The sequence below is a fragment of the Vanessa tameamea genome, chromosome 10 (genome assembly GCF_037043105.1).
Source record: "Vanessa tameamea isolate UH-Manoa-2023 chromosome 10, ilVanTame1 primary haplotype, whole genome shotgun sequence".
Classification (NCBI taxonomy): Eukaryota; Metazoa; Arthropoda; class Insecta; order Lepidoptera; family Nymphalidae; genus Vanessa; species Vanessa tameamea.
In genome coordinates this window covers 3,976,949-4,121,127 of record NC_087318.1, presented here as the reverse complement: position 1 = coordinate 4,121,127, position 144,179 = coordinate 3,976,949, and the positions used below count along the sequence as shown (strand labels likewise).

General features: G+C 31.5%; 5 protein-coding genes across 7 annotated transcripts; 3 read left to right on the top strand and 2 right to left on the bottom strand.

Moving 5' to 3' along the window:
- The first annotated feature begins 43,849 nt into the window (after positions 1 to 43,849).
- LOC113392654 (uncharacterized) lies at positions 43,850 to 53,805 on the top strand. Its single transcript, XM_026629194.2, has 2 exons — positions 43,850 to 44,048; positions 52,470 to 53,805. The coding sequence occupies exon 2, from the start codon at positions 52,483 to 52,485 to the stop codon at positions 53,590 to 53,592; it is 1,110 nt and encodes a 369-aa protein (XP_026484979.1). The 5' UTR covers positions 43,850 to 44,048; positions 52,470 to 52,482; the 3' UTR covers positions 53,593 to 53,805.
- Positions 53,806 to 61,247: 7,442 nt separating this feature from the next.
- LOC113392674 (muscle-specific protein 20-like) lies at positions 61,248 to 81,342 on the top strand. Its single transcript, XM_026629218.2, has 4 exons — positions 61,248 to 61,469; positions 78,676 to 78,887; positions 79,172 to 79,292; positions 80,614 to 81,342. Exons 1-4 carry the CDS (start codon positions 61,446 to 61,448, stop codon positions 80,803 to 80,805), a joined length of 549 nt encoding a protein of 182 aa, XP_026485003.1. The 5' UTR covers positions 61,248 to 61,445; the 3' UTR covers positions 80,806 to 81,342.
- LOC113392664 (uncharacterized) lies at positions 61,877 to 64,724 on the bottom strand. Its single transcript, XM_026629207.2, has 6 exons — positions 64,420 to 64,724; positions 64,081 to 64,173; positions 63,353 to 63,500; positions 63,130 to 63,263; positions 62,903 to 63,052; positions 61,877 to 62,303 (listed from the first exon to the last, which is right to left on the bottom strand). The coding sequence occupies exons 1-6, from the start codon at positions 64,493 to 64,495 to the stop codon at positions 62,119 to 62,121; spliced, it is 786 nt and encodes a 261-aa protein (XP_026484992.2). The 5' UTR covers positions 64,496 to 64,724; the 3' UTR covers positions 61,877 to 62,118.
- On the bottom strand, positions 72,416 to 74,122 carry LOC113392684 (myophilin). The gene is made up of 4 exons (XM_026629230.2): positions 73,933 to 74,122; positions 73,283 to 73,482; positions 73,013 to 73,133; positions 72,416 to 72,928 (listed from the first exon to the last, which is right to left on the bottom strand). Exons 1-4 carry the CDS (start codon positions 73,936 to 73,938, stop codon positions 72,746 to 72,748), a joined length of 510 nt encoding a protein of 169 aa, XP_026485015.1. The 5' UTR covers positions 73,939 to 74,122; the 3' UTR covers positions 72,416 to 72,745.
- A 2,396-nt stretch (positions 81,343 to 83,738) lies between the features above and the next one.
- Positions 83,739 to 103,189, top strand: LOC113392638 (mitogen-activated protein kinase kinase kinase 15). Of its 3 annotated transcripts, none has more exons than XM_026629166.2 (25): positions 83,739 to 83,927; positions 84,003 to 84,205; positions 84,634 to 84,828; positions 88,991 to 89,160; positions 90,517 to 90,795; positions 91,058 to 91,228; positions 91,473 to 91,585; positions 92,462 to 92,663; positions 92,930 to 93,041; positions 93,488 to 93,657; positions 93,907 to 94,087; positions 94,434 to 94,634; positions 94,881 to 95,031; positions 95,487 to 95,701; positions 95,981 to 96,076; positions 96,697 to 96,836; positions 97,061 to 97,210; positions 98,031 to 98,126; positions 99,328 to 99,421; positions 99,766 to 99,948; positions 100,292 to 100,556; positions 100,961 to 101,096; positions 101,327 to 101,443; positions 101,963 to 102,148; positions 102,747 to 103,188. In XM_026629166.2, the coding sequence occupies exons 1-25, from the start codon at positions 83,879 to 83,881 to the stop codon at positions 103,018 to 103,020; spliced, it is 4,149 nt and encodes a 1,382-aa protein (XP_026484951.1). In that variant the 5' UTR covers positions 83,739 to 83,878; the 3' UTR covers positions 103,021 to 103,188. The 3 variants fall into 3 exon arrangements, with proteins under 3 accessions (XP_026484951.1, XP_026484959.1, XP_026484967.1); XM_026629174.2 differs by having other exon boundaries at positions 101,966 to 102,148; positions 102,747 to 103,187; XM_026629182.2 differs by lacking the exon at positions 98,031 to 98,126 and having other exon boundaries at positions 102,747 to 103,189.
- The last annotated feature ends 40,990 nt before the right edge of the window (positions 103,190 to 144,179 follow it).

The following is a 144,179-nucleotide window of genomic DNA, read 5'->3' as shown; positions in this document are numbered from 1 at the left end:
AATTATTTTGTTTTTATGTTCCGAATAGCCGGAGACGTAGTGAATTATATTTTTCTTGAAACTTTAAACTAAAATAAGGTCTATATTAATCAAAATATTACATTCTGCGTGAATCCGACACAGAAACAAAGCTTATTTATATAATAAAGTGTGACAGGATTTAGAGATATTACCGTTTTAATATGAGGAGTTTCTTAAATATAGATCAAGGGTTAAGAGTTCCATTTCCACAAAGAGCTCACTCGACTCAAGAATCTGATCACGTTTCAGCCGCCTTATGACTAATGACCAGCTCACATGCCCTCACACCTCACGTTTTATATTCAAATCATACAGCTTCCTTGCTCTGATTAATGCTATTTTCTTTATAAACAGAAGACGCCTTCTGTTTTAAGAACCGACAAATCGCGATCGTAAACTGAAAGAAAGTTTTGAACAATATATAACAAACTTTTATTAACGATAATATTGTTAGATTAATCTGAGTCATAAAATGTATATCTAGTGTGTGTCCGTGGTAATCTCCAAAATGAGTATTAATTGCTAATTTGCACTTGTCATTTCTGTCACAAATATAAAATATAAAATAAATAAAAAAAATTGTAATAATAACACATATCTTCGTTTTTTTATATATTATTACAAATACAACATAATAAATTACATTTTTTTATTATTCGATTTAAAACAAACCCTATGATTAAACTAAATCTGAACAAACTTAAACATTTGCAGTTCTCTCATTTGTAAGACGTCTGGGTACGCCTTAGACAAATTAATAACGAGATAAAGAAACTCGGCGGGTCTTAATTCATTAATTAACCTAATTGTATTTGCCACGGCTCCCATTATGATGGTGTTTTTGTGATTAGTACAGGGTAGCTATACCGCCTTACTTGTTATAACTTCATAGTTTCGCAAGAATTTAGGAGAATAAAAGATCATAATTTGATTTTAAATACATCATAACATGCTTTTGTGTGTGTGCGTGCAGTTCTGGCTAAACGTAAATTTATTTCGGCAGAATGATTTTGTAACCCAGCTCTCGACAGACGCCGTATAATCCCATGAAGTGTATTTTGTTTTATATTTCTACCATTTCTTCATACTTTTTAAATATATTAATGAACAATTTTAATATAATATGAGGCTTACAATGAAAATTGAAGAGACAAAGTACCTTAGGTTTTTCAATTTGTGAAATATATGTGACTTATTCTATCAGTCAATTCACATCGATATATTTATTATACTCACACATATTTAAATTGTTTGTGAAGTAATCACGCTATGTCATCGTAACACACCATATTGTTATTTTATATAGAACTTCTCTGTATTAAATACTCTATGACAGGGAATCTGTGCGTTTGTTTGATTGTCAAAGAAAGGGGTAAATCGGAAAGTTTCAACGAAGAAAAATTTGGCAATTTGAAAAAACAAAATAAGCGCCGAACCGGCTGTTATAAAGATTTTTCACTTTCAAACATTAATTGCTACGGGAAGTAAAATAAGTCTGCTTTGATTTTTGCTTACCGACGATGTAATATATTTTCTATACGAATACCAAATATAACTATTAAATTGCTTTACGAGACAGCTAAATAGAAATATAAAATAAAGTTCCTTACCTCCGACTACAACGGATATTGTAGGGAGCGAAATTGTTTTTTTCAATAATAATTTAGTATTGTCATAACCCAACTTTGTAAATAAAGTCGAAACAAATTATACCTCCCCGTGTCGCACATATCATAGGTGCAATACGCGGCCGTAAAAAAGTTCCTATCGGTATTTCGTACTGTTATTTCCGAAGTTTTTCAAATCGGTTATAGCTTGTTTTTCTATCGGTACGTAATGTTAACAATAAATAGCAAAACAATAATTCATTTTTCTATATTATGAAAACATTACAAAAATTTTTAAACATATTTAATGTTCAATACATTAAGCTAACTACGAAATTAAATACGTATGATTAGTTTAAAATTAATTAAATCCCTTATAACTTTGTTTATGTTATTGTGTTGCTCTTTGAATGAGAATGAACATTTCAAAGTAAAAGGGCACTTAATTGAGTTTGTTCAGGACAAAACAAAGAAGTGAAACTTTTAAATTGAGTGTCCGTGAAGTGTTGGCTACATGTTGATCTTTGCTACCTGCCCTCTAAAGTTAATATTTTCTTTGCCCAAGTACTCTGACTCTGAGCTAAATGAATGCACTAAGTTTTCTTTTTCGTATTGTATGTCTTACTTTTAATATAACTTTCGTCGTTTCTTATAACAACTTTAACAGAACCGACATGCATATATTTTTTTCTGAATTACATATGTTTAATATGATTTACTTTTAGTAACGATATAAAACATTCACTCGGAACATTCTATCATGTTCCTTTTTCAGTCACGTGGTCACAGCTTGCCGATCTATCTGCACAGATGTTCATAGAACACAAATATTCAAATATTATATATGATGTACATGTATTCCTTGTGCCTATATGACATTTCATTTTAAAATGAATCCATTTTTAATATAAATTTTAAAGAAGATATTATGAGTTATATATTTTTAATTTCTTTGAGTTATATTATTATGTTAAGTAGATATTATGAAAAAAATAATTGTTAATCAACATTTATGCGGCGGTTAGAAATTTTTAGAAAATATTATTAACCTGTATAATTATGTAAGATTGATTTTCCTTATTAAATTCCATTTTGAGTATATAACTACTGCTCATTAAAATCAACTCGAAGTGCTGTTGGACTCAATATTGTTAGTTGCTGAGATCAGCTGGTTCAAGCACACAGACTTTCCAAATATATAACATTCATAGATAAATTATATTTTTCTTTATTTATTCTCACTCATGTATAATAAATACACTTTTAAATATAAAATACAAAATATATAAAATATATTTAAAAATATAAAATACAGAGGCCAACCAGTGGCGGGAATAGGGTCCAAGCCACCGGTGGTCAGGCCCCAGAGAGAGGAACTTCCTCACAATACGCGCCGTACCGAGGAGTACTGCCTTCTGTATCAAGCCCTTGACCCAGCTGCCTAACGAGAGCCTCTTAAGGTGTTGGTCGAGGCTCTTGGCCATTAGGCCATTCGCTGAAACGACTATCGGCACAATAACAGCTGTATCCACATCCCACATGTCGACAGCCTCGTGAGCTAAGTCAAGATATTTTATTTGCTTATCCTTCTCAGCCTTCACGAGATTCTCGTCATGAGGGATGGTGACGTCAACAATTATCATGTGACACGCCCGACATATGTCTACCGTGCCATCCCTCACAATATACTTCCGGTAATTGTTCGTCATGATAACTTCGTCCATAATTGCACAGACAAAACCTTCGGTTTCACCGAATAGGTTGCCGAACCGTAGCCAAGATACCGACGCCATAAAGACCACATCGGGTCCATGAATGGCCCGATAGAAGCGTCCGTGTAACTCCTTGCTCTTCCATACCCCCTTGCTGTTCTCAGTACTTAGTACTACAGGCTTGCGCCAGTTCTCTTTGCCTAAGGAGAGCGGAGTTAGCCCCTTGTCCATTGTAACTACATCTCGGTGCATATCCAAGTCAGTGTGGAGAAAATACTCCATAATAATAATTTTAAACTGGTTAATAAATTCCAAGTCGTATGTTACATTTAATCAAGTCGAGAAGTAGGCAATCAGTGAGTGGTCCCGGAATTAGAATTGAATGTAAATGTGCGGGCTTTATCGGGATTATAGTGCTCGTCTGCGAACGGGAGATAGTTACGGCTCTACGTCCGAGCTCCGGAACACGTGTGCCGCCAATGTAACTAGAGACGGGATGTTTTTGAACCAAAATATAGGTACATATACGTCACCGGGTATAACGACGTACTTAGAATATAATGGTCATTTTTAATTAAGATACTCAGTTGATTTTTCGAACACTGGTAAACTTCAAGTTTATGTTTTGTTATGGAAGATAAAATACAACCACAATCTGTACCAGTTATGTAACGAAGCTAATGGTGTGACAACTATAAACTGGAGCCCTATAATGATCGGCATGATCTAAATATAAGTATGTAAAAAATAAATTTAGACGTTATCTAGATTAATAATAAATAGCTAAATTAACATGGCATAATAAAAACATTGTAGTTCCTATGGTTCAAAATAAAATGGACGTAAGACGGCGGCGAGGCACCCATATCACCTCTTTAACAAATTTTACTGCCAACTAATCCGCCCTTTTCGCAGAACAACCCTTACGATACGTGTACACTGCGTTGCGTCTCTATTGTAATATTAATTAATATAATTTTAATTGTAATATTAATATTTGTATTTTAAAAGCATTTTCGTGATAACTATATCTTCGTCAGTAGTAATAAATATTTATATGTTAAATTTCTTTTGTTAAATTGAATTTTAGTTTAAGGTGTAGCTGGTACAAATAGTTATACTGAACATAAATGTTTTGTTTTCAGGCGAATTAAATCGCTTTCGATTATCTGTCGATCGTCTTAAATCAACTCTTGGTATCCTTGTTTAAGATGACAAATTAAAAAACAAAAGTCCTCTACGACATTTTGAGTAAAATTATTAATAAGCCAAAACTTTTTATTTAATTTACAGAAGACATGATCAGTGTACGCCTATCGCTTCATGTCTTGTATTGAGATACCAGTTATGAGGATATTATCCCATATAAATCTAGGTTATGCCGGTCGGATAAACTTCGTTATGAAATATACACTCAATTAATTTGCGGTTTATGTAAGTTAAGGTGAAAATTTAACACGTATGTAAAATTGTAATTGACATTTTTTACTGTATGGTCTGTACTGTATTTTGTTTACCATTGCAATAAATTGGAGCGGCTCAGTTCGCCTCCCAAATCTGGACTAAAATTGAGGTTTTTCTGAGAATCTTATTGTTGATTAATTGTAGATTTTTTATTGTTTGCAAGGATAAAACAGGACAGATAGTCTACAGTAACCAAGGTAAGGTGAGGGTATGGGCAATGGAGGTTACCAAGAAGCTAATAAATAAAAATAATAATAATAAATACGTAAGAAAATTTGGTGGATCATTAAATAATGTGTACTAATGGGAGTATGAAATTTCCATTACATTAAAATGCATATATTCGTATTCATTTAACAAAAACTTGTATTATTTCAACAACGATTAAATTTGTACGAATTCGGAACAAACTTGCAACCGAATATACGCAATTTCATTAATAGTTTCAAAGTTGTTTCATTAAATCACAGCCGCGTATTGGAACTATCATTAAGGTTCGTAAGCGATCGCAGAGCTGTCAATCCCGCCAAACCGCGCATTACGCTAAATGGCTCGCGTAACGGGATGGGTCTCGGGATTCCGGGATCCCGGGATAGGGGAGGAAATAGTAGCAACATGCAAGGATATTCCGCTACTTATGGACAATAAAGCAATGTTACATGACTACCGGGCCTCGGAAATGGGTATATTTATTATCTAATTTAGTGTTGTGACCCAATTATGTGATTTGAGTAATGTTTTACGTGCCCAGATACAGCGAGAATCATTTATAATTTGAAATAGAATAATGAGGATTTTTTTTTCAATATTTTATCGCAATAGTACATAAAAACGATAAAAACAAAATCTCGAAAACACTTTAAAATTTGAAAGTTTAGAATTAGTGCGTTTTCATTTCGCAACAATGTCGATAACCAAAATAAATACTAGTAATTCTTGAGAAGATTAATTAATTTTGTATTCGTTGTCGATTTGTAATCACTTAATTACACCACAAAATGTCGAAGATAAGCTAAGCAATTATAATGTAAGCAAGAAAACACATACTTCAAATTTGATGCACACTATTTGTTGATCTATATTTCGAGAGTAGGAATATCAGACGGCAATAATATTCAGTCGGGAAGCATTATCGCTGTTTGACTTCACATTAAATCTTAGCGGCGGCCCATAAATAACGCAAACTTTTATCCTGCCCGAAATAAGCACTCAAAAATGCAAAGAGCAGAACGGTATAGAAGCACGTTCACTAAATTTATTTTGTTTCGTACAATTCAAATAACCATAACTCACAGAACCACCGTAAGCCTATCTAACGATATAATGAAACGCCATTAAGTTTCGAAGTAAAGCTTAAGTTTAGAGTTTGCTTTCTTACCTCGAGATAAAGATGTCTTTTCGATTTATTGATCCCTCTTACTCGTGATAATGGAAGCGTTCAATTTATCTGACTTTCGCTATCCTCACAATTGCTTAAAGTTTAAAATATTAACGGAAATCGTACAAAATCGTATATCAGATATTATTATTTAATCTAGAAAAATCTGTTAGAACGGTAACATTTTTGCAAATTTTAATTTAATTTGTTGGTATAAATGATGATTTACTTTATTATAAATATTAAATATGTTTTTATGACACCTTAAAATTATTAATCCGTAAGAAATATCTGTCTGTACACTTTACATAATGGTTAAACAAACCAACGAAGCGCGGGCAACTACGTCGTAAGGTCGGCCATCTTAACTCGATAATTAGACGTTTCGTATTCAGTCCGCGTGGATCGTATGAATTTTACCTATTGTCTGACATTGGACCTCGGAAGCTATATCATTTCGCACCTACCTTCGATCTACTTAAGGGTAGGGGAGTGAAAAACGGAACACATTATCAAAGGTCTACGATCGGACACCATATTGGAAACTTTTCATTTTAACTGCATATTTTTCTTTATTTTTTTCAATACCTGTAACCCAATCCAAGCAAAGAAAAATTCATGATTAAAAAAAAATACGATATATTAAGATAGTCCATATGATACCAATAGCTCATATTATATATGAACTACAAACAGTTCTCGATTAATATATATTTAACTATAATACTACACAAATTCAATTAATTTCCCTTCAATTTCTCTTTATATTCCAAAGTTCCGAAAATAACTTCGCCAACATGAATAGATTATTCAAGATCTCGACCAATAATTACAACATATTTTTTTATATGATCTAGACAAGCGGACACCTGATAATTGATCACAACCGTCGATAGATATCGGCACCTTAAGAAATTTTACACTTTTCTTACAACTTCAATGGGCCACCATGCCTGTGGTTACACAGTCAATCTCCCAGTTGGTTCAAACGGGAACACAAATACAAAATGTTCCTGCTTGGCGGTAGAATGTATGCTGAGGGGGTGATACCAACCCAGACTTACACAAAGACCTATCGCCAAGTAAAATTTAAAAGGTGCCTAATTATCTTTACTCCTTTTATTATTATCTTTTAATTGAAATAGGATATACATACAGAATATATTTTTTTTGCTCGTCAAATTACTATAGTAAAACTCATAGATAATATCGTCTATGCCTCTATATGACGCTTATACAAATGAATTAAATCATATATATTTTTACATCAGAATTTATTTAAAAATATTATAAATATAATGCAAACGTCTAATTTATATATTTGAACAAAAACCGAATAAACATCACTCAATTCTCTCTGTTAACTAGCTCCCTTGTTTGCGTCTGCACGTCTATTTATATCCAGACAATCCCTCAACAGTTAAACAAATGCTCCCATTGAAAAATATTAATCTTAGAACGCCGCCTAATAGATATTTATGCATGGTCGGAACTAATTTCCATGAAGCGATATGGTATATCGCAAATGCTTAACAAATTCAATCAGCTGATGCTGTTTACCATCAATACATGCATCCGCTTTCCTCATTATCTCATAAATTATATTAAAAAGGGAAAAGCTATTACCTATGCTTATCCTCATAATAAGCTGTGCTGTATATTTATTATAATATTTTATATTAATCGATAAAACGCGTCACTTAAATATATGTGTATATAATAATTATTAAATGATCGATTAAGCTGGAAGATACAATGAAGTGTTGTGGTGTACTAAGACATCATAAGTTTAAGAATATATATAATCCTTATTAGATAAAAAAAAATATTATGAGGTATATGAAAACATTAGGAAGTCTGTACACGTCTGTCTAGACGTGGCTCCAGCGAGCGAATATTTGATTATGTAAAAAGATCAAATAGTGAAACAATATCACTTTATTGACTTTTATTGTTATAAATGATGAGTTTAAGACAATTTTTGGCCTTCATTTCAGTTTTATGTTCTTATTTATCGTGTAACTAAAATGATGAATTTATTTTTGTGTAATATTTAAAGTTTTATCATTTATATCTGTAAGCATACATTACAAGTAATCATATGCTTAAAGGATTAAGAAATTCGAATACGTATATAGCTTATACCTTGAGTTGGTACATAGGCTTAACACCTGCTTAAGACGTGTCTTACTCGCGTGAACGTACGCAAAAAAAAAATAGTATAATAATAATAAAATAATATTAAAAGTAAGAAAAGAAAAATTCACAAGTTAAAAACTTATAATGACAAAGTGCCTCAGCCCAAGCGAAGTATTGCAGTTACACGGCTATTTTTCAGCCGATGATCCATAAAATTCCGCCAGGGAAGGAACGTACGAAGGAACAAAACCGAAACAACGTAAATTAAAAATGCACGAAAAAGAAGCACACGTGAAAAAGTAAAGGGGACCAGTTATGACAAATATGTGAGTGAATGGTGTTAATGAAAATGAACCTTCGAAAAAAGAACAGCAAAAAGGATTCAAGCTTTAAAATTAGGCAGAACATTTCGCTGAAATTTATTTTCAAATTTTATAATTGGAACGTATACTTATATTTAGTAGATAGTATACAATAAATATTTGATATTTGAAATTTACTTCGTGTTTTTACTATTCTTATTACGATAATTTAAGTAGCGTTAATTTTCATAAATGATGAAATTTTTTTAGACAAATAAAGAATATTATTTTTATATTTGTCTTGTAATAGAAAGGAATTAAGTCAAATAAATGATTGTATGAAATTGAAAGTATAAATAATTTTCTAATCAAATTAACTGAGTCATCTACTTTTTACCAGCAAAAGTATTGTGTACATCAGTTATAAACCATGTAAATTTCAGACAAATGGTTTAATTAACCTGATGGGGTTATGACTGATCGCCTTGAATTTGCAAATTTCGTCGCAATTAGAAACATTTGCAAATCTCATATCAATTAGGCAGCCACCCAACATCACGCCCTCGTAATTGTTTTTGAATGCGTAGTTCCTGCTCCGCATGATTTATTTTTGATTTTAACACGAAAACTGAATGTTGTTACAATTTTGTTCAAACTATGATTTATTAAATTTAATTATATTAGCTTATATTATTGTCACAATAAAGCTCACATCGTTACAATGCACTTATTAGAAAAACAAAGCCCGAATAAAAAATAGAATATCACTTTGCTTTAGACGCAAACTCCATACAACCTTCCACAAACTGAAGGAAATCACTGGAGACATCTTTTGAATAATTCCTATTTCTGGGACAGACAACGGCCGCTGAAATCTACGCCTTGACAGCTAATTAGAGCTCTCATTGTTAAACGAATCTTGCCGCATTTTCAAACTTTTAACGTATTTCCATTTAAATAGGCTTAAATCTTTACACATAGGGTCTATGTTCCCGTAACAAATAATCTTATATTCATTAGCTTCTTTCTTAAATATTTCTAGTACTGGAAAAATACAATAATCCACTGTGAATGGCGGCTATTGTATTGAGTCAGTGTCCAGGAAGGATATTTTGTCGGGGTGTTCTTTTTATTGCCGAATTTGCGTTTTATGGGCTGTCACAAAGGGAATGCTGAGTGAATGTGACAATTCTGCACCCTTGTCTTGTCTGTTTTTAGTTTATAATGCAACGATTAACTAACTTATTGGCATTGAAATTCATTCATTTTATAATAAAATGTATATTATGAAATAGTTAAATTCCATTAATCTTAACGAGTAGATCGGTGTCAATGTAACAAAACAACGAAATTGAATTGAATTGCAAACTGTCCCCCTTACTACTTGTACGCGTTGAATAGGAGAATAAAACCCTACATAATTCTTGCAAAGCATATCCCTATCTCAATAGCCAATGTCCAGATGCAAACGACTTTGAAATATGAAGGATATTTATAACACTTACGGATGGAGAACCCAGGATTCGTTATTAAGTTCTTAATTACAGTCAATATGTACGCCCAAATGACGCTTTGTTTTTTATCGGAATGTTATGAGTTAGTCTATCAATAATATTCAATAGCTATATATTTGTATTGAAATAAATTAAAATTGATTCACAAATCTGAGTAGATCTGTGAATAAAAAAACCCAACCGAACGAACAAAACAAATCGTTTCGTGTTCACTTTCGATTACACGAAATGTCATCAGGAACGCAGAAACCGCAAGAGTCAATAAAATGAAATCGCATCGCACGCGAAACGAGGGTGTCGCCACTGTCGCCGTTCGCGGTCGGACGTGACGCAGCTTGACGACGGTCACTTTATTGCTGACCTCTGTCTGCTTCTGCGCTCCTAATCACCGCAGTTGATACTATATTGATAGATTTTTATTGAAAAAAGAATAAAAAATCTTTCTCAATGCTTATTTTATGTATTATGCGTATTTGTTTATTTTGTGTTATAACATGCAATTTTCCTTAATTTAGAAATACTTTCCGCCAGCAATTAGCGAATTATATAATTTTGATTTACATTTCTTAGTAATGGAATGGAATGTACTAGATAAGGCCGCGCTTCTTACAGTACAAGTTTGGAAACTATTGATGGATCGTATAAGTAGGATTTTGCTAATTAAAAAAATCTAAAACAAATTCAGCAGCTATTTATTTGTAACAATAAAAACAGAAGTGTATTAATTAAGGTCGTATATGCAGGAGCTCGGTCCATTAGACGAAAGACAAACAGCGATTCTACAGTTATAATAATCTCTCGTCAAATTTGCTTGACCCATGCCCCGTCCTCATTTAGGGGGTTTAAGCTCTTCATATATTGTTATGGGCCATTCTTATTATTAATATTAAGAGTACGTATACAATGCAGTATGCCAAGGATTACTTTTTAAGAGTAAGATTAATCGAAAATGCCAATATTTTTAAATTACACAGATATAGTGAATAAGCAATCTGGCAAGATCAAAATGAAAATGTACACACACAGTATAACATTTTTACGCAATGGATAATCTCTTTATTATATTTCTTCTTAATTATAATTAATTAAGAAATAAAAATAATTTAAGTTTAACCTCAAAAGCGAAAAATTAAAGAGTTAATAATATACAAAAACCAAATCTTTTCCAGTTAACTTCGGTACTGGTAAAACTGAGAGCATTAAAAAATCATCGCGTAGTCTATTTCCACCTTCAAACATCCATTATTGCGAGTCTTCTATACACATACGTGTTTTAATCGTCTGCCCATTTAAACTTTTCTGATGGCGGAGCACTGAGCGAGCTCGTTACCGAAGGATTATTAAATATTGAATCAGTTCGTCAGATAAAAGCTGCTTCCTAGACGACCACTGCAAATCCCTACCAAGGAAAGAGAACAAAGACATTGTTTTAATAAAGTTCTATTTTAACTGGATATCAAATTCAATCAACTGTTTGTTGTTTTGTTTTAGGGTAGCTGTTCAGTAAAAGCAAAAATCGTACGATTTTTACTTAGTTACTTACATCAAAATACAATAGTACCTAATTAATTAATGTTTTTCAATTTTTAATAACATTTGAGGATAAACAGTCTAAATAATTTTATAAAATCACTGGTATCATTAAAATATTCATATTTATTTAAATAATTTTAAATCAAATTCAAAATCATGAGTGCAAGTCTAATTAAATATATCTATCAGTTATACAGTGTAGTGGTTTCAGAATTCCTTTTTGATCTCCTCTAAACAAATCGTTGCTTATTCCACATCACGAACTGTCCACTGCAGCACCTGCATTAGATGCTGATCCAGATGTAAGCCCCGCGTAATTGTTGGATTAGAAATGGAATGGACTAAAAAAGAAAGAAACGCAGATTTATTCAGTGGTATTTTTGATTGAGGGTTATGAAATGGACACTACGTTTAAAAGGACATTGCGTCATATATTCTAGATAGGACTTTTCGAAATTTTAAAATTGATTTCGAAATAGACAATTTTTTATATAATCATTAAAAACACAAAATAGTTATAGTATATGAGATCAGTATATACTACAAGTACTTCAGATATTTAAGATGAATATATGATAGATTTTATAGAATTATAAAGAATTTTTAGTCAAGCTTAAATCGGTTATCGGCATTAAACACCCAGGGGTGTTTAATTGTGAAAAGAAATCTTTGCTCTTTGTCAGCCGCGTGCCGAGGGGAGCTATTGATTTCTTTTGTTTTATGCTGATTGAGACACCTTAGCGAATTGTGGATCACCCTCACATTTGAACGCCTTACAAAACACTTTATTTAAGATTATTTTCAAAAACAATTGTAATACAAAAAATAAATTCAATTCTTAAAATATCTTTGATTATATTTTACAGCAGCTCTTATTAAAAATAATAATCACAAGAAACACGTGCCCAAGGAATCATCGAAAACTTTACAAAACATTTCATCGAAACTAAAAAAACACATCCATCAACGTCTTTTTGATTCTTATCGAATAGTGTCAATCCTTGGTCTGACTAGAATGTATCGACGAGAGTAAATAAAAATGGTGAGCAAATCTGCACCTAATTATGTTGTTACATAAGAAAGTAATTTGTATAAAATAATATGAGGCTGCAGTAGTTAGCCAATCAACATTAGTCCCTTTGAGGATCACTGCTAGGCTCATTTCTCCTGTGATTGACTGAGTCTTAAGAAAAAAAATTAGATTGCCACCTCGTGTGCGATAGCATCGTTTTTTTGAATCTTCGCTAATGGGAATCTGTTTTATCTCCATCCCCTAATGTTCTTATGCGGGCGACAATAATAAGATTTTGACACATTAATGAAGCGCAGATTATGGGAAGATCAAAGTGATCGGGTACTTTTTAACGACTTTGGGCAAATATAAAAAATATTAGTCAAAGAAAAGTTACAGCCAGGAATTGTCCCACTTCTTTACGTGGATATAAGCCTAAGACTACATTTTCTATTAAACAAAATAATTTGTAACTTATTTATATATGCGTTAGTATGTTTTGCCATAAAACGGTGTTTTCTCACAATTAATTTTCTACACATTCAAGGACATATATATACAACTAGCTGTTGCTCGCGGCTTTGCCCGCGTAGAATATTAATATATTTACAAATAAACTTAAAATATTACGTTAATGTAAGACCTCTTTGTATACCACATTGGTGTGTATTTCAGCATTTAGGATAGAATATTTAGAAAAGCTAAAATACGTATCAACTCATTTTTAATCAGTAGTCCAAAAATAAAGTTTCCTGCTTCTAACTTCAAAAATGACGGGCTTCTAGATTATCCTATATACAAAATGGCAACCCTTATTTCCTTAGGCGTAAAATATCCAGAAACGTTTAAATAAGTATCAACACATTTTTAATCGGTAGCCCAAAAATAAAACTTCATGCTTCTAACTTCAAAAATGACGGACTTCCAGACTAACCTATATAAAAAATTACAACCCTTATTAAACCCCTTATAGGTTGAATATGCAGAAATGCTTAAATTACGTATCTATTGTATCGTATAACGTTACGTATCTACTGACTTTTAACCAGTATCCCAAAAATAAAGTTTCATATTTTTAACAGAAAAAATGACGGACTTCCATAAAAAAAATTTATCCCCTTATTTCACCCCCTCAGAGGTAGAATATCAAGAAACATATAAATACGTATTATTTATTATTAGATTATCTAGAAACGCTGAAATACATATCTAGTCATTTTTAATCAGTATCAAAAAAATAATGTATCATGTTTCTAATTTAAAAAATTACGGACTTTCACACATACTTTCATCCCTTATTTCAACCCCTTAAGAGTAGAATATGCAGACACGCTTAAATATTTATGTACTCATTTTTAATCAGTATCCTAAAAATAAAGTATTATGATTCCGACTTAAAAAATGACGGACTTCCATACAAACTTTTAACCCCTATTTCACCCCTTTAGGGGTGGAATTTCCAAAATTCCCTCCTTAATGGATGTCATTATATGTCCTTTCTCAGGCTCTAGACTATTTGTGTACCAAGTGTCATTTAAATCGGTCCAGTAGTTTTGGCGTGAAAGCGAGACAGACAGACAGGCAGAGTTACTTTCGCATTTATAATATTAGTATGGCAGTATGGATTACACAGATATCTACATAGATAAATAAACACATAGATAAATATCTACCGCCAAACAACAGTACTCAGTATTGTTGTGTTCCGGTTTGAAGGGTGAATGAGCCAGTGCAACTACAGGCACAAGGGACATGACATCTTAGTTCCCAAGGTTGGAGGCGCATTGGCGATGTAAGAAATAAAAAGTTAATATTTCTTACAGCACCATTGTCAATGGGCTTAGATTCACTCAGTAAAGAGTAAGTCAATTGTGGAATTATTCAGTTCATACGGGCAGTATATATCATATACCTACATATAAGTAATTTTAAGTTATGCTATAACTTAACATTACTTAGCTCCTTAAAACTTATCACATGGATGACCAGAATGAGATAGTATCTTAAGGTTCTACAAAAGAAACTGATGACAATGATATATTCCACACGAGTGATCACGATCAATCAATTTTTCAATTCCATCTCAAGGTTTCCTCCCGTTAAAAGAGCCTGAAGGAGCTCCTTAGACCAGGGGTGTGACGTCAGCGGCGAGTTTAATTGCGAACCACTTCGTTAACGGCCGACTTGATGGCATCTATAATGAACACCCGAATTAATGTAGTGGGCGAAATCGAAAATCGAAGTGTGGACACCCTCACGCATTTCTGAATTTGTTTATTTAGGATTGGTCTTCGAATTACCTATTCGTCTCTTGTTTTTAGAACACGTCGATGTAGGTACTTGAATAAAATACTGCTTCTGTTATTAAGAAAGTCACTTAAAAACTATATATAGTTTTCTGTTTATATTACTCAACGTCTTTACCTAACCTTATATACGCAGCAATAAGGATATCATTGCTGCGTTTTAATTATAATTTATACAGTTTTTTACTAGTATTGTGTTAAGTTCGTTCGAAAAATCCGAAATGAAACGATATTTAAAATGATTGTACACAAAACAATATATCCCCAACAAGATCCAATCAACTTTTCCAATTGTTAAAAATGCCGACCGAACTCTTGTTTTCCGACGGCTGGTCCTAAATAAATATGCTAAAATAAGACTTTAGAAACGTTCCAATACTTGAAGCTATTGAGATGAAGAGGGATTTTGAAATAAAAATTCGGTGCTATGAAGATTGACAGGTGCGTCTTAATAAGTCCGGCGACAGCTGCTTAGAAAACGGGAAAGGTAAATTGCCGACTTTATGAATTGTAAGCGTCGAGGAAAATTATTACAGTTCGTTGATGATTTTTTTAAGAAGACCTCTCGCAATCCGAAGACAGAAGAGCTTTGATGATGTATTGCTTTTTATATTAAAATCGAGTTGAATACAAGTGAGACAATTAAATATTATCGAAAACGCATTGGCTATAAACAATGTTTTCATTTATAATAAAAATAAATTTATTTAAATAGTGTCTTAATCTATCATACATTATATTTTTATAATGTACCATACACCATAGATTTACAGTAACATCACGTAATTTAATAATAAATATATTTTAAAGTATGTTTGTAATTATTAGAAGATAAAATAAAAAAACACGTAGGGCGTTTGGAAAAAAAATTATTAGTACGGAAATTGTATCTAATGCTGATTTTACTATAATATTTTGTTATATTAAATAGTGTACAACGTCCTGTAAATGGCCCAACTTCGGGGTAAGCCCCTGTCCTATGTTAGGAATATGTCAAATTAATTAAAAGTAGTATTTTTTTTTGTCTTTGATTAGTATCTATTATATTTGAATTAGACTGCCTCGTTGGTCTAGTGGCTAGATATAAGGACGCAGAACCCGAGATACCGGGTTAAAAAAAAGAAGCCCAAGTTGGGCAAAAAGTTATTAAATTTTTGTATTGATAAATTTTTAGTATCTTTTTTTAGTAACGTTTTGTATTGATAAGTTCTTAGGAAGCCCAGTGTTTGGGAGTTGTAATTATGTGCATAAATACCAATAAATCACATCTAATTTCAGTGGTACATGATTTAGCCCGAAATCTTCGATTAAGCTTCAGTTGTTCTAACCATTGGACCATCTCGGCTAGTAATTGAACTTTTTTATATACATATATCCCATGATGAGCCCTAAATTTTTTCCATTGTAACGATCAACTTTGTTATTATTAGATATCTATACATTTAATAAAATTGGAGTGTCTACTTGTAATTTGAAAATAACTGTTTTTTACTAAATGCATATGTATGTATTGTCGGTAAATATAACCAATTAACAATTGTTTAAATTTTTGTCTGTCTGTTTGTTCCAGCTAATCTCTGGAACGGCTGGACCGATTTTGACGGGACTTTCACTAGCAAAAAGCTGATGTAATGAGGACTAACTAAGGCTGAAATAACTTTTTTTTAATTCAAACGCGCACGAGTGGGCATAGCTAGTTTTTAATATAGAAATGCAGACAAGCCTAATATACCGTAAAATCTCCCAACAAAGACATTTTATAATAGTTATGTCCCTTGTTAACAAGTACGTAAATAGTTGTTCGATTCAATATTTCAATATATTTTATGTTAAAAACATCGGTATACCGTGCCAACTCAATTCTCCGCTCTCATCTACTCATTTCTACGCATACCCATTTTTCCTACGTATATTTTCAAGCATCTATTAATATCTCCGTAACGTTCGGCCCAAATTACTATGAATAGTTAACGTAATTTTCTATTTATATTAATAACACTTTTGTTTCAATTATTTTTATTGGCAGAACACTGGTGAACATCTTGAACTAAAAGTCAGATATAAATCGGTTAATGTCTTTGTTTGAGATCTAAAAACTTTTAAATAACAAATGAGCCAACACTACATTCCTCTATTGAGTAAAGGAATTATCGTACATTTACAGACGAAACGGTTATAGACAATGGAAGGGCTATCCAGTCTGGGCATCGGCCACTTATTCCGCTGGCCTAAGCAAATTTTCGCCCGGCTCTGTTGGTTTTTCGTCGTATTTCATTTCTTCACTTCTGATTATATTATTCTATACTTTGGATAAACAATGGCTATACCCTAACCCTTTTGCACTATTGCTGTTAAGATGCTAACTCAATATGGATTCGGAATAGAATTTATTATTATTTTTTAATAATTATTTTATAAGAGAAATTAGAGCTATCTGTCACGACTTTGCATGAATTTATTAGGAGAATATATCTCGTGTCATTTTCTTAAATAAAAATAAGGATTAAGCAAATATTATTTATCAAGCCAGTATTTACAAGTAAAAAAAATATGGTTGACATTCCAGTTTATATACCTATTCCCAAATTTTCAAACATAATAATGGTTTTTTTTTAGAGTCTCGTGAACAAGACATTCTTAGATAGTGTCGAAATATCGAGCTCCACCAAATAAAAATAAAAAACATTGTAAATATCCTGTTTTAAATACTGTTAATAATAATGGTTATTGTATCTTATCTATAAGAGATAGATCAGACTCCTGTCTGACTTAAGTAGAACATTAATTTTACCTCTTTAATCAGCGATGTTAGTATATTTAAAAATCTTGATTATAAAACATAAAACTTATCTAATATTACCAAATTAATACTTTGCATTTTATACGTTAATAGTTTTGAAAACCGTATCAAAATCCAACACATATACATTTTTTAAATTAAAGAAGCCTATTCTTTATTATTTTTATTAAACTTTTCATTTTTCTTCTATTACTATTGGTACGATACGTTTAAATTATTATACTCGTAAGTTATAAAAATTTTTCAATATTATAAAAAAATGTATTCCTCATTAAGCGAACATTTTATGAACATTTTTCCATAGATCTAACCGCTGTAAAAGGTTTTTGTATACGTTGCTTTTTGGCTCCTTTTGGCAGCTAATCCAATATTGACCGCCCCGGCAGGCTATTGACTTATGTTTGTGTTACTCATAATAATTCGCCGGGTACCTTTTATTATTCAAAACATCAATTTGCTCGAGTTGCTTTCTTTTGCTCGTTGGAGACCATTAATTTTATTATGTTTATTTTGCGCGGTTCCGTATAATTTGAAATATCTTTATTTTTACTTAAAACTGTGAGATTACATTTAATGAGTATATTTAAAAAAATACTCGTGTGTTATTTTGTTTGCAAAACATGTAAGGTATAATTTAAATTACACGTTTATTACATACATAGGTATACATAGGTATATAAATACATTAAACATATAGGTCAAACCAAGCAGTAACCTTTTTTCATCAAATAACAGATAAACTATAATATTTAATTAAATAGCAAAAGATACAGTTAACATTAAATAATATGTAAGCCACATCATTGTGATTTACATATTATTTGTCTGTTTGACGTGTATTTTTTTTTTTTAATTATAAAATAATACAACAGAAAAAAATTGAATCTCCATTCCTTACATCATAATCACGAGATTAAATAAGTCTTTCGATTTAACAGAATGGGCTTGAAAAGAACAGCTTCCGTCACGAACAAAGAGTTTGCGGTATCTAAATGTTAATCTTTGGTCAGTCGCGCAAAAATTATGTTTTTCGGACCCGAACTTACTGGGTTGGAAGAGTTGTGCTTCATTTAATTTAGTAAGTTAATATCTAAAAGCCACACGCGTAAATGTGTCGGTTTAGGGGAATAATTCACGGTTTATTATTAATAAAATAAATCCTGTTATTTAATAAGGTTTACTTGAAGGCGATCAGTAATGATTCTATTAAAAGTAATTTTCGCTCAAAATTATGCATAGACTGTTTGTATATTTCTAGTACAATGATCGGTACGTCTCCCTAATACTACTTAGTGGATTGTTTTTAAGCATGTTATAATTTATTTATCCGTGTAAGAATAACGTCGATTATTATAAATATATTCTAATAGGTGTTAGTGATATAAGCAATAGAGTGAAGTGATGGTAAAGAGAATAAGACTCTTTCGTATTTGGTATTCAAGAACTTTAAGAAATCTTCTGTCTTTAAGGAATATTATCATTAACGGTTTGAAAAATGTTATTGCTATCATTTCAGAATAGCCAAGCATTTAAAAGGCTTCGTTTTATTTCGCGTCAATTTCTACAAAGCGAAATGACTTCAATTTGAATATGTAATGACGGCTTAGGATAATCGTCTGGCTTACACTAATAAAGGCTCTACTTTAAAGCGGGAGTCTTCTCAAAAGAATCGAACAATCGTTCGATTCGATTCGGGGGTGGTATAATTTATTCGAGTGTGGATCGCCATTTTGCGGCGGGGCGGTCTCCGCTATCGCTCCGGAAGACGCCTTAAGACATTGATGCTGATTCTTTTTTTATTATGCTCCCCTGGTTTCTTAAAGACGCTAATATAAAGCGGCCATATATAAATAAGCTGCCTTTGTGAAGATGCCTCGATTTCGTAGGCAGGAAGCAACGCTACCCTCGTCTATGGAAAACAATCTAAATTACATTTTCACGCAACTTCAAATGTCTTATTAATTGCGACTTTTCAATGCGATAAATTTTCTTTTAACGCGCTCGTTTCTAAGTCGGCTTACACGCAATTATGACTGCTAACTCATCGTTAAATATTTGCAAACCAAAAGTATTTGTTTAATACTAAAATGATATTTGATTGATAATATAAATATAAAACATCCACAAAATTTTCCTACCAGCATACAATGTGATAAATACGTCGTCCATAAATAAAAGCGAATACTTTTTACCAAGAAATACGTGGAGAAGAAAAGTACCTGGAATGATTTACAGGTATCCTTAGACAGCTTGCGATACGGTTTTCATCACCTCCGGAATGACCCGTATCCCTCTAGCTTTTAGATAATACGAGATAGTGTCGCGAATTCTCGGGGGATTTGTCAAACAAATGCCCTGCTATGTATCGGAAAAAATTGACGGCTCAGTAGTGGCCATTAAGGCTATTTATGGGTGATTCTCCCTTAGCTTTTTTATTAATAAAACGTATATTATGCGCACAAGTGCGTTTTATATGGCGGTCCGGCTTTCTTCGCGGATATTATCGTCCGTCTTTGGACATCCAATACTATCGATTACATATTAGGATGAAATATATTGTTTTATATTACATTCATGTCGTATCAAATAAACATAACCTACGAAAACATAACAAGACTTTTACGTAATGGTTTGATAGAAGAATTTATGAATATATTTTATTAATAGATATTCTACCACGAACAACAGTACTCAGTATTGTTGTGTTTAACTACAGGCACAAGGGACATAACATCATAGTTGCAAAGGTTAGTGGCGCATTGGCGATGTAAGGAATGGTTAATATTTCTTACAGCACCATTTTCTATGGGCGGTAGAGACCACTTACCATTAGGTGACCCATAAGATCGCCCACCAATCTATGCCAAAAAAAAAGTCATGACATTGTATTGTATAATGTGACATGGATTTAAAAAAAAAACTGTTGCCACTGCCAAATCCTATCTTTTATATTTAAGGTACCTTTTCTTATTTTGTATTAAAGAAAATTTCCATAATATTATTTATTTATCCAACTTAGAAAACACCCGCATTCAGGTAGATACGCGTGTTTACTCCGCACTTGCCGCAAAGCAGTTATGCAAACACAGAGTATTGATATGGAAACTTGCGACAGGAAAACAAAAGCATTCATACGAAGACCCGTCACAAGTAGAGATATCGAACGATATTTATATTTATGTCTTTTTAATATTATGTAACAAAAACAACGAACTGTTATTGATACAACTGAATTTCTTGTTACATATACTTTCACGTCGATTTCAATATATAACAATTATTGTTATACCAGTTTTTTTTTTATTTAAAATTACTTTTGCAAGTTTGACTCGTTTGGAATGTTCATTCGTGATAATGAGTAAACAATAGTAACTTTTTTTTTTTTCAAACAAATAGGCTTAAGCTACACTTACATATGCAATTACTAAACCAGATCCATCCAAATGCTTATTCTATACATTTATGTATGTGAGACTAATATTGTGTTAAACAAACATGAAGTTAACATTCTTTATTTATAGTAATAATAATTATTTAACTGTAATGAAATAGCATACCCATGTAGTTTAATCAAACTCAATTAAATTAGTAATTTCTTTTCTGCCAATTGAGTATCTCTATTCCTGGGAAAGCACGTTAAACCGTTGGCTTTGATTGTGATCAAGTCAGACTAACAACGATCGTCATAGCCGAAATTTTATTTCATGGTAGAGCTTTGCGAATGCGCGCCTGGGGAGATCCAACCCACTCACTACCACCACCACTCACTACCACCAAGAAGCAATACTTAGTATTGTTTAGTTCCGGTTTGAAGTGTGAGTGAGTCAGTGTAACTACAGGCACAAGGGTCAACTCTGCCTGACTGTTCCCAAGAGTGGTCGCGCATTAGAGGTGAAAATACTGATAAAAAAAAAATTACGATGTCATTATTATTACAATTTAAGAGCAACATTTTAACACTCGACAGACCTGATGTAATTTTTCACAATATGTCGCTTAAACTGCTTTACAAAATGAAATAGCTTCGTACTTATAATTTCCTATTATTATACATATTTCAAACACGTTATAGTAACGAATGATATTCTGCTCACCATTAAAACCATTTCTTACAGAACATTGACTTCAATCTGAAATAATTGGTTGCTATTATGAAAATAAAATTCCAAGCAATCGTACACAATGTTAGTAACGTACTTGGCCAGTTCCTAAGTTGGATTTATCGTTGTTTTTCCTCCGGTGAAAGAACTTTTCAATCCCTCGATAATGTTTGCGTAAGAGCTAACAGACGGTATACGCAATTTGCTATATGACTACGACTATACTTGTAAAGTTTCTAGGGTATGTTCGATTTATAACTAAATAAATAAAGGGACGGAAATAAATCGAATACAAAATTATTTTTGAAATTTTATTAAATTTGTACGAAAATTTTTAGCTTTAAAATTTTATTTAAGAAACGACAAAGTTTTAATGTAATTGAAATTATGCATTGCATGATTTTGCATGAAAAACCACTTTACTCTTACTTTCGGGTACATTATTACACCTCACGCGTTAATTTCCCGCTAGACGAATTGTACAAAAGACTGCGAACGGGTGCTAAAATTAAAATGTATTTATTCGAACGGCATAAAAAGCCAATATGAGTGGCAATAAAAAGAGGATGCAGTGAGAAATAATAAAAGATAACCTCTGGAGTGAATGGAATGAGAGCTCTTGTAAAGAATGTTTGCGTAGTGGATAAGACGCGATCAAGGGGACACCTCCCCCATTCGCTCCGTGGGCAAGCGAGAAATTAAAATCTTTTCACAACGTTTCAGACTGCGTCTGTTTCAAACAATGCGTGTGAAATGATTTTGAGACGAAAGCGTGGAATTATCATCTTTATGTTATCGATTTCATTTCTTTATTTAAATTTAAGTTACACTACGTATATGTTATGCAATAGTATTTTATTACCAGTGAGACTTTAAACATCCCGACTGAATGGTTACCGCCATTCACTATTCGCCCACAATACAATGATATTTCGCATCAATTACAAAGAGAAAAATATCTTAGTATCGATTGAATCTCTGCGAATTGTAAGCAGTGGTTTTTATAACTTGCAACCTCAATATCTGAAGACGAATGTGACAATTTACGCCATAACCTTTTACTCTACTTCGACTTGAAAATAATACCAATTTATGTCAATTTTTTAAGAAATAAATAATATAATTGTCATTATATTTAACAGAGTAGTTGTCGCCTGCGGCTTTGTTCGCGTTTTCGGGGCTGATCATTAGTATAAAAAAATACAAGGTCAAACTTACTTCCGTGAAAGCGTAACAGCATACAGATAGACGGAAGAGTTACTTTCATATTTATAATATTAGTGTATATTGTCAAGAAAAATATAATTTACGTAACATATATATTGTATTTTAATCGTCGTTGCATTCGAACATTGCAATAATTATAAAAATTTATTAGGTTTACTTTTGTCTGAGCCAATCTCAATTCTTATTTTCCTAAATCGCGACATATGTGTCTTATTAACAAGGCACTTTAGACAAACGCTCATTTCTAATTCAGAGTTGTTCTCCCGACGCGACATTAAGTCGTTACTGAACCCTAGCGTGGTTGGAACCATAGATTATAGAAATTAGTTTTCATTTATTAAAACAAACTTGATCTATTATTATTTTTATAAAATAGTCTGGTTAATGAGTCTCCTGATGGTAAGTGGTCACCACCCGCACGCTGTAAGAAATACTAACCAAAAATATTTGAAAATATACATGGATTTGGCCTTCCGGAAATTTAAAGGAAGGTCGTTCCAGAGCTTAATAGCCTGAATTGTAAATTATTTTTTATAAAAACAGCTTTGTAAAAAAAAACATTTATTTATGTGCATTTATTTATCTTCAGGTTTCCCTAAAAAAAATTATAAAATTCATGTAAAAAAACTGCTACGATGCGGTTCAAATAATAATTTTTTTTTTTTTACCGCATCCATGCTTTCATGACTAGTTGTTAAGGCAAACGGTGGTATTACGCTGTGTTGTAACTTCATTTCTGTAAGTCTCGTTTCATGAGTAGATTACAAGTAATTAATTTATAAGAATACGGCTGCGAGGAGCGCCATCAAAATTACCTGCCGTTATGAGGGTCAGAATTAGTACATTCTATTGCTATTAAGATTGCATCATATAATATTTCCTTTGTATTATACCTATTCTTATTAATTTATTGAGATAATATTATATCAAAGACATTGTTTGTAATAAAGTTTTTATCAATTTATCGAATTGGATTTATTTATTAATTGCAACATAAGAGTAATTTTATTTATACAATGAAGATGAATAAAGAAAGAAAGAAATAAAATGTTTATTTAGGATACGGCTTAATTATAAAAAGTTTACAAAAGTATAAAAAAAAATATATATATAATACTTTATCTACAAAAAAACAACAAAAAAGGGAAGAAAATATAAGAAAAAGAGATTTGGTAAGCAATGATAGTAATCGTGTACTAAATAGGTGTACCATTCAGCTTTCAAGTTTGGTTCCAAAACCCCAACGCTTATTTTCTAATACGTAAATATAAAATAACAACATAATATTTATACATTAAATAAATATAAAATAATAATGGTAATATTTAAAACTTAAACAACGCAACGAATAAATGAATGAAATGTCAAATTTGACATTTCCAGGTATCTAACGTGTATGTCTCGTGTTATGTGCGTAAAGAGGGTAAAATTAACTTATACCATACGAAAAATTTCTATCTATAATATAAAATAAATAATATGTACATATGCGCGGATTTACCACCAAACAAGCAACGACCAAAATAAAAACGAAAAAAATTTTAATGTAGATGAAAAAAATAAATATTAGTAATTAATTTGCATTGTAAAATAATATTTTTAATCATTTAGAATATCGATCTTTAATTACTTTATAGTTCGAACAAATAATTATATCATTTATATATACTAGAATCGAATGTTAATTTTGTTAATCGACTTATGACTCAACTTAAGATTTTACTATGGAAAAAGGACAAGTTGTTTTGGCGGGCTTTTAAAATATATTACATTAGAGAAAAAATGGCGTATGTTTTCTAACTGATAACAAAAAGTGGTGAAATAAAGGCTAAGTGTGACTTTTAAATAAATAATTAAAGCAATTTCAACCATAGAATGGAGTTTTCTTACACGATACAATTACAACTATATATTCTCAATAGCAAAGCAATATAATTTTACAATTTCAACAAAATGAAACAACCTCGCTTCCACGCACAAGCTGTTACTTTTAATGCGTTATTCGGTTTAGAATTAATGATTTTATTACCCACAATTACCAGCTATCGTGGTAGAAATTAAAGCAAAAATGTTAAGAGTCTGATTTAAAGATGAAAACTTTGAAAACAATTTTAAACAAATTAATTTTTCCTTTATTGAATTAATAATTTTTCATACTTAATGTTGATGAATTTAATTAAGAAAACCTATGGTGTTGGATTTTAAACAAGCACAATTAAGTCATGCAGGTCAAAGCAAAAACGATACGGTTTATATTAAATATTTATCATGAGAGAAAATCAAATGACAGCATCATATTTGCCAAACAGATAAAAACGCACGTACATAACTCTAACTAATGTCTAACTAATGTAATCTTATAACAAAATAATTCTAGAGTGTAATGACAAATATCAAGTTAGTTTTATAAGGTGGTAAGCCAAACAAAATTATATTTCTAAAGTCTCCACGAAGGTGTTACAAAGCAGGTCTTACCTGTGTTTTCTCGTCCCTCGTCTCCAGGGAACGATTAAACATGTAAAAGTAAGAGGATAACAAAGTAACGGAGAAAAAGCAGCCAGTTAGCACGTACCGAGAATTGTCAGACGTTTCCAGGATCTTAACGATTTAGTATTGATGGCTTTGTATTTTAACGCTGTGTGCGTTCTTTACCAATGAAACCTATAACTTAACTTTTTATTCGAAAATTTGAATTTCGAACAATATTCGAACTTAAATTTCGATTCGATTCGAATATTTATAGCATCGTTATTCCAAAATAGTTATCAACGAAATTTTGTACATAGGATTAATTCGTAACGTAAACATCTACTAAGACCTTTTTATTTTTTTTATTTCTTTAATAAAAATATAAAGGAACTTTGTATAAAGTTGGGACAGACGAGATGATCTTTCCAAATATGAAACTTAATGTCTCTTGGAATATTAAATACCCGATGTGTATAACATTTTTACCGTTTTCCTTGGCGTCAAGAAAAACTTATTTTTCACACTGAAATAAAAAATATTATTTCGTAACCATGATCACTTGCTTTATAATGAATTAATGTCTTTTGTTTTGAAACAGCTATTAAAATAATTAAAAGTCCCATTATAAGTGCCATCAGTTCGATCTCAACGGGGACATTAGTGCTTCGATGGTACTTCCCGTGTTATAAATGTCGACTTGAAGACTCTATAAAGAAATCAAATAATTATTTTACGGCTCAAACTAACGCATTCTTATACGATTCAAAATTTCTTAACTAAAAATGGGGAATTAGTCGAAGTCTCGCAATGTTGTATAAATAAAGGAATGTAAATAATAAGTTTTAGAGCATATTCCACCTTGCTCCTCCAATGCGGGTTGTTGAATAAAAATGTGAGATAGTAAGATTTTCTTCCGACATGTGCAAATTTCCTTACAAAGTATTCTATAAACTCTCGCCACAAAATGAACAAACTCATGAAATGTCAGTGGTCCTTACCCGGGTTTGAAACAAATCTTCAATATAGTTACTGCTTCTCAAAAAGGGAGAGAAAACGTTAGCAGAGCAGTGAGATATTTACAAATAATATTTGATTAAAGGCATTTTCATTTTTTTACTAACGAATGTGTATACTTTAGAAATAAAAATAAATTAAACGTACCGACACGTAACCTTTTACGCGACTTTGAAAATTCTCGAGCAAAACGTTTTCCTTCTTATTACAACAATAATTGTCAAGCGTAGCGCTCGGCCGACTTTTAATTGATCCTCGAGGGCGACTCGCAGATAAAACTTATCAACTTTCTCTATTACAGTTTAAGAAAACCTCCCGTGCCGTTGTTTGGCCGATAACGCAGTTTTCACTGCTTTGCGAGTCTAATGTGACGTGTAATCGCTTCAAAAGAATTTGTTACGTTTATCTCGACCAAAAATTTTATAGTTATTGCTTATTTTAAAAACAACACTAAATCTTGCATAATATTATTATTATTTTATCTTCTATAGGTAACTAATTTAATTTTCCTTTACCTAGTGCGAAACATCTATTGGAATGCCTAGGTAAGACCAACTTCTATGCCGTGACGTCATGAGGCTCTTTCATGGCGCTCTCTCATCTCTTGATTATGCGTAGTGTTTATACCATCTATATCGCTGCTATATATATATATATTATTCGAATGAAAAGAAAAAATATAATTATTACATAATGATGATATGTTATTGTTATCTATTTATTTAATTCCATATTTATTAATTGGTTTACTTTATGTATGTATATGTTCATACCATCAGTTTCGTTGTCGGGCGTCACGTGACGACCGCATTTTTAAGTGTTCGCAATTGAAATTCAAATTGCATAAAATCTACATCTCGTCTCCGTAAATGATCTGCATTTTATAAAAAACACAATAGTTTAGTACTACAACAATGAATCTATATACAATACGTTGTCGTGCGAAAAAAATGTTTTTGTATTTTCTTTTTAATAAACTAATCATCGATAAAAGTTCAGATCAATCGTTCTATTATTAATCGAAGGAATTTTGCTTAGAAAAAAACACTCACTTGTGATTCCAGAATAGATTAAATTATGGGGGATTATCTTACAGCGCAGGACACGTTATAGCTCATAGATAGACATTAGCCTTATAAAACTTCTAATATCAAAGTGTAATATTTCAGTATATCTTCAAAAATATACTGAAATATTATAAATTTCAAAAAATATTAGTGAATTAACTTTTAAATCATTTTCTAGAAGCATGGTGTATCGTAAGGTTATCTTGAAAAAAATAATAATAATGATACGCGACTTAGTCAAAGAGCTAATTGGCACTTAGCCTCTAATAATAGTAAAAAGCGATGCAGTATCCCAGAGCACCTTTTCCCCTTTTTATCTTAAAACAATAACCGGCGTCGAATTTATAATAAAACGTTTAGTGTAAACGTGTAACAACAAAGTTCCATATTTTATTACGATCGTTATCGTAAAGCCGCGTCCCGCTTAAAAGTTATCCGTCTATCTGCTCCCCTCAAACTGGAAATTTCATTACGAAATTAAACTAAAACTTCGATAATACAACAAATTTTATTAGACGACTTCGTCATTTTTGCATATTTGTACTGATATCGTAAGATGTGATTTTTATCTTTGTTTATAGATTATAAGCTCAAATTTAAAATAATTGTAATTTGCTTATTAATAAAAGCTATCATTTAACAGAGTTTCCTATGAGACAAATTTCCAATTCAAAGTCAAGCAAGCCAAGTACGTTAGTAAGAAATTTGTTTTAATATTCGAGCTGGATCCATATCAGTTTTAAATGGTCTTATTATTATTATAAATTTTAATATAAATGCTGCAGAGCATACATTTAAAGAACATCATCTGCTACATTTCTTATATGAGCCATATTAAATTTAGTATTAATTTTGGTCATTATGTTTTCAATTTTACATTCATAGCATTCGTTTTCTATATTATTAACATATAACAAAGTAAAACACGTAAACGCATCGGCTAACAATACTATCTTCATTATTATTTTTATTTTATATCAATCCATTATAAAAATGTGGATGAGAATTGTACTCAAAATTGATCCTTGTGGAATTCCCACATTTACTGTAATTCAGAGAGATAACTTTCATTCAAATTAACTCTCTGACTTTAGTTGTTCAAGATTCTATCCGAGTCTAATTATTACATGTTCTAAGCAATCGGGGACTTAAAAAGATATCTTAATGATCTTAATGACAGTATCAGTTGCGAAAAATAAGTAAAACCTATCCATTTATTAGAAACATAGTTTTCCAAATACAAATGGAGTATTATTAACCACCAGGAGCAGTATTCACAGTAGTCTACTGAGATTAATCTATTGAAATATTGTTTTTTTGATTCTTATATCTTATTCAGATCAAAAAGATCAAGAAAACAATTACCATTAGTTATGAGGTAAGGCGTAATAACTAGAATTATTAAATTAGTATTACAACGGAAATCTTTGTTAGATCAGCTGTTTTCTATTCGGAATATATCAAATAGTAATAAAATTATAAAATGTAAAAGTGTCTTAATGCCTTGTTCTTTAAAATTGTCCTTAAGTAAGATTCGGTTCTATATGATTTGAGTTTTACGAAACATAGTTATTATAATATTATATCCCATTTCACGTACAAGTGGAGAAAAGCCAAATAAAAAACATTTGACAGCAAATTGAAGCGATATCATTGATCGAAAGCTTAAATAATAATCTATAATATTCAGTAAGACATTACGAAAAAAATGGCGTTTTGAGCGTCGACAAATAATCAAGAACTGTCAGTAGTACAATATAACTGAGCTATTAGTATTATATTTCATGAAAAACTTAAATCTAAGGTTTGTCTATGTTTACTCTTTCTTCGATTTCAATAGGCTTAAATAACGGTTATATTTGCTAATAAATTCCACTATGCTTATAAAACAAATGTAAGTAAAACTGAGATTGAATAAATAATATTCACTTACATTTTTTATTTTATTTAGTACCATTTCATTGCAAAGGGTAACCAAAATAGGCTAATTACAATATTATTATAAATTTTATAAGTAATACGAATTAACTTTATAGTTTTACGACGATTTATTGTAGCAATTACAGTGTAACGAAAGATAGATGTAAATAAAAATTTCGTTCTCGTACTTCTTTTTGGACAAAAACAAATAAATTACACGTTTAATTGTTAGGTAAGAAATCGGTAGAGAGTTAGGCAATTAGAAGGCGCTGCCGGCGAATTTATGTGTTTACGTTCAGCGAACATCTTGCAACGGCGCGTCGATTTATTTGCAATAAAATCACGAATATTTTACTATCAATAAGAATAATAGAACGAAGATTTAAACGTTATAACCAATAAATTAATGTTTTTCTTTAATATTACAAACCCATCAAAGAAATATATATTTATTATTAGTGTTATATATTTTTCTATACTTTATGTAAAATCTGTATATAACAGAAAACCAATTGAAATAATAGCGAAGTGAGTCGCGGTCCGTCCACGACAAACTCTGCTATTCTAATTGTTTCCTATTGTTCATATGGCCACTATCTGGAGCTTTTGTTATGCTAGCGGACCAGCGACGGTGAACTAAAACGAACCATTAATAAAACAAATGTCAAATATCGTGAGGACACTGGACTCACGTATCACTTTGAAATTGTAGGTAGTTTTGTGTATATTATGTAGACTTTTTTACAATCGTAATAACATTATTTTTGTAAACTTTACTTATTTTACATTTCAAAGTCTCGGGACTCCTATTTTAAGTATGAGAATACCAGTGTTAGAGGATCCCACTCATCTGTATTACAAGTAACTAAGTATGTACAAAAATCCAAGAAACTCTTGAAAATATACATATATTGTGGAAACAGTTATGAACTCTTACCTTATTTCAATTAATTGTCTTTTTGTACTGTCCAGTTATCATGAGAGTCGAAGTCGCATAGGTCCTAGGTTACATAAAGCCATCGAAAAGCGGTTTTATACAATTTATCTTTTCCCACCACGCCGCACATCTCGGCCTCGGCAGATAGTGAAGCAAAACACAAACGTTGACTCGGACGTGCGGCCGGAACGTGACAATTGACAGCTAAGCCGCTACCAGGCGCAAGGAACGTTTTACTCCTTTTGCCTCGACGTATTCGCACACATTGCACCGCCGCTTTCTGACGACGTTATTTTTTAATCAAATATATCCGGAACGGGTGATAGACGAAAGGGTCGCAGCGACAATGAAAAACTAAAAGGAAAAAGTAGCCTTTTAAGCAAATAGAGGCGAAGTTGATTGGTTTTGTTAGCGAGCCTGTTGATTGGCACGGACGTAAACAATTCGCTCCAGTGTTTAAGTTGAAAGGACAATTGAGACTCAACGATATCGCTACATCCAGCGAACAACGCTCTCGTGGTTTGTGTTGGTACACCGATGATACTCGAATAATGTTTTGAAAAATAAAATTTGTATGTTGGCACTAGTCCGTTTGCGATTGATATAAAAATTAAGGAGGTGCCACAGAAAAACAAATAGGACATGTTCAATTTTCATTGTCGACTTTGTATTTTTATAGTTTTATTATAAATGCAAATATTTCCACAACTTGTTAAGCTGTCCAAAATAGAATAACAAAAAAAGTTTAACATTATTTAAGTATCTTTATACCAGGAGTGCATAAATTCTCGTAAATATTCACGGTGAGTAGCCAGGAGACTATAAATCAGGGCTCCTCAGCCGCTATCAAGTCCATTAGAGTTTTTGGTTGACTAAGAACATTGTCGGTATATACATATATAGGTACAATTAAAAATGACACAAAATATTTATTTAAAAACGTAGGATGTATAAGATAATCAGTTGTATGTCCGCCTTTTATTTCAAATACAATAATTTATGCAAAATATTTTTTAAATAGATATACTTTTCGATATGCTGTCAATGCAATGTTACTGTCTTAAATTCGATGATAAAAAAATATTTTTCAAATTCTACATAATGAAAATATAAACAAAAATTAAGGTTTTAATATTAGCCACAGATTATTGTATCAAATAAGCACACTCGACGACTTGAATAAATTTAAACGCGGTCCGAGAATTTTTGGGACTCATTACGTAGTATTTATGTGAGGAGATAAAAATATTAGGGACACGCTTAATCGGTAACGGATGAACAGGGTACCCTTAGATTGTCCCTTTTTGAATTCAATTTTATCCAGTTTAATTTATATTATATAATATACAAAATATTTAACGGTTTTTGTTTGAATTTTAATATCAAAATATATTGTAGTACTGAGTATAAATGCACGCTTATTATTGTTTCGATGGACACTATCAATGATATTTTGTATTTTCTTTATAATGTTTACTTAATTGAGTAACCTCCTTTAATTGTCAATGAATCACTGATTAGCCTGTATCACATAAGAGCAATGACGTCAGTCTTTGGTCTTATGTCAAAATGACGTGCAATTATAATGTAACTGCTTTTATAATAGAAAGAATTTATAAAAAAATATATATATTTACATCCTTACTAATATTATAAATGCGAAAGTATATTTGTTTGTTTGTTACGTTCATGTCTTTATCATTCAACCGATCATGATTAAATTTTGCATATACGTTATCAAGATTACCTAAAAGGATAGGCTACTAACACATACATAACACTTAAACAAGCAAACAGACGAAATCACGGCTAAAACTAGTATTAATACTAATCCTGGTGATCATTTAGTTGTATATTTATATTTACGAAGTAAGTGATATATAATTATGATTTAAGAATACATTTTTAATTCACGTCATTAACTTCTATGAAATGTGATTTATCAAAACAAACACAAAGTAAGGTCGTGTCTAGGACAGTTTTAAATGTTTAAATTAATTTCCCCTGATTTTCTTTAAGAAGTTGTAACTCTCCAAGTGGGGATAATGCGATGATATATAAAAAAAGGTTCCCGTGAGCCGAGGCCCCTAATAAATTATACCCTCGATAACAATGGGATTTTTTTTTCAAGCCCTTTGTTGCAACTTTTGATATCACCTGAACGTATTTGAAAGTTAAAAGTATAGCGAGAAAATTTATAGTCAAATTTTTAACGATTGTTTGTCGTTAAAAACGCATTATATTGGGACTTCATAAACTTAAAAAATTCCGATTTTTTTATTTTATACCTATTATACAAAAGCATATCGCTTCGCGTTCGACGTGTGCAATATTATTTTATTCAAATAGGTCTTTAAAAACACTTTTAAATTGTAATTTTACAATTTTGATTACATACGTAAACAAAACACGTTCCAAATTCTACCAAGAAAAATCGAGGAAAACTGAAAAGCTATTAGTTAAAAAACACTGACATATTAATTAAGTGAACGTCTAATTATTATATCTAAATATATATTTTAAATAATTGGATTATTTAATATTAGTAATTATCAAAACTGTCTTTAAACTTATTAAGTAGCAAACGTAAACAAGGAAATTATAGATGACTGACCACTTCAAAAAACCTCATGCAGTATTAACATAATAACTTTAAAATGTTTAATACAAAATAGAAATTAAAGCATATAATTCTTCAGAACGATAAAGTATTATATATCCATACGTCACGTTTATAATTTTTGACATAATAGTTGAGATGAAATCTATATATATATAAAATAACAAGTCCTGACTGACTGATCATCATCATCGAGCGTAAACTATTAAAGTTAGGGCCTTTAAATTTGGTGAGTAGGGTATTTTTATTGAGTAGACATCCACTAAGAAAGGAATTTTGGAAATTCAACCCCTGAGGGGGTGAAATAGGGGTTGAACGTTTGTATGGAAGTCCGTCATTTTTTAAGTTAGAAACATTAATCTTTATTTTTGGGCTACTAATTAGAAATGAGTATATATGTATTTTAGCGTTTCTGGATATACTACCCCTAATGGGGTGAAATAAGAGTTGATTTTTTATGGAAGTCGGTCATTTTTAAATTAGAAACATTAATCTTTATTTTTGGGCTACTAATTAGAAATGAGTAGATATGTATTTAAGCGTTTCTGGATATTCTACCCCTAGGGGTTGACATTTCTTATGTAGGTTAGTCTGGAAACCGTAATTTTTGAAGTTATAACCATTAATCTTTATTTTTAGGCTACTGATGAGAAATGAGTAGATATGTATTTAAGCGTTTCTGTATATTCTACCCCTAAGGGTTGAAATAGGGGTTGAAATTTCGTATATAGGTTAGTCTTGAAGCCCGTCATTTTTTATGTTAGGAGATTGGCGCGCCAATAATGTTACTGAGGAACTTAAGACCTCAAAAATTATGCAACGGCACCAGACTATTATTAAGGGTTCTCTATCGTAATGTCATAGGTTACAATTATCACTGTACTAAAGGAGAAATGGTGTATATTCCACGAATATCTTTGATACCATCAGAATACCCCTTTAATTTCAAGAGAGTACATTTCGCGCTTAAAGTATGCTTCACCATGACAATTAAAAAAGTATAAGGTTAAATTTCTAAAATGTCCGCAGTAGATATAAGAGAAGACTGTCTTTCGTATGGCCATCTCTAAATAGCCTGTTCGAGAGTAAGGTCTGTAAGCAGTCTGGTGTATCCAGCACACGAAAGTCGAACCACAAATGAGGTCTTAAATTAACGTAATATTTTTAATTATTCTGTAATATAATCAATTTCCACGCGAGCAAAGCCGCGGGCAACAGCTAGTTTCACATGAAACTGACGACATTAGAGATTTACAAAGTAATGACTCAGAAGTACTTGTTAAAACTTACTGGAAATTATTTAGTATGGGTTGAATTTAAATTCGTTTACATTATATATACATATATATGTATATCCATGCAAGTGAATACAACGATCTGGAAAGCGGTCACTTACGTATAAGGCAGTTCTTTGCCTCGAACTATAAAAAATAAAGCCCTAATACCGTTAAATGCTCCTTTGGGGAGTGACTGGACAAAGCGGAAAATTCAGGAAACAGGGTTGCCATCAAAATTTTCTTTATTCGTTTTTTTTTAATTTTTAATTTCGTGACGTATTTTATTTTGTATTTTATATTATGTAAAATTTTATTTACTATTTTAATAATACTTATTTCCGATCTATTACTTTAATTTAAAACACGATATACTTAATGGAACATGTTCAAAAACACAAAGGAAGTCAAATATTTTATAGGAAAAGTAAATTAGCAATAAGTAAAATATTTCTTTAAGTATATTTTTCTAATATCACAGCCCTTCGAAATCGAATGGGCAATGCGGACAATTTATATCGCAATAATCCACGCGGACATTACACGTTGCGATCCGATATTATCGGCGGGAGGAGGTAAGAGCTAGTTTGAGGACAAAAAACGACCTCTCATTTATTCGGCCACTTTCTGGTGACAGACCATCGCCTCCCCTCTGCAGATTACTCGCTACAGTCTCACATTTTCTGATAACAAATCATTCGAAACAAAAAGTTAGCTATATTCTCTACCTAAATTGATATTTCAATATATTTCACTTTATGTCACTTCACTAACAGTTTACTTATATACATATAAGTAAACTGCTTGATATATATATGGGTAATGTATATATTATTTCTTACAAAAAAAATAATCAAATCAACGACTATTCGGTTACAATCAATATATAAATAATTTAGCGCGCCTTTTAAAGAATATATCTTCTCCTTTTTAAATTAATATTTTATAAAATTCATCAATAAATACATTGAGATTACAACATTACTTGAAATAAATACAGATCGATCGACGAGAAAACTGTAAATTGTAGAACTACTTGTGCGATTTCTAATATTGCCAGTGCCTAAAAATGTGTGCCTCCAAGACTCAGTACCTAAGATCAAAAACGTCTATGGCGGCAAACATTATATTTATTATATCATTTATAGATAACGCGACGGCTTAAAAGTAAAAAAACAAGTTTCAAAATCCAACGGGAACTCCTTGGTCAAGATAGACAAATAATTAAAAGAGTTGAAGTCCTTTGCCGAGGATCTATTGGCATGAATAATAACGATATATTAAATAAATATAAAAATAACTAACTGCCAATTCCGACTTCATCGGGATGCAATAAGAATTTTATTTACTTCATTATCGCAGTCCCACCTATCGAGTCCAATTTCAACTTTACAGGGTCCACAAACACCAACCACCTCAAATACACACAACAAATTTCATCGAAATTGGTCCAACCGTTTAGTTGGAGTTCAGTACACACGTGCAGAAGATTTATATATATAAACATGTATTCTAGTTTAAAAACTGTCAGTTAATAATAGGTCAAATAATCTTTTAAAGGTATAAATTATTGATGGGCATTTCAGAACGATTTCATTTAAAATATATCATTACTATAATAAAGTGATCTGATGAGTTAATAAAAATGCATTCGCTATAACAAACAAAATGACAGCCGAAAAATAAAATCCTTTTCGCTTTTATTGCTGTAGATCGCAAACATTGTAGCCCTGTTCATTGTGATGTAATTGAAAAATCAGTGCCTCGAACTACATTCAGCTTTTTCTATTTATTATTCAGTCGACAATCAGGTCGAAATTCCGAAAAACGAAGTGAAAAACACACGGCTGTTGTTTCTCCACGATCTGGTGTATCAAAAATTCACGAACTTAATCGTAGCGACGTTCAAACAAACGTTTTCGAATTGCTACGTATCACGATAGTTGACAATTTATTCGAATTATTTGCGAAAACGTTTTGTAATTTCGTTTGGTTAGTTACTCACGACATGTCAAGTTTATTTATCACCAAACTGAGACTCTGTGGTATTATTCACGGACACAGGCTATTATTTCGTGATGTTTTTATAATAACTAAAAAATCAATTGCATTGTCGGAAATAATTAAAATATTTTATTTTTACTAATGTTATTGTTTTTTCAATGTACAGAACCATACATTTGACCAATATGGTACAAATATTTGTACTTTTATTATTTGATACCCATTCCAAACATCGCACTAGCATTATAAAGATTTAATTCAGTTCTAGTTTTTAATCATGAGGCATAAGCAATTGCAAACTTAACTATATGATTGTTTTAATGCATCGTACATTTTTATGCGTTATATATTTCATTGAAATTAAGCAAAATTTATCGTTGTGTTTTTCCATTTTTTAAATCATGAAAGTTTCTAATGATTTTTTTATTAAAGTACGTAAATCTTTGTATATATTTGTGGTATCTGTTAGTGTTTGTGTAACGTTCGCTTCAAAAACACCTGAACCGACCATTTTCATTCCAACTACATCAGCATAGTAACCTAATTATACACACACACGTATATATACTTACTAATACGTACACAAATAATTATACACAATCAACAGCATGTAATTAATTACGGAATTATTTTATTAATTATTCCATATTAATCAGTAGTGTTTGCGTGAAACCGGAGAAAAAAACATTTAAAACTACTTATCTCTTACACTTAGTATGATGTCAAATTTTATATCAACAATTTCATTGATATCGACTTGATTTTGCCGTAAATGGGAGAAAAAATCTTAAAAGCATTTTTATAGCATTGCAATATTTTTATTCCTTTATTTTTACAATAATATTTAATAAAGTGACATACATATTGTGTAACAAAATTCCCTAATAAAACGAAAAACTAAATTAGCCTCAGATACAAAACAAAGTAGGTATTCTAAGATCAAAACAAGGATTCTTCTGATATTTTCCGTCAGCATATGCGGGCAGTGCACGGTATTCTGATGATGAAGGGGAGAATCTGCGGACTCATCAAAACAATAAACAAAGTATCGGAACCCTATTTTATTATGTTATTATGCACGACGCCCTATGATTTACGTTGCACACTGTACGCTGAAAGAGAATTTTTTACACTGAAGATTCGCCTCGAAATAGTTCCAAAAACTCTGATAAGCGATACGAATTACGTATATTAGTTATAATATTTCAAATGTGTGTGTTTCTTTTATTTAATCTGCCGAGCAGAAAGACAACGGTCTCTTGATTAGTACCAAGTATATTGAAACAGGTTTTTAATCACAGTATCCACGGCGTTATATGCCTTCTCGATATAATTAAACTAGATGACCCATTCCGACCTTAAGTGGTAGAACTGATTGGTTGTTAATACCCCATACAAAGAACAGGGCCATTAGTAATGTAGAGCAGTACATGCATGTACACAGGTGTCAACTTCACACATTCAAATGTGTACATAAAATCAGTCAACACTAGAGATGGATAGCCTATATGCTTGTTATCCTATGCCATAGCACTACAAGATTTTCAACATAAATAGTGAGACAATTGTGATAAATATTCCATTACGTAGCTGTACATTTATGTCTATTTATGTACATTTATTTTTTCTCTTATATATGTTATTAATAAATAAAATGTAATCTGTAACAAGTTCCATCGCTACCTTTGTCATTACCATTTTTGTAGTTATTAATTTTTATTTTTATAACAGGTTTAGGTTATGACTTAAAGCAAATACTTTTAAGACAATGAAAGAAGTCCAGTTATTACCGTTAGTGTTTTATTCTTTTAATGGACTATTCTTTTATAAAACTACTATTATCAAAATTTTTTCCTAGAGGTTATTACAAACGATAAGACTACTTTTACCTTTACATGCCTATTGATTTTTAATGTCTCTATTAAGAATAAATCATATTAATTATTTTATCTCCTTAACACGTTACGGAGCATTACTACGTAGTTACGTTACGTAACTTACTATAAATACAATAATGATGTCTTCCTTCGCTAAATAAATCAATAAAAACCGAAATAAAATAATGTGCAAAAAATTTAATTGAAAATTATTTTATCCCACAAATATAACAATTAATATGTACGAACGAGCTTAGCGTATCTTATCGCGTACAGCAAGTGTTTTTCTACCACAAGATTATCAATCAAGAGGCATTTCCCGGTACAAATTTATCACGAGCTTCTTATTGTACCGCCGGATAACACAATATCCATCGGATATCCGGAGGGGAGCTGAACATCATATTTTTATCATCATTATGTCAAAAAACGTTGAGGTCACATTTATATGGACCGGGCGATAATTTATATATTATTATACGGGGACTTTAAAATAATGATTCATTTTTAACATATCTGCAATTATTTTCTTAGTTATTTTAATTTATTCATATGTGACATTTTAATTAATAACCGTTCATGTGAATTTTTTTATGCATGAAATACATTTATGCTATTGATAATGTAAGATAATCATTTCAATACATTTTTTTTTATTTAATTAAACTTGCATATCTAATTTAATTTATAATATCTCTAAACATATTGAGAACAAAAATCATGTTCTGGATTCACGCAAAACTACTAAACCAATTCATATGATACTTTCATATGATTATATGTAGGTAATATAATAAGAAAGACTTATGCTATATATGTAGTATTTATTATAGCAGATTTTTGAAATATAATATAAAATATATCAACTCAGTTACGGAAAAAAAATACCGTTACACAGGCTTTGACAAACGACAGCTTTCATTACATTTATTTACTGCAAAGTATAAATCCGTACAAGAAAACTTACTGTGCGTTCTCTCTTTAAATACAATTTTAACCAATAGTTTTGGAGGTATTTTTAAATATTTAAGAAATCACATCTTCTTCTTCATCTGTTACATCTCTGATTAGGAAGGCTATCAGTTTCGTATTCCTCCCTATACTTTGCGAGGCACAACAACTCGGCAGCACTCCCGATTCCAGTCCACTCCTTGATAGTGTGTAACCAAGACTTTGTTCTAGATCTAGATCCCTTCCGAGAACATTTCCTATCATGATGAGTTGTTTTTTTTTTGCAGAGAACTTACGGTTACACAGGTACAATATAAATTCTAATAGCTTATGAAATTAGTTTAAATCTAATTTATTATTTAAAATAATAATTTAATGTAAAAGATATGAAAATGATACCAAGTCAAGACTAAAATTTATACTTCACTTAACAAATATTTTACTTTTTTTAAATATCCAATTAAAAGCCATGTCCATATTAAGCGAAATATTTTGATTCTCCTCCGAGATGTTTTTAACAGGGCTCTGGATCTTATTGGCTGATTAATGATTGCATAGTCACCTAGCCCCGAATGCGGAAAAACAAGTTTAATATTATTACACATGATATTTTTAAAAGTTTAAATCAATTGAATAAATTAAAAAAAAATCTTTCGGGTGCTATTTATATATATTGGCACCAATTTATACTACAGAATATGCAATTGAAAATATATATTTTTTAATCAATAAGACTTAATAGTATAAGAATTGTACAGTTAACATTATTATTTGAATATTTGCAACTAACCAAAAAAAAATGAAAAATCATTATAAAAAAGCCGTCGAAGCAAATTAACAAGGATTTAAATTTACAAATAAAAACTTAGGAATAAAGTTCGCCTCCAGGTCTATCTATACATATTAGACTTAAAAATAAATAGAATTGTACTAATATTATAAAAAATCATCTAGATTTCTCATAAAATAAAAATCCTGTTGAGTATCTACACCTGTTCTTCTAAGATTTTTGGTATCTTTAGAACCCAATACCCTGAGCCTAGCCTGGCAAAGTTTATAAAATTACACAAACGAAGGACACTGTAGTTAAAAGGTTAGTCATGCATTGATTATTGATAAAGTAAGTTTATTTTTTATGTTATAGGTTAGAGGACGAGCAAACGGGCCACCTGATGGTAAGTGGTCACCACCAACCTATGGATGTACGATAGCACTGTAAGTAATATAAACCATTCCTTATATCGCCAATGAGCCACCAACCTTGGGAACTAAGATATTTCCCTTGAGCCTATAATTACACTGGCTCACACAACCTTCAAACCGAAACACAACAATACTGACTGCTGTTTGGCGGTAGAATATCTAATGAGTGGGTGGTACCTACCCAGACGAGCTTGCACAAAGCTCTACCACCAAGTACATCTTACAGTATATATAGTCTTTGGTAATCATTTGCCATAGTCTGACTCATTTCTTTCATGACTAAAGCAAACTTAATTCAAATAACTTCCATCACTTGTAACGGGAGGTTCCGTTCTTCACTTAAACTTCGTACAATGATTTTAAGTATGCTGTAAGTATATTTCTACGTATGTATGTGTGTTTGTTTGATTGTATTTAACTTAGAACATTACCATCTCTGTCTCATCGTAATGTATGGTGGACAAGCATGGGTCTTGTGTAAGCCTCTCATCACATATTCTACCGCTAAATTGCAATATCTTATATTGTTACGTTCCGGTTGGACGGGTGAGTCAGCCAGTATAACAGGCACACGGGAAAGAAGTCATCTAAAAGTTTAATGTTTATGTCGCATTGACAATAGAATATAAAGCATTGTCAATGTTTATTTTATCCCAATATATATATACATTGGCGTCGGTGGTGGGGACCACTAACCACCAGTTGCCCCATTTACCGGTCAGTCTTCCTATTTTGTTATAATATACTAGCAGACCCGGCCACGTTGCTGTGAGTACGTATTACTTTAAATTATACAGTATGATCACATTTAACCAAAAACCATTTCTGAAATACGCTGAATATAATGGTACAAATTCCATGGCAATTTGGTATACCTTTTTCTTAGAAACAGAAGCCTTAACAACAATTTTCATTCTAACTTAAAATAACAGAAGTCCATACAAAATGTTTTCTCCAATTTCATAATTTTGGAGGATTATTTTTTATAAATCGTTGTCCCAGCTCTCTTTTCTATGTATTAAACTTTCATCATTTCATTTCATCTAAGTTAAAAGACAGCAAGAAGCGATTTCATTTCATACTATCTAGATATAATTGATATAAATATACATATGTATGTATATACTGGAGACAATTTCATATGAGATGTGATATTAGACTGTATTATGTCAAAGTCACTTCACAATCAATAATTCAGTGGTATTATTTTTGAAAACAAACTAAACTCGGCCATGTTTATTAGACATCGTCAGTATCACAGGCAGGCTTTTATGAAATAAGCTTCATATTACCCTGGAACGATGCCAGAAGTGAACATTACACGTTGCTGTCCATCTCTTAATTTCTCATCTGTTCATTTTGAAATATATTTTAAGATATTTAACGTTACAATGTTGCCCTTATTTATATATATTACCTTATTAATATATTTTTTACAATACTTAAGCACACTATAAATTTTAAGATTATATACTAATATTATAACTTCGGAAAAAACTCTGTCTGTCTGTTGCTCTTTCACTGCCAAACCACTCAACCGGTAATATAATAAATTTTATGAAATCCAGTATAAAGTAAGTTCGAATTCCAAGGAAGGACAAGGGGTACTTTTTGTATCAAAAACCTCAATACCAACCCTTAAAATGTGAGCAAATCCGCAGGCGACATCTAGTAATAATAAAATCGTTAAGCTCCTTTTAATACGTAGTCTCTCTCTCTGTATACCTAATTAAAAAATGATTTTAACATGAACTATGCAGTACCTATTTACTCACACAAATGTATTTAGGTAGTTAGATATATATAAACCTAAATATAAAATATTGATGATGTTATATCCTACAATATCTAAAAAACAAAATAAATTTGTAGAAACTAAAAAAATAGAACTATGAATGTATTTTAGAGTTTTTACGCAATAGTTTAACAGATATATTAATAATATTTTAAATTCTTCTTCTCTTCTCTTCTTCTCTTCTCTTCCTTCTCCTCAACGGGAGAGGAGGCCTTAGCCCAGCAGTGGGAAGTTTACAGGCTGATTATGTTTTTATTATGTAAATTACCATGGTTTTTATTACTACAAGTATTTAAAACGAGATATATATCATTAGTCTCGTGAACAAGACATTCGTAGATAATGTCGATATATCGAGCTCCACCGAATAAAAATAAAATACTTGGTACATATCCCGTTTTAAATACTTGTAGAAATATAATAATGTCTATCACCAAAAAAAAATAAAACTACAGTACACATCCGTAAATGTATTCTCCTGGAGGCTAAGCAAATATTACATTGATTTTTTTAATCTTCAAATTCCGAATATGTTACGCACATTTTCCTGAAATTACACTCCTTAAAACCTATCCCCACAAGGTATTAATCAATTGTCTAGAAAGTTGGACCGATCAATATGCGAATCACCATATCCTGCATTATACGACTGATTTGAAAAATGATAATTTTCTTTAAAATCTTATGCTTACAAATGGCATTCTGAAATCGGATGGGTAACAGCAGAAACGTCTCTCTCAAGAGTCCGCGCCTCAAGTTACGAAGGAGGTTTAGAGGGCGTGTTCGAAATTAACCACGCCTACTCAGTAGGCGTGTCATCCATCTCAAATATTAAAAATAATTTATTACTCGGTCATATTGAAGTATTGTTTTAAGCGAACATAATACGTTTATTAAGTTTTAATAATTTTACTATGTATCTTCATTTTAAGAATAACTAATATTTAAACTAACAAGTTCAATTCACCACGATAACATAATTACATTTAATTTAAAAAAGAAAAAGATAAAATTGTATTGAAAATTTATTTGTAATCAGAATTTTTCAAACAACAACAGACCTCTACTTTTATCTTAATATCTATATACAATTTTGTTTGCCGGATCTTCTCGATAGAATCTACATTCCGAACCAGTAGTAGCTTCACTTAACATAGTTTGTTAAATGACGGTTCAAAAGTGCTTGTAAAAAAGCCTGCTTGAATAAAGTATATTTTGATTTTGTCGCTAATAAAATACTTTCACAAAAAATACGCAAGTCCTTTAATTCATTTTGTATAAATTAGCAATCCAGCTAAAATACTTAAACATTGAATGATGATTTTGTCGTTCAGATAATTAAACATATTATTATTTTTAATATGACGTTATCGAAAGAACTGCTACGAATGTCCATACTACGAATGCCCCTATTATAATCGAAATCCTAAAAAAGTAGGCGGAGCTTCACCCGATGATGGACGAAGTTTTCCGACAGCCGCCTATCTATCCGTTAAGTAAGCAGAGTGGAAACCAGCTGCGAGTGAACCTTACACTCAAATGATTACCCCCTCGAGCCTTCATAATACTAGGAGCACAAAGAGGAAGAGGAGGTCACTTCAAACTTGTGAGCTTTGCGAGAAAATGCATGGAAATCAAGGGAAAGGAATCCGCTAGGATGTGTTACGTAATTTCAGTCGGGCATCGTCGTTGTAGGGGAGAGCACGTTCCGTCAGCTTTCCCTCGTACACAATAAACAACAACAACGTGTTTATAGTCGTAAACAACACAAGTTTTGGACTTTCACAAACTTCTGTGTTAAGGTAAGTGATAGTTACATAAAGAGTCTTTTTTTTATTCTATACATATATTGAAGGATCTATAAGTATTCTATTGATTGGATTTAAACGACTTGGTAAAAAAATTTTTTTTGTTGAATTATTTTTTTCATTTATATCTTTTAAAGGTATAACTTAAAAGTCACCATCAATAAATAACTTTAGTTTAATGTTTTAACAACTACTACTGCCAAATAAAAATTATTATTTAAAACTTCAACTCAAAATAAATTATATTTATCATTATTATAACATTCGAATAACTATCCAATTAGAATTAAATACCTTAGAACTGAACTAAAATTGTTTATTAGAAACAATTTAAACGGAAATATTTTAAATGCCATACCTATTAATTTATTGTAGCCGTAATTGTATAAGTTACGATAAACACATTAAAAAAAAACGATTTAATATTTTGTGGTTATTTGACATTCCAAGTTTGAATTATTTGTAACCGATATTATTCAATGTTATTAAGTAAGATTAGTTTGTAAAATAGTTTCGTCATTATTAGTACCGAATGCCGTGGGAGTTATGCATATCTATTTCATTAAAAAATAAAACACTTATAAAATAATAATATAATAGAAACCTTATTATATAAAAAAAAAATATTTTCCGCTATCCGACCTTAAAAATTGCTGATATGATGATCCTTTATAAACGTTTATTACATCTCGTGAAAATATTAATTTAATATTTTGGAGTTTTTGAAGTCGATTTTATATTTTCTATTTTAAATATGCGTATAAATGTATAAAATTATATTGCATATGAAATGCAATACTCGCTGCTCATAAATAAAATGTGACGATATTATTGTTTTATCAAACTGAAATTACCCCTGATGTACTTATCCTTCATAAAAAGCAGCAGAGATTGCGTAAAAAGATTAATACCTTTGTTATCATTTCTTTATTAAACAAAAAAACGTTTGATACTATTAATATATTAACAAAAACTTATTACTTTTGAAAACATTTTTTTTTAAATATATTACTAATTTATTATTAAAAAAAAAATTAAGCATAATCCTTTCTTAAAAATTCCATATGAAAATATACGTTTACATATTAGATACAAATAGTATCACATACTTTTAGGAGATGTAAATATATATTTCAAATATTTAAAGATTAATTTCAATTTCAAATTTCAAATACATAAAATACTTATTTAAAGAGTTTTTATATATATTAAAATTATTAGAGTCGAGTTTGCGAAGTAGTGTTAGATTTAGACATATACATACTTGTAATATTATATATACATAGATTATAGCCTATTCCAGTCAAAGAAAGGATGACATCGTAGATTTACTATTACAATTTTCTAATTTGCTATTACTCAAAGTTTTTAATTAATATATATTTGTTAATAATACAACACTCTTCCACTTATTTAATTATATTCAATATAATTTTACTTCCAAAGGTGATAACAGCTTCGTCGAAGTTCAAAAGGTCAAATTTAGTTTCAAATCCAATAAGAATATCATACATTATTCAAGCTCTCAACCAATTAAAGCGATGAATTCAATGTCGAATGTTGTTTATTATATATAGGCTACAATATATAACATTTATAATATTGATGTGTCGTAAAAGTCTAATGAAATGGAACTGATTATTACGTAATATTTAAGTACATATATAAATATATACGTACGAATCATAAGGCACATGGCATAAAAAAAACAAAGACAATGAGATTTAAACATACAAAATTTAACTTTTTGAGATATTTCCAATCGAAAATTGCCAATCTGAAAAATATGACTGATTATAATAGGCTATAGTAATCTATACAATACATTTTAAATATGCAGTACCTATCCATTGTCATTCATAAGGCTTTTCTAATATTTAAAAATAGAATCATACTAGCGTACTACAAATAGTTTGATCAAGCAAATAGTGTTTATATAAATAGATTCCACCTTTATATAAACATACATACTTTAATAAACATACAACTTACCAGCATGCTGCTTTGCTTACGGTTTGTCTTCGTGATTTGAATGATTATAGAAAAATAATACGTTTCCGGTTCAGTAAAATATCAAGACCGTGCGTTACAAGATAGGCTGATGTATCATGCACCGATTTAATTTCAATTTAACTGCAGAATAAAAGTTATCGGCTTTCTACTTACATTTTTATAAGTTAATAAAGCGTATAGGATAATATTTATATTATTATACGTATAGGATACTATATTAGTTATATTCTATTCGAATTATTTCTGAACTTCCTATAGATTGACTGATACTGAATATCTTCAGCGATAAATTCGGACTTTAATTCTAACTATAAAATTTAATTGGTCAATACAATTTTTCATAAAGATACAAAAAAATCAAAATTAATTATATCATTCTAAATAGAAGAATTCTGTTATTGATAAGTTTAATACGACGCTTTCTGAAATCGTAAATACTCACTGTTTTTGTTGCATATCTAAATGCAACCCCTGTTTACGTCCCCCTGTTTACTGTTTACCGGGTGGAGGCGTCCCCCTGTGACGTGGAAAACAAACGTACGCTCTCGGGTCTGTGATGTTACGGTATTAAAGTTATGAATCGAAGTGTATTTCATTAATACAACGGCAAATATTACGAAGCTACCGTACAAATAATGTTTAATTATTAATTTTAAACATTATTTTTTAATTAATTACTACAAAAACGTAGTGCTATTTTTGAAACCATTAATTAATATATTTTTCTCCTTGCAGTACCATTTCTAATGCATTTAGCAGCAATGATAGTTTTTATAGTATTCCCTCGCTTAGTGAAACTATTAATTCTAATTTCGCGGATAGCTTAAAAAAAATAAATGTAATTCATATTAAAGCACAGAGTATACCTGCACACTATCCTGATATGCTGTCTTCCTTTGATTGTAAAAATATTCACGCTATCCTTGTATCTGAGACATGGCTAAAGCCTTGTTTACCGTCGATCTCCTTCTCGATCCCTGGCTTCAATCTAATTCGGAACGATCGTGTAAGCCGACAAGGTGGTGGTGTTGCAATATACCTTCGCACCCAAATTTCTTTTTCTATTATTGACCTGTCGCCAACCCAAAGAACTGTAGGTCCTGAAAAGCTTTTTATCGAAGTTATTTTTGGCCATACCAAGCTTTTATTGGGAGTTTTTTATAGCCCATGCCTCACAGTTGACTTTTTCTCATTTGAAAAAAAATTAGAGCAATATAAGCTTTTGTATAATCATACTCTGATTATGGGTGACTTTAATACCTGTCTTATAAAAGACGATCATCGTGCTTCACGTTTGAAATCTCTCGTAAATGGAGCTGATTTGCAAATTTTACCTTTGGATGCTACTCACACTTTTCCTAACTGCACTCCTTCTCTTCTTGATCTAATTATTGTCTCTTCCATTGACCATGTTATAAAATTTGGTCAGTGCTCTGCTCTTGGTTTTTCCTATCACGATTTACTCTATTTATCCTATAATTTACAACCACCTAAAGCCAAATCGAGAATTCTTCTGCAGTGTAATTTTGGTGGAATGGACTTGAATTGACTGGGCTGAAGTCTCCAATTGCAAATCCGTCAACGAGCAGGTCAAGGTTTTTAATTCCTACTTAACTAACTTATATGATGTCCACGCACCAATTCGACCGGTCCGAATAAAACATCTTCCAGCGCCTTGGATTACTCAAGAAATTAGACTAATACAAGAAAAGAAAAATCGGGCCAAATTAAAATATAAAACTAATCCAACTGACAGCAACAGTATAAAATATATAAAGGTGAGAAATCGTTGCAACATGATGTGTAGAGACAGTCAACGACGCCACATTCATAAATCTGTTTCTAAAGAGGAAGAACCAGCTAAAGTCTGGAAATTTCTCAAGTTTTTAGGAGTTGGAAAAGCTACTCAAAGTGTAAATTATACCAATTTTAATTTAAATAAGCTCAATGAGCATTTGTTCTGAAACTTTTGATACCACTATTAAGTGTAACACTTTAAATGAACTTTCAGCTAAATCCACTTCTGACTTTCCTGCTTTTGTCATTAATCAATTTACTGAGTGTGATGTTAAGAATATCCTGGCAATTGATTCTGACGCTATTGGATCGGATTGCATTAGTCGTAAAATGATCGTTCCTATCCTAGACATTATTTCTCCTATTATCACTTCCATTTTTAACCTTTTCATTAATACTGGTGAATATCCTGATTCCTGGAAGGACGCTCAAATTATACCTCTTCCAAAAAAAGTAAATCCATCTTCTTTTTCTGATTATCGTCCCATTTCTATCCTTCCCTTTCTTTCGAAAGAACTTGAACGTCTCATCCATACACAATTAAATTATTTCCTTTCCAGAAATATCCTTCTGAATCCTTTACAATCTGGCTTCCGACCTGGTCACAGTACGACTACTGCTTTGATCAAGGTTTCTGCCAATTTATAGGACCATCAGCAGGTTACGGTGCTGACATTATTAGATTTTAGTAATGCCTTCAACACCGTGGACTTTGATATCCTTCTTGCTGTCCTCGGTTCTCTTAACATATCTCCACCAGTAATTGATTGGTTTCATTCTTACCTGCGTGGGCGTCGGCAGCGTGTTGGAGTTAACGGTTCATTCTCTAACTGGTCTCCTATAACTGCTGGCGTGCCGCATTTATTAATATGATAAATAGTAATTCAATTCTTTTCGGATTTCAATTCACCTATTCTAGATTATAACATTTTTCTTACACCGTCAATGTTCACCAACCAAGAAATGTATGACGGCGCGGCGCCTTGTCGTCCGTCAATATAATTCACCGTTCAAACAAAAGACAGCATACGTTGTTCGTTAGGAATAGGCCCAAATACCGATTATTTGAAAACTGTAAATGAACTAACCTTGCCTTTACCAATAAATTCGAATAAAAACCGTACTAATTAAAGAAAAGCTGATCTGAATATTTGATTGTTCCAGCCAGAGGGTAATAAGCTAACCGCGGCATGGATTAATAATTCAAGATTTGAACAATTGAATCTGCTCGTGATACCTGTATTAAATATGCAAATAAGTTATTTATTCAAGACGCGCCACTTCGACTCACAAAGGGGAGCTCTTTATGAAAACTTACCGCTAATTTACTTGACGCTCTTGTCATAATTGTGCGACGGTATCGCTACACGATGTGAAATTTGTCATACTTTTGTAACTAATTCCGAATCGAGATAGCCGAGAAGATAGAACGAATTTTAAACGACGATCGCGATATCAATTCTATTCACCGTTGAGTTTTCATACACTTGTGCTTAGCGGTCTTCAATATCGATATGAAGAAAGACAGATAAACAACATTTGTCTAGATAGATTGTCTAGATCATTGGTCTAGAGCTAGAGCATTTATGATATTCATTATGGACTTGCGAAAAAAATTACAGTGCATATAAGTAGTTTAGTGGAATAGTATCGTATTATAAATAAAGATATATTCATTAGAACTGTTAGTATTGCACAATATAACTGAGCTAGTAACAAATCACGTGGCATTCGTAAATCTAAGATTTGTTTATCTTTATTCCTACCTCGATTGGAGTAGACTATAGTATAAGTAGTGATTTACGTATAGTAAATAGTAATGTAATATTTGTATTAAAAAATCAACATACGAATAACTGTTGTTACAAAAATGCAAGACGCCGAAATTCCCGAAACGAAGCTAATCAAAATTATTAATTGAAGAATATTAAACAATAGCAAGATATCGCGGGTACATTCCTTGGGGAGACGTTTAATTATTATTTATAATTTTGCGGCGAGTGGGCGCGGGCCAAGATGCCGGTACGAGTCTACGAGCTAATTTCCAAAATAAATATTAGTTCAATCAGACTCCAATGGCCGTAATATTAGTCATTGGGGCTACAGCGATGTTATTATAAAGACTTAATTTTCGTACCTATTTATACAGTCGATATTGTTTTAGGTTCTGGTTATTGTTTCCTTTAAGCAAATAACTCTTTATAATTAATACTTCGATTCTAAAATAACTATAAAATAAAACACAATTTATTTTTGCCCTGTTTCTACGTATACCAATGACTGTTATTAAATGATTCAATTTTACTTACGTCGTTCATTGATAAATATGCATAACGAATGTATCGGGGAAACTAAAACTATCATCATGAAGTACATGCTGAAGTTACGGCGTTAATGGACTATATGATATAGTCTATTCCAACACACAAGGACGAAAGCCAAATAAACAATATTTAACATGGAATTGACGAGATATAATTGGTCGAGAGCTTGAATAATCTATGATATTCATTACGGATTTCTAAAAAAAACTGTTGTCGGTACTTTGGATGTCAAATTAGGTAAAGAGGATATAAATAATTTGGTGAAGTAGTACTGTAAATAGTAATATTATAAATAAATATATGTTAATCAAGTATTGTTAGTTGTGTACAATATAACTGAGTTGTTAGCAAATCGCGTGGTAGGTATACATAAATCTAAGGTTTGTTTATCTTTATTCCTTCTTCGGTTGGATTAGACTTTAGGTACATATTTCATATGAATGTATCCAGTATCCAGAAATAAAATTACAAACCTTAACTAAATATAAAATACCAAGATCAAATTAAACATGAACATTGCACACAAATAATAAAAGGAATATTCAATAAAAACTAACCACAATAAGTCTAAAAAATATGATCCGTTCTGTTTGTATTAACTACGTATGCGTTAACGCGTCGGTTATCCGATTGAGCGAGCAATTTGTAAAGCAGTTTTGGTCACATGCTTGAAGGTTTCTGGCATATCATCGACGTACAAAAACTGCAATGAGATTCTGTAAGAGTTCACTTCGTATCTCACTCGTGAAACATTGTCAACCGACTTGCGGTACACGTCACTTTGATACGAGTATCCTATATAATTTATAATGATTATATTCAATGTCACACATCATATGCTGATATTTCACGCTCGTGTTCTGCTATGAGTTTGGAGTTTCTTCTTACAGAATAACCCTATTATTGTGCGAGCCGTATTGGATAAATATTTAAAGAATAACATTGATATGTTGCAGTGCATTTTATAATAATATTGGCCGTAGTACCGATTCATCTGTCACTTACAAGCTTTGCCCATTGTTGCTCTAACATAGTTGATACTATTAGTTTAAACAGGCCATGTTCTAAGTTTCACGATTATTGGTTAAAACGTTTTCAACAAATACATATAAGATATTTAAAAATATATATATTATGTTGTTCCCAAAAATGATTACCTAACAAAATATATTTCCCTTAGTAATAAGACCGCCTTCAGGACACACAGTAATTTTACTTCTTGAGTGTACAAAACATATTATTATTCTTTACATTGTATATAATATGAAGATAAATCACTTTAATACACCAGTTATGCATAATACAACTTCTTATAGCTAATTTAAACAGTGAGAAATATATATTTCATACCTTAATAAAATACGAGTTATTGAATTTAACATATTTTCCACATAATTTCGTTTATTTATTCGCTTTTGTTTCCTCTATTATCTAGTTTATTTAAATCAATTATTTGATGACGTCATAAAAATTATTTTATTACAATATGATATTGTATGATAAAATATTTACTCAGATTTTTACGGCTGACCTACCTGCCTGCAGTAAATATTTCTCATAAAATATTTTACATTTTGTTCGGACTATAAGTGCGAATAGCGTTGAAGGACGTACCTAACAAAAAACCCTTAGGCGCCTCATATGATATGGCTCTATTCTAGTCTGCCGGAAACTACGTAGAATACATTAACATAAACAAAGTTATTCCATGTTATATCTAACGCAGCATATCCTTACTAAAATTGCTAATGAACTACGATGTACGAGATGTCTCCATCGTGTGACACCCAGTTATTTCTACTAAAAGCGAGCTGAGACATATCCCTCGAAGGAAACATTGTTTTCAATAAATTAAACGGACAAGGCGCTCCGCAAACAGCCGCCGGGCTCCGTCAACACAATTATTATACTCGGACAGCCACCCTTGTTGATAAACACACTCTAAATAAATTAACTGGACTACATTACGATTGTTGAATTCTAAGAATTTAATAAAAATATAAAATTAATTTTAAAAATATTATTAATCTATGAATAGTTGTATTAACAGCAAATATAAATTCTGAATTCTAATACATTTAAAAAAAAGTTGCTGTTTAAACATTATTATAATTACATACATTTATGCGCGTACCACGTCAAACTTGAATAAGAAATTTCACTTATCACTGATCCCGAACAAAATCAAAATATTCTATATTCAAGTAGACTCATAAAAGTACATTTATAAATTAAATCTAATTAGCTTCGATATATTTATGGCACCACGTCTTTGTTTCAGATAGAAGATAAAAATGAGTGCGCGGCCAACGACAGCCGGCACTCGGACGAAAAAACAGAATCATGCTAATATACCATGTCCCATCGAGGACTGCGCTCGCTTTACGTATGGAAAACTGCCTGATCACTTGACTAAGGTTCACGGCCTAACTGGAGCAGAGAGAGACGCACTCAACGAGCAACAAAGAAAAAGATTTTTCAACGGAGAACTGTGTCAAGTTCGGTTCTTGAAAGAATCGGCTATTCGAGATCTTTGGGGTGCAGATTACGAAGATCCTCGGATTCGTGCAAAGATTCATCAAAGCTACTCTCTTGTTAAAATAAGGATAATTCCACTGGCCGCGACTCAACGCTCTCGGCCTCTTACAGAACAAGATGCAAATGTACTAACAGCATATAATGCCCGAACTGCACCACGTCCAGCTCGAGTTCAAAGGACAAGAGCTCGTCCGCGACCTTATTCAATTCCAGTAGCAAGCCCAGAAGAAAGTCGGGTATCTAGTGAGTCCAGTGAAGAAGAAAATGCACGTGGATCTTTACCCTTGTCGCCCCCACCATCATCGCCCTCTTTACCGCCATCTCCCGCGCCTTACGAATTACAGCCAGTGGAAACACGACTGCGAGACATATTTGATTCGAAAATCGATGCGGGATATAAAGCAGTAATCGATGATATGAAAAAATCGATGGCAATGGGTCATTCGCTTGGAGCCCGAAAGCGAAAAGCGTACAGAACATACCGTCGATATGCAAAACGATTAATCGCGTACTTACATAGACAGCATTCACCGCTAGCTTATGACGTCGACGTATTACTGTGTGGGGAAAGCCAAGTATGTGCGTTTTTGGAAAGAATAAGCAGCGAACACAAAACGAAAACATTACGTAATTACATCGTGGCTGCAATTAAATTGCTCGATTCAAGACTTTTCGCGATAGAAACAGATCCTTCAAGTAAAGAAAAAGTTGCATCAATGACGCGCGTGTATGACGTCTTGCACGGGAGACTGAATGCTTGCGATAGATTGTTAGCACAAAAAGAGACTTGTCAAAAAGAGACCGCCCATTTTGACAGCGACGCTATGGATCAGAGCTTCAACGAAAATTACGACGACTTGGTTTAAGGGATAAAACGGATTAAGTTATTTATTTTCAGTCATGTTTAAACATAAATTGTATTTTAAATACTTTGTAAATAATGCTCAAATTAGATATCATTTTTGATTAGTTTTACTTTTAGTTGAATTAAATTATAAATAATATTTTGTAAATATTTCAACACGTGTGGCAAGCAATAATCTCCATTTATGAAGTGCAGTATCATTAACAACATACAGTAGTGCAATGAACTTAGATAAAAAAACAGTAGTTATCTAATAATAATAATCGATTCATTTTCAATAATTAGTTTTAAGTACATTTTATCTACTGATTCGTTTCGTAACACTTTTGATATGCATTTATAGATTTATTAATGTTCAACTGAAAATGAAACTCACTCAATGTTATTATTAATGTGATAATTACATTTAATTGTATTACATTGTATAAATAATTTGTCATTGAATTAAGCGCTTACATAACCAAATAAATTGTAAATAGAATCTAGTCATTACAAATTCTAGTCATAAGTAATGTGCAATAAATAGTTGTTATATAATATATTTATGCTGTAGAAACAATAGCACAGTTTAAAGCAACTTAAGGAAACTCTTGCACCAATTTTTTTGGCTAACGTATAAATTTTAATGTTGTAAAGAATCTTACATTAGGATAGGCTTACATTTGTCGAGTTTGTCAAATTTATTTTCAAAATCAAATGTATTAATACAACGTAGAAGTTACGCTTTATTATGCTTTCTTATTTATTGTCAAAATTCTACCACCGTTCGGAAAGAAACACCTCAGAAGAACTGCCGAAAGAAACTCAGTGGGTAATTATTCTTTGTCAGATATTTCTGATTAGAGTCATAGATTATTATTAATTTTTAAAATAGCCTCGGTTTTTTAAGGAACAGGTTTTGCTTGAATCGTTTTTTTTTTTTTTGGTTTCGTTACAAATTAACCATCCATTGTCTTTTTCGCTATAGTGCAATAATCAAAGTGGCAAAAAGTTCATTACGAAAGATTATCGTTACATAAATTCGCACGTGACTTTGGCGACGTAATACTTACACAAATAATGGCCATTAAGACATCCATACTTGTATGAGAATAATACGTATTTGATTTTATTTCATTTTAACAATACACAACAAAGACATAATATATATAATATTTATATTACCTAATAATAATGAAATGTAGCAAGACAATATCTGTTTCTACGTGTAACAATTCGTATTGAATTTTAATTTCAATTTGTAGCATTATATTGCTGATTGTGTAAAATTGTTTTCAATAAATAGTTAAATTATTATTTATTTAATTTAGATTTATCGTTTTGAACAAGACTGAGATGTTATTTTACTTTGTCATATTCTTTATGCCTTCTGTTTTCTATTTGCAAATGACAATGTAACAATATTCAAGAAAAAAAAAATAATTTAATCTGGATTAATTGTTTTGAACAAGACTGAGATACAATTTTTTTTAATGTCGTATATGTTTTCTTATGTCCAAGATAGAATATTAATTATAAGAATCGCCTACTTCACGCATATAACCTTTATCAGAAAATCATTCCTTACTTTTTATAGAGGTATTGTTTTACTTGATAATATTAGTAAAATTATTTTTTCCAAAGAAAGTAGTTGAATACACTATTGTTCGCTATAAATAGCAAATTCTGTTAAAACAAAATAACTGGGGTAGTTACAATACTTTCATTTTAATAAGTTTTACGATATTCGACTTTATAACGGAAGTCTTGATATTATTACAATTTGCCAGCAATTAATATACCATATTAAATAGTATATGGTTACAATGAAACAATTCTAGTCATCGAAAACACAAAGAATATATCGTTTACAATTTATCTTGTATATTTTCTACACTTCATAATTAGACGTAAGCGTAGTAAGTACTATTTTATTGTAAATAAATTTTGTTTACATAATCTGTGAAGAGATAAATAAACGTCATAGACAAAAGGAATGTGCTTTATTACCTTTGGTTTTTATTAGTTTCAAACTTTTATTTTATACTAGCGATCCGCCCCGGCTTCGCACGGGTGCTAAGTCCCTGAATTTTAAATCTGTAATATCTTAGAATATATTTATTTAAATTACATGATCGAAAGGGCCATGATGATCTATATTAAATGCACAATGTATTTAAGGATACTTGGATAAGGATTAATGCTGTATAATTAAAAAATCGCTTCGAAAATATATAAATAAGCCATTGTGTATCAATCGCCCTTCATACCAGAACACAACGATGCTAAATATTACTGTTTGGCGGTAGAATATCTAATTGTAACTACAGGCACAAGGGACATAACATCTTAGTTCCCAAGGTTGGTGGTGCATTGGTGATGTAAGGAATGGTTAATATTTCTTACAGCGCCATTGTCTACGGGCGGTGGTGACCACTTACCATCAGGTGGCCCATTTGCTCGTCCGCCTACCGATATCATAAAAAAAAAGAAAAAAAATAATTAGTGGTTGGTACCCATACGGGCTTGCCCATAACCCTACCACCGAATCAAAATCAAACATATATTTTTGCATGTAATTATATCGATTTATACATGTGTATACATATTATAAATTGTATTTTTTTTCCATCTAAAGTTCATTTACTTTTCTCGCTCGTCTATCGTCTAAAGCTGCTGGTAGAGAGTGCTTTCAACATTAAGTACAATATTAATTAAATAAAGGGTCATGACTGACTGGTCAACACAACTCAAACACTATTTACTCTATAACATTAAACTTAATACATTAAATAACGATTTACAAGTGACTTTAGAGTAGATTTATTTCCAAGACAGCGATCTCCTCCAATAAACCTAAAGGTAGAAAAAGAGACAAATTAAATGTAGAAGCATAACTTTAATTATAAATAAAAAAAATTTAAATACATTTTGACTAATGTACAGCTTAAACTATAACACACTGACTTGAAATTTAGAGTTTACCTTTGGAAAATAGAGTCGCGTTAGCACGGTTATTGCGATATTTTGATTAAGTTTCCCACTTAAAATCTTCAGCTTCATATCAATTACTAGTTTAAAGTTTAATTTAAGAATAACAGATATGTATGTATGTATGTATGTATGTAGATGTAACTACAACCACACCGCACAAGGGTCATTGCATCTCAGTTCCCAAGATTTGTTGGTACATTGGTGATATGACGAATGATTGATATTTCTGCCAGTACCAGTGGCCCATTTACGATCCCACGGCCTATCCCGTAAAAACTTATACTTCCACGTATCCAAAAATTCAAGTAAGCGTTGCATCGATAATCTTTGAATAAGTGCAATTTTTAGCTTATTGTTAGTATCAAATAACAATTCGTAAAAACAAATTATTTAGGTTAATTACATTTGTGTTTATCTTTTTTATGATGAAAGAAAAAAAAATGAATGAATGAAAATATAATAATTTAAATTGAATTATAATTCTATTCTATTCTCATTCAATGTTATAACTTTAACTTACTATATATAATGAAGGGCTTAATGTTAATAATTCTAAAGTTACTTATTAGATAATAAAAACAAAAACGGAACAAACTCGAACTTTATATTATTTGTCATATCATTAAAAAGCGACATCTGTTATGGAGTAGCAACAACAAAAACGAGGTACATCATCGTACTGATAAAATATTGCATGCAGTTGGCGCTCGCAGTTACGCATACCTTATGCTCTCGCTAACTTATGATGTCCTGGTACATGGCGATTGTAACTGCCTGCTCCAGATTCTCCACTAGCGGACGCCCACGTTCCTAACGTTCCGAAGACATTCTCGTGAAGTGTGCCTTTTTTTAGTATATTTATTTATCTGTCCTCCTTTGCGTTAACAATAATCATGTCCGCTTTATAAACTAAATTCAAATATTCTATAATAACTTATAAACTATTATAAAATTGGGAACATTTTTATTATAAAAATATGTATTTTTGTATAGGTAAATTACAAATTACATTTAAATTAAAATAAAATTGGGAACATTTTTATAATAAAAATATGTATTTTTGTATAGGTAAATTACAAATTACATTTAAATTAAAGAAAATAAACAACCACTTTATATGTATATTCTTTAAAAAACAATATGAATTGACATTGTGTTTATTTCATTATTTATTTAAATTTATTAGATATTTTTTTAAATATTAAAAAAAAAAATTTTTTTTTATTACCTTCTTTATAGAACAAATTATTTCACAATTATTCCAATAAAATAATAAATTACCAACGAAAAAATCAAAAAGACTAACCGTAACTACCAAAAAATACAATTTTATCTTTGATAAAGATGTAGGCAAACGCGATTCACGCGCGGAATAGGGTAAACATACGACAAGCTATTTGATGTCTATTTTAAACATCTCACTCATAGGGCTATTCCTGTATTCACTGCCTTGAACCATCAAGCACGACCTATTTAAATTTCACGACTAAAGAACATTCGAGAATAACGATTTGTATTAAAAACCTTCCATGATTCATAGGCATAAGTATAGCGAGTTTCAGCACGAGCCAATGGCTTCACAGGTATTTTTCGCTGAGTCTAGGTAACACAGGCTTATATAAGAATACGTGTGGGTAGCTAACGGAGCAAAATATACGCCGTTAAACGATCGTTGCAAATAGAAATTTTGTCTGGGCTCTGGAATTCGTTAGACCAGATCTTTAATTATTTTTTAAAGTTGTGTGGTTTGTCTTTTGTTATTTCAAAAGCAATTTAGGACAAGTAGTTTAATATAATTTAAAAAAACTATATTATTTATTCTTACTAATATTTTTTTATTTATATTATTTATATTCGTTATATTGTTTGTAATATAAGTAACAATAAATTATAAAAAAAACTATGAAAAACTTACAAAATGTATTAATGAACAAAAAAGTAAACTTGAATATAAAATCAAAGACTAGATACTTAACAAGTTGTATAATTATTGTGTAATATATCAATCAAAAATGTAATTATATATCTTCTTTGTTCATAAGAATAGATTTAATGGAGACACGAATAGAAGTGATTAACCACCGGCACGTGTGAGCGTAGATGAATGACACTTACCAACTTGAAAAGTGCAACAGCAAACAATGCAATGCGAACTGGTTGACGTCACACGCATTCGGTGCAAAGTGCATGTATGCACCTTAATCTCTTCGCATTCATGCTGCCCTGGTGATCGTTCCTTTTGTGAGCGACACCAAAGAGGCCCTATCCCCTTCGAGAGCACCCTTCTCTGGGTCATCGCTCGTCAGTCGTCACTCGGTCACTGGCCTCAACGACCTTCGTTTGCATTTCGCGTTTTCTCGTGTGATTTAATTTAGAGTTTTACATTCATTTCAATGCAATTTTTTTCATTATTACTATTTTTATTCCATAATTACTCGTGCAACGTAATATTTGTTACGTTTTTTTTAAATTTTTATTATGTTTATATTATATTTTTAATCAGTCAATCCCTGAAAGTAAATTTTAATAAATATGCTAAATTCATATATTTTATTAACTTCTGACTTCTTTATGTTAATTAACTTCTCTCTTCTTCTCCATAAACTATTCTATCATCAATATTATAATAATAATAGAGGTGAATTATGTAAAAATCTTTAAAATTCTATGCAACTATTATTTTAGAATTTTATGAATAAGTATTTTTGAACTATATATATGTTTTATTAATGTTTAAAACCAGTTACTTATGGTTTTAAAAAATGAAACAAGGGAAATTAAACTTTTAAAAAGAAATAAAGAGAAAAATGACTATCAAAAAAATAAATGCAACATATTTAAAGACTGGTCTTACCAGGAACTCGAACGACAAGGAGTGCAGAAAACGAAAGAGATCTACTATGCAATTTTCTGCATACTTTATGCATTTTGCAAAATGAATATGATAATAATATCCTTAAGCTTTTGCTGCACTGTGGCCTATCCAAATTATCGATGTTACTCGTGATGTGTTGTAAAATTTGCGTTTATTTTAACTATGTTACTTGTCTACTATAAATTATTATATAGATACAGAATACCGTTACTATACTGGATATAGGTTATACTTGTAGGTTAGAAAATACCAAACAGATAGAAAAGATATAACAGAAGGAATTCCATGAGGCAGGATCAGGAAAAATAAAAAATAGAATCACAAGAAGACGTTATAGGAATAGGAAGATGAAAGAAAAAGCACATTTTGAATTTGTTAGTTATTATTTGTTTTAGATAATTTGAAAATTACAAACATTTGGCTTACATTAATAATTTGATGTAGACGGATTTTGCCAGATCTGATAATAGTAATCTCCGTCAAGGATAAATAAGTGCCATATTTTCAGGCCAAGTGAATAATTTTATTAATTATCTGTTAAATGATCTGATGACTTCATTAGTTACATTTTAAATATGACTAGATGAGAAATTCTTAAGGAATTCGTTAGTAATATCTGCGTGATTCTTGTAAAACATACAGGCATTTTATTATTATATAAATATTTCTTAATTTTCCTATTAATAATGAATTCCCTCCACACCACAACATATTTCTAATGAGACAATAAACAAACTACAGCATAGATATACAACATTTACAATCACTTAATGAACACAATGAAAACGTATTTCTAAATTAAGAAAAGTTTTTTATCAAATTCCGTTAATACAAAATACTTACAACCTTGTTCCAGTTACAAGTAGTTACTCCAAACGTCGAAGTTATAAATAACACTTACTAAACAAATATCACATCGTGGATATGATAAAACTGATTTTATTAAGATATACATTTAATAAAAAAGAAAATTATGGCCTTTTATTATAAGAAGTAGAATTTGAAATATGATGTTTATTACTTAAAAAATACAATTAATATATAGAAATAAAACTATATGAAGTATATTGAAATTTCTAAATATATTTAATATGATTTTCTAATTAAATTAATTCCATAGAAAACATTTATTTGTATATTCAACATAGATATAATATGTACATACGTACATTGGATCAAGATTACTATCAATAATATTTTGGATCATACTGTCTCTGAATACACACAATCATATTATTATTATTATACTGGGTCAATCTCACTTTCAATCTCACTAGAAAGTTAACTCACTTGCTAGCAACTGGGCATCAAATCTTACCACTGAAGTTTAAACCAACTGATGAAGCTGAAAATTGGCACACACTATTATTGCTGATAACAATACAATGTAACATACGAAATATTGTAATTTGTTCAATATGCAAAAAAAATTGCTTGCTTAAATAAATAATTACTATGCGCTATGACCTATGATAAAGTGAGTTAGGCACCATCGGCATTTTTGCAAATCTAAATAGAGTTTGGATTTATCTTCTATCTTTAATCATGACTTTTTACTAATGCGGTTAAGAAAAGGTCAGTTTATAAAAATAAACTTCGAAGCATTTTGATAAAAAAAAAAACCATTCAAATTAAGTTTAACAGGAACATGTTATTTACATAGAATTTTCTTTTCTAAAAAATAATCTGATTATGGAGTTAAAACTAATTTATTAGTAAATAAAATGTATGGTGCGGTACTTATTTCTATAATAAAGTATTTCAGTAATCGATTCTGACTGCGTAAGGAGATATTTTCGTCCCTCGTTTTCTCGTTTCTGCGTAGTGTCCGTTCTCACTGGTATTTACACCGATATCGCCTTGCGCCGTATAAAACACGTAAGGTGACTCAGTAGCGCTTATTTTGTTCTCAACTTTTGCGTGAGAGCCATCTAGTGACAGGCGTTTCAAACTCACGCAAGTGGTTAGTGTAACTGTGAAGTGTTTTGGAAATCTTCGTTTTTAAAATGCCTGGACGTCCTATTTGGCAGGTAAATAAAGAATACATTTTATCTAGAAATACATAAAATAAATTCAAAATAATCATAACGGACATTTTTCTACACAGACGTTAATTAAGTGTCCAATCTCTAAATTTCATAATATTTAATATTATATTTTTAATTAGAATTCAAATTGTAATTTACTTCGATTATTTATTATTTTTAAAGATTAACAAAATATTGCTAGTTTACGAACGCGAAACAAATAAGATGAGTAATCCATTTGACCTTGGCAGATCTACCTGAAATTCAGGTAAATAATATGTGGTTCTAAAACTAAATTTTTATTTGTATTATAAATAACACATAATTTTCAGTTTAGTGTGCCGGAAAGTGTCACAAATTAAAATAGTTACTAATATTAATGAATATTTAAAATAGGTTAAATATAATTTAAAAAAAGGAATTCATATACAGTTTATTATTTACATCCTTATTTTAATTTTAAATAAAATAAACTTAATACTTGTAATAATAATATCACTCGCAAAGTATTAAAAACAAAACATTGTCTTCAATAATAAACAACTAAAATTGAAAAGAGAAAATATAATACGATATAATCCTTAAGAATTAGAATTTATTTATAAATAATATTAAAATAACCTACATTTAAATTAAAGCATATTATAATTCATTAATTTCTTTTCTTATTTATTAGATTAGTTTTAATATCTCCAATCATAAAGTTTCCAGGCAGATTGTGAAATATTTGTTGCATGAAGCCTAATAAAATATCTTCTATAGTCTTTGATAATATTGGTCTCAAAGACTCGGAGACTGGGCGCCAATTTGCGTTTAAATACGCATTTGTGCTATCCTCTGAAAAGAAAAATATATAAAAATCAAATTACATTGTAATTAGTTCAAATTCATTTTCTACACCCTGTCTGATTAATTAAAAGGTCAAATTACGTATAAGTGATATGATATGTTTGTATATTAAGGATTATCACAAATATCATATTTTTTTTAAAACCTTACGGTATGTAAAATTGGAAGATAAAGTAAAAAGAAAAATATACGCGGATACATTAAAACAACAATCAGACTCCAACAACTATTAATAATATATATTAATTACAACTTCCAAACGTTAAAATAACAAAACCAAATTTTTTATATGAATAATGATATTTTTTATGCAAAATACGGCGAATTGGCAACAATGGACTTCAAGGTCACACACAACAACGTCTCACGACGTTTCAACGTTGCAATTTGTAACACGAATATACTAGGCCATCATAAGCCTTGAAGATATGTTTGTAGTTGAACATTGTGAACTCATTAGCGCCATCTATTACAGGATAGCATACTCTTATGCGAGTAAATGTGGGACAGTTGCCTTTCGTATAGTACTAGATGATTACAACAGATGGCGCTCGCTACATTGAATTTCTTGATTGAAATAAACTTACCAAGTGATGAAATTCCATCAAATAAATTGCTCATATGTAATTTAAGCCCCCCAATATTGTATTTAACATGCACCTTGGTGACATTAAAAAAAGGTAAATCATCTTTTTCATACAGCTTAACGTCGCTTACGATATCTATTGTCATGTTACCTGTAAAAATGTGTCAATAGTAAAATAAAGAGAACTCGACAATATCTTGTAAAAATAAATAAATAAAAGAAACTTACTTGGTTCAAACCAACAAAGACCACTGCCAACTAGAGGTATTAACAATATTTTGCCTTTTAAATCATAAGTTCCCTCGATTCTAATTTTCGGAACACGGACCCTCGTATAAAAGTTGTATGTCTCACCATCTACTCTAAAAATAAATTTGCAAATGCTTTTACGTAACACCACAAAGCCACTGCGATATTTGAAAATTAGATAATTATGAAAATGTTAACTTACTGACTGAGCAACACCTCGGTACGTCCAAAACCTGTTACCACAACATTATCAAGTGCGGCATTAACGTTAACCGGCCCATCGCCTTGCAAAATCCTTATTTTAGGAATATTTAGTGGATCTATGGGGGGCAAGTCTATTTCTGGTAACCCTGTAAAAGAATAATAGTTTTATTTTCATATGATTAAAAAAATGTTACCATCATATTATAATGTAAACAAGATGAAGAAATAGCACTTTCGCTTTCTGCTGGTTATGTCCCACTATACTTACACATTTCGTAAGTAAGACTGTGTCACCAACTTCGTGGCTTGTGAACCCACGATTGCTATGACTATTGAAAACAATTTACTTATTAGTTTGGTTACATAATGTAACTTATTACGATACTTTACACCGGCAAATGGTTATTTATGCGTTTGACCCTTTTTCGTATTTTGGCTATTATAAATAGGCAATCAAACCATTGGTCGTGTCAATTTATACGTCTTAATGAGGGAAAAATACAATCATTAGGTAATAGTTAATACCAGGGATTTAGCGATAAGAGTAGGTATGTAAGGTGTATTACCGTTGTGCAATAGAAATAGCCTCTGCAACAGCGACTTACGCAGCTGACTGGTCTAGTAACCGCAGATTACCTACTTATCCGTATATACATAATATCATAAAAAACGTTATTTTATACGAATAACGACACAATGAAAAATAAAAATATAAAATATAGGTACCGGGCCCCAAGGCATTGAATAGTTGTTGTACGGCCTCCTTAGAACAATCTTCGAAGTCTGGATCACTTTTCAAACAAGTCTGCACAAAATTTGCTAAAAAGTAAGCGAACAAACAATGAACACGGTAACAAAATTTTTAGGTCTCAAGTGTTGTTAAATACAACCGACTACTAAGCAAAAATAACTTTGTAAAGATAAACTTTATTTTATATTATGACATTAAATATAAACATCTGGATAATGGATAAAAAGCTTAAATAAAAATGATTTTGTCATTTACGATTACAAGTTGGATAATATTTTAAAACGGAAAGAAAGCCTGCATAGAATAATACTTACGCTTCGTTTTATAATAATCAGCGGCTATTGCTGAAAATTGGAGCACAATGATCACTAAATAGAATATTAACTGCATGTTTTATTAGATTTACAATTAATTGCAGTTATGAACCTTAGGTTCGTGAGCCCCGAGCTGGCTGCTCGAGGTGGTAGGTTGTGACTGTCTCCTACGAGCCGGTCTGTTTGACTCCGTAGCAAATGGTGGGGAGTACCACGCAATTGTTAGTATAAGTAAATATAACTTAAACTTTGCCCTTCTTAAGTAACTATCACTGATGAGTGCACAGCACACACAATCCCATTTTTATGTTCATGATTTTTCGATTTGTTTTCGCGTTACAGCGTAGGTACCTTATATAGCAATAGATACCAAGAGAACATAGTCATGCAACAACTCTTATCCGACGCTTATATAATGTTTACATTTCTATTTATCCGGTGTTTTTCTTGCAATATTATCAATGTGAAATTATTTTCAATGGGTATGTAGTTCTATTTTTAAACTAATATGCATTATTACATCAATTAACGTATTGCAGAGATGTTAAGTCTATTGTTACATTGTTTTATAGGTCTAATTATATTGTTTGATGTTTTATAAGAATTATTATTGTCATTAAAATAGCTGACTATTATATTGTTTTTATGTATGTAAAGTACTAAGGCTGTTAGTGTATAATCCATCATGTTGGATGATATTACCTCAAATAAGGATTACTTGTGACCTAGAAACCATTGTAAGTATTACCGCGCACATTTCCTGGGCAACCAGTTTTTCTAGTATGTTGTTTGGTGAAGCGATGCATTCGTTACAGAAACCTAATAATAGCAGATAACAAGTGTTACGCTCGTTCCGTACCAACGATCCCTTGGACGTTAAATTTATTTGGCAATCAATATTTTTTTACTCGTCATTTTATCTTTTATTTTACGAAGTAATTAGTTCAAGGTTTCGCCGGCGTACGACGCATGTATCAAGTTAGGGTAAAAGCTATCAAATACCTATTCCAAATTTCATCGAAATCCATCCATCTGTTTTTGCACGATTAACTGAAATAAAATCAATACAAAATATTATTACTAAATGAATATTGGACAACATCACATACATTACTCTGATCCCAATGTAAGTGGCTAAAGCACTTGTGTTATAGAAAATCAGAAGTAACGACGGTACCACATACACCCAGACCCAAGACAACATAGAAAACTAATGAACTTTTTCTAAATCGACTCGGCCGGGAATCGAACCCGGGACCTCGGAGTGGCGTACCCATGAAAACCGGTGTACACACTACTCGACCACGGAGGTATAATAAAGAATAATATTGACTTAATAATTGAGTTATTTTATTTCATGTATGTACATATACTTAGAACAAAAGGGAAGTATTATGAAACTATTACCTTATAGTTAGGTTATAGTAGGGTGACTAGAGAACGGCTTTGTAAACTTAAAGGCCTTGAACAGTGAATGCGGTCTCGAAGCTTACACAATACACAGTGAGGCACAGGATAAAGGATTTATTAAAGCGCTTTAATGTTGTTTTTACCTTAGGTACTTAGTACAGCTATAAGACTAGTAATATCTCGCCCACAGTGCTCAACATATAATAATATATAAATTAGTTGTATAGTAATGTATACTTTTAACATTCGTGACTAAACATAGCACAAATAAAAAACGCATCAAACATATGATGAATCCTTTTTTGAGTTGATTAAATAATACACGGCTGAGAAAACCTATTGTACAAAAATAGTTACTACAATATTCGAAGCAAGCTTGAACTCAAAGAAGGGACATTGGCTTTTTTATATCTAAATGCTGCGACCGCTCCTTCAGTCGGTCAGAGCCGCGTGCGAAAACTAGAACTTAAGAAAGTTTAGTTTTATGTCAATTAATTAGTTTGTTATCTCTTTTTCTTCTTAATCTTGCATGAAGATCTTTTAGCGTTAACGTCTGTCAAGTTTAATTAGTGATCATTGAGTTTTCCTTTTATTAATGTTGTAGCGCTCTTAACTATAATTTATCTGTGTCCTCACAAATAAAAGCCAGAATAAAAAAAAACTATAATGTTACTTAGTCAAAGTCAAATCGTAAATATTCAATTCCAAACGTTTGAACTGTACCTTACGGTCCCCCGTTCGGTATCCCGTTGATACCTCAACACGATCCGGCAGCCTCTCCGATCTCTGTCGACTATGGCCATCGCAGTGGTTTTAGTTAGGTAAACGTACATACATTACACACCTCTGTTCCCGGGGTCCGGGTACCCTTCTGAAGGTCACAACATCGTGAAAAAAAAGCTACATGAGGCACAATAACTTCCGATACGTGCAGGTTTTATCGCGATGTTTTCATTCACCCCTGAGTTCAAGATTAATTAATAAGTCGATGTTCTTAAGTAAAGATCTATTATAAATTTCGGGTTATCTAAATACATTTAATTATATATATTTTCTACTTACGTTAAAGAAAAGCTTAGGTATACCTACTGAAACGTATGTAGAATAATTATTTATTAATTATTACCTACTCCGTTATTTTTAGAGTCTGTGCCAGTTCAGGCAAGGAAGTTAACAATTTTTTTTAAATATTTTCAAAGCATCGAGAGTAGACATATATTAAACGAGTTGACCCCCGTGGCTTTGCTCGCGTTTAAGTGTTTGATCGTTAGGTTTTAGGTGTAAAAATAGCCTATGTACTTCCAAGGATTTAAAGTTTGTAAATATAAAAAATAACTAAATTAATAGGCAGTGAAACTTCAGAAAAAGTAAAGACTCATTGACTGTTGTCAAAACAAAATTTATGCTTCAACTGGGTTTATAAAAACAAGAAGTTGATTAAAGAAAGAAAACAAAAGAAAAGGCATCCTTTACTTGACTCCTGTCTTCTCTTAAATAACTTCTGTCTTCTCTTAAATAACTAGACATTAGACATTATTAATCCTTTGTGTCTATATGGCGTAATAAATAACATTGTTAAATTGGACGGGTTTATTTAGTCATACCTCAAAATAAATACAGTATTGAAAGATATGCCTTAAGATTTAAAAATATAAAAAAATATTTTTTTGCCATTAGATATAATTAGTCATACGAACAATTAAGATTTTGGCTCATATCATAGTAATTTTACAAAATCCATGCCAACGAACCCACGCACCGTGGCTGATGAATAATTTCATCAAACCTTGTAAATCATTAAAATAATGTGTAGGTAAGTACTAATTAGGGATGGTCCTAAAATTTGTTTTATGTCGGTGTTCGGTATATTCTTGTACAAACGCTTTTTTTTTTGTATTTGCCTGGCCAGGCTCGAAATATCGACGCCAAGTATTCCGATACTAGCTGTGGTGGCTAAAGGAATGTTCTCGAATCGTGGAGATACGATAAATGGTGTTTTTTTAGCAGTTAACACGCAAACTTGCGTCTTTTTGGGGTTAAAATGGACTAGGTTTAGCCGATCCCAGTTCGAGACTTTGTTTAACGAAGACTCGATTTCAGACACAAGTTTGTTCCGGTTTTCTTCGACGTTTTCCCGAGAAATATTAGCACGGCCGGTGTATGAGGTGTCTACGGTGCTGTCGTCTGCATAGCAGTGAATGTTACTGATTTGCAACAAGTCATTGATATGCAGAAGAAACAGAATGGTTGATAGAACGCAGCCTTATGGAACACCAGCATTGACGAATTTTAAGTCAGAGCATGTACCGTCGACAACGACCTTGATGCTCCGATCTGCCAAAAAACTGGTTCAATCAAATCCAATTGCATAATTTCCCGGGAAGCCCATAGGAAGGAAGCTTCGAAAGAAGCGCTTTGTGCCACACGCGATCGAAGGCCTTCGCTATGTCCAGACTGGCTGCTAATGCCCTTGCTCTCAACTGCTTCCGCCCATCTATGAGTAAGGTAAACTAGAAGATCACCGGCTGAGCGACCCCGACGGAAACCGTACTGGCGGTCGCTAATCAGCTGGTACACCTCTAGGTACCGCAGGAGCTGGCAGTTTATAATTTAGGCAAACCTATCCAACATTCAGCCTGTCATATTTAAATTATTAGTTTTGTTACTTAGAAAATATAATTATTATAACAGACTAGTTATTAAATAAACAAATTATCGTAAATTTTTCATAGACAATATTTCACTGTCATAACTAATTTGATCCTATATTCAATACGTGTGCATAACATAAGCATATTTTGGTACCTATTCTACACTATCTCTCTATGTCTATTTAAACTCGCATCGATTAGCTAAATATCGACAGACCTATAATTTTGAAATGCGTGAAATATTCGGATTGGTATTTTTTTACAGTAAAGTACAACGTACAAATTACAGCCGATTTTATTCGTAATCAATAAAATCCAAATTTAGCCTATCACTGATTGCTTGACGTAAACCATACCTATGTCAAGGCCTTTTAGTTGTAGTCATGAGTGAGGATAAATTCAACAGTACATCCTCGTTTCTTGGCTCCTGACCAAGATAAACAAATCATACAGCGTTAGGGCCCACGCGCGAATGGCATCGCTCTTTCTGGAACTCGAAACTCTTTTATTACTTATGCAAGCCTGGTACTTTGACTTTCAATGATTTTCTGCTAATGATGATAGTTCTACTTAAAGCCCTCCTTATTTTCATTGTTTCCCATTCAAGATCCTCGATCTCTGAAAATAATTATTTTTCTTTTTAAGCAATGTGTTTTTGTTTGTTTCTGTCTTCTGAGCTCATTATTGAATTGACACGATGTTTTCCTAACAAAAGTATTTTTAATTAAATTGCCTACGAAACGTTGCAAAGATTTTGTGGTTAGTTCTGTTTCAACTCTATTTTATGGCTTCAAAATAGGTTATGGTTTAAAAGATAAACCTATTTTTATCCGTTACATTGTAGTGCTTAATACATTGTAATAGAGTCGATTTTTATTTTTTATTAGATAGATACAGTCGGAATTTCAAGTATATGTATAGTCTACTACTTATGTCTCAGAGTTCCATCTTGCCTGTTTAATATGCACTATAGGTTTTTAATTTACCTAAAATTTACCCTGATGGTTGATTACTCTGTTCCAAAGGGTCTACAACCTTCCTCAATCAACGTGCTATCCATCTTCTAATAACACCCACAATAAATATTATCAATATGAAATGAAAATAATACGAAAAAGTGATATTTGGAAATTATTTTATGATTAATAATATCACACGCACGCAGTACGTTACTCGAGTCTCAGTCATGCATATTTTCGTGCTGCAGTCCGATTCTGTAAGGACTTCGTACCACACTAGTGAAATGATCACAACCGACTATTGCGATTGCTGTGATACGCTAATTTGATACGTGTATAATATAAATTTTATATTTAATATAGCCAATCTTGCATATCTTAATTTAACGTATCACGCTCGTGTTCTGCAGTGAAGTCGACTTTCTTACAGAAAATGTCTACTGATAATAAAAGATCATTATATTTAGAAAATTTAATAAAGCAATAATATGTTGAAGAATATATGGGTGCTACGTGGCGGAACTTTGTAAAGCCGCGATTAGGTGATTTAGTGGTCTGTCAAACTTACAATTAGTATAACGTCAAATATCAGTACCTGTAATGTATTGCGTTTTTCGATTTGGAAGGTGAGTGAGCCAGTTTTACAAGAGACACAAATACAATCACTACTTGTTAAAATACAGCAATATAACACCTAAGATGCCATTTGGTCATGGGTGGTATTAGAATAGGTTTTATATGTTTACTCTTTTAATTTCTTTAAAATCGACCACAAATCATCACACGGTCAACTGCTCCCTTTGAAGAATGTTACGAAAACAGTTAAAGCAAAGTGTAACATGATTTTGGTTTTTTGCCGATTATGACACTTCGGATTCGAAGATACAATATAATTATATAAGTGTAAAGTCGTTATATAAGTTATCATGTTGAATATTACATTATAATGTTCAATGTTTCTAACACAATAAAAATACTATAAGATATTATTACATGTACACAAATAAGACGCATTCAAAACATGCATTTTTTTTATAAATCCAGTACTGAAAGAACTAAGAAACAATTCTTTGACATTTTAAAAATATTTTGAAATCTCGACGTGTTGAGATGTCGTGTTAAGTTTGTCAATGACTACTTTCGCTTAAATCTTTTATCTGTCAACAAATTTGCTCATTTTGTAAGAATACGTGCATAGCTTCATCTGAGCATGCATAACACAATACCTATAACTATATTACTTCTCACAGTAGCGATACTGTATAGATATTGAATAAAACTTAATGTTGCAATTTGTTAATTGTCGGTAAGTTTGAATATAAATTGAAAACTGAAACTCATACTTTAGTTTGAATTCATGAATTGAATGCTTGAAAATAAGTTTTTTTTTTGTATATTATTTACTGTAGAAACTGCAATAAAAAGAACATGAAAAAGAAATATTTATTTAGTTTGTATGTTCTCTCGGATAGTACATAATTTGTGCATACGACCTTTTTCAATTATTAAAACGTAACTTAATATGTCACTTTGATCTATTCATTGCTAAGTTGTATAGGTACGTGTTGTTATTTACGTTACCGTATAATATTTGAATAAATTACACAACTAAATACCACAACCAGGCAACACTCCCTGTTCTAGAGATGTATTTTGCGACGTGATTTGGTTGATGGTTATAATTAGTGAACAATATTTATGAATACGTCAACATGTATTAAATAAGGTGGTGCAGTCCTGGCTTCTCTTAATAGATGAGAAACTGATCATCAAACTTTAAATTTCGAACATAAAACTTTGAAAAACATGACACAGATCTGTATCGTACATATGTTATATATTAAAAAATATAGATGTGTTCTTATATTATTTCCTTTAAATTTAATCAAAATATTTATAAAAATACATTTATGTACACGTATCAAAACGGCGTGCCATCGTAAATCGGTTGTCAAGATTTCACGATTGAGATACGAAGTGAATTCATAGAGAATCAAAATGGAATCGCTTCTGATCTGTTAAATGCAGCTCTGTTTCTTTATCTTTTTGGAACCAATAAAGAAAGTCAAAAATAGTTTGGTGTCGAGTGACAAAGTTTTCGACTTGAAGTGGTGGTTTAAATCTATGAATTAGAGAAAATATTTAATAAAATCAATTTACAATAGGCGCTTACGTCGTGTGGCGAATCCCTAAAAGAGATCTTATTACAGGTACCAGGTCTTTACATATGTATTCGACCGCCACACAACAATTAGTATTGTTGTCTTCCGGTTTGAATGGTCAGTGAGCGTGTAACTACAGACATAAGGCGCCGTCAACCTTGATAACATCTTAATTTCCAAGGTGGACTGCGCAATGACGAAGTTAGATGTATAACATTTCTTACAGTCTATGCTCGGTGGTGACCACTCATCAGAAAAAATAATAAATTACTCATGTGTAAAATATAACTATCACAGTGCTATCCCTACATGTACATATACATATTTAAATGTGTGTGTTAAACACATTTTCATTCCAAACCGATTTTGTAGATGATTCATTTATATACCACGTTAATTAAATATATCATTTCAAATTGTTAATATGAAAATATCTTATAATGTTTAACTTGGCACATCCTAACGTCTGATCTTAAATAATAATTGTATTAGATATATAATTGTTTGTGACAAATGACAGCTTAAACATGAATTCATCAATGTCAAAGCAAATAATTTCTATTCCCAAATATAACTTCGAATGATATGTTGATTAAGATTTATTTGATATTTATTACATAACATTGATAAAAGTTTTATGTATAGCTTGACAACTATTCAAAGCGCTCTCGGAATAATGTTTTAGATATCATTATTAGTAAATGTTACAAAATTATGTACTCATACATATATTATTTTTTAATTTGAAAGTCTGGTAATATTTGGTATAAAAACGATTTTATACGATTTGAAACAAATTAAAATTAAAAACAAATTATACAAAACGTTTTTTATTAAATAATATAAAATATGTACAAAATTAGATTAGTCAGGTAAAAAGTTCTTAGCTCAAATAGAGTTTTTTAGAAAAAAAATATTGCATTTCCCCTTTATTAAATTCATTGCTTGAAAGTTCAATCAATATAACAAAAAAAAAAAAAAAATAACAAACATTCATCGAGCAACATAGGAAAAATAAGAAACTTTACCCTCAGAAGTTTAAAGATAAAATTAGCTAAAGTTTTGAAAAAATACTGATTTACCGAATAAGTCGGCGCTGGTCTTAAATATTTGACATGGTGATGATATGTTATTAGTTAGGTAATTACATATGGCGGGTGTTGCCAAATCCACCATGGCCGGACTGAGAAGCGCCCTTATTATAGCCCATCTGGAGATTGAGTTCAGCGTTGTGCGCTCTAAGCTGTTCTTCCGTGAAGGTTCGTTCATTCTTTTCCGCCATCTTAGGTCCCAGCTGCGGACCATTGTATTCTGGGTGTTTCTGAGTCTAAAAACATTTATTACAATTAAATTAGAATTAGTGGTAGTCGAACGTAATCAAATATAACATTTTTTTAAATTAAACACTCACAATTCTGCCAAGTGAATACAAGCATAAGGTGACTTGAGGAATGTTACGCCTCTCAAATAGATCAGCCGTCTGGAAAATTTCCTCTTCTGGAACGCCGTACTTTTTAACAGCTGCCTGGAACCTGAAATTTACGATGTTAGACATGAATGACACATGAATAAATAAATAAAATCAGCGTCTATTTTACGACATTACACGTATGTAACTATATTACATAATATGAGACATTAAGATAGATAAACCACTCCATTGTGACTTCATATTTAATACCTTTGGATGTTTTCCATGAGCTGGAAATTGGTCCCTCTCTCTTGAATCTTTTTGACTGATCCAGGAGCTAATTTGTTAATTAGTTTGCACAGCACAATGCCATCCTTGAGGATGTCCTCATATTCCCCCTTCGGACGGGGCTCCCCAAGTACGGTGTAGATCCAGACCAGAACTTCCTCCTCTTGTTCCTTGTTTCTAGCCTGCAAACATTTGTGTTTATGTCAGAGACGTAAATAAAAGCTAAGACTTTGAACAACAGCCATAAAATATCTGCTCCAGTGCCAAGTCGTTTGATGGTAGCGCGACCGGATTCCAGAATCATATCCGAAAATAACGTTAACGCAAACCTACGGATGTTATCTCAATGATGCGCCTGGAAAGCTTTCGAGATTAAAGGACGCGTGCAGTAATTCATGACTGAGTGTGCAGCTGCGTATGCGATCATGAATGTGCCATTAACATCGTTCCAGAATAATAAAAAAACAACACAGTATATTTTACTAAAACATTGTGTACAGATAAAAAAGATTTTGTGAGATTAATTAATAAAATCTAATATTATTATAAAAAATACATTATTGAATTATAATTATTATTAAACAAATTATTTAAAAAAAATATTTATATTAAAAATGATTGAAGACTCTTACGGGCATCTTGATAAGATGTGTAATTTAATGAACACTAATGAAACGAGTATCCTGATCCGTATCAAAATGTGGACTGGCTTCGAAGCCGCCCGCCCAAAGCCGGTCAGCGTCGGCGGGGGCGGAGAACGTCATTTCGCCAGTTGTTTTCAACAAGTTTGTAATTATAGTTATTAGCACACCATTGCCGTCCAGGCTATCATGGTGTGATTGGTCATAAAACTATGTCCGACTTAAAATGTTTACGGCTAAATTAAAAAGCTGTCTGTTGCTTAATATTTTTTTAAACTGTCCTCTCAAAAATATTAAATATTTAAAAAACTAAGTGTTTTGTATAATTAGCGTGGGTAAAATTTTGGATTGTAATAATTGTTTTTATCTGTAAATTGCTCTTATATCCTAATAATAAAATATAACAAAGAGGTGAATGTTTATGAACAAGTAACAGTTTGATAGTAATTATCATATTATCTGTTTATGTTTTAATAGTAAATTGCAAATATAACTTATTTTATAAACATGATATAGTTATTCGTTAACAATTTGAAATCACTTTTAATATCTCCCAAATAGATGGCAATTCAATATTTGCCACTTTTTTCAATTCTTCAGTCTTCAAATATTATACAACATTGTATAAAGACTCAGCTTTAGAAACATCTACATAATAAATCTCTTTATATTTATCATCGGATGAATTCAGTATGATGCAATTTCCGGCTTTTAAATCTATTTTGGTTTCAAAAATAATCTGTTCTCTTTCAATTTCGATACGAATAAACCGTTGCACGAGCGATAAATCTTGCTAATAAATGTGAATATTTGTACATTATGTCACTCTAACACACTCAAACACTCAAATTATACATGTAATAGGATCTGGTTAAGAGATTTTTTTGTTGTATATTATAATTTCGTCCTTAATTTAGTATAATTAACAGTCTAGACGTATTTTTCGTATTTTTTAATACGATCATATATCAAACCGTTTACAAAATGTGTTTTTAGATATAAAATGAAAATTTAAAAATCGAATTCTATCTCTAGTTTTTATTTGAATTCAGCTGACATTAAATCGTAAACACTCGTCGCTTGGCAGTAGCATTGAAAAAAAAAAGCTTTCAGTGCCTAATTTCGTCAGCGCATAGATTTTATTATGGTTAATCTCAGTTACGACAAGCTTTTAAATTGTAAATAAAAATCTTTCTAAATAGTTAACGCAACTACAAAATTTAAATGTTCGATATGGCTCAGTGACATAATCTATTATATGGCTCAGTGGCATATATGAATGCGAAAGTAACTCTGTATGTTTGTCTGTTGCTTTTTCACGTCCAAATCACTGAACTGAATTCGATGAAATTTTCTCCGAAGCAAGGTTGCGCTCTAAGGAAGGACATAGGATCAAAACCTTAAAACGCTAGCGAAGCCGCGGGCGCCAACAACTCACTTATATAAGTATAATATCGATCTTTACTAGTAAAAATAATATTGTTAATAATGTAAAAATATTCAATTTTTACGGTTAATAAAATTTTATAGACGTCCAATTACATTTCTGTTTTGTTTTTTTTTTTTGTTTTTCAAACTTTCCGATGGCTAAGATAATTATAATGAATTTTAAAAACTGATATAGATCGTATACAATCTATTTGTGTTTTTTCATAATTTCATAATATATAAATAAGGCAGACAAGTGTTATATCCACGTTTATTCATCAGGTTTTAATAAATGTAGAATGTATAATGGTCCATAAATCTGGACTAAATAGTTGTGGGCGAAACCGCAAATAGCATATTATTTTTGTTATATATGTATGTATGTACGTTTGACATTAATGTCGCAATATTCTATTATCATATTATGCTTGAGTGCAATGAATAACGTCAATAAAACAATATTTAAAAAAGATGAACTTTGAAAAGTTATTAATTAATTTTATGTTTAAAAAATGTCATCAGAAAATAAAATCCTTCTAGATAACCAAGTTTTAATGTACATTGCACTGTATTCGTTGTGTATAAAAATTGTTTATTTTTCTTTATCAGAAAACTAATTTACTCGCGACTTACAGACATACTGAACATTTATGTTGATATTGATTTTTTTTTTTTACAAAATTTCACGCAAATGTAATCTATATTCAGAGAGATATTAATAAAATGTGTCTGATTTTGCGTTACAAATTATTTTAAAGTATAAAATAAATTATTTATAACATATTTTGTATCAATTATGATGTCATTCATTTTTTAAAACCTCAGTTTTTTAGAAATTTCTGATAGGCAATGTTTTTTTTTAAAAATCGACAATAAAAGTGGTTGCACTATCATCTCGTTTCACAGTTTTCGCTTCACACGATATGACATATTGTTACGGAATACCTAATATTTTTCAATTCAAGGTCGTGTCGAAATGAGTTCAGATATGAAAACTGTTTTTAATCCTAATGTGTTTTTTGTAGAATCGCGCTACAGGTGTAGGTGTAGGTACTCTATGAGTTTTTCCTTACCCCTCAGAACGTACATGTAAAATATCATGATTGTCGGTTGAGTAGCTTAGACGTGAAAGCGTAACAAACAAACTCACTTTCACAATTATAATATTAGGATATTCAATATATAATTAATTAGATTAATACAACAAATTTTATGACGAAAATTCTTTCGCTTAACTTCTATTACATTGGAATTACAAAATATTGTTGATATTCATTAAAACTAAGTACTTATAATGTATAAATACATCTCGTATTGGCATTCATCCAACACAAAGTCGATGTATGTTTCCAAGTTGGCACGTGTCGGGAAACCCCTTAAAAATTGATACTTACAGTTAAATTGTGTATTATTTACAGTGACATTTATTGATGCTGCAATGGTTAAAATAATATTATTATGCTTAGCTGTTTTAAAATTAAATGATTATCTCGATTAAAAAGAAGTATAACATTTTTGTTTTAGTACACCTTAATTGCAAAGCGTCGCAGTGCTCTATTAACGCCACAAAATAAAATAGCGAAGGCCAGAGCAGCCATTCTTAAGTGAGTCTAGCGAATTGTGCTGGAGATCGTATAGCGCTAAAATGTGTACACAAACATAATTGCTCTCTCTATTCCTTAACCCTTACAATCCTCTTACAATGGACATTGCAATACAGCCAGACAGAGCTCATTTGCAGTACCAACCACTTTACATGTTTTCACAGGCACGGGAGAGCGAACTGTCAAACATTGGGTGTACTATGAATTTTTTATCCCATCTTAACCCTTGATATCAGCCAAACATACTAGCCAGCCAATAGACTAACGCGGCATTTATAGTTAAACGAGGGTTAATATCAAATCCCAGACATTATAATATGTCCAGGGGAATGAAGTTATAATATTTCCGTCATGGTCTATTTATTTGAAGTTATGGATTGTAATAATCAGGGTGGAGGGAAATTGCCTTTCGATTCTTTCTGGTGAAACACTGGGATCACTATGATATAACTGATCCCTGAAATAATGCATTTCTAAATCATGTGTACCTTTATGAAGTTATCTAGAAATATCAGCTGGTAGAGCGAATACTCCTTTTGATTTTCTTCTAGGCCTGCTCTGGTACTTAGTATCATGTCTGACATATAAAAATACATCAAATGTGAACCCGAACATGTAATCAGTAACAGTTACTTAATATAATTATTTTATATGTTGTATACGTATGTCTAGATTATCCTAAAAACCGATAATGATTGTATTATGTATATATGTTTTTAAAAGTCCGATGATTTATATGTCGATTTATATTTGACGAATTTAACATAAATATTTATCAGTAATAGTATGTATATGCATAATTCAGAACAGGTTCAACTTAAACCAAATCAATCATATTAAACGTGTTCGCATTTATGGTAAACAAACGCACCGTAAAACTGGTCTAAATTTAGTATCTGTATCTGCTAAGCGGCTAAGCTTAGTATTTGTATTAAGCCAATTCAAAGTAAGTTCACCTAAAATTTTCTTATGTAACATACAACCCTATCCAATACAATTACACAATTACAATTCACAAAAGATATCTATTGTGACTTGACCTGCAACTTCGTTTTCACTTACGGGTTAATTTGGTATAAAACTTTTTATTTTCTCTTGAATCTGAAAAAGTCTTAAATACTTTAAGTTGATCTTAATAATACATTAATTGTCCCACGCTGAGGTCATAACTTTCATAGAAGTCTGAACATTGTGTTTTGTTTGTGGTAGATTATTATCGTTATTTTTTTTCAATATTGTCATTCCATAGTGAATTTAAAGGGAAACCATTTTTTTTTAAAAAATACATTTCTTTTAAATATTATGTATACACGATTATTTTAAAGCAATTAACGTTGTATCTGTATGTTGCCTTTTTGGACGACCGAGATAAATGTACAGAGGCTTCACTTGGCTAGTCTTATTATAGTCTATATATGCACTTTGCCTAAATACCACTTTATAACTTAGGTAAGGTAAGGTAGGCTCTAAATTCATATTGACCAATTTTGGTAAATTAGACGTTAATATTTTACTACAACTTTCGTTTAGTTTTATATGTACAGGTATAAGATTATTGTCATAGTAAATTAAAACGGCACCTTGATTATTTAACAGCATCTAAGTCTACACTATAAATAATTATCCTTTTATATGTATTTAGGAACTGATTGTTATATAATATCGACTTGAATTATGTATTAAATTATGTTTTTTTTTGTAGTGCGCTGGCAAGCGTGAACCCGAAAAAGAACAAGAAGCACAGAGATGGATTGAAGCTGTTACGGGAGAAAAGTTTCCTTCAGACGTTCCTTATGAGTTAGCACTTAGGAACGGAATCATCCTTTGCAAGCTAATGAACAGACTACAGCCAGGCATCATCCCCAAGGTTAACGTTTCCGGCGGAGATTATAAATTTATGGATAATATTAGCCAGTAAGTTTATTTTATTATTATATTTTTAGGATAATTAATGTTGAACTTACGAATAAAACTTATGTTGAACATGCTAATTTAAATATTTTATTGTGAGACACATCCAAACAAATAAAACTAACCACATATGTACACTCTCTTGCTTTACATACGAGCTTAAATAGTGTATTTAAGTAATGAGTTAAAGAAATAAATTACATAGAAAAATCCCAACTAAACCATTATTATATCAATGGTTTTACGTTCATTTTAATTTAATTCGCTATTAATTATTATTATTACAGGTTCCAAAATGCTTGCATCAAATACGGAGTTCCTGACGTGGACCTATTCCAATCTACCGATTTGTGGGACCAGAAAAACATTGCTCTCGTCACGCAGACAATCTTTGCTCTTGGCAGAACGGTAATTGTTTTTTAAATTCATCTTGATTTATACTAGAGATGAGATAATGATGCCGGATTATTACTGACATAGGTATACCACCTACAGTAACCATAATGATTAATATCAGTGACAAAATATTTTGATGATACTACTTTGCAAATCTTACAAATTTAATCATTATTACAGAAATTGTTTTGTGATTTTCATTATTTTGTTTATTCATTCTTCTTTCAATCATTACAAGCTGCTAAACCAATTATGGCAATTACACATTTCTAGCAAACTTTGAACAATATCCTTACATAGTATAAAACAAAGTCGCTTACCGCTATCTGTCCCTATGTATGCTTAGATCTTTAAATTGACACAACGGATTTTGATGCGGTTTTTTTAATAGACAGACTGATTCAAGAGAAAGGTTTATATATATGTACATATAATACATGCACAATATATTAGAGAAACACTGATAATTTTAGAGGTTTTCAAAGTGATGTCGTAAATAAACACATTTTTTTGCGCTTTCATTGCTGGCTCAACCCTACGAAATATTGTACAACTTAAAAAGTCCGCTATGGTTTATGTCTATCTCTTAGGGATAACCCACAATAATTTTTTTTATCCTTTACTTTTTACGAAAAATAATGGCTTATTTTCGAAGCGATTTTACGCAATACAGCATTAATACTTATCCAATTAAGTACCTTAAATACAATGTGCATTTAATATATATCAATATGGCGCTTTACAGCATAATTTAAATGAATATTTTCGAAGATATTACAGATTAAAAACGCAGGGACATAGCGGTTTGTATTGTCTAACGACTGAAAAAATTGTGAACGTTGTAAGACATTCTGTAGTATATTTAGTGGCAGCATTGCACCCGTGCGAAGCAGGGGCGGGTCGCTAGTATTTAACTAAATTTGTACTTACATATGTGTGTACTGTATAATTCTAATTAATATTTTCGATTTCGATTGAGATGATTTGAGTACATAAGAGGAAGTTTGAAAGTGGCACCGGTAACCGAGAAGCTATCCGGAAACCGGCTGTCTTGGTATGGGCATGTTATGCGGAGGAATGAGGACCATGTTGTGAGAAAGGTTTTGAAAATGGATGTGGATGGATATAGAGGTAGGGGAAGACCCAAGAAACGATGGATGGATTGTGTGAAAGACGATATGGTTAGAAAGAATGTTACTAGTGAGATGACGTCCGACAGAGAAGTATGGAAGAAGAAGACATGCTGCGCCGACCCCAAGTAGAGTTGGGATAAGGGCAGGAGGATGATGATGATTTTCGATTTCGATTCATTGTTTGATTGATATTTTTGCAGACGCACAAACATCCAGAATGGCGTGGTCCCGGTCTTGGTCCAAAACCCGCTGAGGAAAACCGACGTGAGTTTAGCGAAGACGTTCTTCGTGCTGGTGAGGCGGTAATTGGTCTTCAAGCTGGTACAAACAAACTGGCCTCACAATCTGGACAAAACTTCGGCGCTTCACGCAAAATCATTCTCGGCAAGTGAAGTACTAGGAGACAAGGCGGTTGAAGAACCTTAAACGTATTTATAACTTTAGGTCTTAAATAATAACTATAGTCTATTGCATATTTTTATAAATGGTATAAAACATTTACCAAAGATTATTAAGATTATTAAATTTTATTTATGTAAGTATAATTATATTTAAAGTTCTTTAAGTTAAGTACGTAACCGAAAAAACAAACCAAAAATGTAGTCACTAAAAAAATTTGAATAACAAACTTTTTTAAACCTTGCTAAATACACCTAGTATTTCGTATTTCATACTTTTGTAAAATATTTAACTTTAAGATATTAACTAAAAACTCGAATGAAAAACAGTTGATGCTTAAGTCTTAACTCAATATTAAATGTGATCTCTAAAAAAAATAGTTAAAATCAAGTTAAGAACTGTTAGTTGTGAAAAATTATTAATAATTTATAATACTGTCATCGATAAACTTATTTTAGAAATACTGTATATATCTATATTAAAAAGGCATGTTATGAAATTTTTAAATAAAAGATTTAAGAAACCTACAATTTTTATTATTTTTAAAATACTCTTAAAATCCCTTATTTTTAGCAGACGTATAATGACAGCGCTATCAATAAACAGCGCTTCAAAAATACTACAAAAGAATACCTGTGAATTGTAATGTAAAATAATTTATATAGTAGGTAGGTATCCTTATTTCTACATTTTGAAGTCAACTACAACTCTGCTACAACTCAGAAACGCTAAGGTGTAGGACTTTAATTAACGGGAATGAATCGATAGTTATTGATTAGTTCTGAACTTGATTTCATATGAAAAATTAGCAAATTTTATAAGAAAATGTTTGCCAATTTCTAGCCTTGAGTGCTTAAATCGAGCTTAAAATTTTGACCCTTTGGCTAGAACATTTTGTTACCTAAAATAAATCTAGTCCTTTAAAATGTAATATCAACAATACTATAATGCTCTATAATGTACTTAATAAAATCTATTTATCACATAAACAGGTACTTGTTACATTTTTCTGGGTATATAGGCCCCGTGCGAATCGCATGTGGCGCCGCCCTCGCGGCGCTCAATCGGAAAGTTAGTAGATGCCCGTGTGGCCATGTGGTGACAACAGTTCTTCGGAGTGAGCTCGTGTATACGGATTGAACTTGTGAAAATACCTAAAAATATCGGAAAATAATGCCTGCCAAAAGATATTGTTGTGTTATTGGGTGCAACAACTCCGAACAAAATAGTCGGCAATTAAAATTTTACTCGTTTCCGAGAAAAAGCCATGAAATTGACCGAAGAAAAAAGTGGATAGGTAGAGGAAAGAGACTTTCTATCGTAGCACCTTTTTTATATTTTTCAACCTGACTCTTCTTTGGTTGATTCCAAACTTGTGGCTGATCAGTTTACGAATTTGAACTTTCATTGTTAATGAAAATGGCAACAGCAGCGACGTGCTTACACCCTCGAAAGGATAGGCCGGCCTTGCAGCCACACTGCGTCATGGATATTGTGCGGTCCTCATTCAACTATAAAAATGCATTCTTATTATTATAACAATAAAATTTATATATAGTGTATAATAGTGTAAGAGTTAAAAAGCCAAGCGACAAAGAAATTGATCCTATGAAATATTCAGTGTTCACTGGATACAAAAAAATATCGAATGGTTCATTAATTTATAGTCATAAACAAAACAACACAAAAATTATGTTTTTAATCACACAGCACCAGTGTCATACATCATGCTTTGAGGAAAACGAAAAAGCAAAGCATTAATTTATTAGTGCAAGAGGCTAGTGAAATTGCTATGAAACTAGAATCTACAATTACTCTAAAATACTTATTTAGTTTGACTGTACGATCCTGCATATTTGCTTCAACGAGTTGTTATCCTTATACAAGTAACTGTAAAAATTCATGATTTAGTGTCGTTTGCATCAGATCTTAATAATACAATTTACAATAAAAAAAATTTTTTCATATACCTTCAACGTAACATCGTACGGAGGGTTTGTTACCCTAGTTTGTGGTAAAACTTTTCCCTCGATGATACGTTTACCATCTACATCGATAATTTCTCTCACGTTGGAGACATGCCTGCTTTCGAATAGTTTTTTACCTAAAATTCAATTCAATAATAAGCGACAACACAATCATTTGGAAGGGTTGGATTTCAAATTTTTTTTGGTACATTACTTACCTTTTGATATCGATTTTGCACGAAAAAAATGTAAATAGATTTATTGAAAACCACATTGGATTATCGTCGAGGTCATAACGTTAATTATTTTCGATTAATAATGACCTCGAAGTGCGTATGAATCATATACTACTTGGGAAGACGCCAGTCAGCTGGTCATCTACGTATTGTCACCACTGTTCCGCGAGATGGCGCAACAGTATATAGTAGGCGCATCGCGATACGCACGGGGCCTATAGTAGTTATTGGACCAGAATTTCTTAATTCATCACGAATTACAGAAACCATATTTCGTAAAGACTAACTAGAGTCATCTCTTTTTTCGTTTAAGAACTAACTAGAATATCAATTAAACTATATTTTGCAATAGTTTAAAATATTTCCACACAGATGGCAGGCACAGCACCAAAAAGATTTCAAGGTTGTAGGGATGTATTAGGCAATATTCAAATATCGATTCTTATTAAATAATATCGATTAAAATATTAGTTATATAAACATATACTAATGTTCTTGACGAACATTTATGTATGTTTTAAGTTTGTAGAAATAAGTTTATTTACAACTGAAAATCGATCTCAAAAATATAATCATAGGTAGATGCGAAACAATAATTCAGATGTATTGCATATAGTATAATGTTATATGTTTATTAAAAGAAAGCTTATAACAGTTTTGCTTATTTAATGATTTGATAATAATTAAAGCAAAAAGAAATCGATTCAACAAAAATCAATATTCGTACGTCACTATTATTAAATAACAAGCTGGAGTGGAGAGTACTTGTTGTGGTCTGTTATGTGTTGAGTATTTATTTGTGAACATTTAAGCATTGAATTATATTTTTAAAATATGATAGCCTTCTGTGTGCAAAGGAAAAAATGATAACATTCGGCGCTGCGAATACTTCCACGGTTCAAGAAGAATCAGGTACTAAAATACTAAGCATTTGTTAACGGCGAAGTTGTGAATATTTTCAAAATATCCATTAAATATTTTTCGTAGGTGACGTGAGAAGCATTTGCGAGAGCATTTGTAGCGATGGATCAAACGCCACAGTTCAACCAGGGGTTAATCAAAGACCCCGTATGGACATCGCATGTGTTTTGGACGTGACCCAAACATTGAACATAGCTCACAGAAAAAGAGCACTGGAAGAAGTTCGCTTGGCTTCCGAACTCGTCAATGCAAACGTACACCACATTCCTGTATGTTATATTATTTTTTATCAGAAATACTATCTTTAACTAAAGAGGTTATTATTGGAATCACAACAAAATATATTCAACTGAATTGCATCAGAAATACCTTTACCTTTGTAGAAAATATAAATAAAGCAATATTGTTCTTTTATTAATTTCGTTGCGTTATATATAAGTTATATATTTAAGTGGAAATAGTGTTTGTTTTGTTTAAGAAAGTAAGAGCAATAAACATTTCAGTATTTTCCTTTTGTTACATGCAAGTAATTATTTTCTTTATATAAGTTTTCTTGTCTAAGTCTTGTATATGTAAATTTACTACAGTGATTAAGTAATAACTCTGATTGAGTTGCTAATAGCATATTTTGTTTTAATATTACTTACCATATAACTATGAATGTTACCAGAAAATAAATTCAATATTTTTGTTTCAGTTTGAGAAACTAGACTTCGGAGAGACAAGTGTGTTAGACACTTTTTATAATGCTGATGTGGCTCTGGTGGATCTTAGTGTACAATTACAACAGAGCTCGCTGTTATATCACCTTGGAGTAAGAGAAAGTTTTGATATGAAAGAAAATGTCCTCCTGTATAATGATGTTGATTCTGATGCTACATTGCGTCTAAAAGTAAGTACATTCTCGTTTAATGTTAAATTTATCATTATTTTTGTTTTCACCTATGATACGCTTCATGTGAAATGGTGCCTGTTCACTTTGTGCTTGAAATTATTTTTATGTATTTGTCTAAATTATATTCATGTACTATTTTGAATAGTTATATTAACTCCAATGCTAAATAGGATGCTAGCTTGATAAGTCATTCAGGACTTTTAAATTAATAAATCACAATTAGGTATTAAAAGTCAGTAATAGACAATATCCTGTATCTTTATGATTGCCTTGTTTGGTCTAGTGGCTACTTTTTAGGGTTGAATGTAGAGAAATTTTCAGTATCAATCCAAAGGGAATTGGTAGTGTTTACCAACGCCATGCCTAACAAAACACATAAAGGTTCTGTGCCTGAATACTTTCTGGCTATGTTGGACTTGCTGTATAAAATATTAATAATTTGTTTTGTTGTGCTTTGGTTTATAAAGTGAGCTAAGGTAATCACACCCACAAGGTACACACTATCTTAGATTTAATAGTTGGCAGTGCATTTCATGCTCACCATCAGATTGCACATATTCTCGTCTGCCCTTTTTCAATAAAGATAAAAAGGGCACATTTTAATACCTAGTGTTACTGTTTTATATACAAACATTAATGGCAAACATACTTTTACAAAAAGAGTCTTAACCATCTTAAACATGGTAAAAAAAGCAGATTTTAAACATTATATTCGTATAATGATTGCAAATTATAAGCCATTAAAAATCTACTTCACTAATACACTAAATTGCTTAGACAGGCTTACAAATCTTAACCTTTTTAAATAATTTTTTAATTGGCCGAGTTCGGTAAGTCTTCAACATATAAGGAAGGCAGCTACAACAATGTATATATTTAATTTACTATCACAAAATAACATAATTTTTTTTTTTAAATATTTGTTATATAAACTAATAAAATTGTCATAAACTATTTAACAATAAACCTCACACTAATGTCATGTCTTTTATAAACTATATCTGTGGTAATGCAGTGTCATATTGCAAAACAAAGAAGCAACATGCATGATAAACAACGTACATACGCAGCTACCAAAGCCTTGAATGATAATATCTCAATAGTTATTACTCTCAATTTCTCAATTGCTCTATGTTGACTATGTTACATATACCGAACCGCATCTCACATTGACTGAAGATATCCTAACTAAAATTATATAAAAACAAAAGTAAGTTTGTTTGTTAGACATTCATGCCTAAACTACTCAACCAATCAACATGTTATTTTCTCATACACACTGTTAAGGTACCTATCTCCCGCCCCTCCCCCTCCTACCCTTCCTTCACGAGCACGAAAACCGTGGGACGGAAACTAGTAATTTAATAGGTGAATATGTCAACAGTCTAATTACAATACAGTACAGCTATAAAATAATGGAATGCTATTAGTGTTTGTTTAGTAAGACTATAATTATGTAAGTGGTTCTAAATTCAAAATATGTTAATGATGGAAGGTAGTTAAATCTAAAATAAATGTTTGGAAATAGATGGTTAAACTTTGCATGCTGGGTATTCTATGTGTCATGTCAGAACCATGAGGTGTAACGACAAGCTATACTTGTAAATATTTCGATTGCTCTATCTAAACCTTTGACAAGTCACACTAAAGTTGAGTAAATCATCGTATAGAAATCGTAATCGAATTTAAAATCTGAAATCAATGATTGGGATCATTTTTCATTGGTGGATGGTATTATTACGATATCCTATAAAATCACTTAATAATAATAATGTATATATTGTAAGTATTATTCAAAACGCATAAAATGTTGTTGCACTGCTTTGTATTATAAATGTGAAAGTGCCTTGTTTGTTTAACCTGCTGCCTGAATCCTTGCCGAGCACCGTTAAAGACATAACAATAACTAAGGACAGTTTACATCACGATTGAATAATTAGATAGTAAATACTTCGGCTGATAAAAACGCTTGGGATTTCTGCGAAGAAAGTATTTGCTCGAAATTAGGATACCTATGACAATGTTACATTGGAACTGGTCCTGCACCTGATCTCCGTTCGAGTCGTATTGTCGGCCTCTGGAACACATACACTTATAATGCTAACGCAGAGGGTTACTCTTAAAGATCGGACCTCGGCGAAATTATTTTAGGAGAACATTATTACGTATTACTTGATTTTTATGCACTATAAAAGTATTGATAATTTTTAGTTATTAATGTTTTAAGTTCCTTTTTGGTTTTATAAATAACTTCAAATATTTTTATTGCACTAGTCTCAATATTTAATCCCAGTTAATGTATGAAGTCCATGTTCACCTGTCGCTTTATTGAATCATAGTCGTGTTATATCGTCTTTGAATTCCTATTGTTAGACCAAATTTTGCATGACAAGTCAAAAAATTTTAATTTATTTTTAAATAAATATAGAATATATATTATATTTAACTTATTTAAAGATCTCAGATGATTGCAGGATTGAAACGCATATCAAATCAATAGCATTGTTATTTCTACTATTAAATAAAACTGAGTTTTAGGTATGCTTAAATTTAAAATGTAATGATTTAGCATTATACATATTTTTTATTTTTTGTGTTAAACCAATTTTTAAATATTTAATTAGTACTAACTGACGCCTGCACCTTGCCTCGCTTAGACGTGGGTTTCTTATTTCGTAACTATCGAGGAACTATCAAAGAGAAAATATTAAACTATATTACGTATATATTAGAAGAATGTTATCGATTCGGTCTATTTTCTATTTTGTTTATGGCTCGCTCGATTGCTTAGATTGAGAAAAGAAATCGAGATTTTTTCTTGTTTTTCGACCACTTGTATTTTGGAGGTAATATTAGCGAGGTATTTTTTAAATTTGAAATTTTACTCACAGTCTTTTTCAATCGAAGAAGGTATAAAGATGAACAAATCTAATATTTACGTATTCCTTGCGATTTTTGAATATCTCTGCTATATCGTGCACTACAAACAGTTCTTGATTAATATGTATTAATAGTATAGTACACCACTGTTCCACTTAACTACTTATATCTACTTTATTTTACTTTCAAAGTTTGGCTTAAATAACTAATGAATTTGTCGATATGTTAAACGAGCATAGAATATTCGAGCTCTCGACTAATTATATCGCTTCAATTCCATGTCTAATGTTGTTATTTGTCTTAATTCCTCTTGTGATTGGAATAGGCTTTATATGCTTATATATATATTTTCTTCCCTTGGTCTCATCGTGTATAAACTTTCGATAACCCTTTGCTCACATATTTTCATTTAACGATTGTATGTTCAAGATATGTAGGTTTAATGACTGCTTGAAAACGACCCGATAGATTATTTTATTTTTTATTTTATTAAATAGTAAGCCAACTCAATGTACAATATTAATATAAAACTATCTTATAAAAATTGTTGCATTTGCTAGTACAATAATATAATCACAATTATAGGCAAACTCATCATGCACAATTCCAGTTGTCACTCCAAATTAACATTTTTTAATCTAAAATATAAAAACGGGCATGCATAAAAGTAAAATTATTCATATTAATGTATCTATAAAAAGAAATACATCGATTTAAAAAAAAGAAATAAATAAATAAATTTGAACTAGCGTATGCGGAAAAAAGAATCCAAACCGAAATATAAATTAGTCTGGTTTAAATTGTATTATATTTAAGCCCTGAAATGATTTCAAGTTTAGTAACAATATCATTGCTATTTAGGTATTTTTTTTTTCAAATGTTACTAATGACAATCGATCTTAGACTGAGTTCAATTTACAGAGATTTGTTCAAAATGACTAATTTTCAATCGGTTTAGTAGTATTTTTAGTTAAACAGTTATATAGCTGACATTATCGCTCATTTAGCATCGTTCGCCCACTTCCTGGTCATTTTTAATTCAATTTATTTATTATATATTTACGATTATAGTCGTCTATTGAACATACATCTTAACCGAGCTCGGAATATTACTTTTTGATCCTAAATATAAATGATGTATTCGTTTCAATTAAAACAAATTATTTGTCGGATGCAAAATTGGTTTTCATGAAGTAATATGACATAAACCTTTCGCGCATCGATTCTGTTTTCGATATCATCCATATGGGTGTTTTAACGTAACATTTATCTATTGCAGATATCTCTACCAAACTTCCTGTTCGTATCATACAAACTCACCGATGCGGGGACATGCGTCACGACAAATCCAGCTGCAGCGAAATTCAAAGGCGAAGAAGCGCCTGATCCTAAACAACACCTTACGCTAAGGCTCAAGAATATTCTTCAAGATGTTGAAGTTCAAACCAAGTAAGTTTAAACTTAGCACTTTTGTTTTATTATTGGGGATTTTCCAATTGTTATATCCAGTACAGATTGAGCCTAATCCGCCGCCAAGTTCAAATTTTTCATTTTTAATTTGTGTTCATATTTCAATTCGTACTTGGTGGTAGGGGAAAGTATCCAAAGAAGAAATTGTATATATCGGATGATATTATGTGTATTCGCCACCAGCACTGAAGATACACACACTCATATATATGGATATATATAATATATAACATACATAAACACAAAAATAATAATAAAATGGTTTCCGTGTTGTTTTTGTATTGTTATTTTGTTCTGTATATTTTCAAGTTACCGATCTCATATACAATTTTCGAAATAATGCAAACTCCTTGCTAATTATGATTTGCTTCGACAATAAATAAAACTAAATGGTTTTAATAATCTCACAATCTTCCTATTAAAAACTCTGCTGGGGAATTTTTATGTTCATCTCTTTATTAATTACTTTAGTAACATTAAAGTTAATTTGTCGAGATACGAAGCAATTTTTTTCACTAGTATTGCGTAGGTAATGTAGTTGTTTTTAGCGACTTATTAAAAGTGGGTATGCAAATTGATGATAAAGCGGAATTGAACATGACATTTTCTCATTTAATGTAATGTTTATTGCGTACATTTGAATAAATAAAAACGCCCACACCGAGATCATGTTGTCATTTGTCTTCGTAATTAAGTGAACTATTTCCTCTAATGACATTTGTAATATTATTTTTATAGTAAACTAAAACACTTCTTTAAATATGATTTAGAAAGTAGATTATGTGTTGCCAGAATTTGCCGATTTTTTATTTACTTAAAAAATGATATTCTATATTTAAAAACAAAATATATGTCGTTTTTAACTAACTGTACAATGTAAATATAACCATTTTCTTCTAAATAAATTTAAAGAGAATTTGATTTCAGATCGGTATGAAATTATTTTAAGAGTACGTACATGCGATGATAATACGAGATCCATATATCTTACACTTATAGTTTACACTTTCTTGTTCTGTTTATATAAGCCTAATTGCTTTAAGATTTAAAGCAATTAGACTGACAAACTAAACGAGTATTAAACCAATTATTAAAGAAGTTGAATTTCCCTAATGATGTTGTCCTAAGCAAGAGATTAGGAAAATAATAATAATAAAGACATGTGATTAATATATCGTGTCTATAGACTTGTTATGGGAAAACCTAATATATTTAAAAAAAGTATTATGTATGCTTAAAGGAAACATTTAAAATATATTAAAGACACGTAATTCAGGCATAATTGAAATACCAGGATGACATAAACTTATAGGATGTTCGTTTTATTTATTACAGGGCACATTTACAAGAGAAGTTCCTATCCGATTTACGGAAGGCTCGCGAAACCTACAGCGGTACGGAATTGGCGAACGTTCTGCACGCAATGCGGCGGAGACTCGACGATCCCGCTGTTTTATCCGGAGATACAATACTCAATCTGCTTATATCGTATAGAGAAATACAGGATTATGACGCCATAGTCCAAATCGTTGATGATCTGAAAACTATTATGAACCGAAAGAATTATGTCAATATGCCTATCATAAGGTTTATGTACGCTTTTGCTATGAATAGGTAAGTTTTGGAACAAACATCATATTTTATTTTCATATTAATTTCTATTAAATTTGAAGCCTGGTTTCTGGTGAAGTAGAATAGAAAACGTTTCTTTTATGCGCTTGAGGTGGGAATTTCGCCTACAAGAAATTTCCTCTCATAAAAATCTGTCAAATTTATTTTTGGAAAGTAATAAAACAGTGCACCGACACCAAATAAATAAAATACGTATTAGCGAATTATGATTCCCATTTGTTAAATTTCTTTTTTTTTCTTTTAGGAGAAATAAAGAAGGTGACCGAGAGAACGCCTTAAAAGTATGCGTGAAGGCCCTCGAAAAGAAAGAAAATCGATTTCCAGATATGTTGTGCCTCTGTGGCCGCATTTACAAGGATCAGTTTGTAGAATCTCAACACAGTGACTTGGAAAGTTTGACAAACGCAATTCACTGGTAAGTTTAAATTAATATATGAATCATAACCGTAGATTGCGGTTTCGAATCCAGGCAAACAACTACAAACTTTGATTTGCTTCATTTGTACAAATTCATCTCTTGCTTGTCGATGAAGGAAACAATTGTGATGAAACTTGCATGTATAGAGAATTGAGATATGGAATATGCTCCAAAATATCTCCTCCTCGTCCTTAGTCTAACAATAGAAAATATACAGGCTGTTTAATCTTTTTCCTTTTAGGTATAGACAAGGTTTCGAAGTTCAACCAAATGAATACGCGGGTATTAATTTGGCGACGTTACTAGTAATAGCTGGGAATGATTTCAAGAATTCTCAAGAATTACAGCATATTGGTACGTATTCTAAAAATTATATTTACTGTAAATAAAATATTACTCAGAATTCATTCAGGTCTTTTAGTAATTCAAATTCACAGATGGATAAGGAAAATCAACAAATAAATGATATTTCATTCAATGTGTCTGGTTGTAGCCTATTAAATTTGTTTTTTTTTTGTCGTTTCTTAATAATTGACCACTGCGGTAATATACTCGTGATAAAGTTATTATATACTTATTTATATCAATATTCCTGTTATTATATAAGTAGTAGTATTTTTCCGTATCTCTAAACCACATTTATCCATTCCATTGTATGTACCATTCATATTGTTTTTTTTTATTTAAAAATATAAAAAGTCGTTAGCTTCCTGGTTAAGGCTGCAAATCCAATCCAATCCAATTCTGGGTCGGACTGATAAAAGTGATTTGGTTTTTTTTTGGAACGAATTATTTTAAGCCGCTTACAGTATAGTGAACTGAAATAAATTCTCCCGAAAGAAAAAAGCGTTATGATCCAAGTTATCTTTCCCTCTCGTTCTCTTTGTCTATTTCGTTTTAATTCACAAGGATTTTTTTTTCAATTTTCTTATTGTTTTTTTAATTATTATCAAACATTGATAATTTATAACATATAAAGCCACTCTATTGCAACTAAGTGTTTTATTAAGGAAATAACAGTAGCAGTCTTTAATTGAAAGTTGTATTCAAAAGTTTTATTAAACATTTAAAAATAAAATGTTGCATAATACAATAACTTAAAAAAAATCACGATCTATTTAAATTAATTAATTTGATTACTATAAACAATAATTTTTCTCTTAATTTTTTTCTGTGCACTTATTTTTTTAATTTTTTTGTTCTAATGACCTATTATATTTAACATTTTAGGAATGGTGCTCAATCACTTGATCGGCAAAAAGGGTAGCCTGTCTTCCCTGAAAGATTATTGGGATGTAGCAACATTTTTTGAAATATCAGTGCTCGCTCAAGATTACGTGAAAGCAATTCAAGCGGCCGAATGTATGTTTAAGTTGAAACCACCTAATTGGTACCTGAAGTCTACTATAGGAAATATAGAACTAATTGACAGGTCAGTTTCTTCTTAATATACGTTGTCAGTTGTAGACATTTGTCTTTGTTTTATCTTTACTCATTCATCAGAACATCGACGGTGAGAATGAGTATTTAATTTTATGTTTTGCTTTAAAACATATTAATTATTGTTGAAAATGAAATGAAAAAAACGAATTGATTCAATGAAAAAAAAAAAAATATATAATGTTGTTTTGTCGTAGGTTTTAGATATAAAGAGTATAAGATTACGCCCTTACTAAAAAAAATTCTACTTAATTCCAGATTTCGAAAGAAGAGCGAAGAAACTTCGCCGGAACAGCAAGTGTTCTCTTTCTGGATGGAATTTTTTGTCGAGGCAACTAAAAGCACCTGTGAAAATATTATACGTTTTCCTGTAAGTATTTTTTTTTGTTTCAAAACATTCGAGTATATTGTTTAGACCCTATTACAATGTTTCACTTTTTTATTGTTATTATTATACATTTTTCTTCTATAATATATCCATTACTTGGAATCTTAACACGCAATTATAGTACGATACAACTTAGATGTAGCAACCATTCCTTACATCACCAATGGGTGATGTAAGGAATGGTTAAAATTTCTTACGGCACCAAAGTGGCAGTGGTGACCATCAGTGGTGGCCCATATGACCGATTGAAAACCAATATTAAAAAAAAACTGTTACATGATGCTTAAGAAATATTTTTGATATTTAACTTGTAATAATTCAAGAAACAAATTCAACCTTACAACTAAACGGAATAGCAACATAAAAAGTATTGCAATTTAAAATTAAAAACGTAACTATGTATAAATATGTATTATATGTATTTTCAGGTGGTCATCTTAGAAACTACAAAAATTTACATGCCGTCGTATGTTAATGTGAATATGGGGGCTGAACAAAAATCTGTCGAGATATTTAATCTATGCCTGGATTCGATGCGAGGTGACTGCAGACAAGTGCATCGGTGGCTGTTCACATCTGACATGATAAGATCATATAGGTAAAGTAAAGCCTTCAAGTGGACAAATAATTTCGTCCTATGACTGTCCAACATTAAAAAAAAAAACAAATTACACCATGTCACGTATCATATAAAAGGATTAATAATTACCTACTTAACTCGTTTTTTATTTTTTAATTAATAATAAATATGTGATTTTCCTTGAAAACGGATTTGTACAGAACCTTCTTCTCCCGGTTCCAATTCGTATTGGTTTGGTAATATATGTATACAATTTATTTCGAACAGCTTATACAAACGAGACGAGAGGTGTCTATTCTTGTACGTCAGCGAGAACTCGGATGATTTTCAAATATTCCTGCCTTCACAAGCTTTTCGTCAACACCTTCACGACCTCCTCGGAGAACTAACTGCCGATCACGAGAAAGTCGCTGATTTAGATACAAGTGTGATGCAAGATCAGTTAAAGGTGTGTATTTTTGTGACTAAATTTGTTATGGAAATAAATAATAATTGTAAAATTCGCAAAAAATATATCTACACAGACGGTAGCAACTTGACTCTTGTTATTGTTTCCTTATATTAAGATTAAACTTTTATTTCGTATTTCTTTTATGCATTCAACATCGACTATTAAGTCTGTATATCAGCTTAACGGTTTCCTTGTATCATTTTCGATTATTAGCTCAAGAGTCTGTTACGATTAGCAATTTGCTCTTGAATAAAAGTATATCCATTTTAGTTGTTATAAAGATGCTCACAAGCTTAATTACATTTTTAATAAGTCTTAAACATAATTTTTTTAACAATTTCAGTTTGAATATGAATTGGATGACTGTAATAAACGAGTGGTGCTCGGTAAAGGAACGTACGGAGTCGTGTATGCAGCTAGAGATCTTAACACACAAGTCCGAATTGCAGTCAAAGAGATACCTGAGAAAAATTTAGGAGATGTCCAGCCGCTGCATGAAGAGATATTATTACATTCACAGCTACGGCACAGAAATATTGTACAGGTATGTCATAGTGACTCACATGTAATGTCCATATAATTTCTGTTTTCAGATGCCTCATTGCTTTAATGGCAGGCAGTAGTGAAACTGCGGAACTAGACGCTCCAAGCTCAATTCCTACCAATGAAATTCGCTTTGCGCTTTGTTTGAATTGCCAATGTCTAAACATTGCCAGTGTATATACTTCTGTGGCCAGAGAGCTACCAAACCCATTGTTCCTAAAAACAGATAAGTTTTTATAAATTTCAGTACCTCGGGTCAATCTCAGAAAACAACTACTTCAAGATATTCATGGAGCAAGTCCCGGGAGGGTCGCTATCCGCACTACTCAGGTCCAAGTGGGGACCTCTTAAAGAAAATGAAGCTACAATCGCTTACTACACAAAACAAATATTGGAAGGTGAATGCTCTTATATTATAAAACCGTTTGCATGTTTAACCGCGCTAAGTTAAAACACATCAGATAGATTCACTCAGTAAGGCGCGTCCCTCCATTTGTATTTTTTGCTGTCTTTACTCTTAGAGGTCTCACGCAGCTAAGACATTTTGTAGGCACGAGCGTCATTCACTCACACGAGTTTTAATATCACTTTGGATTAATTTAAAAATTGATTATATATTTGTAATATTGTCATCAATTGCTGAGTGATTTTTGTAGATAATTTTGTCATGTTTTTCTATCATGTTAGAGTAAAAATATAGAATTAGATTACACTATGCTATAATATAGAATATATTTTTAAACAAATGGTAGTACTAACATAATCGGTATGATTACTATAGGAAGAAAAACATTGCTAATATTTATTACTATCATAATAGTAAAATGACCGATTGTTCTACCTTGTTCTACAGGTTTAAAATATCTACACGATCAGAAAATCGTACATCGTGATATAAAAGGCGACAATGTGCTAGTGAACACATATAGTGGAGTCGTAAAAATATCTGACTTCGGTACATCCAAGCGACTCGCGGGTCTGTGTCCTTCGACTGAAACTTTCGCAGGCACTCTGCAGTACATGGCTCCCGAGGTCATAGACAAGGGGCAGAGAGGCTACGGCGCTCCGGTAACATATTTATTATTATTATTTTGTCTGGACGGTGTTTGACCTTTAATATGACGGATGAAATTAGTTTTACCAAGATAAAAATATTCATGTGTAGCCTTTTCGAATGGCAGTAAAAATCTATGGTAATCATTATATATTCGTTAAAAAATTTCGTCGTGACAGTATGGCAGGAAAGTTATTACGGTAGTTTGGAGTTAAGTTAAAGTTAAAAATTGCTATTATTCTTGAAAATATTTGCATTATTTATATATAAGTGTATTTTTTTATTTACTCTAGGCTGATATTTGGTCTCTTGGATGCACGGTCGTAGAAATGGCAACAGGGAATCCACCTTTCATGGAATTGGGGTCGCCCCAAGCAGCTCTATTTAAGGTATAATATATTCATTGCATAATAGGTCAATGGAAACAGCCTTATCTTTATGTACTATATGTTATTTTTTTTATATATTCTATAGAAAAAATAATAGGTATAAAACCCTATAATTTTTTCACACAATAATATTTTCCATAATCACTCATAATCAAAATGAATGATTATGAAAAAAGAATTAAGATTATAAATAAATGAAATAAAGTCTATATGAGAAGAGAGGCAAACTTCTTAGCATTCCATGGATTCATCAAGTGGCAGAGAAAGAAACCGAGTCGTTCTCCGGACTCGCGAGCTTAATGTAGGTTAAAGAGCGCCTCTTTTGAATCAACGATCATCTTCTCTTGTGGGCAACACGGGAAGGTGAGCGTTGATTCCTTGCCTAGCCAAATTTGGTAGGAACTTGGTAGCGCAACTTTACATACTCGGTCTCGAATAGAACTCACTACAATTCCCGACCGGTTAAAGTTTTAGTCGGTTTTAGAGAGATTTACCTGGTATACCTCTCGCTCCTACTTCCACCGCCTATAAATTTATCACGTATACAATTACGATTAGGCGCCTGTATTATAAGCCAGGATTGTTCCTTTTTAACAATTTATTTTATTTTCATATTCAAGGTGGGATATTATAAAATGCATCCAGAAATACCAAGCGAGTTATCGCAGAAAGCAAAGAATTTTATATTACGCTGCTTCATACCTGATCCTGAAAAACGAGCCACGGCTGCTGAATTACTTGAAGATCCGTTCTTATGCGAGTTAGTATTAAAAAAAAAAAAATATGGTATCAATTTTTTCAAAAGTAGTCTCGTTAAGATTTTTTTTTGCGGACCTACCTGTATTTTAAGTTGGATAATAATGTTAACATAAAAATTGTTATGCTTGAGTCTCACACCTCCATCAATGCTTTTGATTATCGTATTCCACACATCGACATAATTCCACTTATCACATAATTTAACTAATATATTTGTAAACGCAGAAAGAAAAAGTCCAGTAGCCGTTTAGGAAATAGTATAGACTACAGCCGCAGTATCTCAGTGCCTGCTGATAAAGTTCGGCCAACGGTCGCCCAAAAGAAGATCTCTGAACCTAGTCTCCCTGGAAACCTGCCCAGCTCGCCAGAAATTGAGTAAGATATATAACATAAGTAAAAAAGTGAATTTTTTATCACTAGATTTGCTTCCACACCTGGAATTGAGAGATTTTAAAGGCATGGATTTATATTTAATATTGAAAATCACTTTAGTTCTTCGAAATAATCACCTGTTTATTGGAATGATTTAATTACTATGTTGTTAAATTGTTTGTTTAGATTTATCTGTTAATGAATAGATATATTTAATTGTGTTTTGTTTTTAATTTATATCATGCATAAGTGGGCAAAGGGACTATATATATTCATAGTTCACGCAAATATGCCATTTGTAAAATAGTTATCGTATCATTTTATACTAATATTGCAAGTTATCATTGCTATTTATTACTCAATCATCGTTTTAGAACGAATAAGTGATGATGTCTTTTTAATATTTGTTTTAACCATAATGGATGTAACGGTGTGTGCACTCGATGTTGAGTGTCTCGTAATCGTATTCGGGACGTGTTTACACGGGGAGTGATAGTGATAATATGGTTATCGCAAACTCTCTACACATATTAAACAGTAACAATTAATGAATTTACATTAATACAATTTCTGATCTATACTTTTAGATAACATTTAATCATTAATTATGTCGTTTGATTACATTCGAATTATTAAAATTAAATAACATATTTTAAAAACATTCACACAGTTCAAAAACAATGTGACATTCGACATAAAAATTTCAATGAGTTTATCAAAATGAATTAAAACGAAACCAGATCATAACGCTTTACATTTTCATACATGACAAATCTAAACAAAGTTTGGTGTGTGCCTAAGCATCTATTTGTTTCCGTGCAAGGGTTAAAACGGTCCGGTCTAATCCAACAATCACTAGGACTGCCTCGTCGATGCTATCGCCGATACTGATATATCCGCCGGACTTGTTGAACAGCAGGTAATCTATAACGAACATTAGTAATTATACGTTAGCTCCTGTATCTATTAAAGTTTTAAATTATGCGGGAGTTTCGAATATTTTGTAGTCGAAAATAAATATTGTCTTAAAATTGTAAATTACATTACAAAGCTGAGAATTTTTGATTATATCTTTTTATTTATTTATATACGAATTCGTAAAAAAAATTAAGGTAAGATTATAATGCTATTAAGTTTTGAGAATATTATAGCACAAATTAAACATTCCTTGCACATATTGTATGGTCCACATTTCATTAACATTATTTTTTCATATCACTCGTCATGTATTGTGATGCGTTAACACCGTATTTTGACTTGAAAATATTTTAACACTAGTCACGTCGATTCACTTCAACCATATTTATCGATTTTCTTACGCAACATTACGAACTAGCTTTATTACTAATATCATAATAACCTTTTGATTCGGATAGACGATTCGAATTGTAAATAAAAGCATAACAAAAAATAATTTATATTAAAACAGTAGAATACGATTTCATACTTATCTTCTAATTACCATTCACCGTTCAAATCGAAAATCGAATACTGATAAACGGTTAAAATTATTTTGAACTAGTCTATGTACATTTAATATTATGTATACGGCTTAAGTTTAAGAATATTTTGTCATTGTAAATCAAGCCTCTATCGCCGCTGTCCAGGTTCATTAACACTATTTACCGCTAGATGGCAGTATCGTATTGACATAAAACTTTTTTAAAAGGTAATACAATCTCAGGATTTCCTTCTCTCTCGACGCTTGTGCCTGATTTTGTAGAAAATAAGACATTAGAAAAGTTTTTGATCAAAATAATTGTATTCGATTATCGATTGCTCATACATTATTAAATTTGTTACTAATCTGCACTTTTTATATTAAAATGGAAAATAAATAAAACTTAGAATTTTTTTATTGTTTGTAAAACTGTAGTCTGGAAAGGGAAGGTATTTTGATATGCCTTTATTTACACTTTGTATAACGTTTCTAGAATTAAGCTAAACTATAATGATTTCATATAACATTACTTAATCTGTTACTAACGCTACAGTAAGATTATACTAATACACAATTATAAAAATCATTGGTAATTATTATATATTTAATAAATATTAATATATTTGTATTATGATTATTGTATATATACATATATAAATGGTGGGATGATATGTTTTAGCACAATGCCAAATACGCCGTCGACTGATGAAATGGATAATAATGATACAATATTGAATAGAAGAAGTTCCTCGGGAGGTCTGCTTTCACCGGAGGTAATATCATATATAAAATTCTCAATCATTGGTTTGAACGAATATTGCGATTTCAAATCCTAGCAAGCATTTGTTACGGGTTTGCCGCAAGCGTTTATATTTTTAACACCAGCTCGCAGGTGAAGTAAAACAAATTCAGGAAGCTTTAATCCAGCAGTTTGACGTATATGCGTTAGTGCACACAGTTTATTTTTATTTCATTATTATAAAAGACAAAGTAATATAATACAATTTTAATTCAATAATATCAAATTATTTACATTTTTATTACAATAACAATTCACTTGACACAATAAATAGAAGATGATATTAAAATAATAATTACATATTTGTTTTTTGAATAGGTCGATATGACAAACGTTCCTCGGTCGTCTATAGATATAGAACACGATGGATTTTACTTGCTGAAGAAAGATTCACAACGCCGTCTCACACTTTCGCGAGTGTTAGAGCAAGACAGTGAGAAGATCTGCTCTAAATGGATGCTAAGTATACAGCAGGACTTCGGCAATACGGTTTTAACATTGGTGAGAATTAACATTTTATATAAAATAATACTCATTAAAAGGAATAAAGTGATAAATGGGCATTTTTTTAAATATGATACATATGATTACTTTAAAGTCTGTCTGACATCTCTCCTTGCAACGGTGATATGCAAACAATAGTAACATCGACATTAAATATTTCTCCGTTGCTTAATAATTATTTGCAAAAATAACATTATACATATATAACTGTCCAGAACTCCAACAACATTGAAACAACAGCTGTAACAAATTTGTCTCACTTGACATTTTACTTCCAAAATAATACCTTAGTCATATAAATTTAAAACCAGAAAGATGACAAAATATATTTATCTTTCAGAATCACTTGGAAACATTGCGTTGCGCGCTCAAAGATTACATCATGGATCAAAACAGAAGTGTCATAGAACGTGCAATAATAGCGCTGAAGGAAGAGCTGGACTTCGACGCGAACGCGATAAATGAATTGCATTCAGCCATATACATGTTCCAAGAGGCAGTGAATGTCGTGCTGAGGATGCATAGCATCAAGCCGCACTGGATGTTCGCGCTAGATAACTTAGTGCGGAACGCTGTACAAGCTGCGATAACAGTTTTGTCACCCGGTAAGAAAGTTTTGTATCTTTAATTGGCATATTTCGTTACATGTATTTATAATTTAGAGATATATATAAAAAAAGCCGAGAGTTTTTTTATATATTTGTGGTATATTATTTTCAATTTTTAAGAATTTATGTTTGTACTTTTTAGTGATTTTTAAACTATTACGTTTTTTTCTCTTCTTAATTCTAATGATAAATTTTCTTGGAAGAGATTGCTTAAATCAATAAGGCCTGACATTCTGATTTCAGTAAGTTATGTATTTATTTATCTTTTATTTTAATAAAATTCACACTGACAAAGTAGACAATAAAAGGTTATCGTTTAAAAGATATTATATCCCACCCCGAAATGCTGCCACGAGCAACGTGAATGTTTACGTGTTCAGTAATAAGGTGTACGTCCCCAGAGCTGGGCGCCAACCTGGCGGGGCAGGAGGCGGAGCGCCGCGCGGCCGACGCGTCCCCGTCCGCGCTGTCCACCGCCACCTCCACGCGCGACCCGCTCGCCCTCTCGCTGCACCAGCTGCGGCAGGACAACCACAAGTCAGTACCGTCGCTCCGTCCGACCTTATGCCCTGACCCGACTGACTGAGGAATATGTATACCGACCATATTCTGAACCGATGCAAAGATTCATTTTAAGTATAACTATTTCTATGACCTTTATTTAAACATATAATCAATATTGATTACTTATAATGAAAGAAATCACACTTAATTGTTTATAATGAAAGAATTTTTCTAATAATTAATTAATGTTTAAAAAATTTCAGACTTCAACAGGAACTCATTGATAGCTACCAGCAGTACCAGGGATTGCTCCGTTTGATGTTGGAAGAACAGAAATCACAAACTCAAATTTTAAGAGAAATTGTCGATAAAAAGCCAAGGTTAGAAAATATTATCATAGTATTTTATATTTATATAACGGATCTGGAATAAGACAACCATAATTTTAACTGGAATAGAGAAAGGTCAGACTTACGTAATTTTTAGTAAAGTTATTTTTTTAATTTCAATATTTAATAAAAACATGTACATGCTTTATATTAAATTAGGCTACCAGCTGCTTTTTATATAAACTTCACACAATGTTGTTGAAAACCAACATTCTTTATTGCCATACGTAGAGAAAGCTCTGGAATCTTGGAATACATCAAAATACCATCAGATGTCCCACTCCTTGGTAGCACACTTCAGCAGAAAAAATATATAAAATGTGTAATATAATTAAACCTTTGTTTGTATGCATCTTATGCTGTTCGCTCGGTAGTACATTTTTATATCGCTACAAGAAAAAAGATTTGGCAGCCCTGTTTCTGGATACTTATGTGGTGAATGCTAATGATAATGGATGGGTCCGAGTACCGCTTCCTTTCTACCAGTGCACAGTATTTTCCCTCCTCCAGCAGGAACGAAGCGGCCCCCCCGGACCCGGAGGACTGCGACCCAGAGGCGCTGCAGGAGTTCCGCGAGTGGGCGTCGGCGCGCGACGTGCCGCCGGCCGCCGCCGCGTCGCTGGCCGCGCGCCACTTCCGCCTCGCCGACGTGCTCGCGCACGCGCAGCGCGACGACATCGCGCGCCTCAACCTGCTGTCAGTACCCGCCCACGCTCATACGCGCCCTCATGCTCGTAGATCTCGACCAATAGTTTAAAAGCACCTGATAGTTCATTCATTTGTTATACTTTACAACGTCAATGAATCATTCTTATCTAAGATCTAAATTGAATTGGTTTCTTCAAACCGGCACACAGTAATACAAATTGTTTCGATATTGTACTTGCTCGTATTCTTTGCATATTCTGACTAAATATTATTTGGTACTTTGATTTAATATGTATGCACATATTATTTTATTTGTGTGTCTATCGATATTTTTATTTATTTATTGGAAAAGTTACACCATCAACTTATCACTAAGCCCTTAAAATTAATATCTGACTTGGGTAACATACAAAGTGATACGTCTTTAAAGGTGTAAACAACATTGACCTTAAAATTGAAACTTAAAATTGATATATCTGAGTAAGAAGATGAAGTAAACCGAAATTTTAATGACTCCCAAAAGCTTCAAACAAAGAAAGAAAGAAAGTGCATTTATACTTTAAGAATTGCAAACAACATTATCTCAGTATTATTATATCGTGAGCAGCTCCCTTTTTTCTTTTTTACAATTCTATTTTGTTTTCAGGGGTGGTGAAGAACTTCGTCTTTGGCGGGCGATAGTCGAACATCGCCTTCAAGCTAACAGTTCGAATCGTTTACGACGAACAAGTAGCACTGAAACCGATATGGACACAAATTCAATCGTGGTAGTCGAATGTCAAAAATGCAAGACCTCTCGAACAATTTCAAACAATTCATCGTGTTCAAACAACCCTACAATCGTTATACGAGACCAGCAGGTGAACGGAGACGACAGTGTAGCCGAGTATTACACTGAGAACGGGGTTGTCAACCTTTGACTATTGCGTGGGTGGTGCACTCTACAGTGACCTCAAGGTTGCTAACCACTGGAAACGACGTGGCTTTAAGTTAGGCGGTTATTCCACTGACTAACCGGATCTTCCCTTTAATGTCTTCTAATGAGATTAACTTAAAAATAAATATGATATTTTATGCTATTATACTATTATTATTTATGTTATTAAACTATTTATTTACAAAATAGAAAAAGTTCATCACAAATATCTATTATTAATTTATAAAAAAATATGTACTTACGAACTAAATGGAGAACCTATAAGGTCATAAAAGTCAGTGGAAAATAAAAATCTATGGTTCTTGAATATTCTAAAAAGTTTGCAATATGTAACAATAAACAATAATATTAAAAAGCAATATTTTCGTGTTATTAATATATTCATAAAATGTTTTTTTTTAATTTAGAAGCATTAGCGTTTGTTGTAATAAATACATTAAATTTAATGCTTAGCAGCTAAATACTATTCATTCATAAATAAGATATAAAAAATGTTTGTTGATATTTAAAACATTTTAAATAAACATCTAAAAGTCATCACTAAAATAATCATTAAACGCTTCGCTAGTTGTTTTCAATAAATTACAGAATCACTTTAAAAATATATTAGAAATTAGTTAAGATGCAATGGTTCACAAGTGTCTTTAAATGATTTGATTGATAAACGAATAAAATTATTGATAAATAATACAGAAAACTTCTAACGAATGTAAATTGATATATAATTAGCGTCAAATTAATATATACCGTACGGTAAAGTATTGCTTTCAAACGTGATTATTGAATGAAATGTTGGCCAACTCTGCACAGATAAATATTTTTAATCAGATACATAAAACTGTAACTGCTCCGTTTATAAATTTACCAATAGGCGTTATAGTTTTTCTTTTTTTTCCATTGAAATAATCGTCCCGTTATACGTAAGCCGTGTATCCTAAACTATGAATCGCTTTTCATAAATAACCGCTTAAAGCCTTGAGTGTATCACCCTTAATATTGTAAATAAAATAAATACGATATCTATTTACAATACTAGTCTTTTGTAAATATTTTCTTATATATGTACGTCATAATAAGCAAATGCTTTTTTTATTGCTAGGCGCACAAAATGGTGCTAAATCATGTGATTCATAGCGACGTGCCTTTGATGAATACGCTTTACATTTGAACATTAATATTATACACTAATTATGTAAGTAAGGTTAGGAGGACGATCCTTGTATAGATTTTGTGCATAATTTTAAGATGGATGTTAAAGTACGACAAATCTGAAAGAAAAACATCCAATTTTGGAAAGAAAATATTAAAATATGTAATACCTATTATTAACAATTAATACTAATCGAATATCTGCTATTTCACTCTGGCATATGGTATTGCTTATTAGCGCTTTCGTTTCTATATCTATTCGACTAGCATCCGACGCCTTTAAGTGTCCACACAAACGACTATTGTCCTATTTAAGAGAGAGTTCTCCTTTCCTCCACATATAATACTTTTAATGTAAACGAGACAGGTGCATACGAATGGTACTGTTCGAATTTATAATTACCGCTTAAACCATTATTCGGACTTTCTAATTAAAGATCTTTTGAAGATCAGCACTATAAAAACTAAATATTACTTATGTAATTTTTGTATTCAGATGAAACTTAATTTGTTTTTATTGTTGAGTCTGTTCTTAACACCTTCAATAAATTACATTATTTATCAAATAAATAAAGTAATAAAAATCGAACATATATATAAAGTTTAATTCAATTTTATTCTACTCATCTTTAATTTTAGTTAAATTAATTATTTTCTTACATGCATACGTTTTCGGTAAACCACATATACCTATAAAGATTAATATCGTTCTGTGGCTGTGTGTGTACTAGTGTCCATACGTCAAAGTGCAGATATATCTATTTATTTATGCACTTGTCTCAAGAACACATATTATATACGCGTTAAAACTTAATATAAACTAACTTTAAGTAATTTGTTATAATATTCATATTATTATTAATTAATATTCTCGGTTTAGAACTAAACAATAATAATATTTTTTTTAGTGTTGTGCCATAAATACATTGTTCTAATAATAACATAGTTATTTCATTTAATTTTTTATTTGCTAAATATTATAATTATGTTAATTAATATGTTTAGTGTTTAGTAAAAGTAGAATATTTCGTTTTTGAAAATGTATTTTGTCTAAATTCATATTTTATATGTCATTTGTTTAAATTTCGAATAATCGATGAGATCGTTTTCCCAATGTTTACTCGCTTATATCACATATTATTTTAAAGTGGATTTTTAAGTGCAATTTTTTTTTATAAATCATATGAAAAAAATATATCAGGCAGCTAAACGTGTGAGTCTTTCTAGTGTCTTAGAAAATGAAAATAAAATAATACTACTAAAGAATATCTCATATAAATTAATAAAACAACAGAGGCTTTGAAAACATAAAACAGGCTTTTTATATACTGTACTAAACGTAACAGCCATTTGTTAACTAATAAGTTTAAAGTTATTTTCTATATAATTATTTAATGCTATTAGAATATTGAAATGAACATAATATCTGTTTACTTTAATTAACAAAGTTATTAAATGTTGAATAAATAAAAATCGTCTAAATTATGTACTAAGTCAGAGTTTTTAACGTCACATATATTTTGATATGTATCATTATATTGTTATAGATTGTATAGAAACAGTATAAGTTGCATGACCACTTGTTTAGTAAGAAATATGCATAGCATAGCGTAGGTAAGCACTAATCTAACAATACTCAATAATACTGTTGTGAAGTACAAAATATATAATATTATAAAAGACAGTATCTTTTATTACCTCACCTATTTAAATATAATTGTTAAAACCCGACAGACGTCTCCCTTTGTGTGACATAGTACCGAGTTAGAAAAAAGTTAATAGTTTATGAAAAATCTTCATGAAAAATACATAATTGTTAACTTTTGAAGTTTATTATTCACAGTTATTTCAACTTTCAGTATTTTCGTTCATACATATTCATGTTATAGATATTTATTTATTTGATAGTTTCATGTTGATGCCAAACCTGATCAATTCCAGGCATTCTTACCGGCAAGCCAACGGTCACGATAGAGTAAACAGTGCCTAATTACAAACTCAATGCTGCCACAGAGAATTTAACGACAGCAAACCGAAAATCAGTCTTATAATCTAGCCAGTGCTATAATTTTAAGATGGGTATTTGTTTTCATGACTGGTAAATAGTGGCCCATTACTGAGTGTAAGTCTTCACGGCTGCTCGTAAACGTTGTCACCGAAAGAAATTTTAACTATACCAGACATTACCAATGTTCCACCGACTTATACATAGTTAACCCAGTAATGATTATTAAAATATATATGTTTTTTCTTTCTTTGTCAGTCACGTGAAAACCACGGAACGTATCGGACTAACCGATCAACGCGCAATCGTTAAATATTATTCTATTATTTTTGTTAAATTCCGTTGATACTTCCCTCTTTTTATTTAAAACAGCACTTCGCACCGGTTCGAAATGTTTTTCAACAATCAAAAAAAAAAGTACATGAAATAATTATATGTATGTATTCTAGTGAACAAAACATCTGTAGTTGTGGTAGCTTGTTAAAACTTTTACGGAATCACTAAGGCACAAAATAAAAACTACCTTTATTCATACGCGTACTGCATTCCTATTCAAGTTCTTTATTCTCATATGTAAGTATAATAATAGCATACATACACGTATACCAACGTATGAATATCTAAAATAAATCCAGACTACACACGCTTATACAAGTATAACACGGGTAACAAGTAATTTGAATACGCTCTTATTAGCGAGACGTGTAGGAACCGATATTGTTACAATTTAAGTTCCCAGCTCCCTCGGGCTTCGGGCACGCGAGACGTAAGACATTAATTCACCCAGTGTTTGCGGGCAACTTATTTACATATACCGCGAAACGTATTAACTTAACGTTACGTGCCCGTAATTAATTTTCTATTAGTTCGCTTAAATACACCTAATTTTCTTCATAAATTTTGATTATTTTTATTTACTTTGATGTAATATACCTAAAGGTTTAAGACATGGAGTAGGTACTATTATAGGTATGACTAATACTCGAAGTCAATATTGTCATGACGTGCGGTTAAGACTAATACCCCAACTAATGTTTACTGACAAAGCTATTTAGCGAAACTGTGATTTTGTGGTATACCAAGGGATGTAATTAATGCATTACTAACATACATTTTAACATAAGACTTTATGACAACAGACGACAAAATATCAATAATAACATTCCGGAATTCTAGACAATTATAATTGTTATAACTTATAATTCATAATGTTTCATTTAATTTTTAGAAACGTATAATTATTTTATATATTCATTTTCTAATTTGTAGCATTACTGTATATATCTTTGGTATTCGCATGCATATTATATAATTATATTTTATTATAGATTTTTAATACAGAATTGACTATTCTGTATTAAAAAAATCGGTAAAATTGTAACTATTTTATTATTTTCGAATAAGAATCTGTACCGATGTCTTACATAATTTAATTTCTGAATAAGAATTAATACCATATTAGTAAAAAAGTAGTAAAATTGTCTATGTATAAGTTTCAAATTGTCTTTGATTAGAATATATATTTGATAGTTCGCCAGAAGGCTATGTTTGAATAGATTCTGTAGTAATAATCAGTATATAGAATAAATAAACATGACTAAGAACTCAATTACCGATACCGATATCGTTTTATCACAGCATAGATAATTAATTAGATGCCTAGGTAATTAGTAAGAAGCACATAAAAAAACTTTTTATTAGACGTCAGTTTATAAAAGTGAAAGTTTGCTGAAACAGGGGTGGATGTCTACTCAATTACTGAAGCGTCTTAATTATATTAGATATGCTCGAGACTTCGGATTTGAATTTCAATCGAGAAGCCCAAGCCCGTGTCAGACAGACGAAAGAATTGTTAATTTTATTAGATTTGCCCGAAGGCTTTTTGATGTAAATCGAGCTCTGATCTCATTATACAGAATTTTGTAGGCGATCCTATTAGGTTGCTACAATTACCCATAACTTTCGATACTTCAAGACGTTCAAGGCGGGTTTAGGATTGTTTATTCCTTCGTTTAAAAGTTCGAATAACTTGGAAAGTATTCATAATAGAGAACCTCTCAGAACTTTAATAACTACATCAGTGCGAGGTATTTCTTACAAGTTTAATAGTCGTAAATTGTCTGGATACACAGCGATTGTTAGTTTGTATCTTTCCAATTAGCGAAACAACGGGTAAATTAAATAAGTTTCGTTTAATAAGAAACAACGATAATACGTCCATTACTTCGTAGTAGTAATCGTTGCTTTGTCAAGACAAAAACCGAACAATTGGCCATTAATTTGATAATTTGACAAATTGATGCGGGCTGAAATACAACGACATCAATTTGCACATACAATTTATATAAGTTGATTGTCCAATAAGTTAGATCGGCCCCTTAGTAACCATTGTTTGGTATTAGCAACTCCTTTTATGAGTAGGTATGTGCAAGCGTCGGCGTCGGAGACTGCTGGCATTGAACCAAAACGTTGTAACTTGCATAATGTGGATTTATATCAGGCGCGAGTTCGCTAAAGCGGAACCCTGGCGTCTGAGCCCTGCCCTAAGCAATTTGCACAAGTGATGCTCAAACGATCCCACCTCAAACGTTCTCTTGGCCTTAGATTATGTTATAATAAGCTTTGTAGCATAAGCAGCAGTTTTCATATCCAAGCATTATGCTTTGGCAAAGTTGGAAAATATTTTTTGCAAGGGCAATATATTGCTAATACAAAAATTTGTTGTTCGTGTTTCATTTTATTTCTAAGCAGTATCACATTATATCTACATAATTATATACCAAAGAAATGGTGTCGTACGATCACATACTAGGTGCTTCGGGCAAAGATGAATTCCCATAATTTAAGTAACACCCGATATAAATTGTCTCAAATAATAATATCTTGGGATAATGATGTCAAGAAGTTTCAAGGTTGTTTCACACATTTATCAATAATTTATATGAAAGTGTTGTGATTTTACAGATACATACTCATTAAAGTATCTGTCACTGATTTCGGCTACACTGCTCAGTCTCCAGGAATAGTCATGTGTCATTAATTTTTTCGTTCTTTCAGATAAATATGGAATGATCAACCGCAGAAATAACTGCTTTGCGTGCAACCCGAGGGACGGGTGGTACTATCAGGTGCCTTCTAAGTACCGACCTGCTATCGAGAATAGATAGGCCCAATTATTTTTATTGGACCAACCCGGGATAAGATATATAGAGTATTAATCAAATATGAGTAAATAATAATAATATATAAATTGAAAATTCACGGTTAAAATTTGAGTAAAAATGACTGCTTTTTCACGTGATCGTTGGTGAAGGCAGGTATCGCTAGAAAACATGCATGCATCGCATGTATTCTGTGACATGTATATATTACCACAAAACAACTGTAAGCAGGTTGGTAAAATTAGCTACAAACTTTCTCCTCAAACAGGAGTATAGTGTTTGCTCTGTGGGAAACTAAGCGCTAGTATCAGTAAAGACGTATGGCATTAATTAATTCGTAGACTTGAATGATATTGCATAGGTACTTTTCAAACAAAAACAATATTATTTATACAAAGTTGTAACATGAACGCATCCAATATTTATTGAGAAATAAATACACAAAATAAGCAAACCTCAATAATTTGCACAGATGGCAAATAATTTTCGGAGACATCTCATTCGGGTACCTGCTAGCCTTTACCCAAGAGATGAGAGAATCGAAATCGATTGATCGCTACGACAGACGGTTCCCACGTGTTGAAAGGTCTTAGATAATATAATATAAAAGCTTTCAAGAGAATAGCGCTTCACGGCGTGTCTGAAGTATCAATTCAGCTTGTAAGACTACCTCTGATGTTCCAGACCTCCGATGGCTGTATTGGAAAATTGCTACGGCACGCTCTCAGAGTTACAAAAATCCCGCGAGAGTTGATTTTTATTAAAACTTTATAAAGAATACTGCTGCTTGATCATGCATATTGCTATTTAAGTCCTCCCTACAAGTACTCGCTTTTAATACTTTATATTTTTAACCAAGTATAAAGACGAAAGTATCTTATATATTATAATGATATTGTTACGACGCTTGAGGGTATATCTACTTATTATTATTATATAACTTGCGTTGTTTTATTTCTATTCATAGTCTATATACTATTACGTTTTCTAGTTTATATCTTACTCCGCGGTATAGTTAAACGATGTTTTCCGTGCCACTGGCTTAAGGCGGGGAATCGAAAGAATGCGCTTCAACTGCCTTGTGATATTTTATCACGGACTGAAAGGAACTTAGGGATTCTTCTGTTTGTTTGAACAAACGAGCAACAAATACGTTGCGGAAATGCAAACCGCTTTTATTTTACGATGCGAAGCAATTCAAAGGAATACTGAGCGTTCAAGATAACAAAGGAAAAACAATAGTCCTTAGCTTAATATAAGAAAGCATGATAACGGAATTATTGTAACGGAAAACAACGAAAAGTTTGTTTTAAATTATTTTAATAAGTATATTAACATAAATTATTACAGCATGACTTATAATCATAGGCATTTATGTTACATTCATTAGTGATAAGTAATATTACTTCACATCTCGTCGTACAACCTTTCTTCGCTAAAGAAAAATACGGAGTCACACTATTCCACTACGAATCGCGAACAAAGCATGCTACGGAATATTTATAACATTTTTGCGCAAAGAACCCTCAATATTTTACAAATATTCAAAAGTTTATTCATATTATATCCAAACGTGAGTTCCAATGTAATTTTATATACTAATTTTTAATTTAATCAAAAAGTACATTACCGAGGCAATATGACACATTAATTTCTCGCAAATATCGTCACGATTGTTAAAATCATTTGCATAACACTCGTCTGTGTATGTAGCAAATGTCAGTTATGAAAGACAAAGTGTCTCTGTTATTACAAACAATATTTGTTTAGGCTCTCGTACAGGCTTGGAACACAGGATTTGCATATTGGTAGCTGCAAGCTGTCTTAATTTGGGCGTAATGTGTCGGGGTGCTATCGCGCTAGGGTGTGTCGCCCACATGATGCCATTACTCCGCAATTTATTGTCTCAATCTGTGCCGACTGCCGACTGTCGACTGAACTTACAATTTGTTTCCATACAATACTACCAGTATTGGTTTCCAACGAAAAATATCACATTAATTTTCGAATACAGTCGAATATTTATTACTTCATTCATCGTTTAAAAGTGTTAAACTTACAAACCAATAATGTACTAAAACTTATTAAATAATAATTAGTCCTAGAAAATAAAAATATCTGAATAATTTTAGATATTACGGGACTGCAGTTATAGCAGTATTATTTTTAATAAACTATAAATATAAATTAAGCATCGTATTTAGATTATCCATAAAAAAATAAAAGGTATCATCTTCGACAAAAATTCGAGTAATTTGAAGGAGGCAAGTGCACAAAAAAGGACGCAACACCGAGAAGCAATAAAAATACCACCCGAGGGTCAATCAGGTTAAGTGTTTTGTCCGTCGCGTATTTGCGTCCAAATAATATATATCCAAGATTTATTCCCTCAGTAAGTGGTGGAATAGTTGGAATAATAGCATCGCGTATTTTAGGTAGGTTTGCTTTGGCGTAGTATTGCACTATATTGCGATTTTGTGACATTCTCTTCCCAAATTGCAATATAACACAAATTGTTTCGTTCATTTCGTGTTTTAAGAGAAATGGTCAATGTGTTTTGATAAATGCGTAATGATATTCTTCACTTTTTACCTTATAAAAAAGTTTTTAATAAAATAAAATTACTTGTTCACAATTATTATTAAAGTCACTATTCAATCTGTTTGCAATGTCTGTATTAAACTGAATAGTTTACGAAATATTATTCGTTATAAATACAGGTTTATATTCAGCGCTGGGATACGAATAAGAAGTTTATTAAGGATTTTCTTCAAGTCAAATATTGACGCATGGGCTTAGATGAAGACGACTTACCAAGTAGTGGCCGGCAACAGGTAGCGTCTGAGACAGACGATATCCAAGCCTAATATAAAACCTTTAGAGTCACATGAATTTACATTTCCAAAAGCGTTGTGCAAAATTTTACCTTAATATTTTTTAAATATTAATTGTTAAAGAAGAGTTAAATAAAATAATATATTCATATAGCTATATGCAAAAAAAAAATATATAGTGATGTTATGAAAATATTTATTTATGTTAAATTTAAATTAATTTCGCACAATTTCACGCTTTTAATAAATAACAAAAATAATTAGAAATAATACAAAGTTTAAGTTAAACAAAAAATGTTAATAACGAAATACTTACTTAGTACTAGGTAGTACTTCTTAACCTTCCACCTTACAAAAAATCAATTGAAAAGTACACTAAATACTTAATTCACAAGATACGATTTTTACACGTTCTTATATTATAAATTGCATTTAAATGCCTGATCCTCCGAAGCTAGCTCTAGCAGTGTGGAAAATTAGTTAGTCAACTTAACCTCTACGATCTCTACGCCTCGCTGAGTACACGCGCACGGCACCCGCGTGTTAACAGTCATCCAATTTAAATCGGAAAAGTTATTAAAAAAAACCGTCTTTCCGGATATTTTAATTACATTTAAAATGTGAAGTTTAATGTAGTTTTAATTTTCATTATATTATGTGATATGTATTAATATATTTTATTAAAAATAACACCGGATGCCCAAAATTAACGTTAATACCTTATACACCCTTACCGGGGTAGGGTTTTCTGCAAGCACATCTGGATAGGTACCACACGTTCGTCATATATTCTACCGCCAAGCAACAATACTTGGTATTGATATGTTCCGTTTAAGGGTGAGTGAGCCAGTGTATACCGGCACAAGGGACATAACATCTTAGCCCAAGGTTGATGGCGCAATTAAGGTGAATACCATTGGATAATTAAAATTTTGTCCGATACTAAAATTCATATTTATGCAGTGTATTTGAAACATTCAAAAATAACAAATATGTGCTTTTTTATTATAATCTGTATTCAAGTTTTAATTTTATTTGTAAATATTAAACAAATTAAACAATTAATAAGCTAAAAGACTCTTATATGATTCCTCTGCTTAACAGCACAACGACATTTTAATTAGCTCAAGGACGTCTGTCCATCGACTTAGAATTTTCTTATTTATGAAATGCCATTTTTTTCACTGACAACGTCCCGAGGCGTCTCCGTAATAACGAGAAATTAAATTGGAAAGTGCCATCTCAGGACGTTTTAATGGCCGTTATACTGTGCATCGAATTTATTGTTACCGATTCCAGCTCATGATTTCTGATTTAACTTTTTGAATTGTTTCGATATATTTTTACACTTGGCTTAAGTATCTTTTTAAATTTTTAAATAATGTATTGAAATAAATGGTCTGGGTTGGATTTATTGCGCCCAATATTAATTCGAATTTTCTTTAAAAAAATACTGTCTTACAAGGAATCCTGTTTTATAATTAGCTTGGTTTTAAAACTTTGTAAAAGTCCGTGGTAACGCGTTCAAATTGACCTACCAAACCTAGGCAAGCATTACTGAATTTCCATGCGCTTAATTTGTGTTTATAATTAATTTCGTGATAAGTGGTGGAAGAAAACATCACGAGGAAACTTGCCTGTGTCTAACTTCAATGAAATTCTGACGAATGTGTATCCACCTACCCACATTGAAGCAGAGTGGTGGAATTTGCTCGAAAAATTTTACTCAATGGAAGAGGAAACATTAGCCCAGCAGTTGTATGTATACAAGTGTTACTTTACTTTACTATTTCTATTTAAAAACAAGTCTGAGTCGAGAAATGACAAAAATGTATGTTATATAAGAGTTCATCATGTTATTATTCTTTGGATGAAACTTTAAAAGTGGATAGCATCATTTGTTTTCAATTCTCATGATATGAGAGACGAACAGAACATACGAGTTTATATAAATATATTTATATCCTCCTGAAGCAGCAAAATCGGTCTCTAGGGACCTCGAAACGATTTATCTAACAAACAAAAAGCGTCCACATACAATTTCCAAATAGAAACTTAATAAGGCAACAATGTACATTAATGTTAGTCTATGATCACTAAATATAATATGTTTTTTAAAACTAGTTATATTTTCTAATTAATTTAAAATTAATCTATTTTAATTTTAAGTAAAAATAATTGCAATTTGGTTTGTTTGATGTAAATTTGGCAGATTTTGATCCAACACACATGTTTTCCTTCACCGACGAGAACGAGATTAAAAGCAAATTTGAGCTGATTGCCGAAGTTCAAAAACTAGTAAAAACTACAACAGATAAGTTTGAAATTTATTTTTAACTATGATTGATAATTATACAAATAATCTCAATATGAGAATACGTTTGAATTTGTTTACGTATTATGTTTATACTAGCTCCGCGCAGTTTCACTCTCTGTATAATAAAATTTTCGAAGATATTTTTATCTTCATCAATTCATAAATTAAAATCGTTTGTTAAAAAGATCTTGCTAAATAAAGCATAGTACTCAGCACGAGATTACATAGATGATAAAAATACGTGGAGCTAGTACTTGTTGACTTGCAGGCAGGATATATTAGCGAGTCTTGGCGGGGTATTGCCATTCCCCCTATATAAATTTAATTGTATTTGAATGACATAACTTTGTATTTCAAATCTCGTTAAAGAGTAACAACTCAGTTTCTTTCCGGTTTTTCTCAGTACAATCTAAATTCCGAATCAATAGTAGCTTTACATCTAATAAAATTTTGTAAAATGACGATTCAAAAGTGCATGTAAAAGTCTCGAATAAAGAATATTTTGATTTTGGTCTCGTTTATAGTCCTTAAGTTTGTCAATAAATAGGCTATTGAAAACTATTTTCTTCAAACAGACATATATATGGTGCTATCTATAAAACAAGCAAACTATTTACCGTCGACATTCAAAAATAGAGATGCTTATCATCAATAAAAGTGGTTAAAAATGTAACTGAAAAAATAAATATATTTCCAAAGCAGTTTATATATACGATTTTTATGCAGGTATGTCAAGTAATAGAAGCAATCTTATCTTATTTTCATCGAAAATGCTATTTCATTTCAAAAGTTTAAATATTTCATGAAAAACCGAATACTCACCAAAGGTTTTCGCGTAATATTAAAATTTTCAAAACCGTCCAGGTGTCGGATCGTCTTGCAACTCGGGAGGATCAAAATGTATTATTTATAAACGCTAGATGTCTGGGGATTGTTGGAGACATAGGCGTTCTCGTTATATCTATCCATAGATATAATAAAGTTGCAATCACACTGAACGATTTTAAAATCATACTATATAGCAACAAAAACTGATAAATTGCCAATATTGAATAATCCTTTTTCCAATTTACATAGCGCATAAAATATTTTTGTTTTCAATATTGCTTACGTTTTAACTATACTGGGACAATTATTTCGACTTTTTTTTATTTAGACATTTAGATGGAACTTATCTTGATTTATTAATTTATTTTATTCATACACGGATAAACGCAAGCACTTCTAATGAATATCACGTTGGTTTCAAGGATTTGGGCTAATTAGTGTGTTATATGATTGTCTCGCTATCTTAGTGAGCATAAAGCATCAAATCTCAATGTCCTGGGTTTACCCCTGGGTCTCAGTGGTTTGTAAGTTGGCGGTGTTAACGCTCCAAATCCTCAGGCGCGTTTGGCATTACTTGTTTTCCAAAACAATTTCTATGATAACAAATGTATGATATTTGTGGATTTGAAACATGCAAGGATGCTTGAAAAGGCGCTAAAATTATTATGAAGCGCTTTATTGTTTTACGACAACAATAGGTGATGAAAATGGTAGTTTCAATATCTACCCAGACGGTCTTGCACAAAACATTACCAGTATATAAATATTTAAAATATCTTTTTTTTTATTTCTAAATATAAACAGGTCTCTTAGTGGCTAGAAGACTCTGAACCGAAGACATCTCCACACCCGGCCAAACATCAGTGGGTTTTAATGTGCATGTAAATTATGTTTATAATTCATTTTGTCCTTGGCGGTGTAAGAAAACGTCGTGAGAAAAACTGCACGTGTCGACGTTAATCTAAAACAAATAATTAAAAATAAATAAATATGAGTAACTCGATATTTTTCACAATATTAAATACATAACATAACGGTTTTACATATTCATTGCTAATGAAGTTAGAAGAGTTCTTTCGAGACGTTACTGTACTGTACTTTAAAATGTATTCGTTGGTGTGTCTTTGCTAAGAAATTTAGAGCTACAAGTTGGAAAACGGCACTCTTAGAAACGCACGGATAATAAACGAGTAAACAGGGATGCACTAATATGAATATAATAACAAACTCGTGATACCAAATACTAAAAAAACCCATTCTTATTCAACGTAGTGTGCCTAGATATCTTAAGTTAGTGTATGACAGCGTGGGGAGGTACTAATTGGAAATACATGAGGATTTACATTTTACTTTGTCCCCCGAACTCCCCGCGGAGTGATGTCTGGAGGAATCCTTTGTCGGTGTCGAAGCTCATTTAAGACTGTACTTAAGAGGATAGACTTCATGTTTATATATTTAGAATATGCATTTAAAGCGAGTAGTTTTTGCTTACAATTTTGACATTTGAATAACATAATATTAGAATTGAATTATTAAATTGATGTTCTTTTCACCGGTTTTGGGTATATTCTATCTCTTAAGATATAATACACCCACATGGGAATAAAATGTATCACGAATTTAGAAATACAATAATTCCCTGAAGATCTTAGGCTAATATGACTCGTTTTTCTGTGTATTCCTTTCTCAAAACATAGGTGGCAAACAGACTCACCTGATGGAAAGTGACTACCGCCGCCCACGGACATCTGCAGCACCGGAAGGCTTGCAGGTGCGATGCCGTCGTTTAAGAAAAGTGTAGATTCTTTTCTTGAAGTGTTGGTTCAAAGTTGTATAATCGCCGGAAATCTGAGAATGAAACCACAGAGTGGTTGTGCGGGTGGGAGTCCGTATATACCTACCAATGTTGACTAGATTTTTCGTGCGAAACCCGGACAGTGGTCAGAGTTAGTTATATATAATAGTTAGAGCAATGACACATCAATTAATCTTATCAATACGTATAGGTACCAAGTCTTAATGTATCAACGTAAAGGCGTTTATTAGGTACATGGGCAATTTGTCTTATAAGCACTTTTGATTTGTCACGTCACAGAATTAAACTGAATGTAAAGCTACCACTGGTAAATAACTCAATAATTTTAGCTGACATTAAGTGAAATTCTCTACTAATATAAATGAAACCAAGAATGACTCTCTTATAAATATATATAAATTATATGTAGTAGTATATATACGAATAATATTCTGATATAATCTAAGTGAGATTTTACGATAATTTTATAATAGATTTTATAACCGACAGGCATATGAACCATATGATATGTAAATATAAATGTCAAATACACTTTAACCATAAATGCTAAGCGCATTGCAACAGAATATCAGCAATATAATGTAGTGTTCATCGGTAGTACCTTCTAGAAGAAATGTGGACAGTTTCCTAACTCTAAACTGTTATCAATATCTTTTGACAGTAAAAAGTAAAAAGTGGACATTTTATTAGTCCGACCCGACGTTTCAACCCACGACCTCCACAGCCTTATGGAATAGCCACTAGATTAACAAGTTATAACATTATATATGGATCAACCTTTCAATTAAAATGCTCTTTTGTTACCCGTCATAAAAATAAAAACATTAAATATTTAGAAACCTTCTGAATATTCATACGAATATTTTAAAGACTAAGACTGTTTTGGAACAACTAGATAGGTATCAAAGTATTGTATTGCGAAGATATATACGCCCCCGGGGGAGTCTGGCAATCAGAACGAACGCCGCTTGTTCCAAACCCATTAAGGATAAATTAAAGAAGATCCCGTAAACAAATTTAGCTGAACGTTAACACAATCTTTGCATAATAAATTAAACGAGCATCCATAAAAGTATATTTTTTCGTATAGTAAACATAAGTACTTAAATAATATAAGCATTCGATTTTAGTCGATATGTAATCCTAAGGTAGGAGTGAAGAACTAAGCCGTAAATATTCCACTGCTGGGCATAAGATTCCTCTGGAGAAGAACCCTTCAAGTATGTTCCACAACGATAGCTCATTGCAGGTTTTCAATACTGCAAAAGATGACACATGAAATCTTAGTCATGCTAGCAGGGTGTTAAACCCACAACCTTCGTTTATAATTCATCCATTATATCTACTGGGATATCACAGCTTTCACATATAATAATATTAATATAAAAATATTAACATTTAGATATACCTGTGTGAGCTATAAATATAAAATACATATGCTAGAATTTTATGATTACACGATTTCAAGTTTATGATAACGCAAGTCTTCATTTCAAAAAGGAACGTTATATACATTTATGTAAAGTTTAACAAATAAAACTTATTTATATAACGGTTTACATAACAAGGAATATCTAAATACAAATAAAAATCGACTATTAATATTCTGTACAAAATTGTTTGGATTAAAAAAATATATGTACAAGAGTGGAGGACAGATTGCTAGTGTCTAAAAAGAATATTTTCTTTAATATTGTGCTCAAATATTCACGTGAAAGCCTGTACTTATGAATAAGAAAAAAATTGCCTACACGATAAGATTAATGTATGACATATTCTTCAATATCAAACGAACATGGCGCCTGCTCGTATTAGGGCTGCGTCATTTGTCTTGCCCTTAGCTCTAATGGCTGCAGCTTAATATTCAATTTTTTCACCTAATTGTGTTGCTGTTGCTACGGAGATTAATGGAGTCTAGTTCACCCTTGCGTTAAAAAATTACGTTAAAGGGTCGCTCGTATCATTGTGTCGTTAGTGTCGCCAGCATCAGTCATGCGTGCAGCAAATCTGTTTTCAATCGCGCCTCTCCCGTTCCAACGCAACTCTATTTCGACATCGTTTAGCGAGATTCGTGTATTGTTTAGCGCAGACAATAAAGATAGGTGTATCAAACGTGCCGAAAGTCTCATTACTAAAAAAAATGTTTGAAATTCACTCGCGTGCTTGAAGTTAACATTAAATTAAAAAAAGACTTTGAGTTTATTTACCTGGTCTGCGGTCTATTCGTTAATAAATAAATGTATAATAGAGCATAGCTAGCATATACAGACCCGTCTGAATGACTGCCAGTCATCAATTAATATAAAAAATGTATATATACCTCATTCAAGGCTTAGTTAAATATTTTTTAATTTGATTATAGAATAATATCACTTAAATTTTAGTACAGCAATTGCCTTGCCCCAGACAGAATAAGGTTATAAACCTTGACTTATCGTTTTAATAAAATTATTGTCACTAATTGTATCATAATGATTTATACTATTGTAAATATTCATAAAAATATTGTTAGTATTTCAGTTTATTAAAAACATTGCGAATGATGTCTCGATCTTCAAGATTATAAATAGAACGTACAGCGTTTTATTGATGTGATTGACCGGATAATGTGTATTGAGTGTTCCTATTTGAAGGGTGAGTGAGCCAGTGTATTAAAAGGGATATAACATCTTAGTCCCCATGGTTAGCATCATATTAATGGTGTATTAAGTTGCTTACACTCCGAGCAATTTGGTGCCCATCGAGTACCATCGAGTGACCCATTTATTCACCAGTGTCCTTCTTGTGCTGGATGTCCGACATTCTTTAACCTCAGCCACTACTTCGTCGTAATTTTACTGACTACCATCTGCCAACTTCGGTTAATTAAGTATCCTAAACAACGCAATTATTGTGTTAACGCAAGTATGGTGTTATTTTTATTGAATTCTTATATTTGTAATTAAAATAAGTTCGTTTTATTTGTTGACTCTATATTTATGGCAAATGCAAATAAACAAAACATCGTAGCAGACGATAGGCAACATTAAAAGCAAGCAGAGACGGCTTTACCTCTTACAGCAATAACTTTAAATATGTTCTTTGTAACTTTCAGTTAAAACTATAACCTTTGAAGTTCAAATACATTTTTTTCAATATCCGTCAAAATAATTGCAAAGATATTGGGAGAAGATTTTCATACGTAGATATATTCCACTGAATATAGGAAATACAATTAAAATATTGAATCAGATCGGTACATTTAATAAAAATTGAATCCTTTATCTCATCTATGTACATATAACAAAATTGGAGTGTTTGTAATATTAAAATAACACATTTTTACTAAATATGTATTTACACGATACATATACCAAAATAACATTTTTTACAATTTTTGTCTGTCCGTCTGTCTCTTTGTTCCGGCTAATCTCTGGAACGGCTGAACCGATTTCGACGGGACTTTCACTGGCAGATAGCGGATGTAATAAGGAGTAACTTAGGCTACTTTTATTTTAGAATTATATATAGAATAAAAATAAAATCACGATCAACAACTTAAATTCGAACAACGCGCTCGAAGTCGCGGGCACAGCTAGTGTATAATAAAAACATATATGTAAAACAGTCCAAGGTGACTATTCGTTCTAAACAATTGAATCCATAAAATATTTTATACGACAATTGATATATGTATAAAGAAAAGTAACGCATGCAATTAAAACTCCAATTAGCTATGCAATAGATGTGAGGTCTCCGCCGCAATCAATCAACGAGGCGGCGTCGACCCGAACCGAGGTTCTGCCACTCTAGACTCGGTCCATTTATAATGTAAAATTTAGCACGAAAATTCACACACGACAATTTTAAATTTTTATCTTCTTTTTTAATTTAGAAAGGCAGACGAGCAATTACGTCACTCGAAGTATACGATTTAACAAGGAATGTAAACAACAATGAACCGACAACCAATATCATATCCAGTACTTACAATAATACTGAGAAACATTTCGATTCCGGAATATACTTAAATCAGATTGAATGTTACTTATTCGAGGAATGGCTTTGAAATATTTTTTTTAAACATTTAAATAAGATTTTATTGTTAACAAAAGACAGTGCTTAAAGGAGTTTGACTTTAAGTTTACCTCCTTTACAGTTATGTATGTGTGGCATTTAATTGTCTACATAAAACAGTGCTTGCCGATAATGAATTCTTCTATCAGAATTAAGATGTGATATTGAAAATTAATATAGTAATTATCATTTATAATATTTTTTAATAATAAATGTCGAGGAATTCCTCAATTAAATCCATCCACTTGTCCTTCAAAACAGTCGCAATAACAGACAGTAACACTTTTATGTTCTGGTAGGTAAGAAACGCAAAACCTCCTGTTAATGAGACGGCTATTGGAACGTATTCTAATACTCTAATAATAATATTCTAACAAGAAACAATAATCTGGAAAATATCGCGAGAAAACCTCGCAAGATAGGAGAAGGATTATTACAGGCAACGCACCTGCAAGCCCCCCGGTGTTGCAGATGACCATGGGCGGTGGTAGTCACTTTCCATCAGGTGAGCCTCCTGCTCGTTTGCCACCTATGACATAAAAAAAAATACAGACACAAAATAAGCAATAGAAAACGAAAACAAGTTACTCGCTATTTAAACTGCTCTTAGAGTTTGGTTTATTTTCTGGATCATCTTGACCATCTTGAACGATTACATTAAGCTTTTAATATAAAAAAATAAATAAATATTGATATATGCATTTGCTTGAATATAGACTACTTACTTAAATCATTTTTTATAAACAGCGTTATTTATTTTTAAAAATATTTTACAAATTCGAAATATAAACACGAACCTTTATAAATTTTATTTATATTGTTGGCAGAGAAGGAGATAACGTCTACCTATTTGGCAAGGTTAATATCGCCTGTCAAGTAAGGGTTGAAATCTCGATTAGAAGTAATGTAAAAATGCTATAACCATTACTGTACCATTATAACGGTCGTTGAACTTATTTTGCACATTAGAATATTTAAAAAGCCATGTTCTTAAGATAATAAAAGTCGTGATGGCGTATGGTTGAGATATTTTTGAACAAAATATTTTAAACGCTAGTAATATTCCATACGTTCCATGATAAGTTTCTTTCAAATTATTTTATTTTTTATGAAATGGTACCGAAGTAGAATTATTTGGTTCATTTTATTATTATACTACTTTTAAATATTTATATTTGTGATTTACTTGCTTAATATGTTCGATAAATAGAAAATCTATCATGCGTGAATGAAACTTTTGTTTAGGAATTATTTATAAGCTATATTTAAAAATTGAGTAATTTTATAATGTAAACAAAAATTATAATCAAAGCGTATTGCAATAAAACCGTGCTTAAATTAGTCTAAATGTAATACCATTATTGTATTATCACGCATGAATGCGTTAGAATTTGGCGGGGCACGTTGCTCCGTCGAGATACGGAGCTTATAATAAAACAATATTAATTATCAATCGACGCTCCACTGCTTCCTTTGTTCCGGACTAGCCGGTTTAATAACAGAGGAATGCGTGCATTAAACCTCCGGCATTTCAAGGCACTTTTGTTTAAATAATAAATTATATTTCTATAAACGTAGCTCATCACAGTACGGTAGTACAATATCCTTATTAGGTATTTTGCATGCCCAAGTTTTTTTGTTCTCGGGAATTATCTCTCATTTTTCTTTAAGATGGAATGATTATTACTGATATGTTAGTATAGTCTGTGGTGATTTTATGTATAACTGTTATAATTTTGTTTACTACTAAATGTCAGTGATCTGAGTTATATAAATAACCATTTAATAGGCGACTTCAAAGAGAAGGAGGTTATCAACTTAATTTTTTGTACGTGTTTTTTAATAGCTTTATTGAGCGTTTGTGAGTGTGATTTTGAAGATTACATTTTAATTCCTTAGGTCATCGACTAAGGATATTTACAAAACATGTTGTTTCGAAAACTGTAGTATGTTTTTAATGAATATTCTTTGAGAATGGACTAATGAAAAACAAATATATAGAGAAATGTACCATTTGATTCATCTTAATTTTATCTACATTGTGGTGTCTTATTTAATCAGCTGGCCTACCCATTTTACGATAAAAATTGTTATTTACGTCATTTTTTTAATTCAAGTGCACTAAAAAACAACCAATTTTTAAAGATAGATTTCCTATAATATATTTAAATAGCATTTGTTCTATGTTAAACGAGATTATAAAATCTAATTAGTCTTTCACGATAATCGAAAAATATTCATAATTTTTATATAGTTACGTGTTGTAGAATTAAGGGTAATTGTTATACAAAATAATAAATCATATAAAATGGCAAAGATAAAAGCTTAAGAGAAACATGGCGTAAATCGGTAGACTTTGTCATTAATGTTGACGACGGAATGATAAATTGAATGACGTCACTGTCGACTGTACCAGTGACTGACGTCTGGAACATTTTTTGGAAATTATAGAGAATTCTAGTAGTAATTCTAGATGATTCAAATAAAGAATATAAAAATCGTACACATAGTGAATTTAGTATGCAAAGCCCGTAATACACTTCACTAGTCTTTGTATTTATTTTACCGTAAAAAATAGGCAAAGACATCTTTGTGTGTGACAACATTGCCTTATTTGTTTACATAGTTTGAATTTCCTACGTGATCGAACTATAATATGGAATAATTTTCACCACCTGGGCAAAAGATTCACACATTTTAAATCTATGAATTTAATGCGCTTACGGTCGCAGAACGGTCGGTCGCTCAAATTGATCGAGAAGTGCTTTCAATAATATACAGTGTTAGACAATTTCATGAGTATATATGAGAAAAAGTTTATACTGTAAACTGATCAGAAACCATTAACGTTTTTATTTGGTGGTAAGTTCCAAATCCCTGTTATGACCACCTTAGGCCTACGAAGGTAGATATATGGTAGGGACTTTTAACTGGATACACTTATGATATTGAATATGTATTGTCAATGAAAAATTGTTTAGGTCCCTGATCGCGACTTGCCCCTATTAATTCAAAGTTAGACCGTAAATAAATTAGTTACATTAATTTTGTGGATTTCTTTTTTTACTTACTCGGCTTCTCTTTTGTGGTCGAAACATCTTACCTGATTCCTTTGAAAAAAAATCCAATCATCCGTTCAAGAATAGCATATTTTTGTTTCGTTGTCTATCATGTATTTGATTCTATATGTGGATACATATTAATCTACTGTTCCATTTGATTTAATCACATACTATAAATTAATATCTTAATGAGTATTCTATAATTTCCGTTTTACAGAAGCGATAGAATACAAAAAAAAATCAATTAAGTTCCCCTTGAACTGTCGGCGAAATGGGCGGAGGGAAATCAGTTTGTTAATAAATTCAAATTTATTCGTTGATCACGCGCTCGTCTCTCTACTAACGTATTTAAAAAGTGATTAGAAGTTGAATTGACACAATATGAACTTTTTGTCCCGCTACGAAACTTAATCAAAAACAAAATTATTCAATTTACTTGGGAATATCTGTCTGAATAAAGCTTAGAAGATATTCTTATAAACTCAATATCACAAGTCCTAAGAACACTTGATCTATTTAAGGATAATCTCAAATACAAACATACTTTTTTCTATTTCGTTTAAATATAAATACTAAAAATAAAGTGAACGCAAAATTCGCATAATTTAGAATGAGAATCAAGATTAAATTTACATTGTTGCTTTTATGGCTAAGGTTCGCAGCGTCTATTATGGTAAGGTATTCATGAAAGCAAATGTTTAGTCCCAGAGGGCGCGAGCAACGTAATGCAGAACTCCTGGCAGAAATGCGGAATCAACAACATATGTGAACTAACGTATGATAATTACTTTCTAGAATAATCCGCCAAAAGCTATAAATGCAGGAGTTTCTTATTTATTCTTGACAGTTTAATCTCATGGAGAGGAGATGCAATTAAATATGTAGTTTCTGTTTATAAAATGTTTATAAAAGACTCAAATACCTACGAAATGAAGGTGCGGATATATATATTGTATATATCCTATTCAAACGTTTGACGACACTCAAAGACTCATAGCGCAGTAATGATCGCAGGGAAAACTGCGCCAGCCAATCTAAGAAATACACAAGCAAGATAATTTAGAAAGATTATGTTTCTATATGTCTGTGTATGTTTTAAACTATCGTAACTTTAACGTATATTATAGGTCCTGGATTCTATAATTATTTGTACATGTATCTAGTCTGTCAAAGCTTAGAACGCGTCGAAAAAAATTGTGTCGACTACACGCACACTAGTAAAGTAGTATGACGTTTAGCGTAGCTGTCACGCACACCAAGATAATAAAGTTGGCTCGTTTTTTTAGTTCTTTTGTAGTGAGAGATATATAAATAATGTAAGCCTAGATCAAAATACTTTTTATCCTGTTTATCCGGGGAATATAAAGAATGTGATGACCATGGAAGGGAGTAAAATGTGGTCTTTTCGATATAACTGGGTATTTATAAGAATTGGCTTCGTATGCTGGTATTTCTCTTGATGTTCGTATTCGAGGTTAGTTAGTTTAAAAGCCGAGACAGCAGAGGATTAAAAATTTGGATCGCGCTTTCAAATTTCAATGTACTTCTATGTTATTAATTCGTCCCTTGCTTATCAGTAAAGAAAAACATCCTATTACGTCATCGCCTAACCGTAGCGGAGTGGTGTGATGGATTAAATTCTGTATCTGTTATTTCTAATAAAAATATAATAAATATATGTTTTTAATTTGACAATGACAAGCAATCGTCGGTTAGTAATTAAGAATCGTATCGTCATTTAAGAAATTGAGTCGTTACCTATTCGTCAAAATCACAAATTGAATGTTTATGTACATGTAATTTTATATTTCTTTAACAAAAGATTTAATTTTATTATTAGCCGAAGTCGAAAATATTTACGGAATCTTATTATACAAAAATAAATACCTAGTGCCGGGAAGAATGTAATGACTTTGCAGAGCTGGAAACTTGGTGCCAAACTTTAAACTAAAATAGAATCGTATTCTAGACTGTTAGACTTTTACGAGCTATTTTACATAATAACTATTTATAATATTTTTTAAGGAATCTTGCAAAGCAGATACGGTATTGATATTTTATTCTCTGATTAACCTCTAATGTTTATAGATATTAGGAGTGAACGATAACAGTGCAGGGTGAGTCGTTGACCAATTGTCGGATCGAACCTACGACGTCGTAGGTTCGTAGTTCGTTGAGCTATTGAACCTGTAAGTCCACATTACAACACAATACTAAAGAATTATAATATAATACAAATTAATATAATTAAATATTGTAGACAAAGGCACGAAAAAAAAAAATCAGAAAAACAGAGTACAAAAGGCGATATAATTGTTACAAGAACAATCTTTACATTTCATATCCGAGCGGCGACGAGGTGTACGAATATTAAACAAAGGTTTATGAGGTAATTAAATATCACTGAATTCCCATTTCATAAAATATATTCTTGAAATGATAAAGAGTGTCATCGATCGGATTCCTTATAAAAATAACCTTCAAAATTACAATATCCTTACAATATGTATTTAATTATACTTATACAAGTCAAATTATAAGTACAAGTTTAATTATACAAGTCTATTGTTACAGTATAATACAGTTAAATATATTTCATACGTTTTGTTAACTCAAAGCGGCTTAGCACGTTTTTAAATATTCTTTTCTATTATATACATTTTATTCACTCGCGAACTCGATAAAGTAATATCTTATTTACAGTTTTGCGCAATTATTTTTTAGTTCAATGACTTAGACAATTTACATTCAGGTTTTATAGTAAATTTATTGTGTATAGTATTTCAGGTGTGATACAAAATCCAAAGTTCCGAGATAGCCCAGTGGTTAGAACGCGAGCATCTTATCCTATGATTGCGGGTTCAAACCCAGGCAAGCACCACTGAATTTTCATCTGCTTAATTTGTGTTTATAATTCATCTCGTGCTCGGCGGTGAAGGAAAACATCGTGAGGAAACCTGCATGTGTCTAATTTCAACGAAATTCTGCCACATGTGTATTCCGCTAACCCGCATTGGAGCAGCGTGGTGGAATATGCTCCACAGTTTCTCCCCAAAGGAGAAATTTACAGGCTGCTAATGCTAAAAGTCGAAAAAATGAATCGTCTAAGATAAGACTTAATGAAATTAATATCTGTATACACAAATGCTAAACACTTTTAAAGTAATAAGAAAAATATACCCAGCGTAGTATCAAAACTTTATGTCTTTTAGGATTCTGTACCCAAAGGGTAAAACGGACCCTATTACTAAGACTCCGCTGTCCGTCGGACCGTCTGTCACTAGGCTGTATCTCATGAATCGTGATAGTGTCTAACACTTATTACGCTATATTCTGTTGACGCTTTAACAACAAATACTAAAAACTAGAATTAAATAAATATTTATGTTGTATAATATGCGAGCCCCAGGCTCGCATACAACAGGCATGCTTTTTTGCCGTTTTTAAAGATAATGGTAAGGAACCCTTCATACGCAAGTCCTACTCGCACTTGGTTTTTTTATCGTCTATTCGCATTTTGGATTTTTCTAATTAATCATTTAGACAATAACCATGAATTTCGATGTTTCATCTATCGGGCGTCACGTGACAATCATATATTTCTTTGAAAATTTTAATCCTTATATAATATTATAATATGATAAAATATAAATACCACGTAGTACTTAGAGGTACAAAAGTAAAAAATTCCTAAACTGAAATATATCTTAAGACCAATAATTAATTTAACTCCATATCCAATATAATTTTAGCTGGTAACCACGTAGCCTTCCTCGCATTTGTCCCGAGGGCCCTGTAAACATAAGTAAGCTTGTCTGTCAAAGTGACGCCTGCTTGTGACCGCAAGAACCGCTTTAGGCGAGTTGACCCTTGGGTCTCGGTGTCTTAAGAAGCGTTCCTTTTGACACGTGTCTAGTATAAGTAGTGAGCTTTTAGCTATTCGAAATACTATAGACATTTTTAACGTTAAATTCTGATGTTTAAAATACATATAACTAAAAATGTAAATAATTTTAATCTCATTAAAACTAATTTAAAAAATCCACTGCGATACTGATTTATCAATATTTTTTAAAACTTGTACTGTTTGCTTTTATTTGCAAAAAATCGAAGTTATTAGTTTTCAATTTTATATGAAAAAATATTTTTATTCATATTTAACTGTTCAAATATTAATTATTAGCTGTCGCTCGCGGCTTCGCTCGCTTTTTAGGGGTCGGTTGGTTGTAAAAAAAGTAGCCTATGTCTTTCCTTGGATTTCAAGTTTGCTTCATAGTAAATTTCGTCAAATTCTGTTCATTGGTTTGGCAGTGAAAGAGCGACAGATAGACAGACAGTCAGGGCTACTTTCACATTTATAATATTAGTTATTAGTACATATTATCGTGTAGTAATATAACGCTTATATCTCTTAACTTAAACATCATTCCTTGTCCACTATCATTCACGCCTATACAATTAATTCGCCCTAAGAAGGAATTTATTAATCAAAAAGTTCTAAATCTTCAATTAAATATGCGGTTAGTCTAGAATTTTGATAATAATAATAATTTCTATGAGGCAAATTAATTAAATATCTGTTAAAGAGAAAGATTGTTTCGAATCTTATTTAAAATGCAGATTTAAAATTATTTTATAAAAAAAAACAAGTTGCCCCAGCGGTTATTATGACTGCGAAGTTTCAGTAACTTAAGTTTAGTGGTCGTCAGTCGAGAACCGAACCCACCTTGTAATAAGTTCCTCGTGTTTTATAAACTAATATAAAACTTTTAGATGAGTCAATTGCTTCTTGATAGCTTTACTCCTTGTTATAAAAACAATTATATAAAAATAACTTCGAAGGAGGTATAGTAAATTTTACGTATTAAAATGTAATTAAAAAAAAAATTGAAATTAGTAGAATTGAACGATATAAAGCAAAGCGTATGTTCTTGATGTTATTAGCAGATTTTAGGTACGACGACTATAAAGAAAATTAGTTATCTGTACAAGCGCATTCTTTATTTCCACGCTTTCACGACGACACGCGTTAAGAGTTCAGGCAGGCAGGTTTTGGGCATTTCGAGGCACGAGTATATAAGCAATACCAATTTCCAAACACTCCGCTGCTACTATGAATATTCTTGATGGAAGTCATTCGTTATACCTCGGGATGTGCAGATACGGGCAGTTCTTGATTTTTTTAATTTGACTATAAGATTACTGGTCTAAGGCAAAAATGTTAGCTCTTGCATTGCTAGCACGCGTTTGATGTCTTGTTTCGGTATCATTAGATGTCATCAAAAATTAGTACAAAGTTGAGTAAACTTTAGTAATACTCTAAAGAATTACAAATTTTGAAATAACCTGCTTTTTCAGCGGATTGTCCTGTTTAAAACGACCGTTTTACTTAACGTTTTGAATTATACCAACAGTATTTAAATCTTGTAAAGATTGAAATCTCTGCAACGTGATTCATTTATTTAAACGTTTTATAAGAATATTTATTTTTGGTATTATTGCATTATAGCCTTTAATATTCAAAACATAAGTATTAAATTTGTTTATTTTCACGTATAAATTGTTACCAAGAGATTTCACAGTTTGTACAAATTTAATCAGCCCCCGGCGATTATGTAGATGTGCTAATGAATGGATTTGCTTACGTTCGAATTAGCCGAATCGACTACCGTCTGAATATTCTATGAAATGTAAATATTTTTCAATACAAAATCGTATGGCAGTTATTAATTACTACTACCGATAAAAGCTCCGTTACTATATTCAAGAAACGTTTTGCTTACGGATAGTAGAAGAATCTAGTTGAAGTTTACATTTTTTTTTAAATTTAAATACTACCTACCTGGAATAACTGTCTACATAAAACGTATTGGTCGGAATTTATTTTTCTAACAACTTCAACAATCATTATTTTATTTCAGCCAATATACACAAAATCTAATGAACTATACAACTAAACCTTCCCGATGAATGACTCAGTCCATTAGTGAAAAACGTATAAAAATATTTATTTTGGTAGTTTTTGAGTTTATCGCGTGAAGTCGCGGCTGGTGGAATTTATTTTATATACATGTAGTGATTAGTGTAATCTTCATACAATTATACATACTTACTACACGTTAAACGTACCAACGTTAAGCGTAGCTTCTGAATTACGCCTTGAATAAAAAACGGAGTGAAAGACATACAATCAAAATATACTTTATTCTAACAGGCCTTTACAAGCACTTTTGAATCGTCATTTCACAAACTATATTAAATGAAGCTCACACCGGTTCGTAATGTAGATTCTACCGAAGAAACGGCAAAAAGTCAGTAGTTACTCTTTTTTATCATTTAGAATACAAAGTTATGTTAGTTAAATACAATTTTATATGTATATATTATATGCTGCCTGGAAATCAACAAGTAATAGCTCCACGCATTTTTATCATCTACATACCTAATCTTGTTTTGAATAATATGCTTTTTTATTAATGTATTTTTTACAAATTATTTGAATTTATGAATAAAAAAGATAAGAAGTATTAGTGCAAAGGAAAGATGAAACATAGAATCAGACATTTTATATTACACGCGTCGCAATTTAAAAAACGCTTGACAAAATCTACAATTATTTTAATACGTAAAAAGTTAAAAACATTCCAACGATTCCAATCGCATTCTTTTTATTTGACAACGTATCAATGTCAACATATTGAGCGCAATTAATTTACAGAGCGAGAATAACTTTGATCAAATGAAAATACTATATTTAATCTGTATTAAAAGCATTGTTACAGATAAAACTAAGTTTGTTAAATATAAGTAATTAATTAAAATGAATGAAAGCTAAAACATCAACAATGCGTATTTTATTTGTGTTTATTTAATTGTGTATAATTTTATTATGAGAATGTATCGCAATATAAAATTAACTAAATCCCGTGAGTGGAGCCTTAACTGAATTGAATTATTCAGAGCAAACCAATTAATATCTGCTTGCTCGCTGACCGCAGACGGTATAAGATGGTCCAATTATTCTTGAGGATGGGCCAGACTGGGCCGAAGTGACTTTAGGTACGATTCTTGACCGCCGTCTACGGGAAACGAGGGTCATTCATTTAGTTTACCCGCCTTGTTAGTGTTGATGGATAGGGTTTAATACCACAAACCGCGACATATCGATTTTGCGGCTCGCTGGTATGGGGTGTAGTTCGCTAGTACGTATAATTGGAAATTATTCTTATCGTTTCTTATTTGAAAGTTTTTAAACAAATTGAACTGTGATTTTATTTTAAATTTCTTTCTTTTAATTTTAACTTTTTGAATACAGATTTTTAAATTTGAATTTAAATAATACGTAATTTATTTTTTACAGTCTTAAAGTGAAAATATCTTCTCTTCTTTTAATTTTCTCAATAAGTAGTTAAGTGTCTGTTGTCAATTGTCATTGTGAACAGACACCACTATTAATTAACATTCTAAAACATTTAAATTTCTATGTCATGCTATTTACCTACATGTATCGTCAGTGAAGACTATTTTTCAGAGTAAAAATCTTCAAGTAATTGTTATTTGACTGCCTCGTTGGTCTAGCTGGCTAGCTTTAGATTCCGAAGTTATGGGTTCAAAACCCCAGGTCGGGCTGATAAAAACTTATTGGGTTTTTCTGTCGAAAAATTCTCAGTAACAGCCCGGAGTCTGGAATATGTGTGTGCACTCTCGTTCCTCGGAAAGCGAGTAAAGCTGTTGATCCTGCACCTGACATCTCCTAAGTCATCTCTGATTCACCCATCGCATTATAACTGTTAGGGAATAGAGGGAGCGCCTGTGTTTGCTACATATGTTTATTACATACTCTTGCACTATCATATGTCCTGCGTAGTCCAAAACTCAAACTCAAATTCCTTTATTCAATATTACACTTACTTATAGATAGTCAAATTAAACACTACTACCAGTTCGGAAAAGAAAATACCTGAGAAGAACCGGCGAAAGAAGCTCAGCGGGTCGTGCATAACTACCGATACGACTTTATCCAGAAATTTTAAAGTAAATACCGACGACAATACTATACAAAATTAATTCTCAATTATTCAATGAATGATTCGTGAACGCATTGAATATGAACTAGAGCAAGTATAAAAGTATTCGTAGTTTATATTCTTATTCATTCTTTGTATTAATAAACCACCTTATTAAATATTATTGTATTACGTTATAATATTTGCTATACGTATCTCAGTCAATATTTATTTAAAATAATGTATATACATTGTATAAGGACATTTAAATGCAACAGTGCAACTAAACTGGCTATGTGCAAGGAAATTGAACCATAATCATTGACTGTGCGACTCCCCAATCCTTAGCAATAAATGCCAAATAAAAACACTTCAATATCGAAACGGATTTGCCACGATATTGAATTCAAAATCCTTTGATGATACGGTTATAACACTCGATGAATTTAACTAAACGTCTCGATACGGTATAAAAATAAACGACACATTCTGTTATTTAAATGTCTTATTTAGTTCTTATTTATATGTCTCTTACTACTTTTTCATTATTTTTAACATACGGCCTCTTTATTGGATACATTTAAATATTGTAATGATACGTCATTGGTCTAGAAAATGGCTGATTCGATTGTAGATTATGAAGTCCCCGAGAAACAATAAAAGTTGATATATCTCCTAGGTAAACCTATTCACACACGTTTGTGCAAAATAATATATTATATCGAACGGAGTCAGCTGGTGTCCGTTTAATACAACTATGATCAAAATTTCTTAAAAAAAAATATATATGTAGACTTAGGCGCTGTAAGAAATATTAACCATTATTTACTTCGCCAATGCGCCACCAAAGATGGGTGGGGAACTAAGAAGAGTACTGCTGTTTGGCGGTAGAATATCTGATGAGTGTTTAGAGATAATATATTTTTTAAAAAGACCAAATTCGCTGAGCGTCCTCTTTTTTTAGTTTTTTTTTTTTAAATAAAGTTATAGATCATTCAATAAAAATAGTTTAAAAGCGTAAATTATACGACTGACTTCAAAGACAGTCAAAATAAAACATTATCACAAAGTTTAGTTTATTTATTAATAAAGTGTTTTATGTTTGTTCTCATTGAAAGCAACACTTCACATCGCAACATAATATTATAGCGATTGATAAATTACGTTTTACAACGATTCCTTTACGACCTGTGCAAACGGGTGGCGATTTGACTAAAATAGTTAACCGCGATCAGAGACATGGCGTCGCGCCAACTTTTTACGACATTACATCTATAATATGCCTCCAAGTGCTAAGCTTGCGTTTTAATATCAGCCGCCAGAATAGGACTTACACAAACCTGACGTTTTGTAGAAATTATACATACGGACATCTTAGTTCCCAAGGTTGGTGGTGCATTGGCGTTCGTATAGAATTCTCATACTTGGTGGTAGGGCTTTGTGCAGGCCCGTCTGGGTAGGTACCATCCACTCATCAGATATTCTACCGCCAAACAACAGTACTCGGTATTGTTGTATTCCAGTTTGAAGGGTGAATGAGCCAGTGTGAGCCAGGCACAAGGGACATATCTTAGTTCCCGAGGTTGGTGGTGCATTGGCGATCTAAGGAATGGTTAATATTTCGTACAGAGTCATTGTCTATGGACGTTAGTGACCAATTTTCATCAGGTGGCCGTTTTAGCCTGTGGTCCAACTTATATCCTATATAAAAAATACTAAATAGTTTTCAAGTACGACTAAAATCCCAAACTGTAATATTTGAATGAAAATCTATTAATAGTTTAAATTCCGTCGTATACCTATATGATATGACTAGCCTTCACTCGCACGCTTCGCTTGGCATTGACTAAAAAATGGAGAAGGACCAACGGAATTCAAAAATGGAATAACCTACAACCTATCTACAGACGATTGGTTATTGTCACATATCGATAAGTTCAGTAGCTTTCATATAATAGAAAAAAAAAAACAGTATAGAAGAAGAAAATATATTTCAAATATAACTGTTAAAATTCCAAGTCATATAAATAAAACGTATTTCTGACATAATTCGAAAATCTTATCATATATAGTTCATCGGTACGTGTGTACGTCACTGAACCCCTAACGACTAGACCGTCTTTTGCTTTTTTTCTGTGTGTTTGAGTTTTCGGTTGGTGAAAATTGGATCCGCTAGATGATAGTGCGATAAAGTTTCAGGTTTTTTTTGGACAAATACAATTTCTATTTCACTCGTACGAAGTCGGGACGGGCCAATAATATATTTACAAAATATATTTTTTATATTGCTCGTTCGTTATGAAAGTTATGCCTCTATTGCAGAGCCTGGCATATAACTAGGCTATAACAATAACGCCGCTTAACTAAATCCTTATGAATAAATAACTAATAACACTTGTATTCATGGAAGAGGTTTCTGTTACGAGGGAAAACGGGCTGTTATTTTTCTTAATCCGCAATCAGAGTACTTTTATTTGGTCGATGGTAGTTCTCAGCGCAATTTTGACTTGAGTGTAAATAAACAGGCTGAAAATAAGAGAAACAGCTCCATGTTAATTAGACAGTAGGGGAACCATGTAAATACTGAAATCAGGACTTTGAGCAAAATTTTTTTGCCCGCGGCCTCGTTCACGTTTAAGAAGTCGCTCGTTAGTGTTAGATATGAAAAAGTAACCTATATTCTTCTTTGGGGTTTGATCTTGTCTCGCACCAAATTTTATCAAATACGGTTCAGTGGTTTGGCAGTGAAAGCGAGACAGACAGATAGACAGAGTTATTTTCGTATTCATAGTATTAGCATAGATTGTCTGTTAACTGTATAATATATTTTGTTATATGTAAATATACGTATATGTAAATATATGTAAAAATTAATTATTTTATGAATGTTTTTATGGAATTATACTTTAATGTTTTACTAGACGGTAATGCGTGTAGACTTTTCGCGGTGATACCACCATCTAAACATTTAATGTACCACTAAACTTCAATTAATATTTCCCTTTATCAAACTAAATTGTACATTACCAATATTTATAATATGATGTAAATTGCACTTAATAGAAGAGAAAGTAAGATGTTAGCTATATTCTTGAATTTTAACTTGTAGTTATAACCTGTTTTTTTATATAATAAAAACATTTAAAAGTAATTGATCCATCCATAAGGAATCCAACCAACCATCTTTGAAAGTATGGCACAAAAATCTTAACAATCCCTTACAACGTCTATGCGCCATAAACCTTTGGAACTAAGATCTTATTTCCCTTATGTCTGTTAAACTTGCTCACTCAGCTTTTAAACTAGAACAAAATAATACGAAGTATTGCTATTTGGTATTTGGCTGTAAAATAGGTGATGTAACTATGTAGTGGGTGGTATCTACCCTGACGGATATGTACAAAGCCTTGTCATCAAGTTATATTATTATTTTTACTTACCTTGCCCCGCGTTTTATTGTAAACTGCATCTGACCTGGTATTAGAAAAAAAATATAGACACCATTTTTTAATTTTCATGAAACGTGATCTATGCTTAAGATCCATGTTATATCCACTGCGCTACTCTGTAGTCCCACTTTTTTATGATCTTTATTTAATTTATTTCATAGTTATTGTCGTTGCTTTGACAGCAGTTAGTTTAAGGTATTTCACACCGAATTATCCGTGGAAATCCAAACGGATGGTAACCCTAATTGAAACCGAAGTTGCAGAGTCGGGGCTAACTCTTGAATCCGTAATCGGTGCACCCTCCCCTGTAATGTCACTGCTTTTTAGGGATCGTCAAGACGCTGTCGCTAATTAGAAATTGTTTAAATATTATGTTATACTATTTGCATGTGTATATTTTTTCTTGTATAATCATAAATTAACGAAGCTTACCCTCGGGTAATATAAGTAGGATATATAGTTATAAATGGACTAGACTTGGTTAACGTTACACTGCCTTCAGTTGGATGAAATCATTGTACTATATTGTATGTGTATTCTGTAGTATAAGTTTTTGTTTGTGTAACGATATAATTATTATTATAATTTTTTAATCTATACTATGGCGGCCAAATACGTTGAAAAGAATTCGGCATTGTCCACTCTACGCTATAATAATTACTAAATATTACTAACACATTCTAGACTATGATATTAATGTACGCATCGATAGTTAATAACATCCCTTTTAAAAAAAAATTAAGGCCTGTTTTTTAAATTCAAATAAATTTTATTATTAAACTCTTTCGGTGAAAACTTATAACTAAGATGTTATGTCCCTGTCTGCAATTACGTTGACTCACCCCTCCAACCGAAACACGCCAGTAAAAAATATTGCTTTTTATCGGTAAAATAAGTAATGAGTTGGTAATTTCTAACCATATAGGTTTGCACAAAGCCCTGCCTCGAATATATCACGTAGCTAAGTCCGTTCTACTAACTAAGACGCGATACTTTTTCTGTCTTTACTGTTAAAAAATATTAACGTTGTATTAACAATGTTTTTCTCTTCAAGCCGTAAAATTGCTAATACGAAATAGTGACAGTGGTCTTCATAGAATAATACACGAATTACAGTTGTAAAAATGAATTTCTCAAACTATCTAAAGAAAATAGAAATACTTGAAGAAGTACAAAATACTTAAAAATCATCTGAACAGAAAGAAATAAAAACCAATTTTTATTTATTATTTTTTTATTTTTATAGTATAGGGATGAAACTAACAAATTTAAATACAACACTATATTAATAGTCTTACCGTATGCTGTTGTAATGTGGAGCTATTTTATAAGCATAAGACTAAGCCCAAGGTTGCATTGTAAAATCAAACCGTGCAATTTTTATTTTTGTACTTTAATCCGCACCGAACCCTATCAAATTTATACTTTTAAATTGCGAATGTGTACATACCTATGTATGTTTAAAAGTGTTACAGAAATGCGAAAATAAACTATGTTTTTTCGCAGTGCGGACTAGCCCATAAATATTTGTAAATCACAGAAAAAAACGTATTACGACGTTGTGGCAACGTCAAAAAAAAGAATCGGATATACTTAAAAATTTTGGAGACGTGTGAAAATGTTTGCTTATATTTTCAACTACCAACAACACTAACACATCAAAATGCTGTTTATGTCTTCTGTGTAAGGTAAAACAAATAAATAACAGGGAACAGAAAGCTTTACAGAACGTACTTTGTATTTTTATAACGTCTTACCTTTGAAAGAACTTAGTTGCAAATCCTCAAACAATAGTCTCGCAATAATTTCTTAGGGTTATAACTTAAACAAAATATAATTTTTTATCTCAAGAATATTTAGGGAAAAACTTCTGACTTTCTAGAAATATTGTTTTGTTTATTTTTTTATGTTTACTGAATATTAACTTAAAATTAAATAAACGAACGTTATAGTCTGATAATTTCCATAGATTCTATAAGACCCACTGCTTGTCAAAGGCCTATCCTCTTGAAGAAAATATTTACACCTTACGCAGCTTCAATTTGAAACACGAATTAAGCACATAAAAACTTAATGATATATGTCTGGGTTCGAACCCGCAATCTTCGGTTAAGATAATCGTATTCTTCCTATGATTGCGAAAGGCTAAGATTATTTACTAAAAACTATCAAGTTAACATGAAGTGATATTATTTTATTACAAGAACAAATTTTATTATTGCATTGTTATTAATATCTCAATTAAAGAGTACTATTCATTAACAAATGATAGAAAGTGCCTACTGTCGTTTTCAACTTAGTCGTTTAATAAAATAAAACAAAAGTCATCGTCCGTGGAAAGAGTGCTATTTTATAAAATAGTCAACATCGAGTCAACTTCAGAGCGGAGTGAAGAGCAACCGCATCCACGAAATAATAAATACTTCTAAAAGCATTTTATATATTTATACCCAAGCACCTGTATGTAAATATATCGAAACCGTATTCACATGGATAGCTATTCAATTCCAACGAAAGGACCGAAGCCAGTTTTAAATATTCCATGTGCGGTCAAGCATAAAATCTACAAAGAAAATGTATTATCTATCTTTTATTGCATTTCTCCCCTTCCAAAGTATCGGTCTGAGGATGCACAACTTTGTATCATTTTATCAATATCGTTAAATGGTCAAAAATGTTTTTACTATACAGAATATCGTTACATTTTTATTTTTTAGACATTAATATAGACCCTATTAAATTGATATATTAGTATATGTTTTTATTATTGTCTTCATTATTGTCGTATATTCATAAAATTTAAATACCGATATAGTTTTTAATAATAAAAATCAATAAAATTTCGAATTGTTAATATTTAGTTAATTACTTTCTGGACTAAGTATTTTAAAATAAAATATTGTTTGGCCTAGGCTAGCTTGTGATGCTACATATTCTATTGTCCTAAATCGAAATCCATGTCTGGCAACTAGCGGAAAAAATGCAGCAACTACTGCATTTTTCTTGTCAAAAAATCTCTGTTGAAGTTAAAGTTAGGAAGTTACACTGGCAACTTTATACACTCGTATAAAAATACACGAAACTTAAAGTGCATTTTAATGTGTTATCTTGCTGTGTTACAACTATTTATTTTTAAACGTATACAGTATATTCTTATTTTTATTCTTTTTTTAATGACACAGGTACGCGAACGAGAAAACGAGCCACCTGGTGGTAAGTGGTCACCACCGCTCATATAATACATGTACAAGCATACACATACGTTGTAAGGAATATTAGCCATTCCATACATCGCCAATGCGCCACCAACCTTGGGAACAAAATAGTTAGGTCCCTTGTGTCTGCTTACACTGGCTCACTCTCCCTTCAAACCGGACAACAGTACTAAGTATTTCTGTTTCTTGGTAGAATATGTATATGAGTTGGTGGTCCTTAACCATACGGCCTTGCACAATACTCTACCAAGTTCGTTCTTTATGTGTTTTAATATTGCAAGTCATGAGGTATCGTATTTACTCTTATAACTCGGTATAAGCCAGTTGATATGGTCTTGCGCCATTTCATTATTATTTATCCATTAGACTAACATTCCATTAAACTGTCAGTTTAAGGCAATGGAGAGCGTCCCTGTGTTTGGGAACATCCCTGTGCACTATAATGCCCTCTGTGGTTTTATCCTTTGTCGACTGATCTCTTTTAAAATGGTTCGATTAACTACAAGTATGATGTATGTTCGTTCCTCTATAAACGAAGAATATTTTTAACCGACTTCAAAAAAAGGAGGTTATCAGTTCGACATGTATGTATGTAACATTGTTAGAATTTAATTATATTTGAGTATGATGATCCATTTACGCTTCCAAGCACGTGTACTTAATTTTGTGAGTGTATGTTAGTATGTTTGTCCAAGAATTTCTCGAAAACTAAAAGTCATATCGAGATGATCATTATTAATTTAAGTTAGGTACACTTTAGTTTAGGGAACAGTGTAAGTTTAATTAAAATCGGTCCAGTAGTTTCAGAGATATAAGTAAATTACTCGTAAGAAAATAAAGAAGTCGGTTTAATTTTTTTATAAATTATAATTTACTTATTAATATTCACAAGGGTTTTTTTAAATACAATATATAATATAACAGGCTTTAAATTTGTTTTACACTACTTAACAAAATACAAACGTACAAAATTTGACACGTACAATAAGGAAAATCTTCTCTTATTCAGTTAATTGGAGTCGCAAAAGACTTAAGAAGTATTCACTCAAAATTCCGTACCTTTAAGAAACCCTTTTTCTCTCGGATGTCACCGATTCCTTTGGAGTCAATCGCAGACTAAAATGGGGATTGCTAATTAGAATAAATATTTGCGTATCTAATACCCTTAGAAATTACACTTGTTTTACCCGCCAATTAGTAATGAAACCCCTTTACTGATATTTTAAATGCTTTTATTTTTAAATATAAGTCTATTGAGTGATTAAGCTGCAAAGGGCTCTGATTATTTATTATAAAGTTGTTTGTTTGGGTTTATTTTTGTTTTTTAGTATTTTATATAGCTAGGAATGAAATTATGTAATTTGTCATTTTAATTTATAAAGGTCGTTAATTGAAAATAAAAATACATAAATTTGCTGCCGCCCGCCTTACCCGTATTTAAGAGGAAGGAGGGCAGATGTTAAGAATTGATTGAGTAACAAATATCCAAATGTAAGTTAGTCTTTAATATTTTATACAAAGCCAAACTTGCATGTACATTGGCTCTACTTACATATTGGCTAAAACTTCTGAAGTACTTCTAATAGTTGTATGAGCTCGCTTCATAATATTACTTTACCTATTAACTGTAACTTTCAAGATGAAATTTCTTTGAATTTTCGATATAACTTGTGTACACACGAACGTTATTTTTAATGTTGATTTAATCCAAATAATTTAAATGTAGGGTCACGAATGTCTAAAAACGTATAGAATAATATAGAATTCTATTAAGTTTTATCGAAACCAGAGGCAATCGAATGCCGCTAATGGGATGGTACAATTGAAACTGCTCTGTGGAAAATCGAGCAATAAGTATGCATCACGTCGAAGAGCCGGTGGCTGATGCTTCGAGAGATGTCTGGCCGACGCAATACCATTAGTACCGCTTGGGTTCGTCTCTGTTTTCAACGTACATCCCACGTATCAGCGCGAAATGCGAGATCGCTTATATGTTGTGATATAGGAACAATAAATAAATACATTGCTAAATTAATATTTTAACATCAAATATACTGAGAAATGAAATTAAATCTATTTGTAAGTAATTTTGAATTTTTAAAAGATATGTAAAAAATATTATATACGCTTTACATTAAAGTAATTGTATGTTTTTTTGTATAATTATTATTAGCTATTGTATTTTTTAAGTAAAAACTTTATTTCTTTTTCGTATTTTATTTCTGCGATATTTGCTGAATAAACTATTATTTATTTCTCTCATTCTGACTCGAACTCAGATACTTGATTTACGGTACGTATATCTTATTAAACACTATTTTTATATCCGCATCAAAAGACCACTTCAAGCATGGAACACAGATATTATCTCTTCCTTTTTGAACATTTTCGTGTACAAAGCAAAATTAAACTGACAAAGGGAGCATACGCAAGTGCAGAGAATGACCACTAGACTCGCTTTACGATTATTTGAGTGGGCTCAGACGTTAACGTCCTAATTTATAACGTTAATACAGCGACATGATTGCGGCTGGCCACATTACCGTCCATGATATTAGCAATGACAATGGGTTTGCTTATGTGAAGTATTATGAGGTATGCTTGTGATATAACCTTTATCAAAAATTGCGATCACGGTAAAATGAATCGTCTATTTTTGGTATTAGGTGCAATTTCCTTTAAAAGATAACGGTTAAAGTGTAAATGGACTTATAGTATACTAACGACCTTCTCTGTCTTCGCGCGAGTATGATTATTGTTTTGGTCTGAAATATATTCTTAATATTGTGATATGAACATAAATAGTATATAGTAAAAATTAAAGAGCCAAATAGTTTAATTTGTTCTATATTGTGACTGTATTAAGAGCTCTCACGCTATCAGTTCAAATTATAAATTGTAAGCGACAAAAAGTAATTTTCAATTTTTGTTAAAAATATTTTATTTATTTTTTCAACAACAAAATACTCACTCATATAATATAATACCGACATACTTATATAGTGTAGAACTATATAAACCGTCACTCTCATTTTCCGATGGAAAGGTAAACTAGACACAACAAATCAGGTGCATGACAAGTTACAGTTTTACAATTTTCCTAGTTAATGGAATGTAAACACAACAATATTATCAAAAAGACCGGCATCAGAACGGTTTCTTTACCCGACCCGAGATTTCAACCAAGAACCTTAGGATCTGGTAGACTTATAAACTATAACTAACTAGATCAGAGGCTTCTAGATAGGAGTTAAGTACTTAATATCAATGAAGGATCGAATAGTGGTTTTTACGATAAATTTCCATAAAGAATGACTCATGCTTGTTTTATTACCACGCCTATTTGTTACGATAATCAAATTATATGTAACATAATATATAAATATCACATCAGCTTTTGATTAAATATTTTTAGGTGGTAACTACAACAGTAACGCTACAAAAGAAAAGGTCACATATAGGTTTTATTTTGAATGGTTTAGGTTCGTTCGTTCATTTTTGATTCGATTCTTCATTATTAATATTATACTTACGTTATTACTATTTGCGTGATATATTAATCGTCAGCACAATGGATTTATAAATATCATCTTTGTAATATTTTATTCGATTTATTCGATGTCAATAACATTTTATTATAAAAAGTCATCACTTTTTGCTCTACACGAGTCCGAATGTTTAAACAAAAAGAGCTTTTTTTCGATCTAGCCGTTCTGAGCGTTCGTTTATTTTTGTTTATCGAAGCGATTGAAGCATGAAATATTGATTTTTCTGTAAAAAAGTGAAATCACATCTGAACTTTTTCGCAGAAATTCAACCTAAATGTAACCCAACAGTTTAACAACAATAAAAACGAATGAGTTGCAAAATGTTGCGTCGAATTAAAATTTGTAGCAATCAAGAGTCGCGGGGGAGTCGCGATTGCTGTAGTTTGATTGTTTGCAACACCAGTAACGAAGCTGACCGCTACACTGTCCGCATAACGATGCTTAGTCCTTAGCTAGCTCGCACTATCAAACTACGACCATAAACAATTTATCCCGCATTGTTCATTCGCACGTCCGAAAGTTACGAATTGCTAATTCCCAGTTCAATTAAAACTGTTGGTGAGTGAATTTCATTTATTCCGAGAACATTTTTATTCATTACCAATATAACTATTATTATATAAAAATGGTGAAAGTTTGTTTTCCCGTCTAGTTTGCAGAGCGTCGTGTATCGGACGGCTTCTCTTGAAACTGAATTATTTGTTCTTTTAATTGAGTTAAAGTTGTGTGGGTAGGTGTTGGCACTTAGTAAATATAGTGAAATAGAGAGATTTCACAGTTTAAATGTGAGTTATATTTAGCTTATTGATATTTGTTAAAGCAATTTGTATGGATCTGACACTTTAATAGAATATAATAATTTTATTTATTTACTATTTCTTTCATTGTGGTAGCGAACAGAACGAAATAAACATACTCATTATTATTAAATTTATTTTATTACTAAACCTATTATTAAAATCGTTTTAGTTTACCGCACAAATGTTCAAGATAAATAAATCTTTAAAAGATATAACTAAAAAATTTTGAATTTATTTTAATAATAAAAATACATGAAACATATCATTATATGAAACTAAATTGGAATAATTTGCATGTGTACAATGTTATGTGTCTATTGTATTACGAGTATGTAGCTACATAAAAACTGAAAATACGATCGCAAAAATAGCTTTAACAACTTTCTTTCTCGATTGATTCATTGGTGAATCACACGCTTCGAGGTCAACCTCGGAGTTTGACTCACCTAACAAAAATAAAGACATGCAATTTTTATTATCCCACCCAGTTATTACGTACACGAAATCTATCATGCAAATTTTGCCCGTCTATCAAAACTATTTCGTTTTCCCTTAATTATTAGGTTCGTATTCGTATTATTAACAAATTCATAAAAAATAAGTCCAAGTTTGTTAAAAATAATTTTTAATAGGTGTCAACCCTATCAGTTTCCACGGAGAAATCAGCTGGAGGATGCTCGGAATAACTTAAACAATGCGTCTGAAATCTTGTCTAACTGCCTGACATACCAAATGTTCGATTCCTGACTTGACTGCCTGCGCACGTCTGCGGTCCTAGTACCAATTTGATCTCGACCAATGATAAAATATTTTCAGACAGAGAGATATAAATAACAGAGTTAATAGAAATACTACGGGATTATTTTGGTTTATTTGATATATATTATTAATATTTA

Excerpts from the sequence above, each read along its gene's own strand:
- LOC113392654 (XM_026629194.2), top strand. The coding sequence starts at position 52,483 with ATGAGTGCGCGGCCAACGACAGCCGGCACTCGGACGAAAAAACAGAAT.
- LOC113392674 (XM_026629218.2), top strand. The coding sequence starts at position 61,446 with ATGCCTGGACGTCCTATTTGGCAG. Across the intron at positions 61,470-78,675 it reads CTGGACGTCCTATTTGGCAG|TGCGCTGGCAAGCGTGAACC; the intron begins GTAAATAAAGAA and ends TTTTTTTTGTAG. Across the intron at positions 79,293-80,613 it reads TCTTTGCTCTTGGCAGAACG|ACGCACAAACATCCAGAATG; the intron begins GTAATTGTTTTT and ends ATATTTTTGCAG.
- LOC113392664 (XM_026629207.2), bottom strand. The coding sequence starts at position 64,495 with ATGCAGTTAATATTCTATTTAGTGATCATTGTGCTCCAATTTTCAGCA. Across the intron at positions 63,501-64,080 it reads ATTCAATGCCTTGGGGCCCG|GGTTACCAGAAATAGACTTG; the intron begins GTACCTATATTT and ends ATTCTTTTACAG. Across the intron at positions 63,053-63,129 it reads TCTTTGTTGGTTTGAACCAA|GTAACATGACAATAGATATC; the intron begins GTAAGTTTCTTT and ends ACATTTTTACAG.
- LOC113392684 (XM_026629230.2), bottom strand. Across the intron at positions 73,134-73,282 it reads CTCATGGAAAACATCCAAAG|GTTCCAGGCAGCTGTTAAAA; the intron begins GTATTAAATATG and ends CGTAAATTTCAG. Across the intron at positions 72,929-73,012 it reads TGTATTCACTTGGCAGAATT|ACTCAGAAACACCCAGAATA; the intron begins GTGAGTGTTTAA and ends AAATGTTTTTAG.
- LOC113392638 (XM_026629166.2), top strand. The coding sequence starts at position 83,879 with ATGATAACATTCGGCGCTGCGAATACTTCCACGGTTCAAGAAGAATCA. Across the intron at positions 93,042-93,487 it reads AAAATATTATACGTTTTCCT|GTGGTCATCTTAGAAACTAC; the intron begins GTAAGTATTTTT and ends ATGTATTTTCAG. Across the intron at positions 100,557-100,960 it reads GATAACAGTTTTGTCACCCG|AGCTGGGCGCCAACCTGGCG; the intron begins GTAAGAAAGTTT and ends GTACGTCCCCAG.